This window comes from Myotis nattereri, assembly GCF_964212035.1.
Source record: "Myotis nattereri genome assembly, chromosome: 1".
Lineage (NCBI taxonomy): Eukaryota > Metazoa > Chordata > Mammalia > Chiroptera > Vespertilionidae > Myotis > Myotis nattereri.
Genome location: NC_138075.1, coordinates 129,906,319 through 130,044,714, shown reverse-complemented (window position 1 = coordinate 130,044,714; position 138,396 = coordinate 129,906,319). Strand labels below are relative to the sequence as shown.

Below are 138,396 nucleotides of genomic sequence, written 5' to 3'. Positions count from 1 at the left end.
AACTTCTTGTGTGAATTTTGAGACACCCTTTATATATGGGTCATGTTTTCTTTTCTTTTCTTTTTTAAATAGATTTTATTGATTTTTTAGAGAGGAAGGGAGAGGGAAAGAGAGTTAGAAACATCAATGAGAGAGAAACATCGACCAGCTGCCTCCTGCACACCCCCCACTGGGGACGTGCCCGCAACCAAGGTACATGTCCTTGACCGGAATCGAACCTGGGACCCTTGAGTCCGCAGGCCAACGCTCTATCCACTGAGCCAAACCGGTTAGGGCGGGTCATGTTTTCTTATCCATTCACTCACTCGATGTCTTTTGATTGGAGCATTTAATCTATTTAAGTTTAATGTTATTATCGATAGGTACTTGTTTGTGGCCATTTCTGTACTTTATGCCTGTGTTCCTTCCTCCCTTTCTATTTCTTCTTTTTACAGCATTCCCTTTAGTATTTCTTGCATTGCTGGCTTGGTAGTGATAAACTACCTTAGACTTTTTTTTTTTTTTTTGTCTACGAAGCTGCTGATTTCCCCTTCAATTTTGATTGATAGTCTTGCTGGATAGAGTATTCTTGGATTCAGTCCTTTGCTTTGCATCACTTTGTATACATCCTTCCATTCCATTCTAGCTTGATGTGTTTCTGTTGAGAAATCATTTGATAATCTAATGGGAGATCCTTTGTAGGTAACTCTGCCTCTCTCTTGCAGCCTTTACGATTCTCTGTCGTTAACATTTGCCATCATTATTATGACGTGTCTTGGTGTGGGTTTTTTGGAGATTCATCTTGCTTGGGACTCTCTGTACTTGTGTAACTTTTTTCTTCCCCATATCAGGGAAGTTTTCTGTAATTATTTCTTCAAATAGATTTTCTAATCCTTGCTGCTCTTCTTGTCCTTCTTGCAGCCCTATGATGCGTATGTTACTTCGTTTCATGTTGTCCCAAAGCTCCCTTAGGCTCTCCTCCTGCTTTTTAATTTTTTTATCCAGTTTTTGTTCAGATTGAGCTTGTTTCTCTACCTTATCTTCTAACTCACTAATTCGGTCCTCTGCTTCTTCTGGTCTACTATTGAAACCTTCCATGGTGTTTTTGATTGTAGCTATATCACTTTTCATTTCCTCCTGATTCTTGCATAGGTTGTTGATTTTCTCATCCATCCGATGAATGAATTGCACAACCATTACTCTGAATTCTTTTTCTGTCATGTTACATGCTTCAATTTCATTAATTTCCTTTCTTGGCGACTCCTCCTTTTCTTTCCTCTGTGGGTTGTGTCTTCTCCCCATTCTGACTATCTCCAGATGGTTCAAACGTCAAGTTGCGTGGGCCTGGGCCGTGTGCAGTGGGAGCTTCGCACCACCCTAGTGTCACTGAAGAGTTCTGACACTAAGATGTGTGGTTGTGGTGGGTTGGTGGGAACCAGGCTCACTCAGAATCAGCGTTACCAGCACTCAATGTGGCCTCGTGTGCACACTTAGAATCAGGGACCCTGCCTGCACTGATAGAAATCAAAATGAGAGGACCTAGAGTAGTATGGGAATGTATCTGAAACTCTACTAGAAATATAGCCAAAACAAAATAAAACAAAATAAATAAATATATAACAAGACTGATAGTGCTAAATACCGTGAAGAAATATAAAGGATTGCTTCTTGGCCTTTTGACTAAGATCAAGTATAGACATATAAAGGCGATAGGAGAAAAGGCAGTCTTGGTGAGGTCCGCGCATGCCTTCAGAATGCACACAGTAGCGGAACATGTTTCAGCTCATGATAGGTTTGGGGGAACTTTGTTTCTCTAACATAACTTTGTTTCTTACATCATGGTGGGAAGATAGCAGGAATCTCTAATAGGACCTATATGTACAAAAGCCATTTCATGCTCTGACTCTATGTCCCCTTTGACTCCCTCACTCCCTTCCAAAGCACCCTCTCAAATCTATGGTCCATCATCAAGAAAATCTGCTTCATCTATAAATGTTTTCTTCATCTCTTGTTCTAACAGAAACCCAGATCTGCCCCGAGGACCTCCCTACTCCAGCAATCCTCACATTGTGACTATTTCCGTTTCATAGTTTCCGACCACAGAGTCGGATGGCGGCCCCTACTTCTTTACCATTTGCAAATCAAGGCCTGGCCCATTGTAGGAACTCTACCAAAACTGTTTTGGAACACATGACTGCCTTAAACTCTTTCCCTTCAGGTCAGAAGAAGGGATGTGGAGCATCTGAACCAGCCCCTTGGTTACAACTACAGTGGGGCCTTGACTTACGAATGTCCCGACTAACGAGTTTTTCGAGTTATGAGCGGTTTCTTGGCCGATATTTTGCTTTGAGTTGCAAGCTAAAATTCGGGTTACGAGCCAGCTTCAGATACCCCACCACTAGTTGGCACAGCAAACGTCACAGTGAATGCCACAACATCAGCCCAGCATCACGTGTCTCACTCGTTCACTTCTTGATTGGACATACGAGTAAGTTGAGTTACGAGCTCCGTCACGGAACAAATTAAACTCGTAAGTCAAGGCCCCACTGTAATTGGATTGAGTCATGCACCTCCCTGAGCCAGAGCAATCGGATTTCTCTCTTAGGAGAGACAACCATTTGCAACGTGGAGCCAAGCTGGGAGGTCATGTGGACTTTTAGTTGTGTAGACTACCATTTGGATGCAGCTTTGTGTAAGCAAATGAATGAGCAGAGAGATTCTCTGTGGAGGAAAATAAAAGAGGCAGAAGCAAATTAGAGATAAGAGACTCTGAAGGAAGAAGGAGGAGGAAAATAAAGGCTTGATGACTATCCATCTTACAGAAGGACTACAATTCAGTTCTCTGAATCTTAGGATTCCCATATCCTGAGGGAACAATGATGCTGTTTCACCCCTTTATTTTTGCTGTCTTGAATGGTTTTTGTTCTTTGTAACTGACATACACTTGCTTGTGTGGTGGCTCTGCACACCAGCATTTATAGCAGCGTATGTTACTAGATGGAAGGCTTCAGTTTCCCCAAGCTCTGCATAATAATCTTATTATAATGTCATCTGTGGCACCTAATCTTTAAGCCTGTACCCTCATTTTTCTCTAGAAAACCTGCCCTTTCTTATAGGAGTCAGCAAACTCTGTCTGTAAATGGCCAGATAGTATAATTTTTAATTAAGACTTTGCAGACTATTCTGTCGGTTCCAACTCAGTTCTGCTATTGTAGCATGAAAGCATCTATAAATAACGTGTAAACAAATGGAATTGATTGTGTTCCAATAAAACTTTATTTATGGCCATTGAAATTTAATTTCAGATAATGTTCATGTGTCATAAAACATTATTCTTCATTTACTTTCAACCACTTAAAAATGTATAAAAAGTTTTTACCTCACAGGCCTTACAAAAACAAGTGGCGGTTTGGACTTGAGTTATGGGCTATAGCTTGCCAATCTCTGTGATCTATAGAACATGCAATAGAAGATTATTATGATCAATTTTTACCTCCTTCTAATTGCAACTGTACAAGCTGTTCTTTTGTATTCTTCTAACCATTTTGAAATAACTTTAAAAAATATTTAGGTGGCAACATCGTATTGTGGATAAGAGCAAGTGCCTGGAGTCAGGCTACCTCAATTCAAAGGCTGAGTCCGCTATTAATTAGCCATGTGATCGATGGAAAAGTAGTGACCTTCTCTAATATCTTCAGTTTCTTCATCAGTAAAGTGAGGATAATAATAGTACCCATCTTATAGGATCATTGTGAAGTTTAAATGTAATAATGTTGGTAGAGTCCCTGGAATATTGCTAATACAGATGTTAAACATTCTACATTTCTTTCCTTGCCAACTTCTTTTTTATTATTATTCCTTTACTAATTCTAGTGCATCCTTCCCAGAAGCATTTGTTTCTTAACTTACGAATAAGAGACTGAAAGTGCTTCATGGTCAAGTCAGATTGGAAATTTCTGGACTAAATAATGTTCAATCATACCCTTCTCTGTGCTTTTGGTTTGAGGAGAAATACATCAGAATTTCTCCATTATCTAAATGATGTTTATGTTAAAGCAGCAAAAGGAGACTATAATAACAAATGTTCCCAAACTTATTTGGACATGGAACTCTAAACCTGAGTATCTCAAAACATACTTTGGGAAAAGCTGTCCTAATAGTTCATGGACAATACTTGTCACTTTAATAGTGGTGTACTGATCTTTCCGGCATTCCTCCCCTTGGCATTTGACAGTTTCTTGTTTCTTGTTTCCCGAAGCTCTCTTCTCTTTGCCTAGGTCCTGTTAGAGCAGCGGTTCTCAACCTGTGGGTTGCGACCCCTATGGGGGTCGAACGACCCTTTCACAGGGGTCGCCTAAGACCATCAGAAAACACATATATAATTACATATTGTTTTTGTGATTAATCACTATCTTTAATTATGTTCAGTTTGTCACAATGAAAACACATCCTGCATATCAGATATTTACATTATGATTCATAACAGTAGCAAAATTACAGTTATGAAGTAGCAATAAAAATAATTTTATGGTTGGGGGTCACCACAACATGAAGAACTGTATTAAAGGGTCGCAGCGTCAGAAAGGTTGAGAACCACTGTGTTAGAGCATGCCCTCATGATTCTTCGAATGTCCAACATTGCTTCTCAAGTTTCTTTGATGAGTTTTCTACCTCTGTGCACCCTTCAAAGTCTTTCCCTTGCCCATCTTTTCCTCAATGATTTCATTCACTCCCAGAGTTCTAACCTGTATTAAGCCTCCCACATCCATATTTCTAGACCAGACTTTTCTCCTGATCCTAAACCATATATCTAGCTGACTGCTGATAGATGTTCATGCATTCAAAGATAAACTCAATATTTTTGGCCAAGGACGTGTCTATCTCTGTTAATATCCTATGTAATAAAATCCTAATATGCTAAGTGTCTGGTCCTTTGGTTGTCCGTTCAACCAATTAAAACGTAATATGCTAGTGATATGCTAAGGCCGCTCAGCCACTCGCTATGACATACACTGACCACCAGGGGGTAGACAGTCGACTGGTCAACCAGTCGCTTTCATGTGCATTGACCACCAGGGGGCAGACGCTTAATGCCAGAGCTGCCATCTGGTGGTCAGTGCGCTCCCACAGGGGGAGCGCCACTCAGCCAGAAGCCAGGCTCACAGCTGGCAAGCACAGCGGTGGTGGTGGGAGCCTCTCCCGCCTCCGCAGCAGTACTAAGGATGTCTGACTGCCAGCTTAGGCCCCACTCCCCATGGGTTAGACATCCCCTGTGGGCTCTCGGACTGGGAGTGGGTGCAGGCTGGGTGGAGGGACCCTCCTCTCAGTGCACGAATTTCATGCACTGGTCCTCTAGTCACTAATAAAGCACAACTATAATAGTCATCCCTACACAGTTACTTCTAATTCAACCCACACATTTTAATAAATATATCTTCCTGCCTATTCTATCTCCTTAACTGTTTTCTGAGTTCTCCTTTCCTTTCTCTTCTATATCTGTACCTACTTGCCACTTTTACCTCTGTTTTTCACCTCCAGTTTTATAGCCCTAAAATCCATTCATCATTCTATTGGCTGGTTGATCTCTATAAATGCAAATCTGATCTTGCTACTTCTTCAGTAGCTCCAGGTTTGTCACATGATTCAGCCCAAGCTACTCAGCATGGTACACAAGGTTCTTAATTATCTCACTCTCAACCTATCACTACACTCCTACCACCCAACATGACTCTCCATATATCCTGTACAGTTCTTATAGTGCACCATCATTCTGTCCCATTTTCTAGATTGATCACCTCACCTGTCCCCAGAACAGTTTCATAGTTTGTGTTCTCTCAGAAGCAGACTCTCAGACAAGAGTTCTTATTGTTGGAAACAATTATAAAAGTCTATGAAATAGAAAACAAACAAAAAGACTACTGAGTACCCTATCTCACCCTCCCAGTTATCTCTACTTTTTCATTGTCTTTGAGCTATTTCACAACTCTAAGTTGTAGAAAACTATTACCCATGAAAATACTTTCCACACACACATAAATTATGCCCAGTGGAATGTAATTGATTGTTGTCCTATAGATATTGACCAGTTCTTCCAGTTTTACACCTACTTGTAAATTTATTTCACAACATTCCTTATCTGACATCTATATATAGTAGTTTGAATGCTCCTTTGAATAGGGTTGTTATATTTAGCAAATCAAACTAACAAGATACCCAGTTACATTTGAATTTCAAATAAATAGTTATTTTTTAGCATAAGTATGGTCCTGTTCAAAAATGTAGATATATTTACACTTTAAAAATATATCTAAAACTCAAATTTAACATCCTACATTTTATCTGGTAATTCTACCTTTCTTTCAGTTGTGACATTCTTCATTTTTCTCATTAAATAATAAGTTAAATAAAACCATTGGTATGTATATATTTTACAATTGTATGAAAGTCTTGATTTTACTTTTAAAAATCATCTCATAACAGCTTACAAGTAGTTTATTTGGGTAGCAGGGAAATAAGGAAGTGAGACAAGGTAGGGAAGCCAGCTTATAAATACACATTATGAAGCCAGTTACTACTGTGGGTAACTGCAGGTAACTCTGCCGGGGGCACTCCCAGTCAGTATGGCACACATTCCTCAGAGTTATCTCAGCCCTGGGTAAGGAAGGTGAGCTATTTATCCAACAACCGCTATACTTAACACTCCATCCCAGACCTTTCTTTTGAGCCTAGACCATTTACCTATGATGGACGGCTGCTTGTGAGGGAGTGGGTAATTTCCAGAATGTCCAGCCTCTCATGATTGTGGCCAAAGAGCCAACTCCAATAACATTTGAGCCAGTGTACACTGCTGTTGTAAAGACAAAGAAATATAGGCAGGCTACCAACAGCTCCCGTTACACCGGTCAAATGTACACATACTTCAAGATAATCACAAATGCCATGTTCTCTATTACACCTTTGTTAGTTCCCAATAGTGGTTAACAGTTCTTGCTTCATGGACTCTTTATGCTTCATAAAGATGTCTCTAATGGAAGCTTTGACAACTATCACACTTATTTTTCTCACTATGTGAATCTCCTCCAAATCGATTTAAAACTTCTGAAGAATAGAGATCAAGTTTTATCTGTATTTATAGACCCAATTCCTGGTAAATAATATAGAAACGTTTGTTGAATGAATGAGTGAATTGAATAAATGGAATAAATGTATGGCAATTTGAAGGAAGAGGTTAATCGGAGAAGGCTTTAGAAAAGAGTTATATCTCAGCAGGGTCTTGAAGGTTAATAGTCTACCAAGACAGAGAAGTCACTTCAAGCAAGAAAATCATTATAAGCAAATAAATGAAGAAAGAGGATTTATATTCGGGTAGATGTTGTTTGGCCTTTTCAGTAGCAACCATTTCTCTTTCCCTGTATATGTTGGGTGCTTTTCCATTCTTGCTCCTGAAGCACTTTAAAAGTCCAACCTTCAGAGAGGTCTTTAAAAAGAATGACAGAGCTACACTGTGGTAGTCTTCATCACAGCTTCTCCCCGAATGAATACAACCAAAAACATCAGCAAATGTTTCATAGGAAGCAATTCAGCATTGAGAGGCACTACCACCGCTTCCATTTTCCTCCTAGGAGGTCATAATTGCATTGTATCTCCTAATGCAATTAAAATTTTCACACCGCCATCAAGATTGATGCATATGTAAACTAAATAACTTAAAATCATTCTCTTTTGAGTCCTTAGGAGAAACATCTCAAAAAATTCTCTCTTTTATCCTAGTGTAGAATCAGATTTCCCAGCATATAAAATGGCTTGTTTGCCAAAACCGGTTTGGCTCAGTGGATAGAGTGCCGGCCTGCGGACTGAAGGGTCCCAGGTTTGATTCCGGTCAAGGGCATGTACCTTGGTTGCGGGCACATCCCCAGTAGGAAGTGTGCAGGAGGCAGCTGATCAGTTTCTCTCTCACTAATGTTTCTAACTATCTCTCTCCCTTCCTTTCTGTAAAAAATCAATAAAATGTATTTTTTTTAAAAAAAAAATGGCTTGTTTTGTCAACCTAATAATGAAAGCCTGGGTACCTCCGTCACTCATTCCTTGGATTCACCAATTTTTATTTTAAAAGCTTAAAGATGAAAAATAAAAACCTGTGCAGTAGCCAATTAAGAAATACTGACATCATGAATAATTACATACATAACTAAGGTAAGATCACTGAAAACAAAAACTTTAGCATAAATCAAGAAATGTTAATTGAGGAATTTAAGATTTATGAAACGTCTCTAATTACATAGAGTATAAGAAATTCAATGCCTATTCATGATGCAATAAGGGATGTGTAAGACATTCTGGGCTTTACCAGGAAGCAAACCTACCAGGTCATTTGATAATCAGTTGTGACCAGTAAGACAAGACAGGAAGCTAGACTCTGTGCCCAAGGCTTAAGGAGAAAAATCCCAATCAACAATAACAACAAAAATGATTTTTGATGGGTTAATCATCAATGTAATAAGCTTCATATGGGAATGTGGCAAATCCAGTCTTGACTGAGATGGGCAATGAAGAAGAATTGTTTGTGTATTGAACATGTGTATGTTTACTGGTTGTGGTCAAGCTCTGATGAAGAACCACATTGTGGATCTGGTAAATTTGTTTATGTTATAGCTTGTCTCCATCCAGTAGACATGTCCAAGATATCAGGATTACAAGTATTCATGGTAGGATTCATTTAGAATTTGAGAAGATCTTTTTTTATTGGACTCAACCTGATCTGGGATAGCTAATCCATTTTCTCTCCTTATTCTCTATTTGCTTGGAATTCAATTTGCTTCAGTGGAATTCTAATAGATTATAACACCTTATATAATTATTTAAGTCTTAAATCAATCCCTGTATAAAAATCCCTTAGCTCAGTCTTTGGAAAATTGTAAGTGCTTGATAATTATTTTTTCTGCTTCTCTAAATCCCTGAAAATTGAGGCAGATAAAAAGTAATATTGATTTGGCCAAAAATGATAAATTTGGAACCTATGGCTGGCTGAAGAACTCTGTAAATACAGACTATAATAGGCCTCCAACCCTTAACAGCAGGTCTAATTTTATGCTTAATCCACACATAGGGTTTGGAAGCACCAAATGCATTGCCTTCCCTAGCCAGAATTCTATTAGGAACTAGGACTGAGACTCCTGGAAAAAAAGGAGATATCTTAGAAGGTCAAGGATGCTTGAATTACTAAACTCTTTATCTAATAAGTTAAATGCACATGAGTAAAAAAGCATTAAAAGGTAACCAAATAAGGAAAAAAATATTTTGTTGTTTCACTCTTTCACTTGGTGAAAAAAAAAAAAGTTGTACTTACATGATTTTTACTTATGTTTTGATTAAAAGGCTCAAAACAAGATATTTTCCAAATAACATTTCAAACAGAGCAATGCAGACATCCTCCATAGAATAACATTGTGCCTTTTTGGATGAGAAGTTTTGTTTTGAATACTGTTGCCCACCTTGTCAAGGAGCTTCAAGGTGGTTCTGGCTAATGGTAAACAGACCAGATCAATGAAATGATGGACATCATTCACACTGAAACCACAAGGTCACTGTTGCAGAAGACACTGCTCAGCCCAGATTCTGCTTCTGGACTTTTCCTTTCCACAGAAGTTCCACTAAGGTGAGCCTCTTTATTTGCAGTCATTCACTGACTAAACAAATGCAATTTCCTGGGGGAGATGTGGTGTGCTTTGCAGATAATTGCTATTGTTCTGAAAAGGCCTCTTCGGTGCCTACCAGAATCTTAAAAATAAAGTGCACCATGAAAGCACTTACATTCCATTTCAAGCATTCAATTGCTTTATAGTATCTTTCTCTCCCTCCTGTAGTCAAAATGTTTAGTTAAATTTGATCAATTTTGTAATTCTCTTTGCATTTATATTGTGCTCACATTTCCTTCTGTAGTTGGATAAGAGCCATTTGAAAGAGAGTTTATGCCAGGTTCATTGTGCATGTATGACTAAATAATATTATAACACAAATAGTACAAATCTGAATAAAGTAATCGAGTAGATATTTTTCCTGCAAAAGGATTTCATGCACTGGTAAAGTTTTAGATATGCTTGTGCTGTACTGAAGACCAAGGGTTTTGTTGGGGAGAAAGTCAGACATGGTTTCAAACCTTAGCTTTACCATTGATGGGTTCTATGATCTTAGCTAAATGAATATTCGTGAGTCACAGTTACAAATACGCTAAATGTTAATGCAGCACCATCAATTAAGCATGAATGACGATAATAGTACTGACTTCAAAGGGCTGCTGTGGAAATAAAAATGTATTGTATATAAAATGATTGCTCCATAGCAATAAAAATAAATGCTACTCTTATTTTTTTATTTTTATTCTCACCAGGAAAGATAATAACAAATAAAACTTATTCAAAATACAAGAGATCTACCTCCAAGAAAAAGAAGTCTTTTTCTTCTTAAAAGCAATTTCTAGAAATGAACTGATGAGTCAACTAAATTTTTTGTTTTAAACCTTTTATTTTATTTTATTTTTTTAATTATTTTTTTTTATTGCTTAAAGTATTACAAAGGGTATTACATATGTGTCCATTTTATCCCCCCGCCCTAGACAGTCCCCTAGCCTCCCCTATCCCCCAGTGTCTTATGTCCATTGGTTATGCTTATATGCATGCATACAAGTCCTTTAGTTGATCTCTTACCCCCTTACCTCCTGCCCCCCAACCCTCCCCGGCCTTCCCGCTGCAGTTTGACAATCTGTTTGAGGCAGCTCTGCCTCTGTATCTATTATTGTTCAAAAGTTTATAGTGGTCTCTATTATCCTTGAATGAGTGAGATCATGTGGTATTTTTCCTTCATTGACTGCCTTATTTCACTTAGCGTAATGCTCTCCAGTTCCATCCATGACGTTGCAAATGGTAAGAGTTCCTTCCTTTTTAGAGCAGCATAGTATTCCATCGTGTAGATGTACCACAGTTTTCTAATCCAGTCATCTACTGATGGGCACTTAGGCTGTTTCCAGATCTTAGCTATGGTGAATTGTGCTGCTATGAACATAGGGGTGCATATATCCTTTCAGATTGGTGTTTCTGGTTTCTTGGGATATATTCCTAGAAGTGTGATCACAGGGTCAAATGGGAGTTCCATTTGAAGTTTTTTTAGGAAACTCCATACTGTCTTCCATAGTGGCTGCACCAGTCTGCATTCCCACCAGCAGTGCACAAGTGTTCCTTTTTCTCCACATCCTCTCCAGCACTTGTCGTTTGCTGATTTGTTGATGATAGCCAGTCTGACAGGTGTGAGATGGTACCTCATTGTTGTTTGGATTTGCATCTGTCCGATGATTAGTGACTTTGAACATGTTTTCATATGTCTCTTGGCTTTCTGAATGTCCTCTATTGAAAGGTGTCTATTTAGGTCCTTTGCCCATTTTTTGATTGGATTGTTTATCTTCCTTTTGTTAAGTTGTATGAGTTCCCTATAAATTTTGGAGATTAGGCCCTTATCAGATATGACATTGGCAAATATGTTTTCCCACACAGTGGGTTTTCTCGTTATTTTGTTGATGGTTTCTTTTGCTGTGCAGAAGCTTTTTATTTTGATGTAGTCCCATTTGTTCATTTTCTCTTTAGTTTCAAGTGCCCTAGGAGCTGTATCAGTGAAGAAATTGCTTCAGCATATGTCTGAGATTTTGTTGCCTTTGGATTCTTCTAGAATTTTTATGGTTTTCTGTCGTACATTTAAGTCCTTTTTCCATTTTGAGTTTATTTTTGTGTATGGTGTAAGTTGGTGGTCTAGTTTCATTTTCTTGCATATATCTGTCCAATTTTCCCAACACCATTTATTGAAGAGACTATCTTGGCTCCATTGTATGTTCTTGCCTCCATTGTCAAATATTAATTGAGCATATTGATTCGGGCCGATTTCTGGGCTCTCTATTCTATTCCATTGATCTATATGCCTATTCTTGTGCCAGTACCAGGCAGTTTTGAGAACAGTGGCTTTGTAATACAACTTGATATCTGGTATTGAGATCCCACCTACTTTGTTCTTTTTCAGGATTGCTGCAGCTATTCGGGGTCTTTTTTTATTCCAGATGAATTTTTGGAGAGTTCGTTCTAGATCTCTGAAGTATGCCGTTGGTATTTTAATGGGAAGTGTGTTGACTGTATAGATTGCTTTGGGTAGTATGGACATTTTAATGATGTTGATTCTACCAATCCATGAACACGGTATGTTCTTCCATCTGTTTATTTCTTCCTCTATATCTTTTTTCACCGTCCTGTAGTTTTCTGAGTAGAGGTCTTTTACCTCTTTAGTTAAGTTTATTCCCAGGTAGCTTAATTTTTTGGTGCGATGGTAAACGGGATTGTTTTTATAATCTCTCTTTCTGAAAGTTCACTATTGGTGTATAGAAATGCCTCAGATTTCTTGGGGTTAATTTTGTATCCTGCTACATTGCCAAATTCATGTATTAAGTCTAGTAGCTTTTTGATGGAGTCTCTAGGGTTTTGTATATATAATATCATGTCATCTGCAAATAAGGACAGTTTTACTTCCTCTTTTCCAATTTGGATGCCTTTTATTTCTTCTTCTTGCCGAATTGCAATGGCTAACACTTCCAGTACTATGTTGAACAGGAGTGGTGAGAGGGGGCATCCCTGTCTTGTTCTTGTTCTTAGGGGAAATGGTGTTAGTTTTTGTCCATTGAGTATGATGTTGGCTGTGGGCCTGTCATATATGGCTTTTATTATGTTGAGGTATGAGCCTTCTACTCCCACCTTGCTGAGAGTTTTTATCAAAAATGGGTGTTGAATTTTGTCAAATGCTTTTTCTGCATCAATTGATATGACCATGTGGTTTTTTTCTTTCAATCTGTTTATGTGATATAGCACGTTTATTGATTTGCGGATATTGTACCATCCTTGCATCCCTGGGATAAATCCTACTTGGTCATGGTGTATGATCTTTCTGATGTACTGCTGGATCCGATTGCTAAGATTTTGTTGAGGATTTTGGCATCCATGTTCATGAGGGATATTGGCCTGTAATTCTCTTTCATTGTGTTGTCTTTCCCTGGTTTTGGTATTAGGGTGATTCTGGCTTCATAGAATGAGCTTGGAAGTGTTCCTTCCTCTTGAATTTTTTGTAGTAGTCTGAGGAGGATAGGTTTTAGTTCTTCCTTGAATGTTTGGTAAAACTCCCCTGTGAAGCCGTCTGGTCCTGGGCTTTTGTTTGATGGAAGCTTTTTGATGACTGCGTCAATTTCTTCCATATTTATTGGCCTGTTGAGATTTTTAGATTCTTCCTGATTGAGTTTTGGAATGTTGTATTTTTCTAGGAATTTGTCCATTTCCTCCAGGTTGTCTAGTTTGTTGGAGTAGAGCTGTCCATAGTATTTTTTAACAATCATTTGTATTTCTGTGGGGTCTGTTGTTATTTCGCCTCTATCGTTTCTGATTTTGTTTATTTGGGTCCTCTCTCTTAGCTTCTTGGTGAGTCTGGCTAGAGGTTTGTCAATATTGTTTATCCTTTCAAAGAACCAGCTCTTGGTTTCATTGATTTTCTGTATTGTTTTTTTGGTCTCTATGTCATTTATTTCTGCTCTAATCTTTATGATCTCCTTCCTTCTGTTCACTCTGGGGTTTTCTTGTTGCTCTCTTTCTAATTCTTTGAGTTGTAGAGTTAGATGATTTACTACCAGTTTTTCTTGTTTTTTGAGATAGGCCTGTAGAGCTATAAACTTCCCTCTCAGGACTGCTTCCATTGTGTCGCATAGGTTTTGGATTGTTGTGTTTTCATTGTCATTAGTTTCATGGATGTTTTGAATTTCTTCTTTGATCTCATTGGTAACCTAATCAATATTTAATAGCATGCTATTCAGCTTCCAGGTGTTTGAGTATTTTGGGTTGTTTTTATTGTAGTTTATTTCTAATATTATGCCATCGTGGTCTGCGAAGATGCTTTTTATGATTTCAATCTTCTTGAATTTGGGGATACTTTGCTTGTGACCCAATATATGGTCTATTTTTGAATATGTCTTATGAGCACTTCAGTAGAATGTATATTCCCTGGCTTTGGGGTGAAGTGTTCTGAAGATGTCTATTAAGTCCATCTGATCTAGTGAGTCATTTAGGATTGCTGTATCTTTGCTGATTGTTTGTCTAGAGGGCTTATCCAGTGCTGTCAGTGGTGTATTAAAGTCCCCTACTATGATTGTATTGTTGTCGATCTCTTCTTTGATATCTTCCAGGAGTTTTTTTATGAATTTGGGTGCTCCTGCATTGGGTGCATATATGTTTGCCAGGGTTATATCTTCTTGTTGTATTGATCTCTTTAGTATTATGAAGTGGCCTTCCTTATCTCTTGTTATGGCCTTCACTTTGAGGTCTATTTTGTCCGATATAAGTATTGCTACCCCAGCTTTCTTTTCCTTTCCATTAGCCTTAAAGATATTTTTCCATCCTTTCACTTTCAGTCTGTGTGAGTCCCTTCTAATGAGGTGGGTTTCTTGTAGACAGCAGATGTATGGGTCATGTTTTTTTATCCATTCAGCCGCTCGATGTCTTTTGTTTGGAGCATTTAGTCCGTTTACGTTTAAAGTTATTATTGAAAGGTACTTGTTTGTAGCCATTTATTTTTTGTGTTGCTGTTTTCTTTCTGAGCTTTTTATTTCTTATTTTTATACCAGTCCCTTCAGCATTCCTTGCATTGCTGGCTTGGTGGTGATAAACTCCCTTAGCCTTTTTTTGTCTGTGAAGCTTCTTATTTCCCCTTCAAGTTTGAATGATAGCCTTGCTGGATAGAGTATTCTTGGATTCAGTCCTTTGCTTTGCATCACTTTGTAAATTTCTGTCCATTCTTTTCTGGCCTGATGTGTTTCTGTTGAGAAATCATTTGACAATCTAATGGGAGATCCCTTGTATGTAACTTACCGTCTCTCTCTTGCAGTCTGTAAGATTCTCTCTTTGTCCTGAACATTTGCCATGGTAATTATGATGTGTCTTGGTGTGGGTCTTTTTGGGTTCACCTTGTTTGGGACTCTTTGGGCTTGTGTGACTTTTTTCTTCCCCACCTCAGGGAAGTTTTCTGATATTATTTCTTCTAGTAGGTTTTCTAATCCTTGTTCATCTTACTGTTGTTCTGGTACCCCTATTATTCGTATGTTGTTTCATTTCATGTTGTCCCAAAGCTCCCTTAGGCTCTCCTCCTGTCTTTTAATTTTTTTCTCCAATTGCAGTGCATTTTGGGTGTGTTTTGCTTCCTTGTCTTCTAATTCACTAAATCGGTCCTCCACTTCTCCTAGTCTACTGTTGATACATTCAATGGAGTTTTTCATTGCAGCTATATCACTCTTCATTTCTTCTTGGGTCTTACTTAAGTTGTTGATTTTTTCATCTGTTTCTTCTAGCTTCTTCCATATATTATTGATTTTTTCATCTGTTTCTTCTTGCTTCTTGCAGAGGTTGTCTATTTTTTCCTCCATCCAGTTTAAGCACTCTAGGACCTTTATTCTGAATTCTTTTTCTGTCATGTTGCATGCCTCTGTATTACTTAGCTGCTTTTCTGGAGAGTCCTCCTTCTCTTTCCTTTGGGGGTTTCTTTGTCTACCCATGTTTGATCTCACTGACATATCTAGACATTGAGTCATTCAGTGGCTGCTCCCTGGGTGGCAGTGGCTCCTTGGTCTGTGGTTGTTCTTCGGGCGGTTGCGGTAGCAGCTGCTCCTCAGTTGGCAGCAGCTCCTCTGGTGGGTGCTGTTCACAGCTGTGGTGGCTCTTCTGCCTGGTGGGGGGAGGTTTCACGTACAGCTGCTGTTCCTCAACAGGGGGTGTGGTGCTCAGGAGGCTGCTGTAGCTTGGATCTGCTGCGTTGATTCAAAGGCACAAAATACAACACAACAAGGCACCACGTACTAGGCAGTATACACAAATATATTCACGATATTAATAACCCCAAATAAAGGTGATCGCCTGAATTAAGAGAATTAGTGGATAAGGAAGAAGGACGAGAAAAGAGAAAAAAGAAAAGTAGGGACCAAAAAAAGGAGTGCAAAAATGAAATTGGGAAAAAGGAGGGGGGAAAATAAAAGCGAGAAATGAAAAGAAAAAAAAGAGCGAAAAGAGAGAATGAAGTGGAAGAGGGGAAGAGACTTTTTATATGAGGAGAATACTCCTATAGAACCGCCACTAATCCCAACAAATTCCAGCAACAGCTCCCTGGAGATGGATGCAAACTAGAAACAACCAATAAGATAACAATGAAAATAGAATGGAGAACACTAATCCCAAAATAAAATAAAGAGAAAATAAAATGGCACTATAAAAAATGGTAAAATGGTAGCAGTAATAATACTGGTCAAAAGTAATAAGGTAGTAATTAAAAGGGTAAAATCAGGTGATGGAAAAAGAAGAAGAAAGAAAGAAAAATAAAAGAAAAAAGAAAGAAAAAAAAAGAAGAAAAAAAAAAAAGAAAAAAAAAATGCAGTAGTGAAGGTCCTTCCGATCTTCTATTCTTCAGTCTGGCTCGCCTTTAGTCCTGCCAGGTATTCAGGAGAGTGTTGAGTTTCCCTGCGATACACTGTTCCTAGGTGTTGTAAACCACAGTCCTTATTTTATAGCAGGCCGTATTTGTTTCCCAGACTGCCTTCTTTTGTGTTTAGCAAAGAGTCAGTTTGTGGCTCCGCCTCTGGGTGGCAGTGTTCTGGGGTTGGCCTCTGAGGCTACACGACATCTCTATTGCACTTAAAAGTGATTTGGAGATGTCAACTATCCAGAGCTGGTTCCTTAATAGTTACCCGCTCTGTGTTGTTGCTGGGATTGAAAATCCCTCTGTAGGCCAGACCCTGTTAACTCCCAGGGACTGATCAGATTATTTTAATCCTTGATCTCGTTCAGGGTGGAATCTGGGTGTGCCTGTGCTCCTTGCCTGGGGGCTGGGGGGAGGAGTCTCACTCTCCAGAGAGAATGGCTGCCCCAGTCCTGGGCTCAGGGGTGTCTCAGCACTCAATTCGCTGCCACCTCTCCCGGCCCCCCTTCTCTCCTCAGTCTCTCCCCAGATTCCACTCCTCCACACCCTCTCCCTCTCTTCAGCACAGGTGAGTGTCTATATCCGAAATGTCCCATGAACAGGATTCAGTGAGAACAAACAAACAAACGCCGGCCGTGGAGACGGGGAAGGCTTGGTTCCTGTAAGCTCTTCTCTTACTGGCACTGCATGGTCTGGTCAGCTCTTCAGGCTGCCCCCTTTAGGCTCAGTCCTCCGTGATCACAGAACCCAGCTCTCAAATCCCCCGGCGGCGCCAGGAATCCCGCAGATCTCCTTTCCCCAGTCAGGGGCTGTGCCTGTCCCGAGGGACGCGGCTGTCTGCCACGCGGCTGTCTGACCCTCTGGGCTCAGAGGTCTGGCAAACTTTCCTGCCCAAATCCCTGGGTTTTTTTTGTTGTTGTTGTTTTTTTTTGTTTGTTTGTTTTTTACATTTCCAGGAGAGTTCTGCCCTTCCCGGCTGCAAACCGTCTCACCAGCTGAGCAATTTCGCCAATTCGGGGTGGGTGTTATTAGTTTCAGCTGCTCACTCCATTTGCTCCGGGACATGACCTGGGACGCATCTGCCTATATCGCCGCCATCTTCTCTCCCTCTGAAGATGCCCTTGGACATATTTAGCAGCCACCTTAGAGATTTAAAAAAATAAGTCCCTCAAAGACATCGCCAAGCATTTGCCATTACCACGCTGTGCAATACACTCACTACCTTGGAGATATTAATCATTTGACATCAAGGCATAATTTAGAGCTACAACCTCTAAGGGAGAACAAGATAGCCTGGCTGGTGATCAAATGACCAAACACATCTCCAGAGGCCATTGCTTATCACATTGTTACCAAAGTGTTGGAGGTGGCATCTGCCTTTCTGTCTTCCCCACACCCTCCTCCTGCAGATCACATTATTTTTAGCCACTTTGTCAATTATACTGTAAATATTATTTACACCCCTATGTTAATCTTTGCCTATTTAACATGTATGGCTCTATGTAGAGTAGAAAAACTAAAGATAGTTTGTCTAAAGGCACCCTCTAGTGATAATAACAAAGATCACAATCAAGAAAGTAAATTTACAAGAACCAGATTGTGTTGGACTAACTTAACCCATTGTGTTTAAGTTGTTATCTTAAATGTTTCTATTTAGGGGAATTCTGACAAGCTACCTACACTAATAAAAGAGAAACATGCAAATTGGTGTTCCTCCGCTATGTCCACCAGCCAATCAGATTGACTATGCAAATTAACCCAACAAAGATGGCGGTTAATCTGCATATGCAGGCACAGAGCGAAGACTGAAGGTTCCGGCCTGAGTGAAGACTGGACTGAAGAGGGTTGGCTTCTCTGCTGAGGCCGGACAAAAGACCTGGGTCCCGGGTGCCGGAGGAAAACCAGTGCCAGCAGCCAGGGGAAGGAAGGCCTATTGCGCAAACCTTCAAGAAACCAGCTTCTAGTTTTATAATAATACTAGAGACCTGGTGCACAAAAATTTCTGCACTGGGGGGGGTGGGGTGGGGTGAAATTCTCAGCCTGGCCTGTGCCCATTTGCAGTCCAGGACCCCTTGGGGGATGTCCACCTGTTGACTTAGGCCCACTCCCCAGGGGATCAGGCCTAAGCTTGCAGTCAGACATCCTTCTGGCAGCCAGGGAGCCCTCAGGGGATGTCCGACTAAAGGCTTAGGCCCCCAAGGGTCAGGCCTAAACTGTTAGTTGGACATTCTTAGTGCTGCCACGGAGGTGGGAGAGGCTCCTGCCACCACCTCTGCACTGGCCAGCCATGAGCCAGCTTCTGGCTGAGTGGCACTACTCCTCGGTCTGACCTAAACCCTAGAGATTAGTACTTCATTTTACAACTTTTTCTCAGTTTATAGGCAGCAGAAAACTCAGACCACACAGTCAGGTGTGCGAGAAATGTTGCTTTCTTTATTGTTTAGTAACCAAACCTAACTACAGCTTCAGCCCCCATTCTGCCAGGTGAAAAAACAAAAACAAAATATTATTTAACTTAGGTTCCCCACCCCCTTCTCTGGAGTTGTGCTTCCATGTCAGACAGTGTGTGTCTCAGGCGGAGGTGCCAGAGAACCGAGCAGGTCAGGACATCTGGGCCTGAGTCTTCTGTCTGGGCGGCCCCCACCAGCTGCCCTTGGCCCTCACCTCAGAGCTCAGTCCATGCTGATCCCGGGTATATTCTCCTCATCTGGGCCTGGAGGCCTCTTGAGTCCAATGTGCTCTCTCCCTCCCTCCCTGCCACCTTCTCTCTCTCACACAAAGAGCTACTGTGTTTTCCGGGGTGAGGTCCTCTGACACCTTCTCAGCCCCGTTGCAGGGGCACCATCTTGGTGCCTTGGTCACGGCCACAAAGCTGTGTGGCTGCTCTCAGACCCTCCGTCTCCTGCTGCCTTAGGGAGTGACTCAGCGGGAGGGGAGCGTCACAGTCCTTTTTACATGGCCGCCAACAAACACTCAGCGTTCCTTCCCTCTAGTTCTCCTTCTCCTCCTCACCCAGTCCAGGCACGTCTATGTGCAGGGCAGGGGAGGGTGGGAGGCAGGCGTGTCTCTGACCCAGCACACAGGCTTCCAGATCCACTGCTCCCCAGGAGGCCTTCCATGCTCTAGACCTTGACACCCAGAGCCTGTCTCCTCTCAGCTGCAGGTCTTTGCCTGCAGTGCTCAAGTCTGTTTAGATCAGTGGTTCTCAACCTTGGCTGCACATTAGAATCACCTGGGAATCTTTTAAAAATCCTGAATTCTGGGCCTCCTCCTCTGGAAATTCTGTTTCTTTGTTACTGATGTTGTGGCCCCACCCCATAACAAAGAAACAGAATTTCAGGAGGATGAGTCCCAGAAATCAGGATTTTAAAAAGATTCCCAGGTGATTCTAATGTGCAGTCAATGTTGAGAACCACTGGTTTAGAGGCTTGAAGTCAAGAAGTGCCTCTTTGTTCTCTGCTTTCTGGAGGCGGTCAGCGTGGAACAATCCTGCCCTGGATTGGGGTGGGGTCTCTGGGTGTTAAGAATACCAGGAGGGGGAGCACAGACTCCTCCGAGAACTCCGAGAGGGGAAAGGCAGCAAGCACCCCCTCACCTCTAGCCCCAGGATGTTTCTTTAGAAGCAGAAGCCTCGTCTTGTGCAGGGGCCTGTGCTGGCTGCCTCAGTTTCTCAGAAACAAAGAATTTGATGAACGTCTTTTCCCCACTGCTGTGGCTGCTTCATCTGTTCGTTCTTGCATTTTTCATTTTTCATTAGCTGCTAAATCACCCCTGTGGCTGCAAACCTGTTGTGCCTGACATAGCCTGCAGGGGGATATGGGAGCTGTGCAGGGACAGCAGAAGGGGCAGGGGGACCTGGCCTGCAGGGAGGGTCAGCGGTGCCTGCTGGGCTGTCTCAGAGGATGTGGCTTAGGATAGGTACTGTCCTTTGGCAACTTTACAAGGGGAGGCCATGTCCTCTGCTCCCCACTTTGACTGAGGGGCAGAAGTTCTCCTTGCTGTCTGGCCTCATAACTCAGTGGATCATGGTGGGATGCGGCAGGCAGGCGGCTTCTGTGGCTGCACACGGGCGCTGGCCTGCGGCCTGGCACCCGCTTCTCAGGCCGCAGTTAGGGTCTTCTGTGGCTGCACAAGAGGGCCTGGATGGCGGCTCACACCAGCTCGTTCTGTCCTGCCCTGCCTGCAGTATGCAAATTAGCCACCATCTTCATTGGCGGTAAATTTGCATATCACGCTGATTAGCCAATGGGAGGAATAGTGAAGATACAGTCAATTACCATGTTTGTCTATTATTAGATTACACTAAAGGCCCGGTGCACAAAAATTTGTGCACTCGCGGGGGGAGCAGGGTCCCTCAGCCCGGTCTGTGCGCTCTCGCAGTCTGGGACCCCTCGGGAGATAACAACCTGCTGGCTTAGGCCTGCTCCTGGGTGGCAGAGGGCAGGCCCAATCCTTAGGTGCAGCCGCTGGTCGGGCTCAGAGCAGGGCTGATTGGGGAGTTGGGGTGCCACCCCCTGTCATGCACAGAGCAGGGCGATAGGGAGGTTGTGATGCCACACTCAGTCATGCTCAGGGTAGGGCCAATCAGGGGGTTGTGGCACTGCCCCCTGTCACGCACAGAGCAGGACCCCTCAGGGGGTTGGGGTGCTGCCCCTTGTCACACACAGAGCAGGACCCCTCAGGGGGTTGGGGTGCTGCCCTCTATCACCCACAGAGCAGGGCCAATCAGGGGTTGGGGCGCTGCCACTCTCACACTCAGGGCAGGGCCGATGGGGTGATTATGGCTCTACCCCATCACACACAGAGCAGGGCCCATGGGGTACGGGGGCTGGGGGGTTGGGGTGCCGCACCCTGTCACACACAGAGCCACAGGGCGATCAGGGGGTTGGGGAGCTCCCCCCTATCAGGCACAGAGCAGGGCTGATCAGGGGGTTGGGCGCCTTCCCCTGTCACGAACAGAGCAGGGTGGATAGGGAGGTTGTGGCCCCGCCCCCTGGCACACACAGAGCCGCAGGGCGATCAGGGAGTTTGGGCACTGCCCCCTGTCATGCTGATCCCCGGGGCCGGGAGGCCTCGTGGCTCTGCTGATCCCGGTGCTGGGAGGCATATTACCCTTTTACTATATAGGGTAGAGGCGTGGTGCACAGGTGGGTGCCAGCTGGTTTGCCCTGAAGGGTGTCCTGGATCAGGGTGGGGGTCCCCACTGGAGTGCCTGGCCAGCCTGGGTGAGGGGATGATGGCTGTTTGTAGCTGGTCACACACCCTTCAGGGTGGGGGTCCCCACTGGGGTGCCTGGCCAGCCTGGGTGAGGGGCTGCGGGCTGTTTTCTGGCTGGGGGTGACTGAAGCTCCCCACCGCTTCTTTCTTCCTTCCTTCCTTCCTTCCTTCCTTCCTTCCTTCCTTCCTTCCTTCCTTCCTTTCTTTCTTTCTTTCTTTTATTCTGGGCCAGCTTTAGCTTTGAGGCCTGGCTCCAGCTCTTAGGCCTCCACTGCTGAAAGTAGGTTTCTGGCCTTTGCTTACAATGTTGCAATCCTGCTGGCTGAAGCCCAGTGGACTAAAGCAGGTTTCTGGGGTTTTGTTTAGCTTCTATATTTGTAACAATGTTTCAAACTGCAAGCTCAGAGGCCAGCAAGGCAGGCGGGGAACGTTGGAGTCCTCCGTCACTGAAGCAAGCAAGCCTCATGTTAGTTTCAAGCTGCCTGGCTTCCGGCCGCCATCTTGGCTGGCAGTTAATTTGCATATCTTGCTGATTAGCCCATGGGTAGGGTAGCGGTCGTATGCCAATTACCATGTTTCTCTTTTAGTAGATAGGATTGCTAAATCTTAGAGCTTCAGCTTAAAGACTAGTAGATCAAGTTAATACATAAAAATATTAAGGGGGAAAACACCAAAGGCACGTAAAACCAAAAAAGGAGGAGAGATTAAACTGTCTTGAAGGAACATTTGAAAGGTAAGTTTATTTACTAACATCATTTGCCAAAGTTATAGTATTTAGTTAGCTTTCATGCCCTACTAATCTCATGACCCTGGCACAATAGTAATTATGTTTTAAGTTTAGAGGCTAATTAATGAGTTAAATTTATTTTCTCTGAGTCTGCATTTGACGTATAAAGTTCATTGCTTTTCCAATAATTTTCTGTGTTCCAATTCTTCTTGGTAGAGTCACACATATATTTCCGATTCTCTTCTTGCTGTCATCTGGAGAAGTTTTCAAAAAGAGGAGTTCTAAGTTCCAGTTGACTTCTTATTGAAGCATTATGAATACATATTAACTACTCTGGGGTTTCTTGAGATGCTCTTTGTGTCTAAAGCAAATACAAAGGATACATTTTTAAAGTAAGTATAACCTGAACAGTTATAATTGTTTTCTTTAGTTTTGAGTCAACGACTCAGAGATCATCATTTAATTGTGAAAAAAAGCTGACACTTAAAATATTTATCATCAATGTACACTGAATTAAATCTGAGTTATAGAGTTAATCATTCTTCTATTAGTACTCATGTAATCTGAGAATTCAAAGAATAATAGCTTCAGTTTAAAAAATTTAAAGTAGAAGGATATAAATTCAAGAGTATGGGACAATTTTTAAATCTCCTTTTCCCCTTTTCTTTCAAATAGTTCTGTTTAACATCAACTGGTCTTAAAAATAAAATGATCCTCTACTAAGAATCATTTGAAAAAGATCAATTTAGTGATAGTAATGTTGGAAACTAAAATACTGCAAAGGAAAAACAGATGCAACCTTCCTTCTAGAAATCTACAAAATAAATTTCCATTAAAGGAAGTAGAGGAAAAGGGAAAACACTGTATTTATCCAAAATGAAATTTGCAGTGAAGTAAATTAAAGCACATTAAATCAATAAATTAACCTGTAAAAATAGAGTTGTGTCACTTTTTCCCCTACATCCTTGTAATTTCTTCAAACTTTAAATTATACTTTTCTCCTACACAGTCTTCTTCCATATGCATATTCATTTGTGTTACGAGGTTTTCTGCTCTATCTTTCCACTTCTCTTTTTCAGACTTTAATTCTTCACATCTCTTTAGAAGTGCTTCCATTGATAACTCCTGTTGAGGTGTCTTTTCCTCATCCAGACGTATGCATTTTGAAGATGACGGTTGCAGTTTTGCTATAAGCTCATCATTCTGCATGAATAAAAGAATATAGTTTGGTTATGAAGGTGTGGACACCAGTATGAAATTTTGAAATGAGTTCAGTTGCAATAAAATGTTATCTGTACAGTGGTAGAGTCTTCGAATGTGGAACCTTGAATTACTCAGAATCAAGACCAAAGTTAAAACGACCAGGAGTCACAAAAATATATTTACTGTTGTCGTCTTTGCACACAACGTCTGCACTTGACTTTATACTCCTTTTCCTATGACTGTTTCATGTCTTTCCTCCACAAAATGACTACACGTTGCCCCTTAGTGAGAAGTTTCTTACCTCTTGCCCCATTTTAACTCTTCATAATCTTTAAAAAAGTTTTAGAGATATCTTATTGTGGTACTCAGGACTGTCACCAAATGCTTCCCAAGATAACACTTTCAAAATAAAACTAATTCATCTTATGAGCATGGATTCTAATGCCATCGGTCTTTTACTGAACCAGAAACATTTGATGCTAATTTAAGTTGCATTCCAAGAAGACATGATTCCCTGGATTACAGAGAAATTAAAACTTTTACTGTTAAAGTTTAGCGACATAAGCCCTACATTTTTTAGAACCAAAAAAGTGGGGGTGGGAGGCTGAATTCAATAATGCTATCTTTAAATTCTTTGTTACTTTTCACAAAATAAGGGAAGATACTAAACAAAACAACATCATCATCCTATCTAATAATAGACAAAGATGGTAATTGACCATACCTTCGTTACGCCTCCCATTGGCTAATCAGCATGATATGCAAATTAGCCACCAACAAAGATGGTGGCTAATTTGCATACTGCAGGCAGGGCGGGACAGCGCAAGCCACCATCCTGTCCCTGTGTGCAGCCCTGGGCACGGGGCTTCAGCGGTGCCCCACCCCCAGCCAGGACCCTGGGTGCCACCTAATACCCGTGCTGCCTAAGCCCCGCCCCCAGCTGGGACCCCCGTGTGCTTCCTAAGCCCTGCGCTGCCTAAGCCCCGCCCCCAGCCTGGACACCATGGCGATTTGAGAGCAGGAAAATGCCCGTCCACCGGGAGCACCCAGCAGGGCCTGACCCCAGGTGCCCTGGCAATCCAGTGATCGGTGAGCAGGAAAGTGTGGCCTGTAGGCAGCACCCAGTAAGGCCTGCTCCTGGGTCACCATGGTGATCCCAGAGAAGGAATGGGTGGACTGCAGGCAGCACCCCACCCTGGCCACAGCTCAAGGGAGAGTACAACATGAGTGGAGGCCAGGAGCCTGACAGATCAACAGAGAGGGGCACCTGCTCCAAGCCTCCATGGTGTGGCTAGGGGTAGGCCCCCAGCAGACACACACACGCACGCACACACACACACACACACAGAGCCTACTCTGAGCCTCCAATGTGGCTGGGGGCAGACCCCCAGCAGACACATACACACACACACACACACACACACACACACACACACACACACGGGACGCCTGCTCTGCACCTCTGCTACCAGACTGTGGCTGTCAGTAGGACATCCACTGAGGGCTCCCTGACTGAGGGACAGGCTGGGCTGAGGGAACCCTACCTCCCAGGGCATGAATTTCATGCAGCGGGCCTCTAGTTAACAATAAAAGACTTGCTGGAATGTCAGTCATAATGGTGACTGCTGTGTGACTGCTATGTCTGGTGCCATCTGACTCTCTCCCTAGGGAGCTCAGCCTGAGAACTCACCACCGTGTTGTGAAGAACCAAGCAGCCCAGGCCACATGGTCAGTCCTCATACAGGTGTCCAGCTGAGACTGCCCCAGCAAGCGTCCCAGTCAAAAGCCCACTGCACCTGACAAACCCGTGAATGAACAAGCCTTTAGAACAGTCGTTATCAACCTTGGCTGCACATTAGAATCACCTGGGAATCTTTTTACAATACTGATTGCTTGGCCTCATCCTTCGGAAATTCTGTTTCTTTGTTACTAATGTTGTGACCCCACCCCATAACAAAGAAACAGAATTTCCGGAGGATGAGGCCCAGAAATCAGGATTTTAAAAAAATTCCCAGGTGATTCTAATGTGCAGCCAAGGTTGAGAACCACTGCTCTACATGATTCTACTTCCCAGCTTCAAAACATCCCAGCTGATGGCAAGTGGAAAAGCAATGAGCTGGCCTCTGCCGATTTGTGAACAAGTAAATGCTGCTTTAAGACATGAGGTTTGGAGGTGGTTATTAAGCAGCAATAAGTAACTGGAACAGATACTGACAATAAGAATAGAGCGCTGGTTTTGGAGAAACCAAGATGGCGGCATACATAAACACCGGAAATTGCTGCCTCCCACAACAAATTCAAAAATACAACTAAAAGACATCATCCAGAACCACAGGAAGGCTGGCTGAGTGGAAAGTCTACAACTAGAAGTAAAGAGTAAAGCACACTGAGACTCAGAGGAGGTGTGGAAGTGCAGAGGTACGGAGGCACACACGGCAAGGGCTGGCAACTGAGGACGGTGCCGTCTTTTTGAATTGGGCGGGAGTCACATGCCCCCGACTGCTCTGAACTCCAGTTCTGGGTGAGTCTCTGGGGACCCAGACTCATACAGGGAGAAACTGGACTGTCTGGCAGCGGGAAGAACTTGGAACTCGAGGGCGGCTTTCTCTCAAAGGTGCTTGCAGTGATTACCGGGACACTGAGACGTGGAGACCCTTAGGGCAGGGCTGAGGATCAGCCATAGATGCTTGCTCAGCTCTGTTGATTCCCTGAGACCCCGCCCCACCCAAGCTGCTACAGAGGCTTTTGTATATGAATGGCCTGGCCCTTTGAAAACTGAAAATTACCTAACAAACTGCAGCTGGGCCAGACAGACCCAGAACTTCCAAGAGAAGGCCCACGGCCCCACAGCAGCTTGCTTTGCTTCACAGCTGGGCCTCAATTGGGTACCTTCAAACCCCACACAAGGAAGGGGAATCTGCAGATCTCTTCATAGCTCCTGCTGAGTAGCCTTAGACAGAGGCTAAATTAGCACCTCCTTAGATCCAAGAGCCAGTGTACCCAGTGGTCAGATTGGGACCATCCAGTTTACAACTCCTCAGATCCATAAGGGACACACTCAGGGGGCAGACTCAGTGAGCACCAAAGCCCCACTGAAGCAAGTTTTGCCTCATAAGGGTCTCTTCAGCACAGAAGTTCTCCCACCGTAGACACAGCTGACTCTCACAGCCAATTGGCCTGGAGGTCAATTCCTCCCAGTGATACCTACAACAATCGAGGCTTAACTACAACAATACTGTGCACAAAGTCCACAAAGGGGTGCACCAAGAGTGTCCATCTCAGGTAATTGGGGAGGCTGAGCCACTGGGCCCTATAGGACACCTAGCACAGAAAGCCACTCTACCAACATAGGGAAGCATAAAAAATGCGGAGACAAAGAAACAGGTCACAAATGACAGAAATGGAGGAAAGTAAATGACTGGATATAGAATTCAAAACCACACTTCTAGGGTTTTTCAAGAACTTTCTAGAAACCGCCAATAAATTTAGTAAGACCCTCAAAAAGTCTGGTGAGACCGCTGATAAATGTAGTGAGATCCTCAAGAAATCTAGTGAGACCCTTGAGGTTATGAAAAAGGACCAACTGGAAATTAAGCATACACTGACTGAAATAAAGGATATTATGCAGAATTCCAACAGCAGACTAGAGGATCTCAAGAATCAAGTCAAAGATTTGAAATATGAAGAAGCAAAAAACACCCAACCAGAAAAGCAAAATGAAAAAAGAATCCAAAAATACGAAGAGAGTGTAAGGAGCCTCTGGGACAGCTTCAAGCATACCAACATCTGAATTATAGGGGTGCCAGAATAAGAGAGAGAGCAAGATATTGAAAACCTATTTGAAGAAATAATGACAGAAAACTTCCCCTACCTGGTAAAAGAAATAGACTTACAAGTCCAGGAAGCGCAGAGAACCCCAAACAAAAGGAATCCAAAGAGGACCACACCAAGACACATCATAATTAAAATGCCAAGAGCAAAAGACAAAGAGAGAATCTTTTTTTTTTTTTAATATATTTTATTGATTTTTCACAGAGAGGAAGGGAGAGAGATAGAGAGTTAGAAACAACGATGAGAGAGAAACATCGATCAGCTGCCTCCTGCACATTTCCCACTGGGGATGTGCCCGCAACCCAGGTACATGCCCCTGACTGGAATCGAACCTGGGACCCTTCAGTCCGCAGGCCGACGCTCTATCCACTAAGCCAAACCAGTTTTGGCAAAGAGAGAATCTTAAAAGCAGCAAGAGAAAGAAACTCAGTTACCTACAAGGGAATACCATATGAATGTCAGCTGATTTCTCAACAGAAACTTTGCAGGCCAGAAGGGAGTGGCAAGAAATATTCAAAGTGATGAATGCCAAAAACCTACAACCCAGATTACTTTATCCAGCAAAGCTATCATTCAGAATTGAAGGTCAGATAAAGAGCTTCACAGATAAGGTAAAGCTAAAGGGGTTCATCACCACTAAACCAGTATTATATGAAATGCTGAAAGGTATCCTTTAAGAAGAGGAAGAAGAAGAAAAAGGTAAAGATACAAATTATGAACAACAAATACACATCTATCAACACGTGAATCTAAAAATCAAGTGAATAAATAATCTGATGAACAGAATAAACTGATGATTATAATAGAATCAGGGGCATAGAAAGGGAGTCGACTGACTATTCTTCGGGGGGTAAGGGGTGTGAGGGGTTCGGGAAGAGACAGGACAAAAATTGTGCACCTATGGATGAGGAGGGGGGGGTTTAGGGGGTGAAGGCGGAGGGTGGGGTGGGAACCGGGTGGAGGGGAGCTATGGGGGAAACAAAGAGGAACAACTGTAATAATCTGAACAGTAAAGATTTAATTAAAAAAAAAAAAGATTAGAGCGCTGGTTTTCAAAATGGTGGCCAAATAGGCAGATGTGCCATGTGCCTTCTCATGGAGCAGATAGAAGGAACAACTAAATCGAACAGCATCCACCCAGAATTGAGGAATTAACAGCTGGTGAGAAAATCCATGGCTGGAAATGACAGGGGACACCTGGAGAATCGTAGGATCCGGGATCTGGGCTGGAGAGAAAGACTCGCGACCACTGGGACAGAGGGTCAGAAAGAACTTGCGCGGCACCAAGTCCGGCCCTTGGGGACACGGTAACACTGGACGGTGGAGGGTCCGCAGGATGGCTGGCAGCCGGGCATCTAGATCTGAGTCCACAGCCATGAGAGGCCGCCACCAGGAAGGCAGCCTGAAGAACTGTGGAGCAGCGCCTACCAGGGGGAGAGAAGCTCCTAGTGGCGCGGTTGTTTTGCCTTTACATTTTCCTTGCTTTTACTCACTAAACCCAGTTCATAGGACCTTTCCATTACAAACACTCACCGAGGCTGTGGTGCAGGTGAAGGTGCAGTTTTGTGGAGGCTGGGGAAAGGCTGTGGAGAGGAGCAGGATAGGGAAAGGTGACCAGGAATCCGGCACTGGCACCTCCCGAGCCTCCAACCCTAAGCAGCCATTTTCTCCTGAAGAGCCAGCCCCTGGCAGCACCCGCAAGGCAACTGGTGCAGCCTCACCCAACCTCGAGCTTTGCAGAGGAAACAGACTCTGAATAGAACCAGGGAGCCCTTGGGAATTGGGTTGAGGTGCTGTTTTGTCCTGAAACCAATACAGCAACACCCCCACCTAAAGCACATGTCAGAAATAAATGCTTGTGTAAATAAGAATGAAAGCAGACAGTGAAAGTAGGCAGACTGGTCCTGCCAGCCTGCAACCAAGACTGTGGAGACAGACACAGAGGAGTGGTGGATCACTGGGAATTTCTACACATGCTGACTACCTACCAGGAAACTGAGAAGTGGCAGACAGGACAGTAGAGAGGAGTCTTAAACCAGCCCCCCCCCTCCCCCCCCCGGGACATTAAAACTGAGCTGAAATGAATGACACTTCAGTTTTTTATTTTTTATCTTCACCTTAAATTTTTTTTCTTTATTATTCTTTAACTTTTTATTTTTTGTATTATTTTTTCTTCATTCCATTTTTATTATTTTAACATTATTTTATCTTATTATTTCTTTTTTCCACCCTTTTCTTCCTCACTTCTCCCTTTTTCATCCTGTTTTTCTTCTCCTATCCCTGCTATATTTTTTCTCTCTACACCTTGTTAAAAATTGGCCTTCCTTATCTGCTTTATTGACATGTTATTATTATTATAGTCTCTGTTGGCTTACTCATGTATCTAATTTCCTCTCCCCTGCTTCAAATCAATGCACCCTTCTCTTTTTTCTTTCTTTACTAGTCAATTTTTTATGCTGTTGCTTTTCCTCTCCTATCTTGCTCTCTTCTTCTCCTAATGGCTTAATTAGTTCTACTCACTAAACTCAAGCCTATCTGCTCTCTCCTCTATTCTCCTTTTCCAAAAATAGAAGAATATATAGATAGATAAATTTTTTTAAAAAAAGTTTTTGGTTATTTTTTTATCTTTTTATTTTTAATTTATTGATTATTTTGTTTTTTATTTTTCTTCTTATCCACTCATTCTCTTTCTACCACCTCTATACTGAACCATGACCATTGCCCTATTCATTCAATTTCTCTACCTTACTCTGGAAATAAGCTCTGCCTCTACAGATTCTGTCCCCCCTACCCCTTTTTTTTCTGGGTGCTTGTTGTTTGAATTTTTTTGTTTATTTTTTTGTCCTGTGAAGTTTTCTCCCCATACATGCATATTTTTTCTCCTTCATTTTGCTTCTTTTTCTTTGCACTCTTACCTTTTTCCTTTTTCTCAGTACCATTTTTGCTTTCTTTTATCTCTCCTAATTCTATTTCCTCTGGTGGTCACTTTTATTGGGGTTATCAGTATCGTGAGTACATTTGTGTTTTGTTCCCTTTGTGTCGTATCTTGTCGAGTTGTATTTTGTGTTGTTCTGTCAATGTGGTAGAGAGTGAGCCACATAACCAGAAACACAGAGAGGACACTCCATCCATGAATGGGACAATAACACTCAAGACACAACTACACCAGGAGAACCCAAATATCCCAAGTAGGGAACATCATAAAATACCCAACCATAATACCTGAGAGTTGCAACACTGGATCCCACAAAACATCTACTATACAAGAAAAACTCAAAAAAATATGGGTGACATAGAATTTTGATCTAATACATAGTAAAAACCCACAAAGGAGCAGCAAAAATTGGGGAGGAAGAGAAACACCCCACATACAAAAGAAAAGGAGGAATCACCAGAAAAGGAAGTAAACAAAATGGAGGCAAGCAATTTGTAAGAGAAACAATTCAGAACAATAGTTATAAGGACACTGAAAAGGATGGGAGACAAATTCAACATGTGTAAGAATCAAGGGGAAATGAAGAAGAACCAAGTGGAAATGAAGAATGACATATCTGCAATAAAGAACACAATGGAAAGTATCAACAGCTGAGTAGAGGAAGCTGAGACTGCATCAGCAAACTAGAAGACAAGGTTAAAAAAAATACCCAAGCAGAGCAGCAACTGGGAAAAACAAACCTTAAAAGCAGGAGGAGAACGTAAGGCAGCTATGGGACAACAGGAAATGACCACCTGCATGGTAGTGGTGCCAAAAGAGAGGAGACTGAGCAAGGAATAAAAAATCTGTTTGAAGAAATAATGACAGAATACTTCCCTGATATTGAGAAGAAAAAATTCACAAAAGTCCAAAATGCACACAGAGTCCCAAACAAGATGAACCAAAAAAAAAAAAACCACAAAAACCCTGACACCAAGATACATCATAATTAATTAGCAAACACCAACGACAGAGTAAGAATCTTAAAGGCTGACCAAGAGAGACAGAAAGTTACCTATAAGGGATCTTCCATTAGATTATCAACTGATTTCTCAACAGAAACACATCAGGCCTGAAGATAATGGAATGAAATATACAAAGTGACGGAAAGCAAGGGACTGAATCCAGCAAGGCTGTCATTCAAAATTGAAAGGGAAATCAGGAGCTTTAGAGACAGAAAAGGAATAAAGGAGTTTATTACCACCAAGCTGGCAGTGTAAGAAATGCTAAATTGACTGCTGTAAAAGGAGAAAATAGGAAGGGAAGAAGGAAAACAGGAATAAAAAATAAAAATGGCTACAAACAAATACCTATAAATAATAACTTTAAACATAAATGGACTAAATGCTCCAATCAATAGACAATCAGTGGCTAAATGGATAAAATATCATGACCCATGTATATGCTGTCTACAAGAGACCCACCTCAAAACAAGGGATTTACACAACTGAAGGGATGGAAAAATAACTTCCAGGCAAATGGAAATGAAAAGAAGCTGTGGTAGCAATACTTATGCTTGACAAAATAGACCGCAAAATGAAGGCCACAACAGGAGATAAGGAAGGCCACTACATAATACTAAAGGGATTGATACAAAAAGAAGAAATAACACTGGTAGACATACATGCACCCAATGCAGAAGTACCCAAATAAAAACGACAACAACAAACAAAAACAAACAAACAAACAAACAAAAACACCTCCTGGAAGATATCAAGGCAGAGATCAAAAACTATAAAATCATAGTAGGGGACTTTAATACCCCACTGACCTCACTGGCGAAATCCTCTAAACAAATAATCAGTAAAGAAACAGCAATCCTAAATGACTCACTAGATCAGATGGACTTAATTGACATCTTCAGAACATTTCACCCCAAAACCATGGAATATATGTTCTTCTCAAGTGCACATGGGACATTTTCAAAGAGAGACCACATATTGACTCACAGGCAAAGTCTCTCCAAATTCAAGAAGATTGAAATCATATCAAGCATCTTCTCAGACCAAAATGGCATAATATCAGAAATAAACTACAACAAAAGTAATAAAAAAATTCAAACACTTGGAAGCTGAATAGCATGCTATTAAACAATGGGTAGGTTACAAAAGAGATCAAAGAAGAAACTGAAAACACCCTGGAAACGAATGACAATGAAAACACAACAATCCAAAGTCTATGGGACACAACGAAGGCAGTCCTGAGAGGTAAGTTTATAGCTCTACCAGCCTACCTCAAAAAACAACAAAAAAATTGCAATAAATCGTCTAACTCTATAACTTAAAGAATTAGAAAAGAGCAACAAGAAAATCCCAATGTGAGCAGAAGGAAGAAGATAATCAAGACCAGAGGAAAATAAATGACATAAAGACAAAAACAAAACAAAACAAAACAAAAAATGATCAATGAAACCAAGAGCTGGTTCTTTGAAAGGATAAACAAGATTGATGAACCTCTAGCCAGGCTCATCAAGAAGCAATGAGGAGAGAGGATCCAAATGAATGAAATCAGAAATGAAAGAGACGAAATAACAACAGACTTCACAGAAATACAAAGGATTGTTAAAAAAAAAATACTATGAACAACTCTATTCCAACAAACTGGACAACCTGGAGGAAATGGACATATTCCTAGAAAAATACAACCTTCCAAAACTCAATCAGGAAGAATCTAAAAACCTCAATAGGCCAACAACTATGGAAGAAATTGAAGCAGTCATCAAAAAGCTTCCAGCAAAAAAACAAAACAAAACTGGGGCCAGATGGCTTCACAGGGGAGTTTTACTAAACATTCAAGGAAGAACTAAAACCTATCCTGCTCAGACTATTCCAAAAAACTCAAGAGGAAGGAACACTTCCAAGCACATTCTATGAAGCCAACATTACCCTAATACCAAAACCAGATAAAAAGAGAACATGATGAAAGATAATTACAGGCCAATATCCCTCATGAACATAGATGCCAAAATCCTCAACAAAATTCTAGCAAATTGGATCCAGCATTACATCAGAAAGATCATACACCATGACCAAGTAGGATCTATCCCAGGGATGCAAAGATGGTACAGTATCCACAAATCAATAAATGTGATACATAATAAACAAATTGAGAGATAAAAATCACATAGTCATATCAATTGATGCAGAAAAAGCATTTGACAAAATCCAACACCCTTTCTTGATAAAAACCCTCAGCAAAATGGGAATAGAGGGATCATACCTCAACATAATAAAAGCCTTATATGACAAACCTACAGCCAACATCATACTCAATGGGCAAAAACTAAAACCATTTCACCTAAGAATAGGAATGAGACGGGGATACCCACTTTCACCACTCCTGTTTGCTATCCATAGCCATCAGACAAGAAAAAGAAATACAAGATATCAAAATTGGAAAAGAAAACGTAAAACTGTCATTTGCAGATGACATGATATTGTACATAGAAAACCCTAAAGAGTCCATCAAAAATTATTAGGCTTAATTAATGAATTTGGCAATGTAGCAGGATACAAAATTAAGCCAAGGAATCTATGGTATTTTTATACACCAATAGTGAACTTACAGAAAGAGAGATTACAAAAAAGTTCTATTTACCATTGCACCAAGAAAATTATGATACTTAGGAATAAACTTAACTACGGAGGTAAAAGACCTATACTCAGAAAACTACAGGACACTGAAAAAAATAGAAGAAGACATAAACAGATGGAAGAACATACCATGTTCATGGATTGGTAGAATCAACATCATTAAAATGTCCATACTACCCAAAGCAATCTATAGATTCAATGCCTCCCCATTAAAATACCATTGATATATTTTACAGACCTAGAACAAACTCTCCAAAAATTTATCTGGAATACTAGTAAAATAAAGTCCCCAAATAGCTGCAGCAATCCTGAGAAAGAAAACAAAGTAGGAGGGATCTCAATACCAGATATCAAGCTGTATTACAAAGCCACTGTTCTCTGATAAGGGCCTAATCTCCAAAATTTACAGGGAACTCATACAACTTAACAAAAAGAAGATAAACAATTCAATAAAAAAGTGGTCAAAGGACCTATATAAACACTCTTCAAAAGAGGCCATTCAGAAAGCCAAGAGACATATGAAAACATGCTCAAAGTCTCTAATAATTTGAGAGATACAAATCAAAACAACGAGGTACCATCTCACACCTGTCAGAATGGTTGTCATCAACAAATCCACAAACAACAAGTGTTGGCAAAGATGTGGAGAAAAAGGAACCCTCGTGCACTTTTGGTGGGAATGCCACTGTGGAAAATAGTATGGAGTTTCCTCAAAAGTTAAAAATGGAACTTCCACTTGACCCAGTAATCCCACTTCTAAGAGTCTATCCCAAGAAATCAGAAACACCAATCAGAAAAGACATACACTCCTATGTTCATAGCCGTATAATTTATAATAGCTAAGATTTGGAAACACCCTAAGTGCCCATCAGCAGATGAGTGTATTGAAAACCTGTGGTACATATACACAATGGAATACTATGCTGCTAGGAAAAAGAATGGACTTTTACCATTTGCAACAGCAATGATGGACCTGGAGAGCATTATGCTAAGCTAAATAACCCAGTCAAAGAAAGATAAATATCACATGATCTCACTCATTTGTGGAATATAATGAACAACATAAACTGATGAACAAAATAGATCCAGAGACAGAGAAATACCAAACAGACCATGAAACCTCAGAGGAAAGGCAAGGAGGATGGGGAGCGGGGGGCAAGAGATCAACCAAAGGACTTGAATGCATGTATATTAGCCTAACCAATGGAAACAGACACTGGGGTAGTGGGGGCTTGTCCTGGGAGGTGGGAGTGGACGGCGAGGGGTCAATGGAAGAAAAAAGAGACATATGTAATACTTTAAGCAATAAATAAAATAAAATAAAATAAAATAAAATAAAAACAGACTGCTGACACTAAAAAAGAAACACACACAAGTTGGGAGTGCCTTTAAACTGCAGGTGGATGGAACCTGACATAATGTAGAGAAGAGTGAGAATAAAAACCAAAAGTGCCTCCAAGAAATGATGAGTGGAGGCCTGATGGCCCCTGAGGAGGCTGACAGCAAGGGCTTCTGGACAAATGAACAAAATGACACTGAAACAAGGATGACAGGGATTCTTTCTAGGAAGCTGGTGAAAGTGAAACTGATGAGAAAGATAAGCTAAAGAAAGACAATCCTATATAATAGCCTTATATGCAAAATGACCGAACTGCAGAATGGTCAGTGAGGGGTGGGGCCAGCAAGCAGGTCAGCCAAGGTGGGTGCCAGCAGGCAGAGGGAGGGGATGGAGATGGGGGGGGGCGGGGGGGGCATAAGTGGCATTCAGCGGCAGAGGAGGGGTAATTTGGGGACAGGGCTGGCTGCTCGCCTGTGGGTGCTGTTCCCTGATCATCCTGCCGGTCACCTTCCACAGAGAGGGGCCAGAATGCAGCTTAGGCTCCTGAGGGATCCCAGACTGTGGTACAGGCTGGGCTAAAGGACCCTCCTCCTGCCCCAAGTGCATGAATTTGTGTGCACAGGGCCTCTAGTTAAATATACAAGAAACAGGACTTAAGGATTTTAATTATCCATTTCCCAATTATTGCTTCTCCCACAGGTCCAATTGTTATATAATCCTATCTAATAAAAGAGAAACATGGTGATTAGCGTACGTCCGCTACCCTTCCCATTGGCTAATCAGCGAGATATGCAAATTAACTTCCAGCCAAGATGGTGGCCAGCAGCCAGGCAACTTGAAGCTAACATGAGGCTTGCTTGTTTCAGTGATGGAGGAAACCAATGTTCCCCGCCTGCCTTGCTGGCCTCTGAGCTTGCAGTTTGAAACATTGTTACAAATATAGAAGCTAAACAAAACCCCAGAAACCTGCTTTCAGCCCGCCGGGATCTCAGAGCTGGAGTTGATACAGTGTTTCGATTATAGAACCCAAACAAACCAGATACCTGCTTTCAGCAGCAGAGGCCTCAGAGCTGGAGCCAGAGCTAAAGCTGTCCCAGAATAAAAAAGGAAAGAAAAAAAGGAGCAGTTGGGAGCTTTAGTCACCCACCAGCCTGAAAACAGCCCTCAGCCCCTCACCCAGACTGGCCAGGCACCCCAGTGGGGGCCCCACCCTGAAGGGTGTGTGACCAGCTGCAAACAGCCATCATCCCCTCACCCAGGCTGGCCAGGCACTCCAGTGGGGACCCCCACCCTGAAGGGTGTGTGACCAGCTGTAAACAGCCATCAGCCCCTCACCCAGGCTGGCAGGCACCCCAGTGGAGACCCCCACCCTGATCCAGGACACCCTTCAGGGCAAACCAGCCGGCACCGACCCATGCACCAGGCCTCTATCCTATATAGTAAAAGGGTAATATGCCTCCCAGGACCGGGATCTGCGGAGCTGAGAGGCCTCCTGGCACCGGGATCAGCATGACAGGGGGCAGCGCCCCAATCCCCTGATCGCCCTGCAGTTCTGTGTGTGACAGGGGGCGGGGCCACAACCTCCCTATCCACCCTGCTCTGTTCATGACAGGGGAAGGCGCCCAACCCCCTGATCAGCCCTGCTCTGTGACTGATAGGGGGGAGGTCCCAAACCCCCTGATCGCCCTGTGGCTCTGTGTGTGACAGGGTGTGGCAACCCAACCCCCTGATCGGCCCTGCTCTGTGTGTGACGGGGTAGAGCCATAACCTCCCCATCGTCCCTGCCCTGAGGGTGAGAGTGGCGGTGCTCCAACCCCCTGATCGGCCCTGCTCTGTGGGTGATAGAGGGCAGCGCCCCAACCCCCCCTCCACGGACCCTGCTCTGTGTGTATTGGGGTAGAGCAGGGTGGGCAAACTTTTTGACTCGAGGGCCACAATGGGTTCTTCAACTGGACCGGATGGCCGGAACAAAAGCATGGATGGAGTGTTTGCGTGAACTAATATAAATTCAAAGTAAACATCATTACATAAAAGGGTACGGTCTTTTTTTTTTTTTTTAGTTTTATTCATTTCAAATGGGCCGTAGTTTGCCCACGGCGGTGGTAGAGCCATAACCTTCCCTTCGGCCCTCCCTGTGTGTGACAGTGGCAGCGCCCCAACCCCCTGATCGGTCCTGCTCTGTGGGTGATAGAGGGTGGCACCCCAACCCCCTGATTGGCCCTGCTCTGTGCGTGACAAGGGGTGGCACTACAACCTCCCCATCGACCCTGCCTTGAGTGTGACAGGCGGCGGTGCCCCAACCCCCCAATCAGCCCTACCCTGAGCGTAACTGAGGGTGGCATCACAACCTCCCGATCCGCCCTGCTCTGTGCATGACAGGGGGCGGCGCCCCAACTCCTCAATCGGCCCTGCTCTGAGCCAGACCAGGGGCTGCGCCTAGGGATTGGGCCTGCCCTCTGCCACCCGGGAGCGGGCCTAAGGCAGCAGGTCGTTATCTCCCGAGGGGTCCCAGACTGCGAGAGGGCACAGGCCGGGCTGAGGGGACCCCCCCCCCCGCCCCACGAGTGCACAAATTTTTGTGCACCAGGCCTCTAGTCAATATAATAAAAGTCTAAGTGACCCTTATGGCAGAATGATCAGAATGACCGGTCACTATGATGTACACTGACCACCAGGGGGCAGACGCTCAATGCAGGAGCTGCCCTCTGGTGGTCAGTGTGCTCCCACAGGGGGAGTGCCACTCAGCCAGAAGCGGGCTCATGGCTGGCAAGCACAAAGGAAGTGGCGGGGGTCTCTCCTGCCTCTGTGGCAGTACTAAGGAACAACAAGCCAAGCAGTAAGGAGCGAACAGGTGGGAGGTAAGGAGCAAGGGATCCCGGATTATGAAAATGATGTTTCCTAAGCCAGCAGGCGACATTCCTCTAGAGGTTCTAGAATGTGAGAGGGTACAGGCCAGGCTGAGGGATCCCCCCCCCCCCCGCCACCGCCTGCACAAATTTTGTCCACTGAGCCTCTATTCCTATATAATAAAAGGGTAATATGCAAATTGTCCCCTTGGGTGGTCATTTGACCAAGAGTTCGACTGGGGAGACCAGGAGTTTGACTGCTCACTATGACATGGGTCTGTGACCTCTCACTGACTACCTGAGGGTGGGGGTGATGGGGACAGAGGTGCAGCGAGAATGCGGGTTCTGCCAAGCTCGCTCTCACTCCTCCTGCTACCCTCTCCCAGGACACCAGGACTCACACACGTGGTATGTTCTGGGTGATCCGAGACACAGCCACTGGGCCGCAGCCACTGTGACCACAGGGGCCGGTCAGGCTCCCCATGGGTTTGCACAGCAGCCGGTCTGTGAGCCAGCCAGAAGAGCTCACACTGCCTCCCGGTTTCTGTGTGGTGCTGCTGGGCAGCCCAGAGGCCCACACTGAGCCCGGGCCTGTGGCATCTGGCTGTACTCACTAAATCTACGTGTGGGCACTCAGGCACTGTGAATTAGGCAGAGGGGGGCGCGCATAGGGGCCTGGGAGCCCAGGTGCTGCCCAGGGCTCAGAGGTCAGCTGGGACCTGCCCTTCCACACCAGACACTTGCTCTTCGATTGCTGGTCAGGCCTAGGAACTGCATCCATGCACTATTTCATGCACCAGGCCCCTAGTGCTAAAATAAAGAAAGGGCTCTGGGCTAACATCAAATCCAGGGTGTCCAGGAAGACATGGTTTAAGGATGAAGCCAAGACTTATAAAACCCTTAAGACCTCAGAAACATTTATGTGGTGCCTCAAAGGATTTTCAGAATGTATGAGTTTTAAAGGCACTGTCCTACAACACCTCCAGGGAGCCCAAAGTGAAGAACAATTTGTGAGGTGTTTATATGAAAACAATTTCTGAGGTTGCTTTTCGAATGGCATGAACTGCAATGTTAGTTAATAGAAAACAATCCTCTTGACTTCTATGAAGAATGATGCATAATTCTCAACGTTCCTAAGGGTAAATACTTAAAAAAATATACAAATGGCAGAATAAAAGCCAGGGTTTAAGATATAAGTGCACTATGAAGATAATACAATTAATCACAATGAAATACATAAGAAAGCTGCCATGAAAAGTAGTATCCTAAAACACATTATATTATTTAACCAGCTATAGTTTAACTGATTACAGGTTAAATTTCATACATACTTGACTTCTGCTTTGATCCAGTTTGTTCTTGAAATCTTGTTTCTTATCTTCTAAATGCATATGATGACGTGATTCAATCTCCAGAAAAAACTTTATTGTAGATAGTTTTGTTTTGGTACCAGCCAGTACTTGTTGAAGTTGTTTCACAATGGCCTAGTAAGATATTTCTGTTACTCATTTTATAAATCACATTATTATGAAATTATGTTAATAACACATAACTTCACATAAAGGATGGGGCAAAAGATTTACAGTTGTGAGTACATGAAACACAGAGTTTACTCTTGTACAGTTATTGACTAATTCTTGTATTATTCTCCACACAAACAACTATAAAAAGTATAAACCTACTTTGGCCCAACCCTGGATGTACCTTGTTAGAGTCATATATTATTATCATAATTTTATTATGATAATCTATGACTGGAAAAATATCACCAGTTACATCAATTCACCTTCTTTTCCTCATATGGACATGTTTCTGTTTGCTTAATCAGGTTAAAGTCACAGAAAATGTAACACTTCTGCCAAATCAGACAGCTGATTCAGCCCCACTCTCATCCCCCTCTCCTATAAGTCTCAAAGCTATGCAATCTACTGACATCTCAAAGAGAAATGGGCACGTAGGTGGATCAAGTGGTAGTAAATTCAATATTATGGAAAATTTTCTCTTTTTATTTATTTTTTTAATCAGAGGCTTAAATTAACTTCAGAGTTCCTCACACATTCAATTCCCTGTTCAAGTCCTCCCAATAGGTTCCTGACTTAGAAGAAAAGTGAAGTCATTCCAATGGCTTTCAAGGCCCTAGCTAACGAGGCCTTTGCCTTCCCTCCCTGCTACACATAAACCTTGCCACACCTCACTAATCTGAAATGGAGATCCAATGCCAAGTTACTAAATCACAGAGAGCTACAATTCTCTTTTTCGTGGACAAACTTATTTCCAAATGATAGTAACTAGGCCTCAAAATGAGAAACATGAGCACTTTATTTGTAAAAGTATTCAAAGAAATTTTTAAATAGTAGTGGAAAGATTAAATCAAGTGTGGGTTTGCTAAAAGTCATCACATTAGTCCCAAATTATGATTTAATGAAAAGTAGATGCCTTTAAAAGAGTTGAGAGGTCATATGAATATATTACTCGAGACTGAAATATTTCCAAATTTAATTCAATTTAGCATAAATAAAAATAACATTACACCAACTAAAATGTATAAGAAGCTATTGAAGGGAAGGTAGTATATGATACAGCATCTACATTTCAGTTCATCTGGGAAATCTGAACTTAGCGGTGAAATTAATCCACTTAATTGAATCTTAATTTCAAAATACTCATTTTTGGTAGAGCATTTCCATTTACTTGCTTCCTAATGGTTTTAAATTGGGTGACAGAAAGATTAAAATTATTATTCTATTAATATAAGACTAAATTATTGATATAAACCTATATCTACTAATAATCTATAACGTAACCTCTTAAAATTTCATGGGCAGCACAACGTCTTTACTCAAAACAAAGCACTTTTTAGGTTTAATGTTCATCTCTCTGGTACAGCGTCTGCTTTAAAGCTGACAGAGCAAACACATTTATAGATGGAATATTATATATATACACACATAAGATTGATTTCAGAGAAGAAGGGAGAGGGAGAGAGAGATAGAAGCATCAATGATGAGAAAGAACTATTGGTTGACTGTCTCCTGCACACTTCTACTGGGGACTGAGGCTGCAACCGGGCATGTGCCCTAGACCAGAATTGAACCTGGGACCATGCAGTCCTCAGACCAATGCTCTCTATCCACTGAGCCAAACCAGCTAGGGCCATGATCTCTACATTTTTAATATTCAACTAGATTCAACACTTATCCATCATCAAATATTACTCTGAATTTTCTCTTAGGAAGTTTGAAAAATACTTATCTGTCTGGATACTTACATCTCTTTCTACATGATCATTTTCACACTGATGTATTCTTTCTTTAAAATGATGCCATTCATTGATTAACTTCTTAATTATTTTATTCAGCATAAGATAATAATTTTCAGTTTCATCATCAAATATTTTTATGATATCTAGAATCTGATCTTGGATGTTAATTACTGTCTTTTCTTCTCTGTCAACTTTGTTGTGAGCCTGATCCAGTTGCTGTCGAAGCAACATATTTTCACTCTGTAGGTGAAATAGCCTCTCCTGTAAGGATTCCTGCTTTCCAATGTCTTTATCGACTTTACCTTGTTCCTTTTGATACACATGTTCAGTTTCCTCCTTTTGACACTGCTTTTTAATGAGGTCTCTTTCTAAAACCAATGTCCTTTCATTGAGAGCATCTCTTGTGTGATGAAGCTCAATTTCTAAGCTATTAATTTTAGTTTCCATTTTAGAAAGTTGTTGAGAAAGAATCTCATTGTTATGTTTTAGGTTAGACATATCAGAATTCATTTTGTCACATAAACAAAACCATTCATATCTTGCTCTCTGGAAAGTAAATTGTAGGTCTCCTTTTGCTGTCTGACAATGCTCATGATCCTGTACAGCAGTAGCCAGTCTAGACCGGTTTGATTCAACTTCTGCTTCCAGTCTTCCTCTGTTTTGTTGTTCATCCTGCAGTTTACTGTTTAGCACAGTATTCTCAACTCTCAGAACTTCAAGCTCCACATTGTGTTGAAATACTGTTTTTCTTAATGCCTTTTCAAGACGGTCAATCTTTTCTTGGACAATTGCAATTTCCTCAAAACAGTTTTTTCCCATTTCCTGGACCTGATTTTTTACTGTGTTCATTTCCCGTCTTAGCTTGGCAATTGCATCCCACAACATGCGATTTTCATGCAATCGACTTTTTTCTTCGTCAGAACTCTCAGAAACCTATGTAACACAAAGAAGACTTTTAGCTAAAACATTGAAATGACATGTCATGATAGGCTCTGAAATTAAAGAATAACCTATGTTTATAATAAAAAGTTGCGATATGTGGATATCCCACTGAAAAAAAATAAATAGAGTTGGATCCAAACCTCTAACTTTTACAAACATAAATTCTCCAAAGTTAAAAAATGCAATATAATATGATGAATTTTTTAAGTGAAAAAAAATCACAATAGATTTTCAGAGTCTCAGAATTAGAAAGGGTTTTTCTAAATCATCACAAGCCCAGAATGCATTTAAATAAAATACTAATAACTGTACACTTACAAGTTGATATTATAGCCTGAACATATAGCTACACCATAGTAAAAGTATAAACCACGCATATAATAGGACAAACTAAATTTCCTAAAATTCCTTTTCCCCCAATATTATCCCATAGATATTCTACTTTTCTAATACTTTCATAGTCATTTATAAAAACTACCTATACTAATAACTGATAATCAAGCATTTTCCTAAGCACTTCTACGTCCATCATTCAGTTATCACAATCTGGAATGGAGGGGTTAAAAAGATAAGGAAGTTCAGGATTTTCCCCAGGTTTTCAGACTCCACAATTCATGCTCTTGCACCAGTCCATAGTTCCTCTCCAGTGTGGATACAGAAACACAAATGAAGCCTATGTTTCAAAAAACAAATGGTGACTAAGTAAAATTTACAGAGCTCTTTTTAGAAAAACACGAGAACATTTGTCACTTCAATAACTTTTATTTCTTGTTCATGATGTTTGAAGTAGTATTAAATATGAAATGGGGGGGGGAATACACTAAAATACTTAATCAATAAATTACCACTAAATATAGTATATTATAGCTTGCATTCTCTTCAAAAGTCCCTTGTATTAAAATGGGGCTCTGAGTTTAGCACAAATTGTTACTTTTCTCAAAAGCAGAAGAATGACATCTAAAATGTGATCTCTGAACCTGCTATACTTTCCTCCATAACATCACTGGGAGTGAAAACTAACCTCTATATTAATATGTCAAGGAAATGAAATTACTGCCAAAATCTGGAACATCTGTTGTTAGTAGCAATATCTTTGGGATAATGGAAAACACATCAATTCTTATGGAAAATATTAAAAGCCTTTTCTTTGGATGAAGCCATTGTGAATGTCACTACTTGAGACAAATGGTTTTGAATTAACAATATAATTTTATCCAATGGACCCCAAAAGCTCTCTCTCTCTCTCTCTCTCTCTCTCTCTCTCTCTCTCTCTCTCTCTCTCTCTCGCTGTTTAAATCCTCTATAGTTTCTATATGTAGAGTATTGTTGTTTTTTTAAAATATATACAAACTCACACATACTCACATACTGGTATATTTGAAAATGACTAAATAAACTACCTCAGAATTCATTTTCTTATGAGCTATTTCTATCACTTTTGGTTTGCAAAAGTGTTCAGTCAGAATTCCATCTTGTAATATTCTGGCATTCTGTTCTGGAGAAGGTTGCCTCTGAGTGTAATTTTGCTCTTCGACAACCTAGAGACACATTTCATTTAGTTTTTGGTCTCATTCCATTAAAAAAAAAAAAAAGTCCAAAGCTTAAGAGCAGTACCTTAAACAAGCTGTGAAAAGGAAGTAGCCTGTTTAAGCACAAGGATCGTTCCTTTCCGTGAAAAACTAAAATTGTAAGTGATTGCTACATTTGTCATAGAGCAAAAATACAGTATTCTGAAATAAAATTTATTTATGAATATTTGACTCGTTCCATCACAGTATAAAGGCAATTTAGCCCATATGTTAACATTTTTCAAGAGCCAGAAAAAACACTTATTTTAATGGGTAGGCTCAATTTATTTTCCATTTCTTCATTTAGAAAACATTCACAAGCATCTCTTAGATGCCAAAGATAGTAATAAATTAAGAATAATTTAACTCATAAATGTCACAGTTCCCATTTAGAATGAGAACATCTTTTGGTTTGTTATAAATGTAATAATATACATGGAATGACAGGGATATAAATATTGATGAAGTACTGTTAGAAATAAGAGATTTTTCCCAAAGATAAATTTACCTCATTCTCTCCTATAATCTCCAGTGTGATGGCTTGTGTTCTAATGTTGGTTTCAAGTTGTGGGTTCTTTTCAAATTCTTTAATAGAGTGCTCTTCTTTCTTTCTTAACTGCACCCTATTTTTTTCACATAACAGATCAGCTTTTCGTCTCTTCTCTTTTTCTTCTCTTAAGGTAGATCTGCAGTTAAATATAAGCAAAGATGTAATCAACATAAGACAAACCGTTATATTGTAAGATGTCTTATGTAAACCTCATGGTAATCACAAAGCAAAAACCTCCAGCAGATTCACAAAAGATAAAGAGCAGGAATCAAAGCACACTATGGAAAATCTTCAGTTCACAAAGGAAGGCAGCAAGAGAGGAAGAATGGAACAATGCAACTACAAAACAGCCAGAAAACAACTAAATAGCATTAGTAAGTCCTTACTTGCCAAAAGTTACTTTGTAAATGGATTGAATTCTCCAATCAAAGGCATAGGATGACTTGGGGCAGTGAACACACAATGCAGTGTATAGATGATGTGTTTGTAGAATTTGCACCTGAAACCTGTATAATTTTGTTAACCAGAGGCACCTCAATAAATTCAATAAAATGAAAAAAAAGTAGAGAATGTCTTGATGGATTATAATAAGACCTAACTATATGGTGGCTACAGGAGACGCAATTCATGCATTTTCTTAATTTTTTAAACCCTCACCTGAGGATATGCTCATTGGTCTTAGAAAGAGGGGAATGGAAAGAGAGACAGACAAACAGGCAGACAGACAGGGAAACATCAATGTGAGAGAGAACATCGATTGGTTGCCTTCCATTCATACCCAAACCAGAGATCAAACCCACAACCTAGGTATATGCCTTGACTGGGAATCAAACTAATAAACTTTTAGTATAAGGGATGGTGCTCCAATCAACTGAGCCACACAGGCCAGGGCTCAATTCATTCTTAAGACACTTAAAAGCTCAGTGTGAAGAGATGGAAATGTTAAACTTGAACCAAACATTAGACCAATGGATATAACAAATATTTAGAGAACAGTCATACATCTTTTTATCACCGCTTGTAAGAGATAGCTGCATTCCCATGTTCACTGCAGCATTATTCACAATAGCCAAGATATATAAACTAAGTGTTCACCAATAAATGAACGGATAAGAGGATGTGGTATGTATGTATGTCTGTTTGTATGTATATGTGTGTGTATTAAGTATGTGACTGCACTTGTATGTGTATGTTTATATAGTAAACTAGAGGCCTGGTGCACAAAATTCATGCATGGGGGTAGGTGGGATTCCCCTCAGCCCAGCCTGCACCCTCTCCAATCCGGGACCCCTTGGGGAAAAATCCCTCCCTGAGATTGGGCCTAAACCAGCAGTTGGACATCCCTCTCACAATCCTGGACCTCTGGCTTCTAACCACTTGCCTGACTGCTTGCCTGGTTGCACCTAACTGCTGCCCCCGCACTGGACTGATTGCCCCTCACTGCCTCTGTGTGCTTGCCTGATCACCCCTAACTTTCCCTCCTGCTGGCCTGGTCACCGCTAACTGCCCCTGCTGCTGACCATGTCACCCCCCGACTTACCACCTTCCTGCCAGCCTGGTCACCCCCAACTGCCCCCCGTCACTGGCATAGTTGCCCCTCACTGACCCGCCTGCCGGCCTGATTGCCCCCAACTGCAAACTCCTGCTGGCCTTGTCACCCCCAACTGCCCCCACTGCTGGCCTGGTCACTCCTAACTGGCCCCCTTGCCAGCCTGGTCACCCCTTATGGCCCCTCCACCAGCCTGGTTACCCCACACAGCCTGCTGTTCAGTCATTTGGTCATTCCTCACTAACCCCCCTGCCAGCCTGGCCGTAGACAGCCATCTTGTGAGGGTGTGAGGTTTAATTTGCATATTACTACTTTATTATATATGATGTGTGTACAGACACACATATATATGTACACACACACACACAGGAATTTTGCCAGGGAAAAGAGAACGAAGGAAATCTTACTGGTAGGGGAAAAAATAGAATAGTAGAGACTAGCTATAGTTATAACAAATATTAATCATGCTCTGTTAACCATGATTGTTTTGTTCTGATTAAAGAAATCATACCCTCATCTGGCTGGGAGTTCCCCCCAGTCCCTTTGCACTTGGAAGTTAACCTGGAAATGTGGGCCATCCTCCTTAACTACCTGTATCATGGAAAGATTAACAACCTTATTGATGAAACAATGGAGTCCCAGCCTTCATTGGTGTAATCTTTACCATTATACCCATTTTTATTCCTTTTGCCTATTTCCCCATGCCTGTAATACCCATTTCTGTTGCATTTGGATCATACCCATTCTTATTTCTTCTGCCTACTTCCCCATGTAATCTTTGTCTTTCTACCCCATATAAGCAGCTGGCGTATGGTGTGGGGGTGCAAAATAGATTTTCTTGGATAACCTGCTGCTCTTTCATATTGCCAGCATTATTTAAGTAAATGTCATGTATGTTCATATAGGATTCAACCCTGTCTGATGTACAGCATGGTGATTATAGTGAACAATACTGTATTATATATTTGAAAGTTGCTAAGGGAGTAGATCTAAATGTTCTCACCACAAAGAAAGAATTGGTAACTATGTGATGTAATGGAAATGCGAACAAAGAATCTTAAGGTAATCATTTAAGAACATAAAAGTGCATGGAATAAACACACTGTATCCCTTCAAAATATACAGGTTTACGTGTGAATTATAGCTCAATAAAACAGGGGAAAAATTAGAAAAAAATAAAATATCTGCATGTCATTATATATATAGTTAGAAAATGGTAATAACCCAATTAGTTATGATTTTCTTTGAAAATGAAATTATTTGGTAACTTTTTCATCTAATCTTAAATGAAAAGCTAAATTTACCAACAGGAAAGTATAATTACTTTTTTATGGAATCAATTCATGCATAAGAATATCATGATTATATACATCCACAAAGTACAAAAATGCCTGGCTGGGTGGCTCAGTTGATTGGAGCATCATCTTATACACCAAAAGTTGCCAGTTTGATTCCCTATCAAGGCACATACCTGGGTTTCAGGTTTAATTCCTGGATGGGAAGCATACCAGGAGGCAACCAATTGATGTTTCTCCCTCATATCTCTCTCTCTCTCTCTCTCTCTCTCTCTCTCTCTCTCTCTCTCTCTCTTTCTATCTCTATCTGAAATCATTAAGAATATATCCTTGGGTGAGGATTAAAATAAAATTATAATCTATATATAGCTATACAAATCACTCTCCTGGTTAAAACTAAATATTTAAACACTAAACATCAATGTTGAGCATCAACCCATGAACCAAGAGGTCACCAGATCAATTCAAAGTCAGGGCACACGCAGGGTTACTGGCTTGATCCTTGGTAATGAGCATGCATGAGGCCGCTGATTGATGATTCTCTCTCATAACCGATGTTTCTATCTCTCTCTCCCTTTCCCTTCCTCTCTTTCTAAAATTAATAAAAACACATTTAAGAGGATCTTCTTGAGAGCAATTATTAAACAATTCCTCTTGACCCAAACTTCAAAAATAAGTCTCTAATTATTGAATATGAAATATTGAACATAGCTGATGGAAGAGCACCTACCCAGGTTTTGGGTTCAATCTCCAGTTGGGAGGCCTGTGGGACTCATGTCCTTTGAGTGAAACAGGCAATTAGAAGGTATTGGCCAGAGAAACAATACAATCTGACTTACCTTTTAATAGGTCCAACTGTGTTTAGATTGAACAAAAGACTAGAATTGATGGAAAGAAAATAAATAAAAATAAAAGGGAGGGAGAGAGGCAGGGACGGAGGGAGGGAAAAAGGAAGGAAGGAAGGAAGGAAATCAATTAATTGACTACTAAGCTAATCTAGATAGCAGACGGTAGTGACCTGACCTGGAAGATGTGATTGCATTCTGGATATACAGTAAACTCTGGATTTTTGTGGACCTTGAATTAACAGACTTCAGATTTAACAGATAAAACTTCTGGTCTGTATGTCATATGTGAAAATTAACACCTCATTAAATTAAAATGCTTTTAACCAAGATTTGCTTATAGTTAAATTAACAGATTTATTTTTTTGGTGATTAACTCACAGTTATTTTTGACAAATTTTATCAAATAGGCCATATGTTGTAAAACCACTGTAGTAATTTCACCACTTATCTACAACTATACTCTGCATATTTAAATCCAAGAATCACCGTTCCTAAACAATGTTTGGCAAATGATTAGGACATGATTACACCACGTGGCACCTAGGAATTGGTTCTGTTGGCAAGTGGAGTGACTTTCTTTAGAAGTGTTAACATATGCCGGCCAATTCCCATGTGCACTGAGCCGCGCCCCAGTTGTGTGCATTTGTTTACTCTCGGTGACTGGAGGATGCACACATTACTAGATCCATTCAGTATAAAGTTAAAATTATGTATGTACCTTAAAACACATCACTCCAACCTTAACCTTTAAAGATAATTCTGGCAACCAAATGAATATATTGCAAAAAATTTTTAGAGGAAGTAGTGCTTGTATTGCAGAATGAAGGTAATGATGAACATATAAGAAGACAGTATATCTTACAAAACTTACCATTTTAAAGAGTTACTGTTTAAAATCAGCAATTTTGCTGCAGCATGAAAAGAAGTGCAAACATTAGAAACTGGTTGGAAGAATTTACTTGACAATGAAGGGAGACTTGCATTTAGAAGGTGTAGAGGGTACCGATTACTGTGGGACAACACAGAATATTGGTGGGCAAGTAGCTGAGGAAGATGTTTTACAGTGGTTAGAAGAAGATGAAGGTGACCCTGGGTACCACACTGGCTGAAAGTGAAATAGCAGATGAGCTGATGACCTGGGAAGATGAGGGTAGAAGTGAAGATAAGGAGGAAGAAGAAAGAACATGCCCCAAACATAAAGTTATCAGTGCTTGGATCTCATCTCCACGATCTAATAACATTTATTGACAATTCATCGGATAATAAAATTCAACTTCATTTACCCATTTTCAAAATATTAGGGAGTTAATAATAAAAATAGCAGACTTCAAACGTTCAAGCTAGATCGTTTTTTTCAAAGCAGGATTACCTAAAGCAAGCCCCTCAGAATCAAATATTAAAGTGACACCTCAACAGGAGTGTCTGTATATATCATTATCCAAAGATGATTAAATAGGAAAACTTTTTTCCTGTTCTTATAAAATTTAAATTTTGTTTTGTTTTTAGAACATTGCTCATTTGTTTAGTTAAATATAATTAAAATGTATTTTCTGTGAAATGGTTATTTCCATTTAGATTCCATACTTATTACACAGTCTCAAAACTATGGTGAATATATAAGCAATAATGTGTTTGGAAAACTCTTCTTTGAAATGAAACTTTTCATATCTACTTAATTTTAATTATACAAATGTGTCTATATATGTAAAAACAGGTAAACTAATTTGTCAATTTTTTCACATACACACTCAGAAAACCTACTTTATTATATATAACTGATTTTCATCTTTAAAGCACACCCCTTGCCTGAATGAGTCCCTTATATCCAGGTTCCACTGTATTTTGAAAGTAATCTGACAAGATTTGCTGACACAATAGATGTGAGGTTTAAGACAAAGAGAAAGACAGGCTGACACCAAGTTTTTGTCAGAGCAATTGGAAGAGCTGTTATTTACTCAAATAGGAAAGACCACGTGAAGGGTAGATGTGAGAAAGACTATCAGTAGATCAAATTTGGAGATCTTAAGTCTGCAACACCCAATAGCGATATGAGAGAGAGAGAGAGAGAGAGAGAGAGAGAGAGAGAGAGAGAGAGAGAGAGATATCAAGTTCTAGCTGGTTTGGCTCCATGGATAGAGAGTTGGCCTGCGGACTGAAGGGTCCCAAGTTCAATTCCAGTCAAGGGCACATGCCCAGGTTCTGAGCTCAATCCCCAATAGGGTATGTGCAGGAGGCAGCCTATCAGTGATTCTCTCTCATCATTGATATTTCTCTCTCTCTCTCTCAACCTCTCCTTTCCTCTCTGAAATATATATATATATATATATATATATATATATATATATATATATTTTAAAAAGAGTTATTAAGCAGGCAGTTTGATATATAGGTCTGGCATTAAGGAGAGAGATCTTGGCTGGGAATATACATTTGAAGATCATTCGTATATACAAGGTAGTAAAAGTCAATTTTGGTAGGAAAAAAAGACCAAGGACTGAATCCCGGGACACCTGATTGTGTAAAAGGTGGGATACGAGGAGAAACCAAACAGACTAAGATGGACAGGCTAGGCAGGCAAGGGGGAAACTAGGTGAGTGTGTTCTCACCCTCTGAAAACTCAAAGTCCTAAAAGCTAAATGAAAACAAAGTTTTCCATGGGGTCAAATATTGCTGATAGGTTATGTAAAGCCAGGTCTAAAACATGATGTCTAGATTTATTAGAGGGAAAACAAGTACTAATCTTGAGAAAAACCATTTTGGAGATGAGTTAGGACTAAAAATTACTAGAGTGGCCTCAACAGTGCATGGAAGGGAAATTAGAATCAGTGAGTATAGATAGTGCTTTTAAGGACTTTATACTAAATGGCATGACCTTGGATGATCTCATCTTCATGTTTACCTGTAGCTTTCAATCCTTTCATAATGATCATAAAGTATTTTTGTAATACTTAAGAGTTTTTTCATTACATACCTATAATATTACATGGTTTAAAACATGCCAGACTAGGTGTTACATAACAAATTCACAAATTATACAACTAAGAAACCCCATGAAATTTTTCTAGTTCTATAAGATTACATAATCTGATGGTGATGTTTCTCATGCTTACAAAGATGACAGAAGGATTTCTTGCTAGATGAAAATCATCCAATCCTAGAATATGTGACACTACTTAAATGTACAAAGCACACTGTAATTAGTCATATTAAAATTGTGTAATAGAAATAAAGGGGGAAACATGCAGGTAATATTCTTACTTTATAAACTGAATTTTTGTCAATTGTGTTGAAAAATTGTGTGTGGTGCATACTGAAATGTATTCTCCTTAAAAATGAAGGATAAAGGCACGCGTGCAGGGTACTTTTCAAACAGAAGATTCACTACATTAGGAGCACCTTGGTTTACATTGCAAAGGTCAACAAATGAACGCCTGCAGGCCAAATCCAGCCCAGAGCCTGTTTTTGTCAATAAAGATTTGTTGGAACACAGCCACACCCACTCCTTTACCTAGTGTCTATGATTAACTTCAGAGACCCCATAGTTCACGAAGCCCACAACACTAACTTAACTATCTGGCACTTTAGAGAAAAGCTCTGTCAGCCCCTCACTTAGCAGATTAATCCCCTGATGTGTTTTAATAGGTTTTTCACAATATGCTGAAGTTTTTATGTAAGATATGGAATAAATTGCCTTGTGAAATCCCTCAGCTTTCAGATTAATTTGAGTGCCCAATATTAGGAATAAAACACAAATATCTAGTAACCAGCAACTTAGGTGGAAACAAAGTAGAGTGACAGTGTAGCATATAACTTCCTTTTATAACTGAATGGATATTAAAAATATTCTCACAAAATTTGCTTAGAACATGACATTAAACCCAATGCTTTAAGTACAAGTACATTGTGAAACAATTAGTATACTGTAGACCAGAACTACCCCCATTTTTCCAGTGGCTGCATACCACATTATTTTATGTGTATAATAATGTATTACCTTATAGATAGGTATTTACACTACCTACAATTTTTTGTAAGCAATGCTATAATAAATATTCTTATACATATGTATATATGTAACATTTGTATTAGTATCCTTAATGCATAAACGTATATTATATATCCTTAACATTTGCCATTATATATACATCTATATTACCTATAATGACCTACTTTATGTTTTATATACATAATAATATATAATTGATGTCCTTAGAATTTGTACATGTGTGTATATCCAAGTCATGTCTTCTTGTAGGATCTAGTTCTGGAAGTGAAGCTATTGGGATAAAGGAATGACATACTTGAAATTCCAAAATTCACTCAATTATCCTAGAAAAAGGTGTGCCAATGTCAGGTACCAGTAGTGCACGGGAGCGCCTTTTCCTCTCATGTGCCAGTTCTGGTTGTTATTTTTTAAATAAAATATTTATCATTTTAAATTTAAAAAATGGTATCTTATTGTTTGTTGATTTACATTTTTTCTGATTACCAGGCAAGGATCAATCTCCCTAGTAAAAATATAAAATTTGTTAATCATGAATATTTGCACAAATTGGAATTTGTTTTATAGGAAAAGAGTAATTACCTATTATTAAATACTGCTGTAGGCTTACCTATCAGAATCTTTGCTCCCCATAACAGGAAGCTGCTGCTTATCAGTTTGTTCAACTTTGTTTTTCTGACTCCTTCCATCACTGTCATCAGCAGCAGCATTATACATGTTTCCTGACACTTTCCTTTCACTGCTTTTCTGCTTCTTTTTTTCTTCTTCAGCCTTTGATGAAAGTTTGATATTAAGGATATTGTTACTACCTTATTCATTAAAAATACTGTGTTTTCTTTAATTTTATCGTTTGGCTTTTAGTTTAATTGCCATGACTTTAATAATAAAAATATTTTAAGAATAAAAATAATCAATAAAAATATTTTGTGTGTTTATTTTTATCATTAGAGGTCATTGAAATTGTTGAAAATTCTGCTTCATTTCTGTTTCAGTAAAGAAGCAGAATTTTCCAAAAGTTTTAAAAGAGCTGTCTTAATTTTGTGCACCGATTCACATCACACCCACACTTTGTTACCTTACCTACCCCACCCCATTTATCTAGGAGAGACAGAGAAGTAAAAGGACAAAAAATGCAAAATGTGTCCTCCTCTGTCTTTCCCACCTGGGTCTTGCATTACCCACCAGACTTAACGAATGTGACATTGTGCGTCAGTAACAAATAGGAAGCTATCCTCATTCTGCAGGAAGCTATTCCTTCCCCTCTTGCCTTTTACAATTATTTTTTCTTTAAGATCTTTGAGGGCATCAAAAAAAGTGGTGGTATTCATAAAATATATGAACCACAGTTTACCACAGCACTGGAGTAGAGTGAAACCAATGGATTGTTGGTTAATGTATAATTCTGGAAAATGAGTAATGCTCCCCTAACGTTACATACAATCACTATAAAATCTTATAGCTAGAGGACATACAAGTCGTTATCTACTTACTTTAGCCCATATTTACTGATAACGGAAATCAAGGTTTAATGATCTGTCCAAAGTTTCTAAAGATGCATTACCTACCATTTTATGGCACCAAAAGAAGAGATATCTTGTATAATAAAAACCTAATGCTAAGTGTCTGGTCATCTGGTTGGATATTCAACCAATCAAAGTGAAATATGCTAATGATATGCTAAGGCCATGCAACCGCTGTCTATGACGTTCATTGACCACCAGGGGGCAGACAGTTGACCAGTTGACCAGTCTCTATGACATGCACTGACCACAGTAGGCAGATGTTCTGACCGGTAGGTTAGGTTGCTGCTGGGGTCCGGCCATTGGGACTGAGCGAGATGGGCCGGGCATACCCTGGAGCCCTCCCACAGTTCCTCCCTACCTGGCCAACCTCCTGTGTCCCTTCCCGGCCTCAGTCATGACCCAGTGGGGTCCCTCGGCCTGGCCTGCACCCTCTCGCAATCTGGGACCCCTCAGAGTATAATGGAGAGCCGGTTTCAGCCCAATCCCGCAGGCCAGGCTGAGGGACCCACTAGTGCACGGATTTGTGCACTGGGGCCTCTCATAATTCTATAATGCTGAATCAGATAAATAAACAAAAAATTTTATTAAATTAACCAGGTAAAATAAGTATGACTTTTGAAAAGTAATTTAATGCCTTAATGTAATGAGAAGGCTCATCCACTTTTTCTTATAAAGGAGCATAATGTCTCAATTTTTTTTCCATCTCAAAGCTCAGGTTCTCTTTTAGAGACAAATATTGAGTTTATGGCAAATAACTTATGTGACCTATATGATACATACATGTCAAAATGATAATTGCCATGCTTTTATTTTTGGAAGGTATTCTACATTTCTATATTTTTAATCTTTCAATTACATTTCACATTCAACATTTTTGTATTAGTTTCAGTTGTGCCGCATAGTGGTTAGACAATCAGATACTTCACAAAGTGATCCTCCTGATATTCCAAGTGCCCACCTGGCAGCATACATACTTATTACAATACTAGAGGCCCAGTGCATGAAATTCATGCACAGGGGGGTGGGTAACCTCAGCCCAGCCTGCACCCTCTCCAATCTGGGACCCCTCAGGGGATGTCCTAAACTGGCAGTCGAACATCCCTTTCACAATCCGGGACCGCTGGCTCCCAACTGCTCGCCAGCCTGCCCGTCTGATTGCCCCTAACCACTTCTGCCTGCCATCCTGATTGACACCTAACTGCTCCCCTGCCAGCCCAATGGCCCCCAACTTCCCTGCCCTGTAGGCCTGGTCTCCCAACTGCCCCCCCCTGCTGCCCTAGCTGCACCCAACTGCACCCCCCTGCAAGCCTGGTCGCCCCCTTACTGCCCCCTCTGGCCTGGTCACCCCTTACTGACCCCCACCGGCCTGGTCACCCCTCACCATCCCCCTCTTCCAGTCTGGTTGCCCCTCACTGCCCCCTCTTGCCAGCCTGGTTTCCCCCAGCTGCTCCTGCTGTGGGCTTGGTTGCCCCACACAGCCTGCTGCTCGGTTGTTTGGTTGCCCCTCACTAACCCTCCTGCTGGCCCTGTTGCCCTTACTGCACCCCCTGTAGGCCTGGTCGTCCCACGCAGACTGTTCGGTCATCTGTTCTATTATGATGGTCGCTTAGGCATATATATATATATATATATATATATATATATAGAGAGAGAGAGAGAGAGAGAGAGAGAGAGAGAGAGAGAGAGAGAGATGATTGACTACATTCTCTATGCCAGTTTTTCTCAACCTTCCTAATGCTGCGACCCTTTAATACAGTTCCTCATGTTGTGGTGACCCCGAACCATAAAATTATCTTCGTTGCTACTTCATTACTGTAATTTTGCTACTGTTATGAATTGTAATGTAAATATCTGATATGCAGGATGTATTTTCATTATTCGTTACCCACAGGTTGTACTTGACATCCTTGTGACTATTCATTAACTACCATTCTGTGCTTCTTAATCCCTATATTTTTTGCCCAGTCTACTGACCCCTTTTTCTCTCACATCCATCAGTCAGATTTCTGTCATCTATGAGTCTCTCATAAATTTCTTAGTTAACCTATTTTGCTCTTTACATTCCACATATTCGTGAAATCATATGGGACTTCTGTTTTTCTGTCTGACATATTTCACTTAGCATCTATGCTGTCACAAATGGCAAGGGTTCATTTATTTTTATGGCAGTGCCACACTTTAGTAAACAACATAATGTAAAGCTTTGACTCAACAAACACATCTGAGCGTGGTGATAAAAAATATATGTGGAAGTATATATGTTTGTTATTAAAATATCTCAATAAAATTGCAATGATGATATACGGTGCAGGTGGGTACTTGAAATATTGGGGAGACCAATTTTAAAAGTATATGATTATCTAGCCATTATGCTGTACATGTGAAACTAATAGAATATAATATTGAATGTAAACTGTTAACAAAAATGAAATAAAAATATCTTGAAGCGATCATATTAGAATTCTAAGTGTCAAGGTTTTGAGTAAACTGTAGAAGACTGCACACTACAGCACAAAATAGAGAGTTTAGCTGGGGATATTTGTTCATATCCCTTCTCTCAGTCATAGCTTCCTTCCATTTTATTGTTTCTGGGATGCAACATAAATTCAATTTTTTTAAATTTGATTTTAGGAAGAGAGCATGGGACTGGGATAGAGAGTTAAAAACATCGATGAGAAACATGGATTGGATTCGTCCTGCACATTCCCTACTATAGATCCAGTCACCACACTGTGCCCTGACCCTGAATCCAATCAAAGACATCTTGCTCCATGGGTCAATGCTCCACCATGAGCCATACTCCCTGAGCTATGGGATGTGATGTAAATTTAAGCCAATGGACTTAAAAAGCAACAGCATAGTACTTATTACATATTTTAAACAATTTCCTTCATACTTTTCACTGGTTCATAGTACATAGGTCACATGGTACATAGCTAAATTAGTTGCCCAATTCAGAGGGAAGGCTGACAGAGAGACTTAAGTCAATTAAAGAAGAGAAGAATATTTTCCTAAACTATTACTTAGTTGACAGATTCTAATTATACACACAATTACATATTTAAACAACCTCATTTTACGTACAATATATTTTTCAGAAGTGGAAAATCAGAATGGATCAGAGAATTGATAAAGAGAAAAAAACAAATAGTAGCAGCAACTGAAGTTCTACCTCTTTTTGAAGTTGAATTTTCTCTCTTTTCCACGCCAGGTGCTCTGCTTTGTACATGTCTACTTCATTCATAATCCTTTGTAATTTTTCATTTACATATACTCCAGGTGTTCTGTCATTGTGCAGTGCAGAGGAACTCTCATCTTTTAATTTAGAGTCCATGCTTTTACAATAATTAGCACGGCAATGATCTGCACATAATGGCTTCTGGAACAAGTCTTGATCTGGCTTTATTTCCTTATAAGCATTTGTATCAGCAGACATATCGTGGCTTTTTATTTCAATGATGAGTCTGATTTCATTGCAGCAGGGATACTGCAATTCAAGGTGGCTTTTCGGATCACGGGACTGATGTGTAGGTCTGATGCCTAATTTCCAATCCGTGGTATTTGGGTTCATATTTTTTGTCATCTGCATAGCAAAGTCTTGGTCTTCTCTCACTTCAGACGTAACTACTGGGTGTCTTTCTTTTTTATTTTCTGTATCATTATAAAAACTCTCCTCATTTTTGTTCAAAACATGTTCAGCGTCAGGTTTGTGATCATTTCCAGAGTGTAATTTCCTTTCTCTTAAACAAAGCTCAGAGGATGATGATGAGGGAGAGTCTTCCGGGGACCCAGGGTCTGCATGAGATGGAGAAACAATTTTGAGAGAGGTTTCTTCTCCTTCAGGAAATGTTTGTAATGCTGCAGAGACAGACTTTCCAAATGCATCTTTCCCCTCACAATCAAGCATTTTACCTGTCAAATTAGAAGGCATTTGTCTTAAGCTTGCTCCTTCTTTAGAGTTATCACGTAGTGGCTCTTCCTCAGGGCACTCCGTCATTTTGAATTTTACAGAAAATTCATGTGACCTCTGCTTTGACTCATCTTTGGAAAGTTGTAAGTTCTTCCTCTGCTCTAATGTGCCTTGTTTGATGCCTATTTCCTCCTCCTTTTGCACAGAAGGGTGTCCTGAATATGCCGATGTATCCTCTTTGTCACATGCCCTATTTATTTGTGATTCTTGAGTCATTTTTTCCAGATGCAAAGGTGGAAGACAAATATGCTTGCTTTGATTTTTAGATGTCTTTGCTGTCGGGGTATGTGTTTCTGAAATAACTTTATCCTTAAGTAATCAAGTATGGACAAAGAAAAATTAGAATGTAATTTAAAATTAACGGTTAGAATTCCTAGTCTATGACTACCTATTCCCCCAAATCAATGAATTGTAACTGAAAAGTAAAAAAAAAAGAAGAAAAGAAAAACTTGCCTTGGTCTAAATTAAAATAAAAACATGTGCCCTCAAACCTAACTGTAACACTACTGAAATCAAAGAATTCATTAGATGTTAAATCTATCAGAAATAAATTAGTAGCTAAATGTTAACATTACAAAGTCTTCCTCACTTAAAATATTTCACCTCACCATATCCTAAATAGTGAGCCGCTGTAGTGCATTTCAGAAATTTTAGGGTGATCCAAAGTGGAGGCAAAAGAGGTGAAAGTTACACTCACTTCCTCTGTGGACCAGATTGGGATTACAACTCAATTATGTAACTACTAACCTGAATAACCAACTGAACATTATCTGAATATCATTCTTATAACCAAGGATCTACAGACGAAGCCTCAGCTACACTGGCAGGAAGGACAGAGACCCAAAAAGGGCTGTCCTCGCATCCACTTGTGGTGGCTGAGAATGCAGAGGCATGTCTCAGTGCAATGGTCCCCTGAGGAGCATGTGGTCTCAACCCCGCGCTGGGCTCCCAGCCCTGAGAACCAGAGCCTGGAAGAGGAGCCCACAGGACAGCTGGTTGTGAAAATCAGAAGGGATTCTGTCCTCCAGGAAGAGTTGGGAGTCTGCTAGAAAAACAGGAGCCCTCGTAAAGGGCCAGCACACAAGTATCCTTCCTACCACCTACCCTGGGCCTATGAAGAAAGGGTGGCTCAGAGTGGCCTGGGAGTCCTGTGAGGAGACTGTTTTGTGTGGCTCTGGGAGAGAGCTGAGGGGATGGCCTCTGGGTGCCCTCCCTGTGCTGAGTCCCTCTCCCACGATGCCCACAGATGCCATCTACCCTGGGTCAAGCCCTCCCTTCGTTACGGCCTCAGCCTGGGGAATGTACTAGCCCATCGTCCTGAATCCTTGTTCAAAACCCTGTGGAGCTACTTATTGCAAAGGAGTGTGGGCCCGTGGTGTTTTGTGATCTCTTAAGGAGGTCGGGATGGACTCAGGGGGTGTCAGAGACTGAGTTGTGTGACTTTGGGTTGTGGGTCTTTATTCCCTTGCTGGTCTTACTAAAGCCACCATTTCATTGCTGAGTCCTCCCTCCATGCAGCCAAATCTTGGTCTTTGAGCCCTGATGAATTTTGATGGCCTTCCTCTAATGTCTCCCTGAGGCCCCACCCAACCACAACAGTCCACAGGTACCTGGTGGGTGATAAGTGGCATTTGTGTTCCCTGGGACTTGTGCTGAGTGGCCTCACACCCAGAAATGAAACCGAATTTGAATCTGTATCAACATGGCAAACACCACTTGCACCTACCTGATGACTCACTTACCTCATGCAACTCACATACCAATGGGAACTTCTTGAGTTCCCATTGACTGACCCCAACAGAAAGCTGGTAGGTAGAAGTAGCCCAAGTGTCCAAGTGACTTGGGCTTTTTGCTCAGCTGTCCCATGGGCTTGATGCTGGTGGAAAGAGGCACCTCCCAGGCACCCCCTGGCCCAGCAGAGGCAGTCACACATACTGGATCTCTTTATAGCTCCACATAGGCAGCACAAGGGAGATCACAGGCAGAGACTGGACATTGCCTTTCAGCAGAGACCCTTCCACAGGCCCCAGAACCAACACACCCAGGGTTGAGTGGGGGGACTTCAGAGCATGACCCAGTTAGATCCACAAGTAGAACACCCAAGGTCTGGACAGACAGCAAACCGAGCTGGCCTGAATTACTCAACATGGGGTCAGTCTTTGCACAGCAGCTTGTACACTGTGTGTAGTCAGCCAGCCTGAAGATCAACCCCATCCACAAACAGGCCAAAAGCAATCAAGACTTTACAAAAGGAGGGTTCACAGAACACTCACAGTGACATTCCAGGAGCACCTAACTGAGGTGATCAGAAAGCTTGTGTCAAGGCATATACAAGAAGCAACCAATGAATGCATAATTAAGAGGAACAACAAATCAATGTTTCTCTCTCTCTCTTAAGTCAGAAAGTAAAAAAATTAAATAATTTTTTTTTCATTTTTAACAACCAAAAAAAGCCAGGATAGCAATAATTACATCAAATAAATGGAATTTAAAACTAAGGCTATAACAAGAGACAAAGAAGGCAGTTATATAATGATAATGGAATCAACCCGAAAACAAGAAATAACCTTTGTAAACATAAGAGCACCTAATTATATACAGCAAATATTGATATAATCATAGTTGGGAGTTTAATACCACATTGACATCAATGGATAGATCTTCCAAAAGAAATAAAAAAGATAAGAGCACCCTGAAAAGACACATTTTACGAGACAAATTCCATTTATATTTTCAGAGAATTACACTGTAACACAGAAGGGTATACATTTTCTTCAAGTACACATGGAACATTTTCCAGGATAGGCCAGATGTTAGACCATAAAAAAAGCCTTAGAGAATTTAAAAAGATTAAAATCATTTCACACATCTTCTCCATCCACATTTGTAGTGTTATCAAACTACAAATCAATTACACACAAACACACACACAAAAAAACAAACCACACCTGAAAACCCACAAACACATGGAGGCTAAATAACCTGTTACTAAACAGTGAATGGGTTAATAATGAGATCAAGGAAGAAATCAAAAGATACCTTGAAACAAAGGAAATGAGAACATGACAACCCGAAATCTATGGAACAGTGAAAGCAGTCCTAAGAGGAAAATTCACAGCAATGCAGGCCTACCTCAAGAAACAAGAAGAATCTCAAATTAACAATGTAACCTTTCACCAGAAGACCTGCTTTAAATGAGCCTATTGGATTGTTTTGAAAGGTGTAATATGATCTTAATTAGATCTGTTGATAATTATTATTATGAGAGTATTCTTTTTGTAGTGAGTATAGTCCACCAAACATAAAATAAACCCTGGGTACCACAGTGAAATAGCAGATGAGCTGATGACCTGGGAAGATGAGGGTGGGAGTGAAGATAGGAAGGAAGAAGAAACAACATGCCCCAAACATAAAGTTATCAGTGCTTGGATCTCATCTCCACGATCTAATAATCCATTTTAAACTAAAAAATTCAGTAACATTTGGTACATTTACAATATTGTGCAATGATGCCCTCTATCTAGTTCCAAAACGTTTCATCACTCCAGAAGGGAACTTCATTCCCACAAAATTGAGACTCCCCATCTCCCCTACTGCAGTCTCTGGCAAGCACTTGTCTGATTTCTGTCTCTATGGACTCATTTATTGTGGAAATTACATATAAAAGGAATCACACAATAAAATAAACATATGTTCTGGCCTGGCCTATGTGGCTGAGTTGGTTGGCGCGTCACCCCAAGCACCAAAAGGTCACAGGTTCAATTCTCAGTCAGGGCACATACACAGGCTGTCAGTTCAATCCCAGTTGGGGCTCATGGGGAAGGAAACCAATCCATGCTTCTCTCTCATGTCAATTATTCTCTATCTATCATCTATCTATCTATCTATCTATCTATCTATCTATCTATCTATCATCTATCTATCTCTCTCTCCCCCCTAACCCTCCCTCTCTCTCTATAATCAGTTCTTAAAAAGGCATATCTCAGTTGAAAATTTAACAATAAAAAGACTAATTTTGCATTACAATCATAAATCAATGACAGGTAAGCCGCTATAAAATTTTAAGAGTAAGTTCCACACAAAATTAAATTGACAGCAGGAAAATTAATTTCACAAGGGAGCACGTTACCTTCAAGTCTTCATTGTGTGATGTAGGTCTTGAATCACCAATGCCAGGCTTGCTGCAAAGTCTTTACAGTAAAATATATAATAAAAATGAGTGAGTTCATTTCTTTCAAACAAGCAACAAAAAATTTAAGTGAAAGATCTGTTATCTGTATAACAAATAAAGATTTTTTAAAATATATTTTATTGATTTTTTACAGAGAGGAAGGGAGAGAGTTAGAAACGTCGATGAGAGAGAAACATCGATTCAGTTGCCTCCTGCACATTCCTCACTGGGGATGTGCCCGCAACCAAGGTACACACCCTTGACCAGAATTGAACCTGGGACCCTTCAGTCCGCAGGCCGATGCTCTATCCACTGAGCCATACCATTTAGGGCACAAATAAAGATTCTTGATATAATTAATGCTGGTGCTCTGTTTAAAAAAAGGCTTTAGTTATCTATTTCTGCTGCCACCTCTCCCAATCTATAAACTATTTAATTGAAGACACACTCTGCCTGAGACTAATTTGTTTTTACCTATTAATGGCTGGCATATCTTTTGTTTCCTGAACTGGCACACATCTGATGACCTAAATCAAAATAGGAAGATACACTGTCCCTTCCCCCTTGTCTGACCCTGGTTTAAAGACTACTGGGTTTCAGTCAAAAATGGTAGTCTTGCCGAAACTGGTTTGGCTCAGTGGATAGAGCGTCAGCCTGCGGACTAGGGGGTCCCAGGTTCGATTCCGGTCAAGGGCATGTACCTGGGTTGCGGGCACATCCCCGGTGGGGGATGTGCAAGAGGCGGCTGATCGATGTTTCTCTCTCATCGATGTTTCTAACTCTCTCTGTCTCTCTCCCTTCCTCTCTGTGAAAAATCAATAAACTATATTAAAAAAAATGGTAGTCTTGCTTCTTTAGCATAGAAACCACTTATTAAGGAGAATCCATTCCTTCCTTTTACCCTAAAACCATATAAAAAGTTCCCTGAAATGGTGGAAAGTTAAATGTCCAAATGTCAAAGAGCAAAGTATTATCTTGTTAGCCATCCCACTCCCAGATCACCCTCTGCTGGCTCCATGCCAGTCTCCAACATTTAAATCGCCAGCCTATGAGGCACAGACTCCTGAAACAAGTACAGGCTCAAATGGCCAAGAACAGGAGCTCTCTATTTCCCTGCTCCTGGAAAACAATCTAAAGGGAGTCTCAGTAATCCACGCATAACATAGGTGTGTTACCAACTACCCAACTCCACTACTGATTTGACAGCTTGTCCTGTCCCTGCCCAACTCTCAATGTACTTGGAAAGCACATCAGCTAATTGGAAAAAGTTATACAAATAACTCTCCTGGTTAACACTAAACATCTAAAACACACACACACACACACACACACACACACACAAAACGGGAATTGCCTTGGCCAGTGTGTGTCAGTGATTCAGCATCAACCCATGAACCAAGAGGTCACCAGATCAACTCCAAGTCAGGGCACATGCCCAAGTTGCTGGCTCAGTCTTTAGTAGGGGGCGTGCCTGAATGAGGCAGCTGATCAGTGATTCTCTCTCATCATTGATGTTTCTATCCCTCTCTCCGTCTCCCTTTCTCTCTTCCTAAAATTAATAAAAACATATTAGAAAAGGGGGGAGGAGCTTCCTGAGACCAATTATTAAACAATGCCTCTTGACCCAAACTTCAAAGATAAGTCTCTAAATATTGAATATGAAACAGTTTTCATTTTGAACATAGCTGATGAAAGGCAACTTTTAAACAGAACACATTTGGTTAGCCCTGGCCAGTTGGCTCAGTTGTTTGGAGCATTGTTCCATACACCTGAATTCAAGTTTGATTTCAAATCAGGACACCTACCCAGGTTTCAGGTTCAATCCCAGGCTGGGGCATCTGTGGGACTCATGTACTCTGAGTGAATCAGGCAATTTGAAGGTATTGACCAGAGGAACAACACTATCTGACTTATATTTTAATAGGCCCACTATATTTAGAATTGAACAAAAGACTAGAATTGATGGGAAAAAAGAAAATTAGGGGGAAAGGCAAGGAGAGAGGAGTAGGGGGAGAGCAAGAAGAAGGAAGGTGGCAGGAAGGAGGAAGGCAGGAAGGAAGACAGGAAGGAAAGAAGGAAAAAAGAAAGAACAAAATCAATTAATTGGCTATTAAGCTAATCGAGATAGCAGATGATGCTGACCTGGGCCTGGAAGATATGATTGAATTTTGATATACAGTCACCTCTTAAGTTTGTGGACCTTGAATTAACAGACTTTAGGTTTAATGGATAATACTTCTGGTCTGTATGTCATATGTGAAAATTAACAACCCATTAATTTGAAAATGCTTTTAACCAAAATTTGCTTATACTCAACAGGTGTTTTTTTTTTTTTATTAATTCACAGTTACTTTTAACAAATGTTTTCAAAAAGCCATATGTTGTAAAACCACTGTAGTAATTTCACCAACATAAATACGTATTACTTATCGGCAACTATAGTCTACATATTTAAATCCAAGAATCATCGTTCCTAAACAATGTTCAGCAAATGATTAGGACAAAATCACACCACGTGGTGCATGGGTAATTGGTTCTGTTGGTGAGTAGAGTGACTGTCTGCAGCAGTTTTAACATGTGCCAGCCGCCATTCCCATGTGCACTGAGCTGTGCCCCAGCCGTGTGCATTTGCTTATTCTTGGTGACTGGTGAATGCATGCATTATTAGACCTATTCACTATAAATTTAAAATTATGTATTAAACACATCATTCCAACCCTCACCTTAAAATATAAACAAAAGGAAAGGACTTAATTTAACGCTAAATTGCAAATTAGAAGAGTCAGGAGTAGGTGTGTTCATCCGTGTCAGCAACATGGCATAAAAAAAGCAAACTGTATTTGACATTAAAAAGTAACAAAGATGACCCTGGACATTGTGGCTAAGTGGTGAGAGCATTTGCCTGCACACCAAAAGGACCACAGATTCAATTCCTGATCAAGGGCACATAACTGGGTTGCAGGTTCCATCCCCAGCCCTGGTCCACTAGAGGTGCTTCTCTCACATGGAGGTTTCTGTCTCTCCCTCCCTAACTTCCACTCTCTCTAAAAAATCAATGGAAAAAATATCCTTGAGTGAGGGTTAACAACAAAACAAAGACACAATAAAAAATATGTTAATATGTGGTACAGGGTAAACACCAATCACAGAAAACATGGGAAACTGATGAAATTGGCACCAGAAAGCAAATGAATGGGCTGGTGACACTTCAGTTGAGGAAGCATTGTTGAAGTGTGCGCACAACAGCGTTCCTGTGGGCCCGGTGCAGGCAGCTGAACTGAAATCTGCAGCAGTTTAGTTTGCAAATCATATGAACACACCATTCAAAGCAAGTGATGGGTGGCTTGGGTGCTCTCACAAAAGGCACGAAATTATGAGAAAATGAATTTACGGTGAAAATTTAAGTGCTCCAACAGAAGAGTCTGAACCATTTAGGCAAAAATTAACAGAACATATAAATTAACTCAATGTCACTACAGCCTCAGGTTTACAATGCTGACAAAAGTGGTTTGTTCCGGCTTCTGTGCCTGAAAACACACCAGCCTGCAAATAGCGGAAACCGACACGGGAAGAAAAGCCAGCAAGGACAGGATCTTGGCACTGCTGTGTGCCCACACAGATAGGTCATGTCCTAGTAAACTGACACCTGCAATCACTGGCAGAACTCATAAACCTGGAGTTTTAAAAAACAGAATGCGTCATCTGCCTGCTTTGTATGGCAACTCTAAAAAGGCATGGCTCAACTCAGACATTTTGCAAGAGTGGATTTTGAAAGCATTTTCACCTGCAGTCAGAAAGTTTCAAGGCGAAGAGCTTGGAATACCACCAGAGGATGCAAAATGTTCATTGCATTTAGACAATGCTCTTGCTCATCCATCTAAAAATACTTTCAGTTCAGAGGATGGCAAATTTAGATGTATGTTTTTGCCAAAAAAATACATCACGTATCCAGCCCATGGACCTGGGGGATAATTCTGGCAACTAAATGAATATACCGCAAAATTTTTTAGAGGAAGTAGTGGTTGTATTGCAGACAGAAGGTAATGATGAACATACAACTGGACAGCGTATCTTACAAAACTTACCGTTTTAAAGAGTTACCATTTAAAATCAGCAATTTTTAAATGTTGATGCAGCATGAAAAGAAGTGAAAGTGCAAACATTGGAAACTGGTTGGAAGAATTGGCTTGACAATGAAGAGAGACTTGCATTTAGAAGGTGTAGAGGTTACTCATTACTGTGGGACAACACAGAATATTGGCGGACAAGTAGCTGAGGAAGATGATTACAGTGGTTAGAAGAAGATGAAGGTGACCCTGGGTACCACACTGGCTGAAAGTGAAATAGCAGATGAGGTGATGACCTGGGAAGATGAGGGTGGGAGTGAAGATAAGGAGGAAGAAGAAACAGCATGCCCCAAACATAAAGTTATCAGTGCTTGGATCTCATCTCCACGATCTAATAACACTTATTGGCAATTCATCAGATAATGAAATGCAGCTCTATTACACCCATTTTTGAAATATTAGGGAGTTAATTATAAAAAACAGCAGACTTCAAAAGTTCAAACTAAACTTGACAGGTTTTTCAAGGCAGGATTACCTAAAGCAAGGGCCTCAACATCGAACATTAACGTCACACCACAATGGGAGTGGCTGGATATATCATCATCCAAAGATGATTATATAGGAAAACTTTCTTCTGTTCTTATAAAATTTAAATTTTGTTTTGTTTTTAAGAATATTGTTTATTTTTTAGTTAAATATAACTAAAGTGTATTTTTGGAAAAATGTTTATTTTAATTTAGATTGCTTACTTATCACAGTCTCTAAACTATGGTAAGTACATAAGCAATAATAGCTATAGAAAATTTTTCTGTGAAACTAAACTTTTCATACACACTTAATTTTAAACAAACGTTGTCTACAAAAGTAAAAGCAGGTAAACTAATTTGTCAGTTTTTTCACATACACATTCAGAAAACCTACTTTATTATATATAACAGACTTTTGGCTTTGGGACACCTCCTTGCCTGAATTAGTCCCTTACATTGGACATTGGGGTCTCTCTTTAATTTGAAGATAACCTGACAAGAGTTGCTGACAGATTTGATGTGAGGTTTAAGATAAAGAGAAAGATAGGAGTTGAGTTTGAACCCAAGTTTTTGGCAGAGCAATTGGAAGAGCTGTCATTAACTCAAACAAGAAAGACCACATGAAGGGCGAGTGTGAGAAAGAAGATCTATTGATTCAATTTTGGAGATCTTATGTCTGGAACACCCAATGGCTATTAAAAAAAAAAGATACCAAGTAGGGAATTTGATATATAGGTCTGGCATTGAGGAGAGAGGTTTGGTCTGGAGATATAAATTTGAAGATCATTAGTATATACAAGGTAGTAAAAGTCATGAGAAAAAAGATCAAAGCCTGAATCCTGGGACACTTGCATGTGTAAAAGGAGGGAAATGAGGAGAAACCAGACTAAGGACAGACTAGGAAAGGCAAGGAGGAATCCAGGTGATTATGTTCCCCCTCCCCACTGAAAACTCAAAGTTCTAAGAGACAAATGAAAAAAGAGACAGTTTTCCATTGGGTCAAATATTGCTGATAGGTTATGTAAAACCTGGTCTAAAACATTATGTCTAGATTTATTAGAGGGAAAAAAGTACTAACCTTGCAGAAAACAATTTTGGAGATGAGGTGGGACTGAAAATTACTAGAGTGGGCTCAAGAGTGCATGGAAGGGAAATTAGAATCAATGAGAATAGATCATTCTTTTCAGGACTTTGTAGCTAAATGGCACAGCCCTGGATGATCTCATCTGCTTCATGTTTAGCTGTAGCTTTCAATCCTTCCACAGTGACTATGAAGTATTTTTGTAATATGTAATACTTGAAAGTTTTTTAATTACGCACCTGTGGCACTATATGGTGTAAAACATGCCAGTCTAGTGTTAGATAATAAATTCACAAAATTATACACCTAAAAGATGCCATGATTTTTTCTAGATATATAATATTCACTAACCTTATTATCATGTTTCTCATGCTTACAAAGATGACAGAAGGATTCCTTTCTAGATGAAAATCATCCAACTCTAGAATATACTACTCAAATGTACAAAGTACACTGTAATCAATCATATTAAAATTGTGTAATAGAAATAAAGGGGGAAACATGCATGTAATATTCTTACTTTATAAACTGAATTTTTGTAAATTTTGTAATATGCAGTCCCTGTTGAAAAATTGGGTGAGGTACATACTGAAATGTATTCTCTTTAAAAAAGAAGGATAAAGGTATGCACTCATGGTACCTTTCAAAAAGATTCACGACATTAGGAGCACCTTGGTTTATCTAGTGTCTATGACAGATTTCAGAGACCCGATGGTTCATGAAGCCCACAATACTGAGTGTCTGGCCCTTTACCAAAAAGGTTTGTCAACTCCTGATCTAGCAGATTAATCCCTTGATGTGCTTAATAGCTTTTACTCAATCTTCTGAAATTTGTATATAAGATATGGGACAAATTGCCTTGTGAAATCCCTGGGCTTTCAGATTAATTTGAGGGTCCAATATTTGAACACTCAGGAATTAGGGACAAGCACAAAAAGCTAGTAGCTAGTAATTTAGATGGAAACAAAGTAGAGTGACAGTGTAGCATATAATTTCCTATCATAACTGAGCAGGTATTAAAAGTATCCTCACAAAATTTGTCTAAGACATGACATTAAACCCAATACTTTAAGTACACTTCAGAAAAACAGGAATAACAGGAGTGAAGAAAAAGATGGTGGCTGGCAGGATGGAGGTGAGGGATAGGAAGTGAGTGAGTGAGGGTATGAAAGGAGAGTGTGTGGATGTGTGTGGTATGTGTGTGAGTGAGGGAGGGACAGTTAAATCTGGCAGGAGAAGCCGAGGCTGGCAGACCAGGCTCTCTGGGACAGGGAGAGACTACCACCGCTGCGGGCACTCCCCAGACTGCAGGACTTGGACTGGGAGCCGAGACCATCTTGAAAGGGAGAGTGGCCTCTTCTAGGAACTCATCAGCACCACCACCCAGATAGGCCTTGGACACTGCCTGTGACCTGCAGCCACTCCAGCCAAAATCCTGCTGCCATACCCGCAGACTCACAGACCCTGGGATCTCCACCTCTAAAGGAGCACTGCGCCTGCAGCAGTAAGTGCAGCTTCCCCCTCCCCAGTGGCAGACCTCCAACATCGCATTCATGCATCTCCAGTGAGCAGGTCTCCAAGGCACACCACTCCACAAACTTCTCTTAGGAGTCGTTGTGAGCCCCAGCTGGATGTGATTTTGTACAGACACAGGCACACTGCCCCCCAATAGAAATTCTGAATTCCCTCTGCCTGAATAACTGCCCACACACCCAGCTGCCCAACTTTAGCGCCAGGGCCTCTCAGTACCAGGGCCCCTCAGTGCCAGGGCCCCTCAGAGTGCATCAGAGGTCAGCACCTCTGGCAGATGCACTGCCACAGTTGCTCATTCCCCCTGAGCCCACCTATCCACAGGGCACTTTGGGAAGCCTCAGTGAGCCTCCGCTGGGTCCGATTTTGGACAAATAGGGACTCACTCCCCGGGGCAGTAGAAATCTGAATTCAACCATCCTGGATACCTGCCCAAAGATGCCTCGATTAAGCATGCTAGGGCCCTTCAGAGTGCTTCAGTGTGCCTGTCTTAGCAAACTCAGGGCGGGTGCTCCTGTGTGCCACCACTGGGAACACGCACCTATCCACCACAGGAGCATCAGCAAAAATTGAGTTTCCCCACCCCACAGATGCAGATCTCTGGACACTACAGTTGCATGCTTTTCCAGCGTGCAGTTCTCCCAAGACCACTGCTCCACAGGCAGCCCTGGGGCCCCGCTGTGAGCCCTGCTGGACACACATTTAAACAAACAGGGGTGCACTGCTGGGCTGTAGAAACACTGAATCCCCTCTTCTGGGATACCTGCCCACAGACACTGCAATCCAGTGGCTTCAGTGCCGGGGCCCTTCAGAGTGTGTCAATACACCCTGCTGGCAAACACACCACAGGTGCCTCTGTGAAGTGCCGCTGGGATCACATGTACCCAACCATGAAGGCAGCAGCAAAAGCCGAGTCTGCCCACCCCACAACTACAGAACTTTGGACACCATAGTCATGCCTTGCCAGAACAGAGGCCTCCTGAGCCCCAACACCCCAATAGGTGGTTCCTGGGTGCCACTGTGAGTCCCTGCTGGGCACACGTGATTTCAACCAAGGGCATAAGACAGCAAAAACTGGAACACTCCCTCCACAGCTGCTGACTTCTAGACACCTCAGTTGTGCATTTCCAGCTCACAGGCCTCCATCAAGAGAACCCAAATAGCTCAAGTAGGGAGCTACACTAGACTACCAAGCCCAGGAGGCCTGAGAGGTCACACCAGTAGCACCATACCCAAAAGAAGCTGGGTAGCAAAGCAATCTGAGCTACAATTAAAACATTACAGCAAAACATGGGAAGACAAAAAAGCAACCCACAAAGGAAAGAAAAATAAGAATCACTAGAAAATGAGTTAAATGAAATTGAGGCTACTAACTTATGAGAGAAAGAATTCTGAATAATGGTTATAAGGATGCTCAAATGGCTGGATGACAAATACACACAACTCAATGAGAATCATAAGGAGCTGAATGAGAATGTCACCAACATGAAAAGGAACCAAGAGGAAATGAAGAACGACATAGCTGCAATAAAGAACACAATGGAAGGCTTAAAAAGCAGACTAGAAGAGGCTGAGGACCACATCAGTGAATTAGAAGACAAGGTAGGAAAAAACACACAAACACAGGAGCAACTGGAAAAAAACTTAAAAAGCAAGAGGAGAGCCTAAGGGAGCTTTGGGACAATGCAAAATGAAACAACATTTGCTTAGTAGGGGTACCAGAAGGAGAGGAGGAGAAGCAAGGAATAGAAAACCTGTCTGAAGAAATAATGACAGAAAACTTCCCTGATACTGGCAAGAAAAAAGCTACACAAGTCCAAGAAGAACATAGAGTGCTAAACAAGATGAACCCCAAAAGACCAACATCAAGACCCATCACAATTAAATTCGCAAACACCAACGACAAAGTAAGAACCTTAAAGGCTGCCAGAGAAAGACAGAAAGTTACCTACAAGGGATCTCCTATTAGAATATCAGCTGACTTCTCAACAGAAACACACCAGGCAAGAAGGGAATGGAATGAAATATACAAAGTGATGCAGAGCAAGGGAATGAATCCAAGAACACTATACCCAGCCAGGCTATCATTCAAAATTGAAGGTGGAATCAGGAGCTTCACAGACAAAAAAAAAAAAAAGGCTAAGAGAGTTTATTACTACCAATCCTAAAGGGACTGCTGTAAAAAGAAGAAAAAAAGACAAGAAGAAGCACAAACATTAAGAATAAAAATAACGAGAAACCAAGATGGCGGCATAGGTAAACACGGGAAATTGATGCCTCCCACAACAAAATAAAAAATACAACTAAAAGACAAAAAGGACATCATCCAGAATCACAAGAAGGCTGGCTGAGTGGAAACTCTACAACTAGAAGGAAAGAGAAAAGCACACTGAGACTCAGAGGAGGTGCGGAAATAAAGTGCAGAGGTACAGAGGCGCACATGGAAAGGGTTGGCAACTGAGGACACAGTTGTCTTTTTCAATCCGGAAGGAGTCTCAAGCTTCCTACTGCTCTGAACTCCAGTTCCGGGCGAGTCTCTGGGGACCCAGACTCATACGGGGAGAAACTGGACTGTTTGGCAGCGGGGGGAACTCGAGGGCAGCTTTCTCTCAGAGGTGCTTGCAGCGATTACCTTACTGGGACACTGAGACACAGGGCCTCTTGGGTAGGACTGAGTTTCAGCCATAGCTGTTTGCTCTGCCTTGTTGCTTCCCTGAGACCCCGGCCCACCCAAGCTGTTAGCAGAGGCTTTTGCATATGAAAGGCCTGGCCCTTTGCAATCTGAAAATTACCTAACAAACTGCAGCTGGGTCAGAGAGTCCCAGAACTTCCAAAAGAAGGCCCAAGGCCCCACAGCAGCTTGCATTGCTTCACAGCTGGGCCTCATCTGGGCACCTCCAAATCCCAAACACAGAAGAGGAATCTTCAGCTATCTCCATAGCTCCTGCTGGGTAGCCTCAGGCAAAAGCTAAATTAGCACCTCCTTAGAGATCCAAGAGCCACTGCACCCAGTGGTCAGAGTGGGACCATCCAGATTACAACTCCTCAGATCCATAAGGGACACACTCCAGGGGCAGACTCAGTGAGCACCAAAGCCCCACTGAAGCAAGTCCTTCCCCAGAAGGGAGTCTCCAGCACAGAAGTTCTCCCACTGCAGACACAGCTGATTCTCAAAGCCAATTGGCCTGGAGGTCAATTCCTCCCAGTGATACCTACAACAATCAAGGCTTAACTACAACAAGACTGTGCACAAAGCCCACAAAGGAGTGCACCAAGAGTGTCCACCTCAGGTAATTGGGGAGGCTGAGCCACTGGGCCCCATAGGACACCTAGCACAGAAAGCCACTCTATCAACACAGGGAAGTATAAAAAATGTGGAGACAAAGAAACAGGTCACAAATGACAGAAATAGAGGAAAGCAAACTACTGGATATAGAGTTCAAAACCACATTTATAAGGTTTTTCAAGAATTTTCTAGAAACCGCTGATAAATTTAGTGAGACCCTCAAGAAATCTAGTGAGACTCTCGAGGATATGAACAAGGACCAACTGGAAATTAAGCATACTTGACTGAATCAAAGAATATTATACAGAGTTCCAACAGCAGACTAGAGGATCGCAAGAATTAAGTAAAAGTTTAGAAATACGAAGAAGCAAAAACACCCAACTGGAAAAACAAAAAGAAAAAAGAATCCAAAAATATGAAGATAGTGTAAGGAGCCTCTGGGACAACTTCAAGCGTACCAACATCAGAATTATGGGGGTACCAGAAGAAGAGAGAGAGCAAGATAGTGAAAACCTATTAGAAAAAATCATGACAGAAAATTTCCCCTACCTGGTGAAAGAAATAGACTTACAAGTCCAGGAAGCGCAGAGAACCCCAAACAAGAGGAATCCAACGAGGACCACACCAAGACACATCATAATTAAAATGCCAAGAGCAAAAGACAAAGAATCTTAAAAGCACCAAGAGAAAAAACTCAGTTACGTACAAGGGAGTTACCATATGACTGTCAGCTGATTTCTCAACAGAAACTATGCAGTCCAGAAGGGAGTGGCAAGAAATATTCAAAGTGGTGAATAGCAAGAACCTACAACCTAGCTGAAACTGGTTTGGCTCAGTGGATAGAGTGTCGGCCTGCAAACTGAAAGGTCCCAGGTTCGATTCCGGTCAAGGGCATGTACCTTGGTTGTGGGCACATCCCCATTAGGAGATGTGCAGGAGGCAGCTGATCGATGTTTCTCTCTCATTGATGTTTCTAACTCTCTATCTCTCTCCCTTCCTCTCTGTAAAAAATCAATAAAATATATGTATTTTTAAAAAGAACCTACAACCTAGACTACTTTACCCAGCAAAGCTATCATTCAGAATTGAAGGTCAGATAAAGAGCTTCACAGATAAGAAAAAGCTAAAGGAGTTCATCACCACCAAACCAGTATTATATGAAATGCTGAAAGGTATCCTTTAAGAAGAGGAAGAAGAAGAAAAATGTAAAGATACAAATTATTAATAACAAATATACATCTATCAACAAGTGAATCTTAAAATCAAGTAAATAAATAATCTGATGAACAGAATAAACTGGCGAATATAACAGAATCAGGGGCATAGAAAGGGAGTGGACTGACTATTCTCGGGTGGAAAGGGGTGTGGGGGGTGTGGGAAGAGACTGGACAGAAATCATACACCTATGGATGAGGACAGTGGGGGGAGGGTAAGGGCAGAGGGTGAGGTGGGAACAGGGTGGAGGGGAGCTATGGGGAGAAAAAAGAGGAACAACTGTAATAATCTGAACAATAAAGATTTAATTTTTTTAAAAAGAAGGATAAAAATGACCACAAACAAGTACTTTTCAATAATAACATTAAATGTAAATGAATTAAATGCTCCAATAAAAAGACACAGGGTAGCTGAATGGATTAGAAAACATGACCCATATATTTGCTGTCTGCAAGAGACCCACCTCAGAACAAAGGATTCACACAGAGTGAGAGTGAAGGGATGGAAAAAAAATTTTCAGGCAAATGGAAATAAGAAAAAAGCTGGGTTGCGATACTTATATCTGACAATACAGACCTCAAAATAAAGGCCATAACAAGATATAAGGAAGGCCACTACATAATGCTAAAGGGAGCAATTCAACAAAAAGATATAACTCTGGTAAACATATATGCACCCAATATAGGAGCACCCAAAAACATAAAACAACTCCTGGAAGATATCAAGGGAGAGATCGATAGCAATACAGTCATAGTAGGGGACTTTAATACCCCACTGACACCACTGGATAGTCCTCTAAACAAAAAATCAGCAAAGAAAAATCAATCCTAAATGACTCACTAGATCAGATGGACTTAATTGACATATTCAGAATATTTCACCCCAAAGCTACATTCTTCTACAGTGCACATGGGGCATTTTCAAAGATAGACTATATATTAGGAAACAGGAAAAGTCTCTTCAAATTCAAGAGAATAGAAATTATAACAAGCATCTTCTCATAAATAAATAATCTGATGAACAGAATAAACTGGCGAATATAACAGAATCAGGGGCATAGAAAGGGAGTGGACTGACTATTCTCGGGTGGAAAGGGGTGTGGGGGGTGTGGGAAGAGACTGGACAGAAATCATACACCTATGGATGAGGACAGTGGGGGGAGGGTAAGGGCAGAGGGTGAGGTGGGAACAGGGTGGAGGGGACATAAAATTAGAAATCAACCACAATAAAAACATTGAAAAAGAAATCTAACACTTGGAGGCTAAATAGCATGCTATTAAACAATGACTGGGTCACCAGAGAGATCAAAGAAGAAATAAAAAGCATCCTGGAAACAAATGACAATGAAAACACAACAATCCAAAATCTATGGGACACATTTAAAGCAGTCCTCATACGGAAGTTCATAGCTCTACAGGCCGAACCCCCCCCCCCCCAAAAAAAAACAACAAAGAAAAACTGATAATAAATTATCTCATTCTACAACTCAAGGAGTTAGAAAGAGAGCAACAAGAAAAGCCCACAGTATCCAGAAGGAAGGAAATAATAAAGAGCAGAGGAGAAAGAAAAAAACATAGAGACAAAAAAAAAAACAACCACAACAACAAACAAACAAACAAACAAACAAACAAAAAAAACCCACAATACAAAAGATCAATGAAACCAAAAGCTGGTTCTTTGAAAGGATTAACAAGATTGATGAACCTCTAACCAGGCTCACCAAGAAGCAAAGAGAGAGGACCCAAATAAAATCAGAAATGAAAGAGGTGAAGTAACAACTGACCCTACTGATATACAAAGTATTGTCAAAAAATACAATGAACAACTCTACTCCAACAAACTGGACAACCTCGACGAAATGGACACATTCCTAGAAAAATACAAGCTTCCAAAACTCAACCAGGAAGAATCAAAAAACCTGAATAGGCCAATAACTACTGATGAAATTGAAACTAATCAAAAAGCTTCCAGCAAACAAAAGCCCTGAACCAGATGGCTTCACAGGGGAGTTTTACCAAACATTCAAAGAAGAACCAAAGCCAATCCTTCTCAGACTATTCCAAAAAGTTCAAGAGGAAGGCACACTTCCAAGCTCTTTCTATGAAGCCAGCATTACCCTAATCCCAAAACCAGAAAGGGACACCACAAAGAAAGCAAATTATAGGCCAATATCCCTGATGAACATAGATGCTCATATACTCAACAAAATTCTAATAAACTGGATCCAGCATTACATTAGAAAGATCATACACCATGACCAAGTGGGATTTATTCCAGGAATGCAAGGCTGGTAAATATCCGTAAATCAATAAACGTGATACATCACATAAACAAATTGAGAAGCAAAAATCACATAATCATATCGATGGATGCAGAAAAGGTATTTGACAAAGTCCAACAGCCTTTTCTGATAAAAACACTCAGCAAAGCCCTAACCGGATTGGCTCAGTGGATAGAGTGTCGGCCTGCAGACTGAAAGGTCCTAGGTTTGATTCCAGTCAAGGGCATGAACCTTGGTTGCGGGCACATCCCCAGCAGGGGGTGTGCAGGAGGCAGCTGATGGATGTTTCTCTCTCATCATCGATGTTTCTAACTCTCTATCCCTCTCCCTTCTTCTCTGTAAAAAATCAATAAAATATATTTTTAAAAATGCTCAGCAAAGTGGGAATAGAGGGATCACACCTCAAAATTATAAAAGCCTTATATGCCAAACCTACAGCTAACATTATACTCAATGGGCAAAAACTAAAACCGTTTCCCTTAAGAACAGTAACAAGACAGGATGCCCACTTTTACCACTCCTGTTCTACATAGTACTAGAAGTGCTAGCCAAAGAGATCAGACAAGGAGAAGAAATAAAAGGCATCCTAATTGGAAAAGAAGAAGAACATTGTCATAATTCCCAGATGACATGATACTGTACTTAGAAAACCCTAAGGACTCCATCAAAAAAATATTAGAATGAATAAATGAATTTGGCTATGTTTCAGTATACAAAATCAATGCTAAGAAATCGATGGCATTTTTATTATGCCAATAGTGAACTTACAGAAAAAGTAATTTTAAAAAAACTCATTTACCATTGCACCAAAAAATTAAGATACCTACGAATAAACTTAACTAAGGAGGTAAAAGATCTCTACTCAGAAAACTACAGGACTTTGAAAAAAGAGATAGAGGAAGACATAGACAGATGGAAGAACATACCGTGTTCATAGATTGCTAGAATCAACATCATCAAAATGTCCATACTACCCAAAGCAATCTATAGATTAAATGCACTCCCCATTAAAATACCGAGAGCATATTTAACAGATCTAGACAGAACTCTCCAAAAATTCATCTGGAATAAAAAAAGAAAAAAGAAACGAATAGCTGCTGTGATCCTGAGAAAGAAAAACAAAGTAAGAGGGATTTCAATACCAGATATCAAGCTGTATTACAAATCCACTGTTCTCAACACTGCCTGGCACTGGCACAAGAATATACATATAGACCAATGAAATAGAACAGAGATCCCAGAAATCGACCCAAACCACTATGCTCAATTATTATTTGACAAAGGAGGCAAGAACATACAATGGAGTCAAGACAGCCTCTTCAATAAATAGTGTTGGGAAATTTGGTCAGACACATGCAAAAAAATGAAACTAGACCACCAACTTACACCATACACAAAAATAAACTCAAAATGGATAAAGGACTTAAATGTAAGATGGGAAACCATAAAAATATTAGAGGAATCCACAGGTAGCAAAATCTCAGATATATGCCGAAGGAATTTCTTCACTGACACAGCTCCTAGGGCAATGGAAACTAAAGAGAAAATGAACAAATGGGACTATATATATCAAAATAAAAAGGTTCTGCACAGCAAAAGAAACCATCAGCAAAACAACAAGAAAACCCACTGCATGGGAGAACATATTCGCCAATGATATCTCTGATAAAGGTTTAATCTCGAACATTTACAGGGAACTCATACAACTTAACTAAAGGAAGATAAACAACCCAATAAAATAATGGGCAACAGACCTAAATAGATACTTTTTGAAAGAGGACAGACATAAGGCTGAGAGACATATGAAAACATGCTTAAAGTCACTAATCATGTGAGAGATGCAAATAAAAACGACAGTGAGGTACCACCTCACACCTGTCAGAATGGCTATCACCAACAAATCAACAAATGACAAATGCTGCGAGGATTCGAAGAAAGAGGAACCCTTGTTCACTGCTGGTGGGGATGCCACTGTGGAGAACAGTATGGAGTTTCCTCAAAAATCTAAAAATGGAACTTCCATTTGACCCAGTGACCCGACTTCTAGGAATATATCCCAAGAAACCAGAAACACCAATCAGAAAGGATATATGCATCTCTATGTTCATAGCAGCACAATTTACCATAGCTAAGATTTGGAATCAGCCTAAGTGCCCATCAGCAGATGAATGGATTAAAAACCTTTGGCACATCTACACAATGGAATACTATGCTGCTGTAAAGAGGAAGGAAATCTTACCATTTGCAATAGCATGGATGGAGCTGGAGAGCATTATGCTAAGTGCAATAAGTCAGTCAGAGAAAGATAAATATCACATGCTCTCACTCATTTGTGGATTATAATGAAAAACATAAACCGATGAACAAACACAGATGTAGAGACAGAGAAGCATCGATCAGATGCTCAAAACTCAGAGGGAAGGTAGGGGAGGGTGGGGGTGAGGGTGAAAGATCAACCAAAGGACTTGTATGCATGCATATGAGCATGAGTGATGGATGTGGACAACAAGGGTGAGGGTGAGGACAGGATTGGGGGATGAGGGGACATTGGGGGGATAAGGACACATTTATAATATCTTAATTAATAAAGAGGAAAAAATGTAAAAAAAATAAAAAAATAAATACACTTCAATTGTCTAACAATCAGTACACTGTAGACCAGAACTACCCTCATTTTTTTTTCCAGTGGCTGCATACTACATTATTTTATGGGTATAACAAAGTATTTCCTTATAGAGAGCTATTTATACTATCTTCAACTTTTTGGTATGCAATGTTGTAATAAATATCCTTAACATACATATGTATATTTGTAACATTTATATAAATATCCTTAATGCATATGTGTATATGATATATCTTTAACATCTATGTCACATTTTATATATATACTAGAGGCCCAGTGCACAGAATCGTGCACCGGTGGGGTCCCTTGGCGTGGCCTTGGGATCGGGCCGAAACTGGCAGTCCAATGCTGCCTGCCTCCTGCCTGCTGCTCCTGCTCATCCAGGCCCAGCTGCACCTGCCCAGTCAGTCCCAATCAGGAGAGGCTCGCACAGCTGCAGCGGTGGTGGCCAGCCATGAGCCCTGCACCTGGCGCCCCTTCCAAGGGGATTGCTGCGGGGGGAGGGGGGGCTGGGATGCCATCAGTGATCAGCCCTCTGGGTGGACAGTGAGGTGCCCTTGCTGGCCTGGGATCCGTATCCATCCTGCTGACATTCGCACCAGTTGTTGGGAGCCACCTGACAGCTGCTTTCACTAGTATATCTTTTTTCCTTGCCAAGCTTGCATGGAGGGGAAGTGGCCGTGGTGCTCGAGGCCGACTTCCAGGAGGCCAGTGTCACTGTCAGGATTGTGCCAACAGTGCAGGTCCATCAGCTGGTGGCTGCTGGGACAGGTCAGACAGCTGAACAGTGCTCCCGCTGTGGGAGCTCACTGACCACCAGGAAGAGCTCCTGTCGATCAGTCATCTGGCCATTCAGTCATTTGGTTGCTTAGGCTTTTATATATATATAAATAATACATATAATGACCAACTATATGCTTGATATACATAATAATATATAATTTATGTCCTTAGAATGTATACATGTGTGTTCATACAAGTCATGTTTTCTTGTAGGATCTAGTTCTGAAAGTGAAGCTATTGGGATAAAAGAATGACATACTTGAAATTTTGAAACTCAATTACCCTTCAAAAGAAGATGCACCGATTTCACCTCCCAATAGTGCACAAGAATGCCTTTTCCTCCCACATGCCAATTCTGGTTTTTATTTTCTTTAATAAAATAGTTATCATTATGAGTTCTAAAAATGGTATCTCATTGTTTGTTGATTTGCATTTTTCTAATTACCAATCAAGGTTCACTCTCTCTAGTAAAAATATAAAATCAATCAGTAATATTAGCTCAAGTTGGAATTTTTTTATACGAAAAGAATAATTACCTACTGTTAAGTACTGCTGTAGGCTTACCTGTCAGACTCTTCATTCTCCATAGTAGAAACCTGCTGCTTATCAGTTTGTTCACTGTTGTTCTGCTGACTCAATCCACCACTGCCAGTGTCATCAGCACCCTCATCCATGTTTCCCGACACTTCCCTTTTACTGCTTTTCTGATCCTTTTTTTCTTCAACCTTTGATGAAAGATTGATATTAGGGATATTGTTATCATCTCGCTCATTAAAAAGACTGTGTTTTCATTAATTCTATCATTTGGCTTTTATTATTTGGCTTTGTTATTACCTTATTCATGAAAATGACTGTGTTTTCATTAATTTTATCACTTGGCTGCTGGTTATCAGTGTGTTCATTGTTGCTCTGCTGACTCAGTCCAATACCGCCACTGTCCTTATCAGCACGATCATCCATGTTTCTTGACACTTCCCTTTTGCTGCTTTTTTGCCACTTCTTTTCTTTAACCTTTGTTGAAAGTTTAATATTAAGGATATTGTGATTATGTTATTCATTAAAAAGGCTGTGTTTCCTGTAATTTTATGAAATTAATGAAATTGCTATGACTTGAACCAATAAAAATATTTTGTGTGTTGAAGTTTATTATTAAAGGTCATTGAAATTGTTGTCAATTCTACTTCATTTGTGTCAGTAAAGAAGATGACTTTTTCAAGATTTCTAATAGGGCTTTCTTAATTTTGTGCTCCTATTCACATCACACCCACACTTTGTTACCTAACATTCTCCTTACCCACCCCCACCCCATTTATCTAGCAGAGACAGAGAAATAAAAGGACAAAGATGCAAAATGTGTCCTCTTCTGTCTTTCAAACCTGGATCTTGCATTACCCACCAGATTTAGAGGATGTGAAATCGTGCTTCAGTAACAAATAGGAAGCTTTCCTGGGTCTGCACTAAGCTATTCCTTTCCCCATTGTCTTTTACAATTCTTTTTCCTTTAAGATCTTTGAGGGCTTCAAACAAGTGGTGGTATTCATAAAATATATGAACCACAGTTTACCACAGCACTGGAGCAGAGTGAAACCAATGGATTGGTGGTTAAAGTTCAATTCTGGAAAATGAGCAATACGATCACTATAAAATCTTATAGCTAGAGGATATACAAGTAGTCATCTACTTACTTTAGCCCCATAGTTACTAATAATGGAAATAAAACCAAGATTAAATGAACTGTCCAAACTTGGTAAGGATGCAATTCCTAGCATTTTATGGCACCAAAAGAAAAGATATAATTGTATAGTGCTCAATCAGATAAGTAAACAGAAAATTTTGTCAAATTAATCAGGTAAATTAAGTATGACTTTTGAAAAGTAATTTAATGCCTTAGTGTAATGAGAGGGCTCATCCACATTTTCTTATAAAAGAGCATCATATCTCAAGCTTTTTCCATTTTAAAAGTCAATGAACCTCAAAACTTAATCTTCAATAGAGAAAAATATTGATTTTATTGCAAATAATTGATGTGACATACATATATATATATATATATATATATATATATATATATATGTCAAAATGATAATTGCCATGATTTTAGTTTTGGAAGGTGTTCTATCTCTTTTTATATTTTTTTAATCTTTACATTGCAGTTCACATTCAACATTATTTGTATTACTCTCCGTTGTGCCGCATAGTGGTTAGACAATCAGATACTTTACAAAGTGATCCCCCTGGTATTTCAATATCCATCTGACACCATTCACACTTTTTACAATACTAGTGGGCTGATGCATGGATTTGTGCACATGGAAAGGAAATTAACTAAAAGAAATATTTTAATATTGCTGGTCACCCTTTCTCTCTATAGAAGTGTCAGAGATGAAAGGAAATTAGATGCATATGAAAATAACATTTGAATTGATTACTAAATAAACAATAACAACATGGTATAACAACAAAGACATGATATAAAAACATTGATAAAAACAATGACTGATAAATTGATTAAACTTATTCTATATCTCCCTGAATACTACATTAAAGGTAAAAACATTTTCAGAGTTCTTGACTAATTTCCCTTGTGATAAAATATTTACAACTTTAATGTCACATGCTCTTTTACCTCGAGAGACAGCAACATGTAACTGACCATGTCCGAAAACGGGTTCAGGTAGGAATATTCCTACTCTGTCTAGAGTTTGTCCTTGTGATTTATCAATAGTCATCACAAATGCTGGCATCACGGGAAACTCTCTTCAAATTAATTTAAATAGGAGGCCAGTGTCAGACAGGGACAATCAATTCTTAGAATCAGAGCAACCTCTCCTTTCACAGCATCTGTTAATACTTCAGCTTTAATTATGTTAGGTCGCAATCTTGTGATAATAAATCTAGTACCATTACAAAGACCCCATTTACTATTAAGATTCCTCAATAGCATGATAATTGCACCTAATTTCAATTTTAATTTATGACATGACATTCCCAAAGGAGTAGTACTATTAAGAAATGCAATGGGAAAATATGCCTTCCCGGCATCATCCATTGAATCAGTAGATTCATCACTCAAGTAAGTGTGAAAATCTCCATTGAGTCTATCCAAAATTTCTTCATTTAATTTATGAACATGCTTACTTTTAGGACAAAGAATCACACATTTAGCTATATTTTTAGTATTACCTATAGATATACTATTTTCAAAGCTAGCTTCAATAATAGATCCGTTACAAATCATTTCACGTGGTATTTCAATAATATCCATTCCTAAATGAAAACTGCTATCTAGTTTGCCATCTCCAAGTTTTACTAACAATTTACTATAAGCAGAATCCTCTGATCTCATATTTGTTTTAAGGGACAACTGTCTGAAACATCTCCAAACAGTACAGTACTTTAAGCTCATTTGTACTATAGCCGATGGCATAGCATGCAGCAAAACACTGAGATATTGTCGAAAATCCCCTCCAAGGAGAACTTTTCCACCAAATGCAACATTCAAATTAATAATTTCTCTTAGTAATCTATCTATGGTGTTTCTAGCATGACTGGATGCCATGGTGCATTCATCAATAATGAGCCTTTTTAATGGTTTTAGCAACTTCACTCTTTATATCGAGTCTAGAAATTGAAGTTTCATTGGTGCCAGAGAGAGCTTTATATGTATCACCCATGCACGAGTCAATGTTTATTTTTAAGTTGCCAGTGTGTGTCATATGTACCAGCAGGTGGGTCAGTGGAACTTTCAGATGGATGTATGGTCAGTCACTTAGCCTTTTATATATATAGATGGTTGACTATATTCTCTATGCTGTACTTGACATCCCTGTGACTTTTCTATAACTACCAGTTTGTACTTGTTGACCCTACTTTTGACTCAACCTACCAACCCATTCCCTCTGGCATCCGTCAGTCAAATCTGTCTGTTATCTATGAATATCTTTTAAATTTCTTAGTTCATTTATTTTGCTTTTTGCTCTTTACATTCCACATATAAGTGCAATCAGTTGGGACTTATCTTTCTCTGTTTGATTTATTTCACTTAGCATAATGCCCTCTAGGTCCATCCATGCTGTCACAAATGGTAAGTTTTTGTTTTTTTTATGGCACCATCATACTTTATTAAACAATATAATGTGAAGGTTTGACTCAACAAACACATTTGAGAGTGATGATAAAAATATATATATGAAAGTACATATGTTTGTTATTAAAATATCTAAATAATATTCCAATGATGATATACAATGCAGGTGGGTACTTGAAATATTGGGGTGACTATGTTATACAGTATATGATTATCTAACCACAATCCTATACATATGAAACTAATACAAAATAATATTGAATGTAAACTGTAACTGAAAAGTAAAATAAAATAAAAATATCTTGATGTGATCATATTAGAATTCTAAATTCTAAGGTTTTCTTTCAGTAAGCCATAGAAGACTGCACACACTATAGCACAAAAATAGATGAGTTTGGTTGGGGATATTTGTTTATATCCCTTCTGTCAGTCATAGTTTCCTTCACTTTTATTGTTTCTGGGACGCTATTTATGGGTATTTTAAAAATTAATTTTAGAGAGAGAGGGAGAGAGAGAGAGAGAGAGAAACATCGATGACATAGAAACATAGATCGGCTGTCTCCTGCACACACTCTACTGCAGATCCAGCCACAACACAGGCATGTGCCCTGACCCTGAATTCAATCAGGAGCCTCTTGGTTCATGGATCAATGCTCAAATACTGAGCCACACTGGCCAGGATACGGGATGTAAATTATATTTAAGCCAATGAACTTAAGAAATAAAACAACCCTAGTGCTTATTACATTTTTTAAACAATTTCCTTTATACTTTCACTGGTTCAGAAGATGACATAATACATAGCTAAATTAGTTTCCCAATTCATAGGGAAGACTGACAGAAAGATCTAAGAACAAACCTGAGAACGTTTTCTTAAAATCCTATTACTTAGTTGACTGAATCTATTTATATTTACAATTATATATTTAGACAACCTAATTTTACACACAAACTTTTTTCAGAATGGATAAGAGAATTGATAAAGAGAAAAAACAGAGTAGCAGAAAATGAAGTTCTACCTCTTTTTGAAGTTGAATTTTCTCTCTTTTCCACGCCAGGTGTTCTGCTTTTAAGATGTCTACTTTATTTTTAACCTTTTGTAATTCTTCATTTACATATACTCCAGGTGTTCTGTCATTGTGCAGTGCAGAGGAACTCTCATCTTTTAATTTAGAGTCCATGCTTTTACAATAATTAGCACGGCAATGATCTGCACATAATGGCTTCTGGAACAAGTCTTGATCTGGCTTTATTTCCTTATAAGTATTTGTATCAGCAGACATATCGTGGCTTTTTCTTTCAATGATGAGTCTGATTTCATTGCAGCAGGGATACTGCAATTCAAGGTGGCTTTTCGGATCACTAGACTGAGGTGTAGGTCCGATGCCTAATTTCCAATCCGTGGTATTTGGGTTCATATTTTTTGTCATCTGCATAGCAAACTCTTGGTCTTCTCTCACTTCAGATGTAACTACTGCGTGTCTTTCTTTTTTATTTTCTGTATCATTATAAAAAATCTCATTTTTGTTTAAAACGTGTTCAACGTCAGATTTGTGATCATTTTCAGAGTGTAATTCCTTTTCTCTTAAACGAAGCTCAGATGATGATGATGAGGGAGAGTCTGCTGGGGACCCAGGGTCTGCTTGAGATGGAGAAACAATTTTGAGAGAGGTTTCTTCTCCTTCAGGAAATGTTTGTAATGCTGCAGAGACAAACTTTCCAAATGCATCTTTCCCCTCACAATCAAGCATTTTACCTGTCAAATTAGAAGGCCTTTGTCTTAAGCTTGCTCCTTCTTTAGAGTTATCACGTAGTGGCTCTTCCTCAGGGCACTCCGTCATTTTGAATTTTACAGAAAATTCAGGTGACTTCTGCTTTGACTCATCTTTGGAAAGTTGTAAGTTCTTCCTCTGCTCTAACGTGCCTTGTTTGATGCCTATTTCCTCCTCCTTTTGCACAGAAGGGTGTCCTGAATATACAGATGTATCTTCTTTGTCACATGCCCTATTCATTTCTGATTCCTGAGACATTTTTTCTAGATGCAAAGGTGGAAGGTGAATTTGCTTGCTTTGATTTTCAGATGTCTTTGCTGTCAGGATACATGTTTTTGAAATAACTTTATCCTTGAGTAATCAAGTATGGACAAAGATAAGTTAGAATATAATTAAAATTTAACTGTTAGGATTCTTAATCTATGATTAGCTACTCCCAAATCACAGGATTGAAACTAAGAAGTAAAAAAATAACTTGCCTTGGCCTAAATACAAATAAAAATATGAACCTAATTTTGATGCTGTTGGAGTTAAATAATTCATTAGATGTTAAATCTATCAAAAATAAATTACCAGCTGAGTTTTAACATTACAAAGCTTCCTTCCTCACTTAAAATATTTCACCTCACCATATCCTGAATATTGAGTCCTTGCAGTGCATTTCAGAATTTTTTAGGGGTGCTCCAAGATGGAGGCAAAGAGGCAAAAGTTAAGTCACCTCCTCACTGGGCCAAATTGGAATGACAAGTAAATTACATAACTACCAACATGAACACTAGGTGAACATTCGTCTTATAACCAAGGATCTACAGAAGAAGCCTGAGCTACACTGGCAGGAAGGACAGAGATTCTAAAGGTAGGCCCCCACATCCACTTGTGGTGGTTGAGAATGCAGAGGCATGTCTCAGTGCAATGGTCCCCTGAGGAGCATGTGGTCTCAACCCCACTCTGGGGTCCAAGCCCTGAGAACCAGAGCTGAGAAGAGTAGCATACATGACATCCGATTGTCCTTCAGGTAGAGGTGGGAGTCTCCTAGAATCCCAGGAGTCCTTTTAAAGGGTCAGCACATGAGTATCATTCCCACCACTCACCCTGGGCCTATGAAGAAAGGGTGGTTCAGAGCAGACTGGGAGTCACGTGAGGAGAGACTGCTTTATGTGGCTCTGGGAGAGAGCTTTATGGCCTCTGGGTGCCCTCCCTGTGCTGAGTCGCTCTCCCACAATGCCCACAGATACCATCACCCTTGGGTCAAGTCCTCCCTTCCTTCTGGCGTCAGCCTGGGAGATGTACTAGCCCATCATCCTGAATCCTTGTCCCCAACCCTGTGGAGCTACACAGTACAAAGGAGCCAGCTGCCTGGGCCCATGGTGTACACTTTCATGAAGATCTCTTAAGAAGGTTGAGATAGCTGAAACCGGTTTTGCTCAGTGGATAGAGCGTCGGCCTGAGGACTGAAAGGTCCCAGGTTCAATTCTGGTCAAGGGCATGTACCTGGGTTGCGGGCATATCCCCAGTAGGAGATGTGCAGCAGGCAGCTGATCAATGTTTCTCTCTCATTGATGTTTCTAACTCTCTATCTCTCTCCCTTCCTCTCTGTGAAAAATCAATAAAATATATTTTTTAAAAAAGAAGGTTGAGATAGACTGAGGAGGTGTCAGAGACTGAGTTGTGTGACTTTGGGTTGGGAAATTTTATTCCCTTGCTGGTCTAATTGAGGTCACCTTTCTAGTGCCAAGCCCTCTCTTCACACAGCCAAATCTTGATACTTGGGGCCTGATGAATTCTGCTGGCCCCACCCTACCAGAAAGGTCCACAGGTCCCCGGTGGGTGATAACTGGCATTTGTATACCCTGGGACTTGTGCTGAGTGGCCTCACACCCAGAAATGAAGCCCAGTTTAAATCTGTATCAATCAGGTAAACACCACTTGCACCTACCTGATGACTCACTTACCTCATGCAACTCACATACCAACAGGAGCTCTTTCAGTGACTGACCCCAACAGAAAGCTGGTAGGTGGAGGTGGATCTCGGAGTGACTTGGGCTTTTTGCTCAGCTGCCCCATGGGCTTGGTGCTGGTAGAAGGAAGCATTGCTGTGCAGCTTGGCCCCTTCCAGGTGCACCCAGGCCCAGCAGAGGCAGTCACAAACTGGATCGCTTTGTAGCTCCACACAGGTAGCCCAGGGGAAATCACAGGCAGAGACTGACATTGACTTGCAAGAGAGTCCCTCCCAAGAGGCCCCAGAACCAACACACTCAGTGGGGGGCTTCAGAGCATGACCCAATTAGCTTCACAAGCAGAACACGCAAACAGAAATCTGGGCAGGCACCACACCGAGCTGGCATGAATTACTTCACATGGGGTCGATCTTTGAACAAAAGCTTGTATGCTGTGTAGTCAGCCGGCATGAGGATCAACCCCACCCATGAACAGGCCAACAGCAATGAAAATTCTACCAAAGGAGGGCTCACATAACACAATAAAACACAAGTGACATTCTTGGAGCACCTACATCATGTGATCAGAAAGACTGTACCAATGTGCCTCACTAGATACCTAGTTCATAAGGCCATTATACCAAGACTGGGAGGCAAAGCAGATCTACCCAATACACAGAAACAAGTACCACGTCGCAGCCAAAATGGAGAGACAAAGATGCCGCAAATAAAAGAATGGGAGAAATTCCCAGAAAAAAAATCTAAATGAAATGAAGGCAAGATACAGAGCTCAAGAATATGGTTACAAAGATCCTCAAGGAACATAGTGAGAACATCAACAAAGAGGTAGCAAGTATAAAAAAAGGACAAAGAAACCACATAAGATAACCACTCAGAAATAAAGAATACGATATCTGAAATGAAAAATACACAAAAAGGAATCAATAGCAGATTCAATGAAGCAGAGAACAGACTCATTTTTAGAAAAATATATTTTATTGATTTCAGAGAGGTAGGTATAGGGAGAAAGAGAGATAAAAACATCCATCATGAGAAAGAATCATTGCATGCCCCACACTGGGGATCAAGCCCACAACCTGAGCATATGTCCTAACATGGGATCGAAGCGTGACCTCTGGTTTATAGGTCAACACTCAACCACTGAGCTATGCCAGCTGGGTGAAAATAGAATCTTTGATTTAGAAGACAAGGTATCAGGAAACACCCAATTAGAGCATAAATGGTGTTTTTTTTTAAATACGGCTAGTTTAAGGGACTTCTGGGACAACAAAAAGCATAGTAACATCCACATTATAGGGTACCAGAAAGGGGAGAGAAAGAGAGAGAGAGAGAGAGAGAGAGAGAGAGAGAGAGAGAGAGAGAGAGAGAAATGATTTGAAGAAATAATGACTAAAAACTTTCCTGACTGGGTGAAGAAAAAGGAGACACAAGTGCCCGACACAAAGAGAGTCCCATACAAGAGGCCCACAGCAAGACACTGTATAATTATAGACAGTGACAAAGAGAGGATCTTAAAAGCTAAAAGAGAAAAACAGATAGTTACCTACAAGGGAGGCACCATAAATCTATCAGATACTTTCTCAACAGAAACTTTTCAGGCTGGTAGTGATTGGTACAAAATATTCAAAGTGATGAAAAAGAAGGACCTACAACCAAAACTATTCTACCCAGCAAAGCTATCATGTAAAATTGAGCTTTTCACATAACTTAAAGGAGTTCATCTCAAAAAAAGGCAGCGTTAGAGGAAATATTAAAGGGACTTCTATATAAAGAAAAAGAAAAAAGGCAGAGACATAATTATTAAGGGTAACAATAATTATGAAGAATAAAATGACAATATGTGAGTACTTTCAATAATCCCTTAAATGCTTCAATCAGAAGACAGAGAGTAGATGGATGGATAGGGAAACAAGATCCCTACATGTGCTGTCTACAAAAGATCCACCTCAGCAAAAGATACACACACACTGAAAGTATAAAGAAATGGAAAAAGATATTTCCTGAAAATGCACGCAAAAAAGGCCCTGGTCTGCTGGCTCAGTTAGTTAGAGTATTGTCCCAATACGCCAAGTTCGTGTGTTCAATCTCTCATCATGGCATATACAAGAAGCAACCAATGAGTGCATAAATAAATCTAACAAATTGATGTTTCTTTCTATCTCTCTGTCTGTCTCCCTCTTCCTCTCTCTCAAAATAAAAAATAAAAAAAATAAACAAATTTTTGCCTTGTCAGTGTGCTCAACGATCAAGTGTCCATCCAGGAAACAAGAGTTCACTGTTTTGATTCCTGGTCAGGGCACATGCCCGGGTTATGGGCCCAATCCCCAATAGGGAGCATGCAGGAGACAGAGGATTGATGCTTCTCTCTCATTGATGTTTATATCTCTCTATCCTCTTCCCTACTGTCTCTCTCAAATCAATAACACATCCTTAGCCAGTTTGGTTCAGTGGGCAGTGTCAGTTTGCAGACTGAAGAGTCCCGTGTTCCATTCTCTTCAAGGCACATGAAAAATGTATTTTTCCAAAAATAAAATAAAACATATTTAAAAAAAATTTTTTTCAAGCACAAAGAAAAGCCTGGGTAGCAATACTTATGTCAGACAAAATAGAAGTTAAATCTAAGGTTATAAAAAGAGACAAAGAAGGCCATTACATAATGATATGGGATCAATCCAACAAGAAGAAATAACCCTTATAAACATATATGTACCCACCAGAGGAGCATTTGAATATATAATGCAAATATTGATACAATCATAGTTAGGGTATTAAATACCCCATTGACATCAAAGGATAGACCTTCTAAAGAAAAAAAAAAATCAGAAAGGTAACAGCACCCTTACAGGACCCATTTTACCAGAAGAATTTCATTGATATTTTCAGAGTATTACACCCTAAAACTGCAAGGTATACATTTTACTCAAGTGCACATGGAACATTTTCCAAGATAGACCACATGTTAGGCCATAAAACAGGCCCTTGTAAATTTTAAAAGATTGAAATCATTTCACACATCATGTCCAGTGACTATAAGTGTGTACCTATTAATAATCACTTTAAATATAAATGGCTTTAACGCTCCAATAAAAAAAAACACAGAGTAGATGAATGGACAAGAAAACAAGACCCCTATATGTGCTGTCTGCAATAGAACCACATCAGCAAAAGATACACACAGACCGAAAGTAAAGTGATGGAAAAAGATATTTCTTGAAAATGCAAAGTAAAAAGGCCCTGTCCTGGTAGCTCAGTTAGTTAGAACATTGTCCCAAGTTTGTAGGTTCAGTCTCTCATCAGGGCACATACAAGAAGCAGCCAATGAATGCATAAATAAGTGAAACAACAAATCAATGTTTTTCTCTCTGTGTGTGTCTCTCTTCCTGTCTATCTGCCTGCCTCTCACTCTCTCTTCTTTCTTTTTTCTCAATAAGTAAAAAAAACAAAACATTATTCAGGAGAATCAAGGTGGTGGCATAGGTAAATGCCTATACTTGCTGCCTCCCACAACCACATCAAAATTACAACTAAAATACAGAATAGCTATCATCCAAAGCCACTGGAAATCTGTCTGAGTGGAAGTACTACAACTAGAGAAGTAAAGAAGAAAGCACACTGAGACTGGTAGGAGACACGGAGGCTCAGAACAGGCTGGTCCGGCACCTGGATGTGTCACTTTTTTAATCAGGAGGGAGACTGCCTCTGCAGAGGCCATCCAGAGGAGTGAGGGATCCCAGCCCAACACCAAACCCCCAGCCCAGGGTTCCAGAGCTCAGGAAAGAAGTCACTATGGGCAGTAAGAACTATGGGCTGTAAAAACCAGTGTGGATTGGGGCTGAGTGACACACAGGCTGCTGGTAGCACAGCTGCTCCTCTTAAAAGGCTGGCACCAGGAACTGCATTTACAAGCTCCCAATTCCTCTGAGCTCCAATGCCAGGCAAGGCTCTGGGAGACCCAGACACATAAGGGGAGAACTAGACTGTCTGGTATTGGGGCAGGAACTCGGGGGCAGCTTTCTTCCAGATGGAGATGCTTAAAGAGGTCATTGTTCTCGTGCTGAGACTTCCCCGGTGCAGGGCTGACTGGTAGCCATTTCTGTTTGCTCTGCCCTGGTGATTCCCTGAGACCCAGTCCAACCCAATTTACAACCTCCAAGCTGTGCTCAATGGCTTTTACATATGAATGATTTGTCCTTTCTCAGGCTAAAAATCTGTCAAACAAGCTGCAGCTGGGCCAGGAAGCCCCAAACCTATCTATAAAAGTCTCAAGAACCAGCACCAGTGCCAGCCTGCCTTGCTTCACAGTTGGGTCTCATCTGGGCACTTCCAAATCTGATACAAAGAAGAGGAATCTTCAGATTTCTCTGTAGCTCCTGCTGGATGGCCCCAGGCAATGGCTGACTTTGTACCTCTCTGGAGACCCAAGAGCCAGTGTACCAGTGGTCAGTGTGAGACTATACCAGATGATAAGTCTTCACATCCATAAATGTCACACTCAAGGGACAGACTCAGTGACCACCAAAGCCCCACTGAAGCCAGTCCTGCTTCATAAGGGTATCTCCAGAACAGCAGCTCTCCCACTATAGTTGCAACTAATCCCCCCAGCCAATTGCCCTGGAGGTCAATTCCTCCCAGAAACACCAATAGAAATCAAGGCTCAACTACAACAAAACTGTGCACACAGCCCACAAAAGGGTGCACCAAGAGTGTCCACCATAAGTGATTGAGGAGGCTGAGCCACTGAGCCCTATAGGACATCTACTACACAAGGCAATTTTATCAACTCAAGGAAACTTAGCAGCTACCCAATACATAGAAACAAGCACAGGGAAGCAGCCAAAATGCAGAGACAAAGAAACATGTCACAAATAAAAAAAACAGAAGAATGTAAACTACTGGATATACAGTTCAAAACCATGGTTATAAGGTTACTCCAGAATCTTCTAGAAACTTCTGAGGAACTTAGGGAAACTTTCAAGGATCTTACTGAGAATGCCAAAAAAAAAAAGAAAAGGTTCGGTCAGAAATTAAGCCTATAGTGACTGAAATAAAGAATAAAATACAGGGATTCAATAGTAGACTAGAGGATCCCGAGAACCACATCAATGATTTGAAATATAAGGAAGCAAAAAACACCCAACCAGAAGAGCAAAAAGAATAAAGAATCCAAAAATCTGAGAATAGTGTAAGGAGCCTCTGGGACAACTTCAAGTGTACCAACATCCGAATTATGGGAGTGCCAGAAGAAAGAGAGCAAGATATTAAAAACCTATTTGAAGTAATAATGACAGAAAACTTCTCTCTCTGGTGAAACAATTACACTTACAAGTCCAGGAAGCACAGAGAACCCTAAACAAGAGGAATCCAAAGAGGACCACACCGAGACACATCATAATTAAAATGCCAAAAGTAAAAGACAAAGAGAGAATCTTAAAAGCAGCAAGAGAAAAAAAGTTAGTTACATAGAAGGAAGTGCCCATATGACTGTCAGCTGATTTCTCAACAGAAACTATGCAGGCTAGAAGAGAGTGCCAAGAAATATTCAAAATGATGAATAGGGAAAACCTACAACCAAGATTACTCTACTCAGCAAAGCTATCATTTAGAATTGAAGGTCAGATAAAGATCTTCACAGACAAGAAAAAGCTAAAAGGGTTCATCACCACCAAAATGAAATGCTAAAGAGGATTTTTTAAAAAGAAGAAGATAAAGATAAAAAATATAAACAAGGAAGTGATAACAAATACCTATCTATCAACAACTGAATCTAAAATCAAATGAATAAAAAATCTGATGAACAGAATAAACTGGTGAATGGAATAGAATCAGGGGCATGGCAATGGAATGGATTGATGATTCTCATTGGAAAGGATGTGTGGGGGGTGTAGGAAGAGATTAGACAAAGATTTTATATGCATGTATGCATTACCTAAGGACACAGACAATATGGTGTTGACGGCCTAAGGTGGGGCGAAAACCAGGTGGATGGATGGGGCGAAAGGGGGAATATCTGTAGTAATCACAACAATGAAGATTAATTTTAAAAAATTATTCAAATGCAAACAAAAATAAGCTAGATAGCAATATTTATTCAAAAAATTTGAATTTAAAATTAAGACTTTAACAAGTGACAAAGGAGACCATTACATAATGATAATGGGGTCAATCCAACAAGACACTCAACCACTGAGCTATGACAACTGGGTTAGAATAGAATCTTTAATTTAGAAGACAAGGTAACAGGAAATAGCAATTATTCACCTACCATAGGAGCTGAGTCTAAAAATTAGACTCAGAGTCTAAAAAATATTGATACAATCATAGTTGGGGGTTTAACACCCCATTGACATCAATAGGTAGATCTTCCCAAAAAAATCAAGCACAATGGTATCAAACTAAAAATTAATTACGCACACACACAAAAAAACACCTGAAAACACACATGGGGGCTACATAACCTGTTACTAAACAGTGAATAAATTAACATTGAGATCAAGGATAAATCAAATGATTCCTTGAGACAAATGAGATGAAAACATGAAAAACCAATAGGACATAGTGAAAGCAGTCCTAAGAGAGGAATTCAAAGCAATGCAGGCCTACCTCAAGAAACAAGAAAAATCTCAAATTTATAATGTAACTTCATCAGAAGACATGTTTTAAATGAGCCTATTGCATTGTTGTAAAAGAACAATATGATCTTAATTCGATCACTTGATTGACTATTATTCTGATAGTATTCTTGTTTTTTTAGATAGTAAAGTTCACCAAACAGAAAATAAACCACTTTAAAGCGAGAAATCCTGTAGCATTTGGTACATGTACCATGCTGTGCAATGACCACCTCTATTTAGTTTCAAAACTTTTCATCACTCCAGAAGGAAACCTCATTACCATGAAATAGGAACTCCCTATTCCTCCTATCAAAGTCATCTATGAATTAACTTATTGTCAAAATTACATATAAAAGTAATCAGATAATAAAATGAACATATTTTCCACCCTGGCCTGCATGGCTCAGTTGGTTGGAGCATCATCGCATGCACCAAAGGGTCACAGGTTGAATTCCCACTCAGGGTACATACTCAGGTTGCCAGTTCAATCTTGGTTGGGACCCATGCAGAAGGCAGCCAATCAATATTTCTTTCTCACTTCTCTCTCTCTCTCTCTCTCTCTCTCTCTCTCTCTCTCTCTCTCTCTGGCTCCCTCTCCCTCCCCCTTCCTCTCTCTCTAAAATCAATTAAAGAAAATATACCCTCACTTGAGGATTTAACAACAAAAGACTCATTTTATATTACAAACATAAAACAATGACAGGTAGGCCACTACAAAATTTTAAGTTAGGCTACATAAAATTATATTGAGATCAGGAAAATTACTTTCACAAGGGAGCACGTTACCTTGAAGTCTTCATTGTGTGATACAGGCCATGCATCATCAATGCCAGATTTTTTGGAAAGTCTTTACAGTAAAATATACAACAAAAACGAGTGAGTTAATACTGTAAAATAGCAACAAAAAGGGGGCGGGGGAGATCAAGCTGGGAAAAAGGAGTCATATGTAAAATTTTAAACAATAAAAAAGGGAAAAACAATTAAGAAGCAACAAAAAATCTAAGTGAAAGATCAGCTACCTATAAATGAAATAGTTTCTTGATACAAGTAACACCAGACCTCTGTTTTAAAAAATATTTTAGTTACCTATTTCTGCCACCACCTCTCCCAACCTATGATCAATTTAATGAAGGTACACTCTGCTTGAGCTTAATTTGTTTTCACCAATTAAGGGCAGACATAAGTTTTGCTCCCTGAACTGGAACACATCTGATGACCTACGTCCAGGTAGGAAGATACACTGATCCTTCTTCAACATCTGTCCCTGATTCAAAGACTAATCAACGTCAGAAAAAATGGCAGTTTTGCTTCTTTAACATGGAAACCACTTGTTAAGGAGAACCTATTCCTTCCTTTTATCCTAAAACTGTACAGGAAGTTCCCTGAAGTGGTTGAAAGTTAAAAGTCCAAATGTCAAAGAACAAATGTATCCCAGATCACCCTTTGCAGGCTCCATGCCAGTCTCCAACATTTACAGCTTCAGCCTGTGAGGCACAGACTCCTGAAACAAGGACAGGCTCAAATGACAAAGAACAGGAGCTCTCAATTTTCCTTGCTCCTTGAAAACAATCTAAATGGAGTCTCAGTAATTCACGCATAACATAGGCGTGCTACCAACTCCATTACTGATCTGACATCTAGTCCTACCTCTGCCCAACCCTCCGTGTAGATGAGAAGCACATCAGCTAATTGGGAAAACAGGTAGCAGTGAGAAGACACCTGCCTTGGGGCATAGATCTATGTAGTTCAGCAACCCCCGTCCCCTAGGCCTCAAGGAGACCTAAGCCCCACTCTGTGAATCAGCATTCACGTAGCTAACATCACAATCCTTTATGCGATCAAAAGATCTTTCCAGTAGCTCCCAGTTTTTAAATATCTTTCTAAAGAAAACTTGAATGTTGCTAGTTCCTCCAATTAAACAAACTAACAGAAGAGCAGCAAACTTGTCAGGACTTCTTTGAGCCCCATATTTTAATCTGCCTTTCTAGAGAACTCCCGACACCCTATGGCCTTCCTTCTTAATACTTTTCTGTAACTTGTCACAAACCCCAATATTCTCATCTCCTTTCCAAAACTCTTATTTCAACCTTCACCCAGTGTTGTTCCTCTTGAAACTTAGACAGTCCTGCTAATTCCATTCTTATCCTCTATTGACTGTGTTCACTACCCAAGCTCTGTATGTCTATTATTAAAACTCGCCAACAGAATGATCAAGAAGAGTACTACACTTAGCAACCTGAATTTACATATGAATTCCACCACTTTTTATATCCCCATGAGTCAATTTAAACCAGTTTCCAAGAGTCCATGTGAACAACCACTGGGCCAGGATATTAAACAAGTTAAAGTACTACAGGGAGTTTTGATGAATTAATTGATAGCCTTCCTCAAAGTCCTGAAATTCTACGTGCCTGTCTTTCTGTCTATGAAAAAATGAAGAACACTGGAGCTGGCAGAGTAGAAAAAAAATTACACAATAAAAGACACACCAAAAAAAGCAGAGAAGAAAGTAAAATAAATAAATAAGTAAATAAATAAATGTCATGGAAGAGGAAAGAGGGCACTAGGGAAAAAGAAAAAAACTTCATACAACTCGACAAAGTTACAACCTGAAGGAAAATCCACAGTGGGAGTCAGTAAATAGAGAAATCAATTAGGAATATCCTCTAAATACATGCTGAATTTAATTAACATAACATGGTTTATACATAGAGACTATTCACTTACAGATAAATAATTCATGTCAAGAAGAGTAGATATCATTTTATGTAAAAACAGCTGCCTGATTAGGCCTTGCTGAGGTAAAACCTTTGGTTCTGTGGCCATAGCTAACTGAGATGTGCCCTAAAAGCTTTGGTGGGAAGAACAAGGTCCTATTTACCACTACAATGTTCAAGTACAGTAAGATAAATACTTGGACTAACTGAGCCGCTTAATAAAACTCTAAGTCAGAGTTAATACACAATCGGATTTGACTTCTGAGTTATCTGAATGCCATCCATATCTCAATGCCTGTGCTACACAGGAACTTACCAGTGTATGTTGAGAGACAAGAGAATAATTTGGGAGCCAGCCTGGTTAACAATCAAACCATGGGTCAGCCCCTTGCTAACTATGGAATCATGGGTCAATTCATCCACCTCCCTGAACCACAGTGGCCTCACTAGAAAAAGTAGGCTAAATAGCACAGCTACCTTGCAGAGCTATTGTGAACACTATAACACGGGTTAATAACATGAAGTAGTGACTGGCTCATGGCAGAACACTTTAGAAATGTTAGGTTTTTTTCTCTGCACTCCCTTAGTTAACATATAGTTTTAAAAATCCATAAAATCCTACCTGCTTAAGGAGTCTTTTTCAGAGCTCTCATTCACTATTAAAGAAAAACATAAAATACATTTTAAAACAATAAAAAAAACTGGACTTTAAAAGTACTGGAGTAATGCTTTGTTAGGGAGTATTCCTTTGGGACCACACCTGAAGACTATACTAGAGTGAATATGGATCACATTATTGGTAGGCCATGAACATATTAAGAACAGTTACTTTCTCTTTTAAAATATATCAAATGCAAGAAAAAAAAAGAATGGCATCCATCAAAATTTTATACTTACCTTTGAACTATTATTTACAATGAACATATTCCTAGCCAAACCCCACCAGACTGATAGAAAATTGTTTCACTAGTTGAAGCAGAACCATAGACTGACAATGGAAATTGTAAATAGCATGAGTCTTCTGGACCTCTTCCACTGAGAGCGGTTGGAAGAGAGGACACTCACTCTGCTCTAACACAGCACAACTCCTCCCGCTCTTCAGTGAGGACCAGCCAGTTTAGGACGGAGCACCCTATCACAAGGAAGCCTGGCCGCTGGCACTACACTCTGCAGCACAGCAACACATAGGAAACAGTGTTTATGGCCGCATTACCGGCTGCAAGATAAGTAGGAAAGATTTTGTGATTCCGGTTGTGTAAAATATAACGATATGAGATTGTCCCCTTCCAGTGCTAGAGTCTACCTGGGCCCACATCATAGCTCAGGATGGTCCAAACAGTTAGTGCTCTGCAAGAGTGCGTGAGGTCATTTTTTCAGCTTGTACAGTATATGTCAGCAGAGCCTGTGCTGATGAACAACAACAACAAAGCACAAAGGACAAAGAACATCTTGGATAACTACATCCAAATACCTTGGATGTAATTTTTAAGCATTTAAAAAGATACCCACTGTATGATTCCAACTATACAACATTCAGGAAAAGGCAGAACTGTGGAGACAGTAAAAAGGATCAGTGATTTCCAGGGACTAGGGAGAAGGGAGGGATGAATAAGAGAGCACAGAGGATTTTTAGGGCAGTTAAGTGATTCTCTATGGTACTGTTAACGGGGGATACGTGTCATTATACATTTGTCAAAACCCATAGAATGTACACCAAGTGTGAACCTTAATATAAACTATGGACTTTGGTTTATAATGATGCATCAATGCACATCTACCCATTGTAATAAATGTACCTTTCAGGTGCAGGATGTCAAAAATGAGCAAGGCTGTGTGTAGGGGATGTAGGGTTTAAGGGAACTTTCTGTGCTTGCTGCTCAGTTTTACTGTGCACCTAATACTGCTTTAAAAAGTAAGATTATGAATTTCTGTGAAAAATGTGTTATTCGCATACATGACCACATTAGTACTATTTTCAAGACACAGTCACCTTGGAAATTAAGAAAAACCCAAGTACCAGAAAATTGGCATTATTCCCACAATTGAGTGAAACATACGGAAAACATAAATAAAGCCAATAATTTTAACTGTGTACAGGGCAGGGATATAACTGATATGATTGAATATCTTGCTTTATTATTATAAACTAGAGGCCCAGCGCGCGATTGTAATCACGGGAGGAGGCGCCCTGCTGGCCAGGACCTGCACCTGACCAGCATAGCAGCAGCCACCGCATTGTGTGGCTGGGGTGGGGGCCTGCTCTATGCTCTGAGCCAAGCAGCAGCCACTAGGAAAATGCCCCCCCCCCACCCTGCCGGCCGCCAGCATTGTGCCCGCTGGGGTGGGGCAGGTGCTCCTGTGTGTTGTGTCTCAGCTGTGGCCAGCCCTCTCCTCAGGTTCTCCATGTGTTGTGTCTCCACTCTGGCCCGCCCTCAGCCCCAGCCTCCCCCTGGCCACCGGGGTGGGGCGGTAAGCAGTCCCCTCCCGCCCATCTGCTTGCTCAGCTCCACATGAGCTGTCATGATGCAGCCTCCTCCTCAGTGGTGGTGATGGTCGGCTATCATATTCCCTGTTTATATATGTAGATGGGGATTTAGCATGACATAAATTAAAATTAAATCATCCATATAATTAAAGGATATTTTCTAATTTTAAGTAAAAAATCATTATTATGATTTTACAGAAAAATTGTCTTGAAAAGTTGATTGTACAAAAAGGAAACCTTAAAATTGCCTAAAATTACACTAGTAATTTATGGCCAAAAACCTGTTAAATAGCCACCAAGCATCACAGAAGTAACCAGCATTGCAAGCAACTATGGATGCTGTGACAAACCAGTACCATATTACATTATCATATTGCTTGTTTTAAAAATAAATTTTTAAGTCAACACCAAAAATTCAGTCAGGGCTATACCTGCTGTGCAGAAACATTTCCTACAGCAGGCTCAAGACTGCTATCCTTAGAAAGTCCTGCTTAACTGGCTGCCCTTCAGTTGGTGTCTGAACCTGAATCTGGGAGGGTTTCCACCTTTCCCTAACTGAGAAGAGTGGCTCCCTGCATCTAAACACTTTGTACAACCAATGGGGATCATGCTGAACACTTCCTTTCCTTCTGTGAATCTAGTAGTTTGGTACATGCTATCAGAAGATGTCCAGGTGACTATAGTGCCATAAAAACCTTGGCACTGAGTCTAACAAAACTGGTAGATGACATACTTCATGTGTGTTGTCAGAATTAGACACTGGAGTAACTCAGCACATCCTGGTAACTCCACAGGGAGAGGACTCTTGGAAGCGTGTGCCTGGTGTCCTCCACACTTTCTCACACACACCTTTTCTCTTTCTGATTTTGTTTTGGCCTTTCCCAAAAATAAACCTTTTTTTTTTTTTTTTAAGAGTAAAACTATATGCTGACTCCTATAAATTTTTCTTGGGAATTAGCAAACCTAGGTGTAGGTTTAGGAACCTCTAACAAAATTGCATTATGTGAAATTGGTATTATTTGGTGTGTTATACATGATGATAGGCAGAAATTGATTTCAGAGTACCTGTGTTTGATGTTGTTTCGGTCCATGCTTGTTTTTGAGTGTGCTGAAGATTTATAACTATTGGAATAAAGACATGAAAGGGATAAAGAAAGCAATGATGTCAGAAAATAATGTGAAACTAGCAACATTACTATTTACTCAGAATAAGAAATAGAGAATCCTAATGATTGACAACATGTTCTATACTATCAAAGTTCCTATAAAGGAAAGGAAGACATCACACTGACAATTTTATACAACTAAACAGGGTTTAATTCCTTTCTACAATAGTCATGAATCAATCGATATTGGGAGAACTGTAGAAAAACAAAAATGATCATATATACCAAAATAGGGTTCTCGTTATTTCAAAGTTCTTTTTATTTGTTCCTAATGTTTCACAAATTTCTTATTAAACTAAAATCATGGCTCACCTATCAAAAGCAGTTCTTCACAGGACAAGTCAAAAAGTCAAAGGTATTGTATACAAACTTTAGAGATATCCATGGATATTCTACTAAACTCAACATGTGTGGACAAATACTGGTCTTACCTCTGGAACAGTGGCTCTTTCCTGTTCATCTGATAAAGTCCTATTCTTCATGTCTGATCTAAATGCCAGTGCACTACCTGGAAACCTGTCAGTCACCTTAGATTTCTTTCTCCTCTCCACTTTTTACATGCAATCACCAGGAAATCATATGAACTCGGCCTCCTACTGTCTCCACTTATTTTGCTACTGTCAACTGCCCTAGTCAAACATGAGCTCTTTACAGATAGCTCTCACAGGGGGATAATACCACTAATTGTTACTGTTCTTTCTTAAATTAATAAAATTAATAAGATATTTTAAGCAAAACAAATGAAAAAGGCATAGAATTAGAAAAAAGTTAACATTGTAAATGGAAATAATTGAGCTTCCTGACTCGTTTCACATACGAGTAAATGGGTAAAAACTTCATAATGGACTGATGGTAGTCCAAGGAGGAGAAATCTTCATTTGTCTCCCAGTCTCTTTATGTGCTTTCCTTCCATCTATGCTCTACATGAGGGGTCAGTCAGCAAAGGAGGGCTCACAGGCCAAATAGAAGCTGCCATCTGGTTTTGTAAATAAAGTCTCACTGGAACACAGCCATTCCTATTCACTTGCAGATTCTCTAGGACTGCCCTCACACTGCAGTGGCAGACTTGAGTAGATATGCAGACCACATGGACTAAAATCAGGCCCTTTCCAGAAAAAGCTTGCTGATCCCTGCTTCATACCACAACCACCGGGCCCTAATCAAATATAATCTTCTTACTCTTCTCCCAAGAACTACAATGAATCCCTGCAGCAAATATTGGTGGCTCCCTACCTAGGTCTTCATTTTTGCTGGAGAACCACAACTGAATTTGGCCATTCACTGTCCTGATACACAAAGAAGGTGGTATCTCTCCAGCTCCAAAGAGAGAAATGATTATACTAAGCTCATCACAGTAACAAGTTGACCACTGTCTGGTTTAGGAATGAGCAGGGGATGTAACCCAAGCCTATAAAATGTTAGAGGAAGTGAGCTGCAGGCCACTCAGTTTTCTTCCTATTTGAAAAGAAACACATAGGCCCAGCCTGTGTGGTTCTGAGGATTGAGCGTTTTCCCATGCACCATGAGGTCACTGGTTATATTCTAGGTCAGGGCACAGTTAGGCTTGATCCCCCATTAGGGGGCGTGTAGGAGGCAGCCGGTGGATGTGATGGCGCTCTGTCTCCATGTTTCTATGGCCCTCTCTCTAAAGACAATAAAAACTTATTTTAAAAAAGGTTAAAGGGAACACACAGATCAACATCAATAATCAGGGAAATGCAAATGAAAACCATAAGAAGTACCAGCTCATTATCTAAGAATGGCTGTCATCAAAATATAAATAAATAACAAGTGTTGGTGAGAATATGGAAAAAAGCAAAAGCCTCATGCACTGTACAGGTGTTTAAAATTGGTATAGTCACTGTGGAAAGCAGCATAGACATGCTTCAAAAAAATGGAAATAGAACTGCCATTCCACTTCTGGGTATTTATCCACCAGAAACATGAACACTAATTTGAAAAGATATCTGCAGCTGTATGTTTGCTACAGAATTATTTACAATAGCCAAGATATAGAAGCAATGTAGGTGTCCTTCCTTAGATAAATGAATAATGAATATGTGGGTAGTATATACATATACACATGCATATATATATATATATATATTTTATTTATATATAATAAAATATTACTCAGACATAATAAATAATGAATTCCTGCTACTTATGGCAACATGGGTGGACTGAGAGGGTGTTATGCTAAGTGATATAAGACAGAGAAAGACAAAGACGATAGGTTCTCACTTACATGTGCAATCTAAAAGAATATAATAGAAACAGACCCATAGCTTCAGAAAACAAACTGATCCCTTACTTGCCAGAGGATAGTAAGTTGAGGAGAGGGATGAAATAAAGAATGTGTATAACAAGTGCAAACTTCCAATTATACAACGTATAAGCCACGGAAATCTAGTGTACAGCACAGGGAATGTGTCAAATCTATCCTATCTAATAAAAGAGAAACATGGTAATTAGCGTATGACCGCTACCCTTCCCATTGGCTAATCAGGGCGATATGCAAATTAACTGTCAGCCATGATGGAGACCGGCAGCCAGGCAGCTGGAAGTGAACATTAGGCTTGCTTGCTTCAGTGACGGAGGACTGCAACGTTCCCCGCCTGCCGCTGACGGCCTCTGAGCTGAAACTCTAAGCAACTATGTTACAAATATAGAAGCTAAACAAAACCCCAGAAACCTGCTTTAGTCGCCAGGCTTCAGCCAGCAGGATCGCAACATTGTTTCAAATACAGAAGGTAAACAAAGGCCAGAAACCTGCTTTCAGCAGCGGAGGCCTAAGAGCTGGAGCCTCAGGGCTAAAGCTGGCCCTGCTCTATGCCTGATAGGGGGGAGCTCCCCAACCCCCTGATTGCCCTGCGGTTTTGTGTGTGACATGCTGCTGTGCCCCAACCCCCTGATCGGCCCTGCTCTGTGTGTGACAATGTGCGGTGCCCCAACCCCCTGATCAGCCCTGCTCTGTGTGTGACAGGGTGTGGTGCCCCAACCCCCCACCCCCCATGGGCCCTGCTCTGTGTGTGACGGGGTAGAGCCAAAACCTCCCCATCGACCCTGCCCTGAGTGTGACAAGGTGCGGCACCCCAACCCCCTGATCCGCCCTGCTCTGTGTGTGACGGGGGGAGCTCCCCAACCCCCTGATCGACCCTGCTCTGTGCTTGACAGGGTACGGAGCCCCAAACTCCCTGATGGGCCCTGCTCTGTGAGTGACAGGGGGAAATGCCCCAACCCCGATTGGCCCTGCTCTGCGTGTGACAGGGGGTGGCGCCGCAACCTGCCCATCAACCCTGCCTTGAGTGTGACACGGGGCAGTGCCCCAACCCCCCAATCAGCCCTACCCTGAGCGTGACTGAGGGTGGCATCGCAACCTCCTGATCCGCCCTGCTCTGTGCATGACAGGGGCAGCGCCCCAACTCCCCAATCAACCCTGCCTTGAGCCGGACCAGGGTCTGCACCTAGGGATTGGGCCTGCCCTCTGCCACCCGGGAGCAGGCCTAAGCCAGCAGGTCGTTATCTCCCGAGGGGCCCCAGACTGCGAGAGGGCACAGGCTGGGCTGAGGGACCCCGAGTGCACAAATTTTTGTGCACCGGGCCTCTAGTATATATATAAGCCTAAGAGACCATTATGACTGAATGATTGGACAACCATTCTGTAGCTATAATGTGCATTGACCACTGGGGGGCAAATGCTCTACGGAGGAGCTGCCCCCTGGTGGTCAGTGTGCTTCCACAGTCAACCTCCCCCAGGCAGCCAACCTCCCAGCCCCAATTGGCCCAATCAGGACTGGGTGAGAGAGGCCCTGATCAGCCCTGATCACCGGCAAGGCTGAGGGATGAATTCGTGCACCGGGCCTTGCTGGGGTCCAACCCCAGCGGGTCCAGGGGTCCCCAAAGGTGTGGACGGAGTCGGCGAAGAAGGAATGACACGGAGACAGCGTTCAGTTGATCAGCAGCCTAGCCAGGATCTCCAGCCAAGTTCTGGTCTGGATCTCCAGCGAAGTTCTGCTTAGGATCTCCAGCCAGGTTCTGTGTCCATGGTCTCTTGCTAGGTTCTCCAGCCAGGTTCTCCAGATTCTCCAGCCGGGTTCTGTGTCCATGGTCTCTTGCTAGGTTCTCCAGCCAGGTTCTCCAGGTTCTCCAGCCAGGTTCTGTAGCCATGTTCCCTCGCTAGGTTCTCCAGCCAGGTTCTGTCCAGGTTCTCCAGCCAGGTTCAGTCACCAGGTTCTAGTCAGGTTCTCTTGCCAATTTCTGTAGTCAGGTTCAGTCCAGGATCTTTTGCCATGTTCTCTCACTAGGTTCTGTCTCTAGGTTCTGAGGCCAGTTTCTGTCCAGGATCTTTTGCCATGTTCTCTCTAGCGAAGTTCTTCTGTCTCTAGAGAACGTTCTGTGTAGGTTCTGTGCCAATTTCTGTCTCTCTCCGTTCTGTCTTCTTACATCTGTATTTATACCAGTTGATTCCAATCCTATCAATCTCTATTTCAAAGGTTAGGGCGTTTCTTATCTCCATTCCAGGGAGTAAAGATTATGTAGCTTAAGCATGATTGTTCGTAAAGTGATTAATTACCCACCTGGCACTTAGTTAAGAGGTTTTATTCCCTCCCTAACTTCAGGGGAAAATCCCTACCTGGGGAAACAACCTTTCTCAGAGACCTTGGTTAAAACACATAGTGCCTAGAAGGTGAGCAAACATATTAAGAACAGTGTGCCATATATGCCAGGTCCCTTGAAACAGCAAGCATGGACTGGCTCCCGGCAGGGCCTGCACAATAACAGATGAATACTAGACATATCATTGTGAAAACATCATGAAGTACCTAAATCTCAAATCACTATGGATACACACCTGAAAGCAATATAATGTGTGCCAACTCTACTGTAACAAGAAGTTTAAGGAAAAAGAATGCCTCAGGAAAAGCAGGCCTTTCAGCTTCACATATTGCCATATGAGAATAGGATGCTTTGGCACCATTGCTAAATACGGACCAGGTAAGCAGACATAAACACTGACAACCTCACAGCTGAAAAAAAGGACAACTAGGATCCTGATGACATTACTGAACCACAAAAACAATCCTGGTTCCTAATGTTTCAGCCTCTGTTAATTAGACCACCTATTATCTGAAACTAAAAGCATTCTATCTGATAAATTTCCCAAGTCCTAGAGCAGTGATGGTGAACCTATGACACACGTGTTAGAGGTGACTCACGAACTCATTTTTTGGTTGATTTTTCTTTGTTAAATGGCATTTAAATATATAAAATAAATATCAAAAAATATAAATCTTTGTTTTACCATGGTTGCCAAGATCAAAAAATTTCTATATGTGACACGGCACCAGAGTAAAGTTAGGGTTTTTCAAAATACTGACACACCGAGCTCAAAAGGTTTGCCATCACTGTCCTAGAGGATAAGACCAGGTCCTTTCTGTAGCACTAAAGACTTTCATCAGCCTGCCTTAGCTAGGCACTCACCTCATTCCCAACATTCCCATTGCACACATCTTGCACATTGAAATGGTTCTGCTCATAAACCCCGCCAAGTTCACTAGTGCATCTCAGCCCTTGCACTGCTGTTCCTGCAGCCAAACCTGTAATCTCAATAGTGGTTCCACCTGCCAAACATCATCCTTCTGCCACTTTACCTGGAAAACTTCTTTGTGGTCTGCATGCTTACTTAAACTCTCATCCACATTTTTACTTCTATTTTTTAAAAATATTTTTAAAACATTGATTAGAGAGAGACAGAGACAGAAACAGGGATAGAGAAACACTAGTTTATAGTTCCACTTATTTATGCATTCATTGAGTGATTCTGGATTATGCCCTGACCAGGCATCAAGACAACAACCTTGGCATATCAGGGACAAGGCTCTAAGCAACGGAGATACCTGGACAAGTCCTCACCCACATTTTTCTAACTGCAATTCTCATCATGGACTTAAAGTGGCTGGCACACACTACACACAATACACAAGAATAAACAATGATAATTATAAGCTCCTAGTGCACTCTGGCACATAATAAGAATTGAATAAACCATAGTAAATAATAGAAATGACAAATGATAATAATAAACTCTTAGAGGGTAAGAACTGTGTTTTTAAAATATTTCAATTCTGTATCATCAAAATAATACTTAGTACCTAAAAGACACCTGAGATGTAAATAGTGTGATCCTTAAGCAGAAAAATGAATTAACTGAATTTAGATATTTTCTTTGAAAATTCTGTTTAAAAAGTACAGAAATAATCCAGGACATTTTTCTCATATTATGAGCACCTTCAAGGTCAAAACACTACTTTATCTTTGCATTTTCCATAATTTGCAAAACAAACCAACAGAATTCCTTTGATAAAGGACTACTAAGTCCAAGTTGTCCTCGTACAGTTCAGATTACACAATGAACTATGTGCCACATCTGGGTAGCACACTGACATTTTTGTTATTGTGAAACACTTTTGTACTTTTATGATAATTTGCTGAGTCCCGAGTGGGACTATCTGAATATTTATGATTATCTTTTGACCAATGGCAACAGAGCACCTTGTTCTAAAGAAATTAGTGTCCTGACATTTATTTAACAAACAAAGATAACATGTTCTAATAAATCAACATATCTCATTCTGTTTTGACTTCTGAAGAGTAAAGTTAATAACAGTGAGACCTAGTTGGTATAATATGTAAAATACCCTATGATGCTCAACAGATATTGCCTTTCTGACTTCTGTACTATGAGTACATATCTTTCAAAAACAACTTCATTGAAATCCGTGCCCACTGGCTAAGTAAGTAACTCTATCATTTGCCATTTGTTTGTGCTTCTAAGAAGTAATGATGAGTCCCTACTTTTAGTTACTTTTTTAGTAAGACAAATCACTGTGTATAATAAGAATTCATGTACTAAATGTAATCCATTCAGTACAAAATCTAAACAAAAGATCCATTTTTAGAACAAGTCCAATTTGTTATAATGTGAATATAGTAGAAACATACAACATTCTAACTTAACATCTTTTTTCTTTTTTACATAAAGATATCATATGGGCTTTTAGGGGTCAGAATAAATAAATGAACTTGTTTTCAAACAAAATACCCCAAGATTTTAAATTACCCACAATTAACATTTTTGATCATACTGAATATTATTCTATCAAGAATGAGATAAAGAAAAACTACATGCAAGTTGCACATTGTTTTGTTTTTTTTCACTGCTCCTTCATTATCAAAATTTCCTCATTCTACTGCATCTATGTTAGGAGCACCAAGAGTAATTCACTATCAGAATTCTTACCACGATGAGTACTTTCAGATGTGTGAGATCTCCTTCTTTCTTGATATTCAGAAGTTAGTTGTTGCTTGCTGTGCACAAAAAAATAAAAATGGTGATAAGTAATATTAGTGCCTTAATACAAATCCTATATAATAAAAGGCTAATATGCAAATAAACCAAACAGTAGAAGACTGTTCACTATGATGCACACTGACCACCAGGGGGCAAAAGCTCAATGCAGGAGCTGCCCCCTGGTGGTCACTCAGCCAGAAGCCAGGCTCATGGCTGGCGAGTGCAGCAGTGGGAGCTTCTCTTGCCTCTGCAGCAGCACTAAGGATCCCCCTCAAGGTATGTCCAACTGCCGGCTTAGGCCTGCTCCCTGAGGGGACATCCCCCAAGCAGTCCCAGACTGTGAGAGGGTGCAGGCCAAGCTGAGAGACACCCTCTCCTCCAGTGCACAAATGTCATGCACCTGGCCTCTAGTCCTATCTAATAAAAGAGAAACATGGTAATTAGCTATACCTCCGCTACCCTTCCCATTGGCTAATCAGGGCGATATGCAAATTAACTGCCAACTAAGATGGCAGTTAACTGCTAACAAATATGGCGGCTAATTTGCATACTGAAGGCAGGGTAGGACAGCGCAAGCCGCCATCCAGGCTCCTGTATGCCATGGGGGGAGGGGGGGTGGGGCTAAGGCAAGTGGTGCCAATTCCTTCTCCAGCCTACCAGAGACAGGGGGCCCACTCCCGTGTGCGATCTGGGCGGCGGGTGGGGGCTGGGGCCAAGGCAAGTGGTGCCGATTGCTTCACCAGCCTATGAGAGACAAGGGCCCACTCCTGTGTGTGACCCGGGGGTGGGTGGGGGCTGGGCCAAGGCAAGCAGTAGCTATCGCTTCGCCCGCCTACCAGAGACTCGGGGCCCATTCCTGTGTGCGACCCGGGGGTGGGCGGGGGATCGGCAGCATTGCTTGCCTTAGCATGAGCCCCGCCCGCCCGCCAGGAGCCATCCAGCCCAGGGCCAAGAAGGCAGGAGGCAACCCTGGAGCGCTGGAGCCACCCGGCTCTCCCAGCTGTCCGCACTTCATGAATCCCAATTTTCCACTGAGCAAAGGCTGCAGGACCCAGAGCAGGAGACAAGGGAGTGGGCCAAGCTCGGCTCTGGCTCGGGCTTGATAGAGGGCACCGATGATGCTCGTGGAGGAGATCTACCCAGGGGGCAGCGACTCCCCCTGCTGCCTGGGAGATCTCCTCTGTCCCAGTGCCCTCTGTCCAGCCCGAGCCACACTCAGCCTGCTCCCCTGTCTCCTGCTCTGGGCCCTGCAGCCGCTGCCTCTGGGGAAACTTGCGATTCATGAAGCGAGGGCGGTGAGGAGGAGGAGGCACCTAGGAAGTCCCCAGCCGCTGGCACTGGGAGCTGGGAACTTTGTGACTGGCGCTCCCGGTGGGGCCATGGCACAGGGGAGCTGGGACTCTGGCCACCACCGCCGCCACCCCCCAGCTGGCTACTGCTGCTGCTTTGGCTACTGGAAGCTCCGCTGCTGCTTGGGGTCCAGGCGCAGGAGGCTGGCCACGGGCCTGGGCCAGGTCAGCAGCCCCCGCCGCCGCCTCAGCAGCAACAGAGCAGGCAGCAATACAATGGTGAGCAGGGCCTGAGCCCCGCCAGCCCACCCAGACACTGGGCCCTCTGAGAGAGAGGGAGAGGGAGAGAGAGAGAGAGAGAGAGAGAGAGAGAGAGAGAGAGAGGCGGAATTTGGCACCCCGCATCCCTCCCTGATCAACCACTGTGATTCAGGCCGCAGCTCCAGGTCCCTCATCCCCACCCCAGGCCCTAGAGCACAGTGCTGGGCAGAGGCACCCAGTGCTTCCGGAATGCAGAGAAGTGAGGGGCCAGAATGAGGTGGGGGTGGGGATTGTGTTTACACCACCAAGTTCCCCACTTCTTCCCTGGCCCACATCCCTCCTCCTTCCCCTCAGAGGCCCAACTCCTGCCTACATGCTTGCTGGGCAGGCCCAACTGCACCAGAAAGTGAGCTATGGCAATCAGGATGGCCACTTCCTGGGATGGGATGGCCAGACCACGGGGATTCACGAGGGCGATGAGGCCCATGGGGCATGCACAGCCCTCCGGCAGTGGGGGTGGCTGGCCAAGCCAAGTCTGGCTACAGTGGGGCCAGTGGGAGCCCGAGGCTACCCCAACCCCCACAGGTCCTGGGCAGACGGTGGCTCAGTGGAGAGTGGTATCTCCATGCATGGTGCCCAGGGGCGGCTGTGAGCTGCTGCAACCCCACCCCATGCTTCAGGGATGGGGAGAAGGCTCGCAGCCACCAGCACCCTATGCTGCACCGCCTGGCCTGTGCCTCAGCCTGCCAGGTTGGCAGGGTCCAGAGAAGGTGAGCTGTTCCCTTTCCCCAGTGGTAGGACAGGGAGGAGAGCGCTGGGTGGAGGGAGGGGACCTTAGCTGGGATCCTCCTGGTGTGGGCCCTGGCAGGGGCCGGTGCAGAAGTACCAGGGCACAGTTGCTTCGGGGTCTCGGTGAAGTTTGCAAATGACCCAAGGAGGAAACCCGAGAGGGGAAAGGCCGGGAGGCATGAATTGCCAGCACTGTAGCCACTTGAAAACAGCTCCACTTGGAATGTGAGGTGGTTGTATGTTCAGCTGAGAAGTGAGGGGGCTGAACTCCACCATCGCTGGGCTCCTGTCAGTCCGAGGCCCAAGCGTCCACCACGACAAGGGGAGAACAAAGCGAGGGGCCCGGAGGAAGGGAGGACAATTGAAGAAAACCATGTCTAGACTTTCCCAGCCCTCTCCTTCCTTCTGCTGCCTACAAGAGCCCCAGGCCCGGCCACAGTTCTGTGTCCACCTTTTAGTCCCCTGTTCTCCAACCGCAGAGGAAAGAAATAAGGAAGGAGTCTGTGCTGCCTTCAGAAAGTATCTATATACCTGATTGGCCAGTTGCCTTCGACAGAGGGAGGCCAGACTGTGGCTTAGGCCCACTCCTCACAGGGACATCAGTAGGACATCCTGTGAGGGCTCCCAGACTGTTAGAGGGGGCAGGCTGGGCTGAGGGATGCCCCCCAAGTGCACAAATTTTTGTGCACCGGGCCACTAGTCTATATATAAAAGCCTAAGTGACCATCCGACCTTTCGACTGTCTAACCGGTAGCTATGATGCATACTGACCACCAGAGGCAGACGCTCAGTGCAGGAGCTGCTGAGCTGCGGTGACTTGGCAGCTTTGGTTCTCAGGTGATGCACCCAGAACAAGGAAGGACGGAGCCCGATTCCTGGGTGCATCACCCGAGAACTGCCCTCTCATAATCCAGGACCCTTCGGGAGATATTGGAGAGCTGGTTTTGACCTGATCCCCCAATGGCCAGGCGGAGGGAACCCACCTGCCAGAAGGACCCCACCCTTAGTGTGGCCCCCCAGGGAGGGTCTGCAGGACGTTGGCTCCAGGGTGTGTCTGTCCCGTTTCGCTCAGTCCCACCTAACCACCTTCTAATTAATTTCCTTTCAATGTGCACAAATCTGTGCACTGGGTCACTATTATAAATATATTTTCCAAATGTAGTAAATTCTTAGAATATTTTAGATAATATTGGATCTAATATTAAAACTTCAATTATATGATACATTTCAAATACATAAGGTCTATAACGCTTTTTAGGAAGCATGTAATTTTTTAAAAAAAGTAAACTGAAATAGTCATGATTTTAGGACAGTATAGTTTAATGAATTAATTAGAGTTAGCTTATCATAAGGGCAAGTGTCTTGAACTCATACATCCTAGTTCTATAATCAACAGCTATTTGTTCTCAAGTCACTTTTCTTTGACTCAAGGTCCTCCTTTCAAAATAACAATCTTACTGCCTTATTTTAGAAGGTCGTTAGGAGGACTAAATGAGCTAAGACAGCAAAAAAAGAATGCTCAGAGAAACAGTAAAGTCAAGCAAAAATCAGTTCATGAACATTATTTGTTGAAATTGTTTTGGAATCTGAAATAAGTCCCATTGTGGGGTTTTCAACATTTCTAACATAAAATGTTGCAGTTTTCAGAAAATGTTATTACTTCTGATTATTACCTGTTCTTTCTTTGTGTTTTGTAAATCAGGGTATCTCAGCTACTATCTAACTTGCAACTAAATTTATCTACAAATATATTACCTCCTGAAGTCAGATAACACAATGCTCCCTTATTTTGGCAGCAAATCATACCAATGGCAGAAAGAAAACTAATAGAAATCACGACCTGGTCTGGACCACTACTATCCCTTCTCTACCTACTCACTCTGTGAACCAGCAGATCTTATTGAGAATGATCCTTAATCTCCCTGTTCACCCCCATTGGCTTTGAAGATAGAATCCTACTGGTCACACATGGATACTGATGAGTCATGGATGGAGGCTTAGGTATTATATGGGCCAATAACCTACTTTTATTTATTGGATTTTTAAAAAATAACTCTTTACTATAGGAATTATTACATAAGTCCCCTGCTTCTCTCTATTAACCACCTCCAAACCACTCTCCGCCATCCCCTGGCCCCAGGCCCTCTCCATCCCACTGTCTAAGTCCATGGATTATGCACATATGCATATAAGATCTTCAGAATAACCTACTTTTGATTCAGAGCTTTAGGTTAACTGGCTTCCATATGAGGCAAAATTTAAAATATTTTGAAACCTGAGGTAAATTCAAATCACTTGGGCATGTTTCAATGTTATGGCAAAGAGATCACTGGAGGAGCCAACCTCAGTTATGGAATCTCAGGCGGGGTGTTGCCCACTACTCTGGGAATTGTGACATGGGACCTTCCACTATCTGAACAAAGATTCTCTGTAGGATTTAAAGTGAACCTAAGGTACAGGACTGGTAACAAAGGAGAAAGGAATGTCTGGCCTTTTCCTGAGGCTTTATTTGAACCTTTATTTGACAGCTCAGAACGGGTCTGACTAACACCTGCAAGCAGAAAAATACAAACAAGAAGCTCAAAGGTAAGTAGTCCACAAAGGTCCCGGCAAGGAAGTGAGCACCATGTAGGCTTTCCAGTGTGTGTGTGTGTGTGTGTGTGTGTGTGTGTGTGTGTGCGTGTGTGTGTTCGTGTGTGTGTGAGAGAGAGTTGGGGGAAGACTTTGAGCTTTGAGTGCTAAAGCTAGGAGGCTCAGCTACCAATATAAGATGGTGGTAATTGAAATAGTGGCTTAGTATAACAGCATATGGATATGAACTAATAAAAAGCTGTGACCCTCAAATCCAAGAGAGAATGAACATGAAGACTCAGGAATCTGGATCAGCAAGGACAATCCAGGAGCAAAGATCAATCATGACTACAGGACCAGTTTCAGTGGCACGACTGCAGCAATAAGATCAAAGGAAATGACAGAACAATTAGAATGTCCTCTTTTTACCTCTGCATCTGACTTGTGAAAGAAGATTGTCTCCCTTGGACTTAGGGAATCCCTTATGTTCCTAAAGAATTCAAGGGGAAGAGTAGGCGATAACCTCCAGAAAACACAGATATTTCTACTAAAGAGAACAAGTCAAAATCGCACATAATGAATTAGAAAAATCAGAGATGAGACTTTATTTGTAATCACATGCATAGAGGTTCTACTTGGAGTGAAATGGATAAAGATCTTAAAAGTTCTGAGATAAGAGTCTGGCTCATTGCTCATCCTAACTAGTTGAGCCTTTGCTGGTTTCTGGCTGAAGACGACAGTAACCCACTGCTATTCCTAAACTGCCTGAACTAAACTATGAAATCTCACCTGGTACATAGGAAGGAACAGGGAAGCTATTTTAAACCTCAATTTAGTCATAAACACCATTTTAAAACAAACACGAATTAGCACCACTCACAAAAGCATATTCTTCGAAAGTCCACCTACAGTTACCTTGAGAAAAGACATCAGTACCTTGCTGAAGAGGAAACCTGGTTGTACTTGTGGACTCATCATTTCTAGCAAGCCTGAGGGCTGTGCATGTAACACAGAGATCACTTCCCTCTCAGCATCTTCAATACAGCTAACTATTTAAACAGTGAATTTGGTGTACTCCCCGAGTTAATGCCCTGTGTGTCTGTCTAGAGTGGCCCATTTACATGCCAAAGTGCTCATCTTTGTGGGTTACCTCAAAGGCCAAAATGAAGGGACAAAATGGATGCCTCTTGCCCCACTTGCGTATTGCTAATTTAAAGTCTAACCTATAATCAACTATGCTGAGGTCACTAGTCTGAAGTAGGGAAAGATTTAATGAAGATCCACCACTGGCTAGGATTTTAAACACATGCTAATGTACAATAAGGTGTTTTTTATTAATTAACTAGAGGCCCGGTTCATGAAATTTGTACATGGGAGGGTTGCCGGTGCACCCCCTCGGAATCTGGGACTGCTGGCTCCTAATCGCACACCTGCCTGTCTGCCTGATCGCTCCTAACCACTCGCCAGCCTGCTTGATTTCCTCTAACCACTCTGCCTGCCTGCCTCATTGCCCCTAACCACTCAGACTGCCTGTCTGATCATCCATAATCGCCTCTGACTCAGACTTCGCTGCCGTGGCTTCGTCCAGAAGGGCATCCGGAATGATGTCCAGAAAGTTGGTCAGCTGTTCAGTCTAATTAGCATGCTATGCTTTTATTATTATAGATTGCTGGACTTCCTTAAACTCTTGAAATTTCACATGACTTTGATTCTGAATATAGATAAATGGAGAACCCTGGAGCTTGCAGAAGTAGAAAAAATAACACACTGAAAGAAACACCAAAAAAAAAAGCAGAGAAGAAGTAAAAATCATTGAAAGTCATGGAAGAGGAAGAAAGGACTAGGAAAAAAGAAAAAACTTCACACAGGTAGGCAAAGGTACCATCCTGAAAAGAAACCAGACTGGGAAGTCAGTAATTCGAGACATCAATTAGAAATATCTTCTAAATACACTCTGAGTTAAATTAACATAACATGGTCTATACAAAGATATTCTTTACTTACAGATAAATAATTCATCTCAAGAAGAATAGATATTATTGTACCTAAAAATGCTTTCCTGATTAGGCCTTGCATAAGTAAAAACTTTGGTTCTGTGGCCATAGCTAACTGAAATGGGCTCTAAAAGGTTTGGTGAGAAGAACAAGGTCGTATTTACCAATACAATTGTCAAGGATAGTAAGTTAAATGCTTGGACTAGCCTGGCCTCTCAGAAAAACTCCTTATCAGAGTTAACACACAAGCAGATTTCACTGAGCTGATGTGATTCTCATATGTATCTCCATGCCAGTGGTACACAGGAACTTATCAGTGTATGTTGAGGGACAACACAGTAGATTTGGGAGCCAAGCTAGTTGACAGTCAAATCATGGGTCAGCAACTTGCTAACTATGAAATCATGGGTCAATGCATCCACCTCCCTGAACCACAGTTGCCTCATTAATAAAAAATAGGCTAAATAGCACACCTCCTTTGCAGAGTTATTATGATGACTATATTACACAAATTCATTACATAAAATAGGGTCTAGTCCACAGGAGAACACTCTAGAAATGGTAGTTTCTATTCTCAGCATTCCCTAAGTTAACATATAATTTTTAAAAATCCATAAAATGTTACCTGTTTAAAGAGCCTTCTGCAGAGATCTCATCCACTATTAAAGAAAAAATTAAAATACATTTTAAAACAATAATAAAAAACGCAGGTATTTAAAAGTCCCCAACTAATGTTTTGTTGGAAAATATTCCTTTGGGACCACACCTGAAGACTATACTAGAGTGAATATTAATGATAGTATGGGTAGGCCTTTAATACATTAAGAACATTTACTTTCTCTTTTTCAATGCAAGAAGAAAAAGAATGGGATCTATCAAAATCGGATCTACCTACCTTTAAACTATGTACAATGAATATCATTCTAATCAAACCCCATCAGACAGAAAGAAAATGATATTATTAGTGCAAATAGAATCATAGAATAACAGTATCAAACGTACATAACATGAGTTTTCTGGACTCCCTCCTTTTAGAGTAGTTGGAAGAGAGTATATTTATTTTGTCCTAACACATACAGCTTCTCCAGCTCTTCAGTGAAGCCTAGCCAGTTTCGGATGAAACGGTCCATCACCAGGAAGCTTGGTTGATAGGCCCTCCATTTTGCAGCACAGCAAAACATAGGAACCAAACTCTTTCTGCCCCATTTCCAATTGCAAAATAAGTATGAGAGACCTTGGGATTCCAATTGTATAAAGTAGAACTACTTGAGATTGTCTCCTTTCATTGTGAAAGTCTCTCTGGACCCACCTCATAGAGAAGGATGGTCCAAACAGTCAGTGCTCTGCAGTAGTGTGTGAGGTCATTTTTCTCAACCTTCCCCATTAGGTGTCTAATAGAGAAATCATGCTACCTGAGTGCATATGGCACATGTCATCAGAGCCTAAGCTAAAGAACAACAACAGAAAACCACAAAGGACAAAAAACATCTTGGATAAATGCATCCAATTACCTTGAAATTTTAATTTTTTAAACACTCAAAAAGATACCTACGGTATGATGCCAACTATACAACATTCAGGAAAAGATAAAGCTACTATCACTGGTGTCCACTGTTTAGGGAGAAGGGGTGGATGAATAAGCAGAGCATAGAGGATTTTTAAGGGAGTGAAAGGATGGTATATGATACTGTAATGGGGGATACATGTCATCATACATTTGTCAAAACCCATAGAATATACAACAGCAAGAGTGAACGTTAATGTAAACTATGGACTTTTGTTGATACACCGCTCTATTACAGGATGTAAAATGAGCGAGGCTGTTTGTGTAGGGGATGTGGAGGTTATGGGAACTCTCTGTACTTTCCCCTCAATATTGCTGTGATCCTAAAACTCATCTAAAAGCTAAGAATTATGAAGTTTTCTTTAAAAATAGGTATTTGCTGAAACTACTATTAGCATATATCAACATAGTAATGCTATTTTCAAGACATAGTCACCTTAGAAATTAATATGAAGATCCAAGTATCAGAATATGGGTATTGAAAGATGTAGTAGCATGGAACAGACCTTCAAACTACAGAGGGAAGGCTAGGGAGGGTGAAGGGGAGGCCTAGGAGATGAACCAGAGGACTTGTATGCATGCATATATACATAACCAATCAACACGGACAATAGGGGGATGAGAGCATGTGATGGGGGCAGAAGCAGGCAGGGAGAGATCAAGGGGGGAAAAGGAGACATATGTAATACTTTCAACAATAAAGAATTTTAAAAAGAATAAGGGTGTTATCCCCACAATAAAGTGAAGCATATGGAAATACATAAATAAAGCCAATAATTATAATTGTATACTAGGGCAAGAAAATAACTGATAAATACGGTTGAATATCTTGTTTTATCATTATAAGTGGGGAGTTAGTGCAATATCAACTGAATCATCCATGTAATTAAATGACACTTTTTATTCTAATTTTAATACAGAAATTGTCATACAGATTTTATCTAAACATTACCTTGAAACATTAATTGGATGAAAAGGAAAGTTTATAATTGCCTGATATTGCACTAGTAATTTATGTATAAATAGCTATTAAATACTCACTAAGAGTAATAATAGTAACCAACATTGCAAGCAATTATGGATGATGCAACTGAAACCAGTGCCATGTTATATTACAATATTACTTGCTTTAAAAATAAATTTTCAAGTCAACACCAAAAATTCATTCAAGGCTATAACTGCTGTGCAGAAAATTTTCATGCCGCAGGACTAAGACTCCTATCCATAGAAAGTCCTGCTTAAAAGGCTACCCTTCAGTTGGAGTCTGAAAACCTGAATCTGGGGAGGGTTTCCTCATTTCCCTAACTGAGAAGAGTGGCCCCCTGTGCCTAAATACTTCCTACAACCTACAGGGTTCGTGACAAACACTTGCTCTCCTTCTGGGAATCTAGAATTTAGGTACAGGCTATGGGGCAGATGCCCATGTGACTATAGTGACATAAAAACTTTGGCACTGAGTCTAACCAGACTGGTAGATGACACAGTTCACGTGTGTTGTCAGAATTTGACCCTGGAGTAATGACGACCTCCTGGTAAGTCCACAGGGAGAGGACTCTTGGAAGCTTGTGCCTGGTGTCCTCCACCCTTTGTCACACACACACACCAATTCTCTTTGGGGACTTTCCTTTGGACTTTTACTGTAATAAATCTCAGGTATGAGAACAACTATATGCTAAGTCCTGTAAATTTTTCTAGTGAATAAACAAACCTAGGTGTGGGTTTAAGAACCTCTAACAAAATTGCATTATGTGGAATTGTTATTATTTGGGTTGATATATTATACATGATTACAGTCAGAAGCTGATTTCACAGAATACCTGTCTTTGATTTTGTTTCGGTTTGTGGTGATTTAGGAGATTCCTGTAGATTCATAGCTATTGGAATAAAGGCAGAAAAGGGATGAATGAAACAATGATGTCAGAAAATAATATGAAACAAGAAACAGTACTTTTACTCAGAATAGAAAATACAGGATCCTAATGATTGACAACAAGTTCTATAGCATGAACGTTCCAATAAAGAAAAGAAAAAAATCACACTGACAATTCTCTCCAACTAAACACGTTTGAATTCCTCTTTACAATAACTGTAGAAAAGTAAAAATGATCACATATTCCAAAATAATGTTCTAGTGATTACAAAGTTCTTTTTATTTGTTCCTAATCTTTTTTTTTTTAAATGTTATTAAACTAAAACCATGGCTCACCTATTAAAGGCAGTTCTTGACAGGACAAGTCAAAAAGTCAAAAAAATTGTACCCAAAATGTACATATCCATGGATATTCTATGAAACTCAACATGTATGGCCCAGCCAGCATGGTTCAGAGATTGAGTGCTGACCTGTGAACCAGAAGGTCAAGGTTGGATTCCCTGTCCGGGCACATGCCTGGGGTGCAGGCTCAATCTCCAGTACAAGGCCTACAGTAGGCAGCCGACCCATGAATCCCTCACATCAATGTTTCTATCTCTCTCTCCCTCTCCCTTCCTCTGAAATCAATACAAATATATTTTAAAATAACTCAACATGTATGGAAAAGTACTGGTCTTTGCTCTTGAACTGTTGTTCTTTCCTGCTCCTCTGACAAAGTCCTATTCTTCACGTCCAATCTAAATGCCAGTGCACTGACTGGAAGCCTATGAATCACCTAGGATTTCTCTCTCCCTGATCACTCTTCACTTGCAATCATCACGAAATCATATGACCTAGACCTCTCTACTCCCTCTGCTTTTACTTTGCTACTGTCAGCAGCCCTAGTCAAACATGGGCTCTTAACAGGTGGCTGTGACATGGGGGAAAATACTAACAACTGTTATTGTTCCTCCTTAAATTATTAATATTTTGAAAGCAAAATGAATAAAAATGACATAGACCTATAAAAACTCCAACATTTTAAGTGGAATAAATTGAGCTTCCTGACACATTTAGCATGGATGGATGGAAACTTCATAATGGACTGATGCTAGTCCAAAAAGTCAAGAGCTAGTTTCGTCTCCCAGTCTCTTTACGTGGTTTCTTCCATCTGTTCTCTACATGAGGGTTCATCAAACTAGGGCCCACAGGCCAAATAGAAGCTGCCATCTGGTTTTTCAAATAAAGTCTCACTGGAACATAGCTGTGCCTACTCAGTTGCAAATTCTCTAGAACCGCCCTCACACTGCAATAGCAGACTTGAGTAGATAAGGCAGACCACATGGACTAAAATCAGGCCCTTTTCAAGGAAAACTTTGCTATCCCTGCTTCATATCACAACCAGAGGGCCCTAATCAAACCTAATCTTATTACTTTTCTGCTCAAAACTCCAATGCATCCCTGCAGTATGCACTGCTGGCTCCCTGCCTCAGTCTTCATTCTTGCTGGAGAACCACATCTCTATCTGGACATTGACTGTCCTGATACACAAAGAAGGTGGCATCTCCCCAGCTCCAAAAAGGGAAGTGATTATACTGAGCTCATCACAGTACCTACTTTACCAATAACTGGTTTAGGAATGAGCATGTGATATAACTCAGGCCTATAAAACTTTAGAGGGAGTCAACTGAAAGTCTGTCCCTTTTCTCCCTATTTAACAGAAACATATAGGCCAGGCCAGTGTGGTTCAGAGGCTTGAGCATTGTGCCCTGCATTAAGAGGTCACTGGTTCGATTCCCAGTCAGGGCACAGGCCGGGTTGCAGGCTGCTTCCCCAGCAGGGGCAGCAGGTAGCAGCTTATCGAAATGATGTTTCTCTCATTGATGTTTCTATCTTACTTTCCCTTTCCCTTCCTCTCTCTCTAAAAATAAATAAAAACATATTTTTAAAACAATTACAGGAAACACATAGCTCAACATCACTAATCAGGAATATACAAATGAAAGCCATAATGAAGTACCAGCTCATTCCTCTCAGAATGGCTGTCACCAAAATATAAATGGAAAACAAGTGTTGGCGAGGATATGGAGAACAGAGAAAGCCTCATGCACTGTCCATGTGATTGTAAATTGGTACAGTCACGGTGGAAAGTAGCACAGAGCTATTTCAAAAAACTGGAAATACAACTGCCATTCCAGTTCTGGGTGTTTATTGTACAGAAACATACACAGGAATTTGAAAAGATATCTGCATCCCTAATGTTCACTGCAGCATTAATTACAGTAGCCAGGATATGGAAGCAACCTAGGTGCCCTCCATAGATAAACGAATAAAGAAGATGTGGGATGTGTGTGTACATATACAGAAAGAAAGAAATATTACTCAGACATAAGTAAGAATGGACTCTTGCCATTTATGGCAACATTGATAGACCAAGAAGGTGCTATGCTAAGTTAAATCAGAGAGAGAAAGTCAAACACCATAATGTCTCTCTTACAGGTGCAATCTAAAACACCAGAAACAGACCCCATGGCCACAGAGAATAAACTGATGGTTGCCAGAGGGTAGTGAGTTGAGGATTTGGATGAAAAGGAAGAATATGAATAAGCAGTGCAAACTTCCAGTTATAAAATATATAAGCCACAGGGATCTAGTGCACAGCACAGGGAGCGTGTCAAAGTTGCGATAACTTTGCACAGTAAGATGGTTATCATTTGCTTATCATTGTGAACACATCATGAGAAACATAAATTACTCTGTCATATACCTGAATGTAATCTATTGTTGGCCAAATATATTTTAACAAAACAAAATTATAAAAGAAAAAACATCTAGTCCTTTCTGTGGTACTAAAGACTTTCATAAGGCTGCCTTAGCTACATATATACCTCATTCCCAACCATTCCCTTAACGCACATTGGGCCCCATCAAAAGAGTACTGCTCCTAAATCCCTCAAAGCTCATGTGTACACCTTAGCCCTTGCTCTGCTGCTCCTGCTGTCAAACATGTAATCTCTATAAAGATTCCTCCTGCCAAACATCACCGTCTGTCTCGTTACCTGGCAAACCTATTTGTGTTCGTTACTTTAAAACACACCCACCAATGCAGACTGGTGCAGCCTCTGTGGAGAACAGTATAGAGCCTTCTCAAAAAACTGAAAATGGAACTCTCATTTGACCAGTGAACCCACTTCTAGGAATATATCCCAAGAAACTAGAAACACCAACCAGAAAGGATATATACACCCCTATGTTCATAGCAGCCCAATTCACCATAGCTAAGATTTGGAATCAGCCTAAGTGCCCATCAGCAGATGAATGGATTAAAACACTGTGGTACATCTACACAATGAATACTACGCTATTGTAAAGAAAATAAATAAATAAAAGGAATTCTTATCATTTGCAACAGCATAAGTGGAACTGGAGAGCATTGGTATAATGCAAAATAAGCCAGTCAGAGAAAGATAAATACCACATGATCTCACTCATTTGTGGAATATAATGAAAAACATAAGCTGATAAACAAAAACAGATCCAGAGACAGAGAAGCACTGATCAGACTGTCAAACCTCTGAAGGTAGGGGAGAGTGGGGGCAAGGGGGAGCGATCAAGCAGAGGACTTGTATGTATGCATATAAGCCTAACCAATGGACACAGACACCAGGGGTGAGAGACGAGAGGGGGTTTGGGGGGAGGGCATTGGGGGGTAAGGACACATATGTAATACCTTAATCAATAAAGAAAAAAACAACAAAAACATACCCACTTTTTAATTTATTTTTGAAGATTTTAAAAGAATTCATTAGAAAGACGAGGAGAGACAGGGAGAGAGAAGGAGTATTGGTTCCACTTATTTATGCATTCATTAGGTGATTCTGATATGAGCCATAACCAGGCAGCAAAACCACAACCTTGGCATATCAGGAACAGCACTTTAAGCAACTGAACCACCATGCCAAGGCCTCACCCACATGTTTAAAACTTTAGTTCTCATCATGGACTTAAAGAGGCTGGCATCCTACATGCCAATACAAAAGAATAAATAAGGGTAATTATAAGCTCCTAGTGCACTCTGGCAGCTAGTAGCACTGAATGAAGTAATGTGAATAATAGAAGTGACAATGATACTAACAAGCTCTTAGAGGGCAAGGACTGTGTTGTTAAAATGTTCCCATTCTGCAACATCAGAATAACACTGAGCACCTAAAAGACACCTGAGAGTTAAATAGCAGACCATTCAGTGGACAAATGAATGACTTATTTTTGACATTTTCTTTGAAAATTCTGTTAAAAAAACAACAACACAGAAATGAACCAGGGACAGCTCTCTCATATTATGCACACCTTCAAGGTCAAAACGCTAGTCCATCCTTGTATTTCCTATAACTTGCAAACCAACCTACACAAGTCCTCTGATAAAGGTCCACTAAGTCCAAGGTGTCCTCAAACATTTCCAATTGCACACATTGGGTAGCACACTGTGCCACATCTGGGTAGCACACTGGCATTTTTGTTATTGTGAAACACCTTTGTACTTTTTTTAAAAAATATATTTCATTGATTTTTTACAGAGAGGAAGGGAGAGGGATAGAGAGTTAGAAACACCGATGAGAGAAAAACATTGATCAGCTGCCTCCTGCACACCCCTTACTGGGGATGTGCCCGCAACCAAGGTACATGCCCCTGATCAGAATCGAACCCGGGACTCCTCAGTCCACAGCCTGATGGTCTATCCACTGAGCCAAACCAGTTAGGGCTATTATCATTTCCTGAGTCCCAGGTTGGGCTCTTTGAATAGTTATTATCATTACCTACTGACCAATGGCTACAGAGCATCATATTCTAGAGAAATTACAATAATCCAACTAATTAAGTCAACATATCTCATTCTGTTTTGAGTTCTGAGCAATGAAGCTGATAATAGTGAGACCTTGTTGGTATAATATGTCAAATCCACAATGCTTCTCTACAGGCATTTTCTTTCTGACTTCAGTACTATGGGTAGAACTCTTTTAAGAAACAATCTCATTGGGATGTTGCACACTGGCTAACTGCTGTAACTCTTATGGTTTGCTGTTTCTTTGTGGTACCCAAAAAATATTGTTGCGTTTCTAGTTTTAGTTACTTTTTTAGTGAGACAAATCCCTATGTATTACCAAGTGTTCATTTACTACATGTAATCCATTTGCTATAAAAACTAAAGGTAAGATCCATTTTTAGAAAAAGTCCAATTTGTTATCATGTGAATACAGTAGAAACATACAACATCTTTTTTTTTCTTTAAATATATTTTATTGATTTTTTACAGAGAGGAAAGGAGAGAGATAGAGAGTCAGAAACATCGATGAGAGAGAAACATCAATCAGCCGCCTCCTGCACATCCCCCACTGGGGATGTGCCCGCAACCCAGGTACATGCCCTTGACCGGAATCGAACCTGGGACCTTTCAGTCCGCAGGCCGACGCTCTATCCACTGAGCCAACTGGTTTTGGCACAACATCTTAAATTATGATTTTTTTCTTTTTTACATAAAGGTATCATATAGGATTTTAGGGGTCAGTTCTAAATAAATGAATTTCGTTCCAAATAATATTGCACCAGATTTTAAATTACCTACAATTAACTTTGTTAATAATACTGAATACTATGCTGTTAAGAAATACATTGAGAAAAACTATATATGCACCTTACATATTGTTTTGTATTTTTACAGTGTTCTTCCATTATCAAAACTTTCCTACTCTTACTTCATCTATGTTAGGGGCACCAAGAGTAATTCAGTATTTGAAGTCTTACCAAGATTGCTACTTTGAAATGTTTCGGGTCTTCTTTCTTCTTTATGTTCATAAATTAGTGGTTGCTTCCTATGTACAAAAAATGGTGATAAATAGTATTACTCTCTTAATATCAACACAAAATATTTTCCAAATATACTAAATTCATAGAATATTTCACATAATATCAGAACTAATATTAAAACTTTAATTATACCATACACTTTAAATACGTAAGTTCTACAAGTGTGTTATGAAGCATGTAATTAAAGAAAATAAGGTGTAATAGTCATGACTTCAGGGCAGTATAGTTCAGTGAATCAATTAGAGTTAGTTTGACATATCATAAATGTCTTGAACTCACACATCCTAGTTCTATAACCCATAGCCATTTGTTCTCAAATGAGTCATTTTTTTTGTCTCAAGACCCTCCACTACAAAATAAGAATCTTATTACCTTATTAAGAAGGTTGTTAGGAGGATGAAATGAGATAAGACAGCAAAATGACATGATCAGAAAAATAGTGAAAGAAAGAAAACAATCTAGTTATGAACTTTATTTGTCGAAACTATTTTGGAATCCCAAATCAACCCCAATGTGGGCTATTCATGGCTTCTAACATTCAAATGCTGCAGTTTTCAGATGTTATGAATTCTGGTTGTCACCTGTCCTCACCTGGTGGTCTGTACCTCATGCATCTCAGCTGCTATGTAACTGGCAGCTGAGTGTTTGTACAAACACGTGACCTCCTGCAGTCAGACAGCACCTCCCTCCCTGTATTTCTGCAGCGAATCACCAGCAGCAGAAAGGAAACTAACAGAAGCCAGGACAACTATTCCTCCTCTACCTGCTCTCACTGTGAGCCAGCAGATCTTCATGAGAACGACGCTTACTCTCCCTGTCCACCCCAACTGGCTTGGAAGATGCAATCCTACTGGTCACCCACGGATACTGATGAGTCATGGATGGGCCCTTAGCAATTTTAAGGACCAATAACCTACTTTTGATTCAGAGCTTTCTGTTGACTGGCTTCCATGTGAGGCATAATTTAAATTTTGAAACCTGAGGTAAAGTTTCATTGTTATGGCAAAGAGATCATTTGAGGGGACAACCTCAATTATGGAACCTCAGGCAAGCTGGTGCTCACTATTCTGGAAAGGCCTTATGCGACCTTCCACTCCCTAAACAAAGATGCTCCACGAGATAGAGAGTGGCCTTGGAGTACAGATCTGGTAACACAGGACAAAGGAACGTCTGGTCGTCTCCTGCAGCCTTATTTGAATCTCTCTGGCAGCTTAGGATGGTCCCAACTAACACCCTCTTCTTCTATCCGAAGTGCTTCCTGTTTCACTGTCCCCAGCTTCAATAAATGTACTCTCCAAATAAAATTTTTAAAAGAACAAACTATTGTACCTTTTTCTCTGATCGTCTTTTGCAGCTCTGCTTTCTAGTAATTCCACCATTTCATCATTGTTTGCAAGTTTAGCAAGTGCAAGTGGTGTGAGGTCACTCTGTAAGCAGCAAAAACAATTTATAATTTAAGAAATTACATATATCCAAATTGAATATTAAAAATTATGAAAGATCCTCTGAACTTACACATATAATATAGAAAGTAAATAAAAAGCATCCAATTTTTTCCCTGGCCAGTGTTACGCAATGGCTGGAGTGTCAGCCTGCACATGGAAGGGTTGGGAGTTAGATTCCCATTCAAAGGCAAGTCCCTGGTTGCAGGTTGGATCCCCAGCCCTATGGGGGGTGGGCACCCAATCGATGTGTCTATGTGTCTCTCACACATAGATGTTTCTCTCTCTCTCTCTCTCTCTCTCTCTCTCTCTCTCTCTCTCTCTCATCTGTTCCCTCCCTCCACTCCACTCTCTCTAAAATCAATGGGGAAAACTATCCTCTGGTGAGAATTAAAAAAAAAAAAGCCCCTTTCTTCTCACCTCTGTGCAGTCACTGACTGTTCTTCCCTTTAAAATGCCCTCCATTCTCCCTTCAACAGATTAACTGCAACATCATTTGTCAAATCTCACTTCCAACATTTACAGTACGGGTGCCAAGAATCTGTGTTCCTATCGTGCTATCCTGTTGTTATTTTGTTGCCTGTGGACTGGGGCTTCCTCTTCCCTCTTGCACTCACCCAGCTCCCCTTGCTGGGTACTGGGCCTCCTCCTCCCACCCATCCCCAGCAGCACCATTTCCTAAGCCCCTGGCAGCACAGCAGCCAGTCCCCAGCATCACTTCACTCCCCCAGGCCTTCAGCCTTAGTGGGCTCTGAGCCTATCTCCCACTCCCAGGCACTAACAGGAAGTTCTTCCTTCTGGGGTGGAAGGGAGACAGAGCTTTGCCCCCTACGGTGGACACTACATTTCCCCAGCCCCCTGATTGGGCTTTGGAGTGTTTCCATGGTGACAGGGCCTGATATATTACATTCAGTATATGTATGTGAGAAAGAAAATGCTTGTGCCCAGCTGGTGTGGCTCAGTGTTTGAGTGTAGACCCAAGAACCTAGAGGACATGGTTGATGAGAGGTCAGGGCACATGCCGGATTTGTGGGCTCAATCTTCAGTAGGGGATGTGCAGGAGGCAGCCAATGGGTGAGTCTCTCTCATCATTGATCATTGATGTTTCTCTCTCTCTCTTCCTTCCTCTCTCAATACAAAAATACTTTTTTTTAAAAAAAAAAAAAGATGCCTTTAACTAAACTAAACACATGTATTTCAAATATTTAATAAATAAGGTTACTTGAGCTATACCTTGTTTCTCACTTCAGTATTTGCCTTGCACACAAGCAGCTTTTCCACTATAGCTTTATTGTGACCAAGGACAGCATAGTGCAGAGCGGTGTTGCCATCGTTGTCCATTGCATTCGGATCTGCACTAGAGTCTAGCAGAATAGCTGCACATTTCACATTCTGATATTGTAGGGCCTGTCAGTGTTATGCCAAGAAAGAGATTATAAGTTCTAGGAACCAAAATAAACATTTCACAATTTCACCAATGACTTTTAGATAAATGAGATGAATTGAATTTTATTCTAAATAATTAAATGAACCCCATCTCATGTTGACATAGTTGGCGAGTGCATACCTGAATCAGAGCTGTCTTTTTCTCACTGTCACGGAGGTCCAATAGGCATTGTCTCTCTATTAAGAGTCTCACTATCCTTGAACGGCCATAGGCACAGGCCACATGGAGAGGAGTCCTATGGGAGTCAGAGGACTCGTTAGGAAATTAGAGGGCACTATCTCAAAACATAAATTATCCATGTAATTGTAAACATTTATCCCTATGATTCAAAACAAATATGTCGTTTTCTTCTGAAAACAGTACACTATTTATTAATTCTTGTTTCTCTCCACATTAATGAAGGAGCAGCCTATTTGACTAGAGGGAGCATGACCTGGGAATTCAGTTCAACTTGAGTCTGATCCTATTTTAACTGTCACTTATTAGCTATCACTTGGCCTTAATTTCCTCATCAACAAAATGGAGATAAAAATAATTATTTCCCAGGACACCACTGTTTGCTTAATGGGAATCTATGCAAAGTGTTTACTATAGTTCTTAGCACACACAAAAAACTGGCAAAATAATTGTTAGATAATATTAGTATCATTATTACTATTACTGCCACTTTATAAAGACAACATTTCAATTAAGTAAAATGATATCATTACATCTATTCTGCAGACCTGTTTTAAGGATCAGAAAGAAGACAGTATTTCAATGATTCTAACATGCTTATCTTCTCACACTTTAACATTTCTGACTTTGGAATCCAATTTTTAATTCAGAATGTGTTAAAACTTATTGACAGCATTAAAAAATTTTAGTGATACATAAAATACTGGCATCATTCCATCCATGGTACCTTACATTAAGTGAAATAATGGTGAATACAACAGAGCTCTTGCAGTTCTAATCAATGGTTGGCATTTAAATAAATTTTAGTTCTTAAAAAACTTGTGGGGGAAAGAGGACTAAAAAAGCAAAATAATAATTTTTTAAAGTAATTTGATGTTCAAGAAAACTTAAGCCAAAGGAAATGCAGGATTCAAATAAATAGGATGATTCATTTTGTCCAATATTTGAATGTACAGATTGTATGGAAAACAGATGTTCCCAATGATCAATATTATTTGATACTATTATACTTTTCAAAAGGGCAAGAAAAGGTCTTACAATTTCCTACCTTCAAAAATACTTTTGTTTGAAACCAGGGAGAAAAAAGCTTCAACTGTGACTAAGTCCTAATACTTTCATTTTCAGTTTCTCATTTTGCTCATATTGGCCAACATGAACATTTTAAGGATGAAAAAAGGGCCTGGTAGATAGACTGGAAGGGTCCTGTGTAGACTATGTCTGCTCCATAATAGATATTCAGGTTATGTTTCATGTAAAGATGGATTGAAAGAATGAATAAACATAGTGGGAGAGTTCAATATTTTTTAAGAAAACTTCTATAAGTTAAAATGACACTTCTGGAATAGGAATAATCACTGATATGTTCTATTTTTTAAAGAAATAAGCCAGTTAGAGAAAGACAAATATCACGTATCTCACTTATATGTGGAATCTAATGAACAAAATAAACTGATGAACAAAATATGTCCAGAGGTATGAATGCATGGAACAGAGTAACAGATCTCAGGGTGGAGATGGGGGAACAGGAAGAGATTAACCAAAGAACATATATACATATATTCATAAGCCATGGACAGAGACAGTAGTATGGGAAAAGCCTGTGGTGGGGTGGAGGCTGGGTTGAGGGGGACAAAAATGGAACAAATAGGAGACATCTGTCATAAATAAGACAAAAATAAATTATTTAACTTAAAAATATTTTTAATTAATTGTAGAGAAAGAGGGAGGAAGAGAGGGGAATGAGAGAGAGAAAAATATCTATGTGAAGGCGAAGCATCGATCAGTTCTCTCCCATAGGTACCCCGACCAGGGATCAAACCCACAATCTAGATATGTGTCCTGACCTGGAATGAACCTGCGACCTTTGAGTGTACTAGAGGGGTACCAGGCAACACTCCAACCAATGGAGTTATACTGGGCGCCATTTTTGATTTTCATAAGTACACAACTAAAATGATTAATCTATAATCATTTACATATTATGTATAGTAAAGCTATATAAAGTAAAACACATATGTGTGTAATTAGATGTATGCATACACTCTACAGGCACAGACAAAAAGCAGCCCAAGTGCCCATCAGCAGATGAGTAGATAAAGATGTAGTACATTTTCACCGTGGAATACTACGCTGCTGTACAAAAGAAGGAACTCTTATATGCTTGGTGACAACATGGATGGACCTAGAGATTATTATGCTGAGCAAAAATAAGCCAGTCAGAGAAAGACAAATACCATATGATCTCATTTACCTGTGGAACAAAATAAATTAACAAACAAATAGGACCAGAGGCATGGATACATGGAACAGTCTGACAGATCTCAGAGGGAGGGAGGGAATTGGGGGGACTCAAAGAGATTAGCCAAAGAACATATATGCATATTTGCATAGCCCATGGACACAGACAACTATGAAGTGAAGGCTGAAGGGGGCTGGGTGGAAAGGCACTAAGAGGGGGGAAAGGAAGGGGAACATCTGTAACAGTGTCAACAATAAAAATAAATGTAAAAAAGATTCCCTTTCCTTCTGAAGATACCAATCCTCAAAAGAATTTCAAAAATAAGTCCACAAAACAGGAAGTGAGCAATCAATTTTATCTGTGCAGGATTCATATTATTGCTCTTACCCAGGATGATTTCATTCATAATAATATTTACTGGAACTTTTGTACATGTTCATTGCAGAAATCAGATTTTTTTAAAGAAATGCTCATTTTTAATACAAATGCTCAGAAATAAATTTTATCTTATTTTGCACCTATTTTTGGCTAAGACAAGATCATAATCTGTTTGTGTGTATGTATAACCAAATTGATTTTTTTCTTATTATTATATTGCTCTTTTAAGCAGTGCTGAATGAAACAAACTATGTAATTTATCTAATTATTTCATAAAGATACTTTAGTATAAATAGAATTGATGGGTGTAGGGAATATACATATATTTTTAAATGTGGTACTCGGTACCAAATTGCCTATGGAAAAGTCAAAAGCAACTTAAACTTTAAGCAGCAGTATAAGGATAATCACTGGTCATCTTCACAAACCTTGTGGATGGAAAATATTATTTTCCTCTTTTAACTTAAATTCCTTTTCCTACCAAGGATACTAAGTACTTTTCCTGTGTCCATTGGTCACTTGCACATATCCAAAATGTACTTAATCTACTTTCAAGTTAGTTTTTTCTTGTTGATTTCAAAAACTTCTCTGTAACATGAAGACATTTTTTTTTTTTGCTCTGATACACATTCATTGCAAATATTTTGCTACTACTTTTGCTGTTACCCTGCTCATATTATTTTCTGACAGAGGGTTTGAATTTTTTATATTGCTCAATCAATCTCCTGAAATCTTGCTTTTGAAGTGTTTGTAATCATTTAAAAAAAAGTATAAATAGCCCTGACTAGTTTAGCTCAGTGGACAGTATATCAGCTAGGCACTGAAGGGTCTCAGGTTTTACTCTCTTCAAAGACACATACCAGGGTCGCTGGCTCAATCCCCAGTGTGGGGGCATACAGGAGGCAGCCAATCAATGATTCTCTCTCATCATTGATGTTTCTCTCTCCCTTCCTCTCAGAAATCAATAAAATATTTTTTTAGTAAAGAACATATACATGTACACTGATATAAAGTGATTATTAGATTTTACCTAAACAACTTTTAGCCTAGTAGTTGATCTACTATGGGAATTCTCTCTCTGTTTATTTAATTTTCTAAGGTGTGTAACATTATGGTATAAAAATGTGTACATCAAATATAAAATGCTGTATATATTCAATTTCATTTCAATTATTGATATATAGTTCAATCACTTAAAAGTTGTCAATAAAGCCCTAACCAGTGTGGCTCAGTGAATAGCGTGTCAGCCTATGGACTGAAGGGTCCCGGGTTGGATACCTGTCAAGGGCATGTGCCTTGGTTGCGGACACATCCCCAGTAGGGGGTGTGCAGGAGGCAGCTGATGGATGTATCTCTCATTGATTTTTCTAACTCTCTATCGCTCTCCCTTCCTCTCTGTAAAAAACTAATAAAATATTTTTTTAAAGTTGTCAGGAAAGTGTTCTGTAAGAGGAATTATGAGTGGGTCTTTATGTTTTGAGGCTCATAAAGTTGGTCTGAGCGCTATCCCCCAGGTTAGGTGTCCAGCAGGGAGGTGCTGCGGGGTCCCAGGAGGGAAGTCAGCCCAGAGCCCTGGCTGACAGGAGGCTGCTCTCCAGCTGCTGAGCCAGGCAAGGGCGTGCCTCTCCCAGGTCCACCCACCTCTTCCCAGGGCACCTCAGACCCCCAGCCTTGCAGTCCCAATTACCTGCGCTTCTTATCTCTTGAATTCAGGTCACTTATCCCGAAAAAGAGGATGTGCTTCAGGAGCTGCCGGCTGCCCTCTCTGGCTGCCTTGTGGATCACATTCAAATCTTTGTCTTGAAAGCTAGGCCTCCTGGGTTCCATGCGACTGTGCCCCTGGCTTGTAGGGGAGGCATTGGCCACACTGGTAGGGGAACCCATGGCCCTGCTGGTAGGGGAAACCAGGGCCCCCCTGGTAGGAGAGGTCTTGGTCTGGCAGGTAGGGGAGACCGTGGCCCCACTGGTAGGAGAGACCGTGTGCCCAGTAGTAGGGGAGACCATGGCCCCGTTGGTAGGGGCGACATTGGGCACGGCAACAGGGGTGTTCACAGCCACCATGATAGCATCCCTCAAAAAATGAGACAACTTTTTCCTGGTGGGGAGTCTAGGCTTCAGAGAAGCCTCACTGGTAGGGCAGATATTGGTCCCACTGGTAAGGGAGATCTTGGTCTGGCTGGGAGGGGAGACCGTTGTCCCACTAGTAGGGGCAACCATGGCCCCACTGGTAGGGGAGACCGTGGCCCCGCTGGTAGGGGAGACCGTGGGCCCAGTGGTAGGGGCGACCGTGGGCCCAGTGGTAGGGGAGACCATGGCCCCGCTGGTAGGGGAAACCATGGCCCCCCTGGTAGGACAGGTCTTGGTCTGGCAGGTAGGGTAGACTGTGGGGCCAGTGGTAGGGGAGACTGTGGGCCCAGTGGTAGGGGAAACCGTGGGCCCAGTGGTAGGGGAGACCATGGCCCCGTTGGTAGGGACGGCATTGGCCACGGCAACAGGGGTGTTCACAGCCAACATGATAGCATCCCTCAAATAATGAGACACCTTTTTCGTGGTGGGGGGTCTAGGCTTCAGAGAAGCCTCACTGGTAGGGCAGACGTTGGACCCACTGGTAAGGGAGATCTTGGTCTGGCTGGTAGGGGGGACCATTTTCCTACTAGTAGTGGCAACCATGGCCCCACTGGTATGGGAGACTGTGGCCCCACTTGTAGGGGCGACCGTGGCCCCACTGGTAGGGGAGACCGTGGGCCCAGTGGTAGGGGCGACCATGGCACCGGCGATAGGTGTATTCACAGCCACCGTATCATCCTTCAGAAAATGATACACCTTTTTCCTAGTGAGGAGTCTAGGCTTCAGAGAAGCCTCACTGGTAGGACAGACGTTGGTCTCACTTGTAAGTGAGATCTTGGTCTGGCTGGTAGGGGAGACCATTTTCCAACTAGTAGGGGCAACCATGGCCCCACTGGTAGGGGAGACCGTGGCCCCACTGGAAGTTGAGACCGTGGGCCCAGTGGGAGTGGCGACGGTGGGTACAGTGGTAGGGGTGACCATGGCCCCGGCGATAGGGGTGTTCCCAGTCACCATAGCATTCTTCAAAACATGAGACACCTTTTTCGTGGTGGGGGGTCTAGGCTTCAGAGAAGCCTCACTGGTAGGGCAGACGTTGGACCCACTGGTAAGGGAGAAATTGGTCTGGCTGGTAGGGGAGACCAATTTCCCAATAGTAGGGGCAACCATGGCGCCGCTGGTAGGGGAGACCGTGGCCCCGCTGGTAGGGGAGACCGTGGCCCCACTGGAAGGAGATACCGTGGGCCCAGTGGGAGTGGCGACGGTGGGTCCAGTGGTAGGGGTGACCATGGCCCCGGCGATAGGGGTGTTCCCAGTCACCATAGCATTCTTCAAAACATGAGACACCTTTTTCATGGTGGGGGGTCTAGGCTTCAGAGAAGCCTCACTGGTAGGGCAGACGTTGGACCCACTGGTAAGGGAGAAATTGGTCTGGCTGGTAGGGGAGACCATTTTCCCAATAGTAGGGGCAACCATGGCCCCACTGGTATGGGAGACTGTGGCCCCACTGGTAGGGGCGACCGTGGCCCCGCTGGTAGGGGAGACCATGGCCCCGCTGGTAGGGGAGACCGTGGCCCCACTGGAAGGAGAGACCGTGGGCCCAGTGGGAGGGTCAAACGTGGGCCCAGTGGTAGGGGTGTTCACAGCCACCATAGCATTCTTCAAAACATGAGACACCTTTTTCGTGGTGAGGAGGCTAGGCTTCAGAGAAGCCTCACTGGTAGGGCAGACATTGGACCCACTGGTAAGGGAGACTGTGGCCCCACCGGTAGGGGCGACCTTGGCCCCGCTGGTAGGGGAGACTATGGCCCCGCTGGTGGGGGCGACCGTGGCCCCGCTGGTAGGGGAGACCATGGCTCCGCTGGTAGGGGCGACCGTGGCCCCGATGGTAGGGGAGACCATGGCCCCGCTAGTAGGGGAGACCTTGGCCCCGCTGGATGGGGAGACCATGGCCCCGGTGGTAGGGGCGACCGTGGCCCCACTGGTAGGGGAGACCGTGGGCCCAGTGGTAGGGGCGACCATGGCCCCGGCGATAGGGGTGTTCACAGCCACCGTATCATCTTTCAGAAAAGGATACACCTTTTTCCTAGTGAGGAGTCTAGGCTTCAGAGAAGCCTCACTGGTAGGGCAGACGTTGGACCCACTGGTAAGGGAGATCTTGGTCTGGCTGGTAGGGGAGACCATTTTCCCACTAGTAGGAGGAACCATGGCCCCACTGGTATGGGCGAATGTGGCCCCACTGGTAGGGGCGACCGTGGGCCCACTGGTAGGGGGGATCATGGCCCCGCTGGTAGGGGCGACCGTGGCCCCGCTGGTAGGGGAGACCATGGCCCCGCTGGTAGGGGCGACTGTGGCCCCACTGGTAGGGGCGACCGTGGGCCCACTGGTAGGGGGGACCATGGACCCGCTGGTAGGGGCGACCGTGGCCCCGCTGGTAGGGGAGACCGTGGCCCCGGTAGTAGGGGCGACCATGGCCCCGGCGATAGGGGTGTTCAGAGTCACCATAGCATTCTTCAAAACATGAGACACCTTTTTCGTGGTGGGGGGGCTAGGCTTCAGAGAAGCCTCACTGGTAGGGCAGACGTTGGACCCACTGGTAAGGGAGACTGTGGCCCCACTGGTAGGGGCGACCTTGGCCCCGCTGGTAGGGGAGACCATGGCCCCGCTGGTAGGGGCGACCGTGGCCCCGCCTGTAGTGGAGACCATGGCCCCGCTGGTAGGGGCGACTGTGGCCCCACTGGTAGGAGAGACGATGGCCCCGCTAATAGGGGAGACCGTGGCCCCGCTGGTAGGGGCGACCGTGGCCCCACTGGTAGGGGAGACGATGGCCCCACTAGTAGGGGAGACCGTGGCCCCGCTGGTAGGGGAGACCGTGGCCCCGGTGGTAGGGGCGACTGTGGCCCCACTGGTAGGGGAGACCGTGGGCCCAGTGGTAGGGGCAACCATGGCCCCGGCGATAGGGGTGTTCACAGTCACCATAGCATTCTGCAAAACATGAGACACCTTTTTCGTGCTGGGGGGTCTAGGCTTCAGAGAATCCTCACTGGTAGGGCAGACGTTGGACCCACTGGTAAGGGAGATCTTGGTCTGGCTGGTAGGGGGGACCATTTTCCCACTAGTAGGGGCAACCATGGCCCCACTGTTATGGGAGACTGTGGCCCCACTGGTAGGGGCGACCGTGGACCCACTGGTAGGGGGGACCATGGCCCCGCTGGTAAGGGAGATCTTTGCCCCAATTTTAGGGAATAAGGAGGGCCGGATGGTAGGGGAGACCTTTGCTCCACTGGTAGGGGAGACCGTGGGCCCAGTGGTAGGGGCGACCATGGCCCCGGCGATAGGGGTGTTCACAGCCACCGTATCATCTTTCAGAAAAGGATACACCTTTTTCCTAGTGAGGAGTCTAGGCTTCAGAGAAGCCTCACTGGTAGGGCAGACGTTGGACCCACTGGTAAGGGAGATCTTGGTCTGGCTGGTAGGGGGGACCATTTTCCCACTAGTAGGGGCAACCATGGCCCCACTGGTATGGGAGACTGTGGCCCCACTGGTAGGGGAGACCGAGGCCCCGCTGGTAGGGGAGACCATGGCCCCGCTGGTAGGGGCGACCGTGGCCCCGCTGGTAGGGGAGACCATGGCCCTGCTAGTAGGCGAGACCATGGCCCCGCTGGTAGAGGAGACCATGGCCCCGGTGGTAGGGGCGACCGTGGCCCCACTGGTAGGGGAGACCGTGGGCCCAGTGGTAGGGGCGACCATGGCCCCGGCGATAGGGGTGTTCACAGTCACCATAGCATTCTCCAAAACATGAGACACCTTTTTCGATGTGGGGGGTCTAGGCTTCAGAGAAGCCTCACTGGTAGGGCAGACGTTGGACCCACTGGTAAGGGAGATCTTGGTCTGGCTGGTAGGGGGGACCATTTTCCCACTAGTAGGGGCAACCATGGCCCCACTGGTATGGGAGACTGTGGCCCCACTGGTAGGGGCGACCGTGGGCCCACTGGTAGGGGGGACCATGGCCCCGCTGGTAAGGGAGATCTTTGCCCCAATTTTAGGGAATAAGGAGGGCCGGATGGTAGGGGAGACCTTTGCTCCACTGGTAGGGGAGACCGTGGGCCCAGTGGTAGGGGCGACCATGGCCCCGGCGATAGGGGTGTTCACAGCCACCGTATCATCTTTCAGAAAAGGATACACCTTTTTCCTAGTGAGGAGTCTAGGCTTCAGAGAAGCCTCACTGGTAGGGCAGACGTTGGACCCACTGGTAAGGGAGATCTTGGTCTGGCTGGTAGGGGGGACCATTTTCCCACTAGTAGGGGCAACCATGGCCCCACTGGTATGGGAGACTGTGGCCCCACTGGTAGGGGCGACCGTGGCCCCGCTGGTAGGGGAGACCATGGCCCCGCTGGTAGGGGCGACCGTGGCCCCGCTGGTAGGGGAGAGCATGGCCCTGCTAGTAGGCGAGACCGTGGCCCCGCTGGTAGAGGAGACCATGGCCCCGGTGGTAGGGGCGACCGTGGCCCCACTGGTAGGGGAGACCGTGGGCCCAGTGGTAGGGGCGACCATGGCCCCGGCGATAGGGGTGTTCACAGTCACCATAGCATTCTCCAAAACATGAGACACCTTTTTCGAGGTGGGGGGTCTAGGCTTCAGAGAAGCCTCACTGGTAGGGCAGACGTTGGACCCACTGGCAAGGGTGATCTTGGTCTGGCTGGTAGGGGAGACCATTTTCCCACTAGTAGGGGCAACCATGGCCCCACTGGTATGGGAGACTGTGGCCCCACTGGTAGGGGCGACCGTGGGCCCACTGGTAGGGGGGACCATGGCCCCGCTGGTAAGGGAGATCTTTGCCCCAATTTTAGGGAATACGGAGGGCCGGCTGGTAGGGGAGACCTTTGCTCCACTGGTAGGGGAGACCGTGGGCCCAGTGGTAGGGGAGACCGTGGGCCCAGTGGTAGGGGAGACCGTGGGCCCAGTGGTAGGGGCGACCGTGGCTCCACTGGTAGGGGAGACCGTGGGCCCAGTGGTAGGAGCGACCATGGCCCCGGCAATAGGGGTGTTCACAGCCACCTTATCATCCTTCAGAAAAGGATACACCTTTTTCCTAGTGAGGAGTCTAGGCTTCAGAGAAGCCTCACTGGTAGGGCAGACGTTGGTCCCACTTGTAAGTGAGATCTTGGTCTGGCTGGTAGTGGAGACCATTTTGCCACTAGTAGGGGCAACCATGGCCTCGCTGGTAGGGGATACCGTGGCCCCACTGGAAGGAGAGACCGTGGGCCCAGTGGGAGGGGCGACCGTGGGCCCAGTTGGAGGGGCGACCATGGCCCCGGCGATAGGGGTGTTCACAGTCACCATAGCATTCTTCAAAACATGAGACACCTTTTTCGTGGTGGGGGGTCTAGGCTTCAGAGAAGCCTCACTGGTAGGGCAGATGTTGGACCCACTGGTAAGGGAGATCTTGGTCTGGCTGGTAGGGGAGACCATTTTCCCAGTAGTAGGGGCAACCATGGCCCCACTGGTATGGGAGACTGTGGCCCCACTGGTAGGGGCGACTGTGGGCCCACTGTTAGGGGGGACCATGGCCCCGCTGGTAAGGGAGATCTTTGCCCCAATTTTAGGGAATATGGAGGGCCGGCTGGTAGGGGCGACCGTGGCCCCACTGGAAGGGGAGACCGTGGGCCCAGTGGTAGGGTCGACCATGGCCCCGGCGATAGGGGTGTTCACAGCCACCTTATCATCCTTCAGAAAAGGATACACCTTTTTCCTAGTGAGGAGTCTAGGCTTCAGAGAAGCCTCACTGGTAGGGCAGACGTTGGTCCCACTTGTAAGTGAGATCTTGGTCTGTTTGGTAGGGGGGACCATTTTCCCACTAGTAGGGACAACCATGGCCCCGCTGGTAGGGGATACCGTGGCCCCACTGGAAGGAGTGACCGTGGGCCCAGTGGGAGTGGCGACCGTGGGCCCAGTGGTAGGGGCGACCATGCCCCCGGCGATAGGGGTGTTCACAGTCACCTTAGCATTCTTCAAAACATGAGACACCTTTTTCGTGGTGGGGGGTCTAGGCTTCAGAGAAGCCTCACTGGTAGGGCAGACGTTGGACCCACTGATAAGGGAGATCTTGGTCTGGCTGGTAGGGGAGACCATTTTCCCACTAGTAGGGGCAACCAAGGCCCTGCTGGTAGGGGACACCGTGGCCCCACTGGTAGGGGCTACCATGGCCCTGCTGGTAGGGGATACCTTTGTCCCAATTCTAGGGAAGACTGTGGCCCCGTTGGTAGGGGAGACCTTTGCCCCAATGGTAGGGAAGACCATGGCTGCGCTGGTAGGGGATACCTTTGCCCCACTGGTAGGGGAGACCGTGGCCCAGGCACTACGCGATTCCACATCCAGCCTGACAGCTTCCTTCAAAACAGAAGACACCTTCTTCATGATAGAGAGTTCAGGCTTCAGAGAAGCCTCACCCTCCGTCCACTTTTCGCACCTTCTGAGCCCAAAACTAGCTCTCTTGCCAACCACCTCATGCCACAGCATTCAAGCATGGCAGTTCAGCAGTTTGACAGTTTGGCAGTTTGGAATCTCCCAGCTCAGAATCATAGTAACCAAGCAACAGCCTCTGACATAACTGCCCATGTGCACAGAGCCTTGTGGTCAAGGGCAGCCAGAGCCCATGCCCAAGGCCCAAGCCTCTCAAATCCCAGGAACTGCCTGTGAGCAAGTGTGGGTTCTGTTCAAACACCCCTGGGAGTTGGCTAAGTGTTTCCAGATGCTTACAAAGGTGACTCACCCCAGTTAAAAAGCAGTCTGTGCCTAAGACAAGGGCTAGGGTGGTATGGAACTTCAGGATACTCAAGGTCTAGTGCCCCAGAAAACTCCCCTTAAAAACATCTCTAAATCTCCTTGTGACTCAGTTTATTTCTCTTCCTCATCCTTTTGTGCCCCAGCCAAGCTCCAGGGAATGTACCTGATGCAAGAACAGACGGACGTTTTCATGGCTTCAGAGATTGTGGCAACATGTG

At 41.9% G+C, this 138,396-nt stretch overlaps 2 protein-coding genes across 2 annotated transcripts; both read right to left on the bottom strand.

The window, feature by feature from the left end:
- Positions 1–17,428: 17,428 nt before the first annotated feature.
- LOC308523117 (putative coiled-coil domain-containing protein 144C) lies at positions 17,429–87,285 on the bottom strand. The gene is made up of 12 exons (XM_081096795.1): positions 87,128–87,285; positions 85,160–85,526; positions 84,423–85,042; positions 80,151–80,327; positions 79,881–80,041; positions 61,879–61,939; positions 56,952–58,058; positions 52,867–53,027; positions 44,520–44,697; positions 41,508–42,434; positions 39,571–39,723; positions 17,429–17,651 (listed from the first exon to the last, which is right to left on the bottom strand). Exons 2-12 carry the CDS (start codon positions 85,431–85,433, stop codon positions 17,544–17,546), a joined length of 3,927 nt encoding a protein of 1,308 aa, XP_080952921.1. The 5' UTR covers positions 85,434–85,526; positions 87,128–87,285; the 3' UTR covers positions 17,429–17,543.
- Positions 87,286–112,153: 24,868 nt separating this feature from the next.
- LOC308529270 (uncharacterized protein) lies at positions 112,154–131,389 on the bottom strand (the record flags this gene model as incomplete). The annotated part of the gene is made up of 7 exons (XM_081105266.1): positions 112,154–112,356; positions 117,752–117,808; positions 123,583–123,650; positions 124,975–125,072; positions 126,321–126,494; positions 126,655–126,769; positions 131,016–131,389. The coding sequence occupies 7 exons, from the start codon at positions 131,387–131,389 to the stop codon at positions 112,154–112,156; spliced, it is 1,089 nt and encodes a 362-aa protein (XP_080961392.1).
- Positions 131,390–138,396: the final 7,007 nt, after the last annotated feature.

Bases quoted from the DNA above. Each gene is read 5' to 3' on its own strand.
- LOC308523117 (XM_081096795.1), bottom strand. From the start codon at position 85,433: ATGTCTCAGGAATCAGAAATGAATAGGGCATGTGACAAAGAAGATACA. The intron at 80,328-84,422 runs GTAGAACTTCAT...CTTTCAACAAAG, and splicing joins AAATTCAACTTCAAAAAGAG to GTTAAAGAAAAGAAGTGGCA. The intron at 80,042-80,150 runs GTAATAACAAAG...CTTTCATCAAAG, and splicing joins CAGTCATTTTCATGAATAAG to GTTGAAGAAAAAAAGGATCA.